Source organism: Orcinus orca, chromosome 6 (genome assembly GCF_937001465.1).
Source record: "Orcinus orca chromosome 6, mOrcOrc1.1, whole genome shotgun sequence".
NCBI lineage: Eukaryota > Metazoa > Chordata > Mammalia > Artiodactyla > Delphinidae > Orcinus > Orcinus orca.
Window position 1 is genome coordinate 24252757 of NC_064564.1, and position 144179 is coordinate 24396935.

At 39.3% G+C, this 144179-nt stretch overlaps 1 protein-coding gene across 3 annotated transcripts; it reads left to right on the forward strand.

Annotated features, from left to right (window-relative positions):
* Positions 1 to 44351: 44351 nt before the first annotated feature.
* Positions 44352 to 119277, forward strand: SPTLC1 (serine palmitoyltransferase long chain base subunit 1). 3 transcript variants are annotated; one of them, XM_004270612.4, is made up of 15 exons: positions 44352 to 44478; positions 47120 to 47227; positions 50202 to 50296; positions 70836 to 70929; positions 71501 to 71573; positions 87703 to 87835; positions 95465 to 95594; positions 99210 to 99299; positions 104766 to 104873; positions 107011 to 107106; positions 107465 to 107561; positions 108663 to 108717; positions 112835 to 112952; positions 116172 to 116245; positions 117875 to 119277. In XM_004270612.4, exons 1-15 carry the CDS (start codon positions 44422 to 44424, stop codon positions 117966 to 117968), a joined length of 1422 nt encoding a protein of 473 aa, XP_004270660.1. In that variant the 5' UTR covers positions 44352 to 44421; the 3' UTR covers positions 117969 to 119277. The 3 variants fall into 3 exon arrangements, with proteins under 3 accessions (XP_004270660.1, XP_033285538.1, XP_033285539.1); XM_033429647.2 differs by lacking the exon at positions 107011 to 107106; XM_033429648.2 differs by lacking the exons at positions 107011 to 107106; positions 107465 to 107561; positions 108663 to 108717; ... (1 more) ...; positions 116172 to 116245; positions 117875 to 119277 and adding an exon at positions 105624 to 107004.
* Positions 119278 to 144179: the final 24902 nt, after the last annotated feature.

Genomic DNA, 144179 nt, shown 5'->3' on the forward strand with positions numbered 1-144179 from the left:
AAAATACAAAAGTAAAAACAGACAATAGAGAAAACCTACAGGTAAACCATATCTTGTCATGTCTCCAGTCCCGCAGAGGCCAACTGTGAGTCAGAATTTATTCAGAAATGCACTCGTAAGCAATAATTATGGAAGGGAGGGTACAGTACAGAACTGGGAAGAAAGAGAAGTTGAGTCATCATGAAGACCCAATTACAGTCTAAACTGACTCCATGGAGAACTCTAGATCAAGAATGGGCTTTCTGAGTTGTGTCAACTTGTGCAAAGATAGGCAGGCATTTATGTTACTCATCAGTCAATGGATGTGGGCTTCCCTAGGGTGGTAAAACCTTGGCAAAGTGGTTCTGCATCTACAGCTCAGGCAATCCCTGGAGTTACTGAGAGCTGAAAGTAGTCTGCTGACAGAACTCCGAGAAGTGGAGCCAACAAACGTTTCAGTGAAGAGGGAATGTGGGTACACATCACATGTTCAAGAGGATATATAAAAGATGAAAGATAGATAAAACTAAACTGGGATTTTAAAAACATGTCATGTTATTGGGACATATGAAAAAACAGAAGCCAAGACAAGATTCGATGTGCAAGATATTTATTAGGAGAAACACTTGTAAGAGTGTATTAATCATGTTTATTATTTTCTATATTTTATGATGCTTTGATATCTTGAAGCCTTATGGACCCAGAGAGAGGTTGACCCTTGCAGGGTTAGCTAACTCCTAGAGATACCAAACAACTTGCCTGAAAGCATGCCTTTGATATGCAAACCAACTAACCCAGAGCCTATACCTCCAACCACTTCCTTTATCTAATTCTCACACACACCAAGCCAGTACTCCTCCTGCCCTACATCACCTCCGTAACAGGTACCAGACAACTAGGGATGACTTCTATAGCCCAGAGTCCACCAAAATCATTCAAACTATCCAATCTTAGACCTGCTCAGATGCTTAGCCTGTCTTACCTTTCCTCCCCATGAAACCACAATAAATTCTCTGGCCCATGCTCTCCCCTCTCCTTCTCCCTCCTGACTGACCCTGGTGCTTCCCCATGTGGCCCTGCAGGGTACAGTATGCTCCCTCCCCTTGGGAATTTTAAGCAATAAACTCCTCCTTCAAGGCAGTCATCAGTCCATATCTGTCATCTTACCATATCTAATTAAACCAAATCCAAGCTACCCACCAAAACAGAGAGGAAATGGAGAGGGACCCTGGGAGAACCCAGATATGACCCCAGGAGAAGGAAAGAGAGAAGAAAAAAACATGTGTGGAAGGACCTTATACTGAAGTGCAGTTCTAAGGTATGCCTGGCAAGGATGTCGGGGACACCTTAAGGCAAACTCTCCTGGCAACTTAGTCCTCCACCTCTCAGGACCATCCTGCCCTTGGTATTCCTACAAAGTTCACTGGCTGGGATCAGCCTGTGGGAATCACAGCCCCAGTACAAACACTGTGATGAATTTAGAATGCAGCAGCTGAGACCAATGGCCAATTAAATATGGTCCCTACTTTGGGAGGTGAGAGGTGCATTCTCATGGCCACCAAAGATGGTAATTCTAGAACACAAAACATGTAACTTGAAACAGAGATTCAACAGATGGGATATTAGTGAACAGGAAGATGGGTCAATAAAATTTTTTTTGATAGAAAAATTATGGGAAGGGAGAAGGAAAATATAGAAAGTTTGAAGACTGTACATGAAAAGCAGTGAAAAAGTATAACAGAAGTATTTATAGTGCAAGAATAATGAAGAGGGAGAATTGGACAAAAGTAGTATTAGAATAGGTACTGACCAAGAATTTTCCAAAATTAATATCAAGTGACAAATTCAGAAAGCTCTACAAACCTCAAATCTGACAAACAAAAATTAAGCCAAATCTAAGTTTATCTTACTAAAATTGCCGATAATCAGTGACAAAGAGGGGGAAAAGAATCATTTTGCTTTCAAACGGAAAACAATAACATTTTCCATAAAAATTATGGGAGTATCTCTCTCATTATTTGGTCAATAAAGGAAAAACAATTTTTAACTGCCAACTTACAATTCTATACCCAGTAAAGAATATACTTCAAAAAAGCATGTGGTTATACTGGAGATATAATATGGAACAAGATGAGTATCATTTACATGGCTGTATGGCATATTTGAAAGTTTTTAAGACAGTAAATCTTAAGAGCTCTCATCACATGGGGAAAAAAACATTTTTTAGCTATATGAGATGATGGATCCTATCTGTAACAATTACAAATTCACATACTCTTTTACTTGACTATTCCACATATAAGAATTTGTACTACAAATAAACCCTCAAATGTTTGCAAGAATGTACGGATAACATTATTATCTGTGGCTTTGTTTAAGGATGGCAAATGGTTAAATCAATTTTCATACTTTGACTCAATGGAATACTAAGTGGCCATATCAAGGAAATGATCATGTATTGATAGATTGATCACCACTATATTCTTAAGTGAAAACAGCAAAATATATAACAGAATACACAGTATGCTATCTTTTGTGACAAGGAGAGTATAAAAGTATATATGAGTATTTGTATCTTCCCTGAATGTACACATAAATTTTCTTTGAACAAATATGTTAGAAATTAATAATATTGCTTGCCAGCAGGGAGTGGAATTCATTAAGTGGGAAACAGTAGAATAAGGGAGATTTTTCACTGTATGCTCTTTTGTATCTTGTTAATTTATTATCTATTCTGTCTATTAAATTATTTTAAGTAAACACTGGAAGTTTCCAGTTCTGGTAAAGATGGAACAAGCACACTCCATCTTATTGAATGCAAATAAAATCCTAGGGCAGAATAAATGGAACAGCTATCTGAGGACTCTGAAATGTAAATCGTAAAAGGTAGATTGAAGAAACAAACCAGAATCCAAGTAAGAACAATCCAGCAATAAGGTTCTTAGATATTCCCCCCCCGACCTTTGGTATCTCCTGACCTGAATTCAAAGTCAACTTGAAACCTGAAATTGCACACAAGTTATAGAGAGAATGAATTCTAAGAGAAGCCTTTTCTTTCTGATCTACCTTTGACAATAAAGAAGGGTGACTCGTGGGGGAGAATCAGATCAAGAGGTGAAGTCAAGGGCCAAGTAGAGTTATTTCTAGACCTTGAAACCTAATTGAGGAACCCCCAATATTTGCCTGGCTAGATTTCAGAACGTGTATGATAAAGTGACTAGTTTTTTACCTTCCATTTTTCCTCATTTTGAATCACAATGTCTAAAGCTTCTATCCTATGCCTGCTATCATGCCCTTGTATAATTCCATTCTGCTGAAGGTGGGTGGGCCCTGTGACCTGTTTGTAGCCTATAGAATATGTCAAAAGTGATAGCATGTTACACCTGTGACTATATTGCCTTATATAAAATTCTATCTTGCTAGCATAGATTCTCCTTCAGAGCATGATGAAGTAAGTATCCATGCTGGAGAGGCTCACATGACAAAAGCAGATGGCCTATAAGATCTGAGGGAGCCTCCAGCTGATAGCCAGCGAAAGTCATATAGCTGCAAGAAAATACATTCTGCCAACAGCATGAATGAACCAGAAGTAAATGCTTCTCCAGTTAAGCCTCCAGATGAGAATACAGCCTGACCAACACTTTGACTGCAGCCATATGAGATACTAAGCAGAAGACTCATCTAAATTTTATCTGGACTCTCCTGACCCACATAACCTCTGAGATAATAAATGTATGTTCTATTTTAGCCACTAAGTTTAAGGCCATTTGTTATGCAGCAATAGAAAAATGAATATAGTGGAATGAAATGCACTGAACGACAGAGAGAAAAATAGATTGGAAAACAAAAAAGGAACAGAGCCTCAGACCTATTAGACAACATCAAAGGGTTTAATATTTGTGTCACTGCAGTCCTAGAAGAGAAGAGAAAGTGTGCAGAAAAAAATATTTTAAGAAATCATGACTAAAAACTTCCCAAGATTGGCAAAAGACATAAACTTCCACATTGAAGAAAGTCAGTGAATCCAAATAAATCCGTACACAGATACATCATGAGCAAACTGCTCAAAAAAAAAAAAAAAACAGAGAAAAATAATGCATAACACAGAGACAAATAGTGATTTGAATGACATGTTTCTCATCAAAAACCATAGTGACATAATTCAAAGAGTCATGTACCACAATGTTCATTGCAGCTCTTTACAATAGCCAGGACATGGAAGCAACCTAAGTGTCCATTGACAGATGAATAGATAAAGAAGATGTGGCACATATATACAATGGAATATTACTCAGCCATAAAAAGAAATGAAGTTGAGTTATTTGTAGTGAGGTGGATGGACCTAGAGTCTGTCATGCAGAGTGAAGTAAGTCAGAAAGAGAAAAACAAATACCACATGCTAATACATATATATGGAATCTAAAAATTAAAAAAAAAAAGGGTTCTGAGGAACCTAAGGGCAGGACAGGAATAAAGACGCAGACATAGATAATGGACTTGAGGACATGGGGAGGGGGAAGGGTAAGCTAGGATGAAATGAGAGAGTGGCATGGACTTATAAATACTACCAAATGTAAAATACATAGCTAGCGGGAAGCAGCTGCATAGCACACGGAGATCAGCTCAGTGCTATGTGACCAACTAGAGGGGTAGGATAGGGAGGGTGAGAGGGAGACACAAGTGGGAGGAGATATGAAGATATATGTGTATGTATAGCTGATTTACTTTGTTATAAAGCAGAAACTAACACACCATTGTAAAGCAATTTTACTCCAATAAAGACGTTGAGAAAACAAAAAAAAAACCCATAATGGTCAGAAGACAGTGGAACACATGTTATGCTAGGAGAAAAAAAATCTATGTGCATGTAAAATATTATTCAGGAATGAAGGCAATAAAAAAGATATTCTCTGATGAAGGAAAACTAAAAGAATTCGTCACCAGCAAACCCGCTGTAAAAGAAATGCTAAAAGAGTTCTTGTGAAATAACACCCAAAGAAAATATAGAATTTCAGGAATAAGAAAAGAGAAAAAGAAATAGTAAGTATCTATTTAAATATTTTAAAATTTTCTCTGCTTAAGTTCTTTTAAATATGTGTGACAACTAAAATCAAAAATTATAACATTGTCTTATAGGATTATGAATATATTTCTACAACATAAATGGGGGAAGTTAATGGACTTATGTGGTGGTAAAGTTTCTATATTCAACTTGAAGTGGTAAAATGTAAAATTCTTAGTATAATGAGAAATGTTAAATATGTATATTTTAATACTTAGAGCAATCAATAGAAAATTACAGAAATATTATTTTTAAAATTCAATAGATAATTTTAAATGGAAACCTAAAAACAAGTCAAATACTTCAAAAGAAGTCAAGAAAGAGTAATCAGGAATAGAAAACAGAATAAACAGAATAAACAGAAAACAAGTAATAGGAGAGTAGACCTAAATGCACACATATCAATATTATGTTATATGTTAATGGTATAAACACACAAATTAAAAGACAGAGATGGTCGGAATGGATTTAGAGTTGACTGTATGCTGTTTAGAAGAAATGCAGTTTAAATAAATGATACACACAGGTTAAATGGGAAAGGATGAAAAAAGGATAAACCGTGCAAACACTGGTGAAAGCAGGAGAGGTTACACTAATATCAGACAAAGTAGATTTCTGAGCAAGGAAAAACAACGTGAATAAAGAAAAACATTAAACAATGACAAAAGTGTCAAATAACAAAGAATACATAATAGTCCTAATGTGTATGCATCAAACAACAGAGATTCAAACCACATGAAACAAAAACTGAAAGAATGGGCAGATCTACAGTTACCGTTGAAGACTTCAATATTCCATTCTCAATTATCAACACAACAATCAGAGAGAAAATCAGCATGAATATAGAAGAACTGAACAACATCATCTAACAACTTGATCTAATATTTATAGAACACTTCATCCAACAGGAGCAGAATTTTCATCAAGAGAGATCATATCCTAGGTCATAAAACAAACCTCAACAATCAGACAGAATGTGTTCTCTGACCATAATTAAACTATCTAGAAATCAATGATAAAATAACTGAAAATTCTCCAAATATTTAGAAACAAAAAACACACTTTTAAATAGCCTATGTGCAAAGAGGAAGTTTCAAGGGAAATTAGAAAATATTTTGTTTGAACTGAATGAAAATGAAAATATAGCTCATCAAAATTTGTGGAATGTAGCTAAAGCACTAGAGAGAAATTTATAGATTTAACTGTTTATTTAGAAAAGAAGAAAAAATTCAACTCAGTAATCTTAAATTTCCAACTTAAAAACTAGAAAAAGGAGAAGGAAAAAATGCAAAACTAGTGGAAAAAAAAGAATTAGTACAGATAAGAACAAAGGTCAGTGAAATTGAAGACAGCAAAACAGTAATGAAAACGAATGAAACCCAAAACTGATTTTTTTAAAAAAATTAATAACTTTGATAAACCTCTAGCCAAAATAACAATGAAAAAGAAAGAGACGACACAAATTATCAATATCAGGAGTGGAAAAAAAAGGATATCACCCCAGACCTCACAGATATTAAAAGGATAATAAGAGAGCAATATAACAATTCTAGGCACATAAATTAGACTTAGATAAAATAGATGAGTTCCTTGAAAGCCATAAACTATACTAAAGTTCACCCAAGAAAGACTAGACAAGCCAAAGAGTACTATATCTAACAAGGAAATTAAACTTATAATTTAAAAATACCCCTTTGCAAAAGACTACAGGCCCCAATAGTTTCACTGGAAAATACTATCAAATCTTTAATGAAGAAATAAATCTTCATAAATAAATGGTGCCAGAACAATTAGTTACTTGCATGCAAAAGAAAAAATACCTCAAACTAAACTTCACACCTTATACAAATAGTAACTCAAAAATGTATCACAGATCTACGTGTAAAATGTAAAACTATAAAACTTTTAGAAGAAAACATAGGAGACAATCTTAATTACCTTGGTTGAGCAACGTGTTCTTGGCATGTTTTAAAAGAAAAATAATAATAAATTGGACTTCATCAAAATTTAAAACTCTTGCTCTGTAAAATATATTATTAAAAGAATGAAGAAACAAGGTATAGACTGGGAGAAAACATTTACAAAACACTTATCTGACAAAGAACTTATATCCAGAATATATATTTTTTTTAAAAAATTCCCAAATCTCAACAGTAATAAAACAAACCAACTTTTTTAAGTGGCAAAACATTTGAACAGACATTTTACCAAGGAAGATGTATTGTTGGCTCATCAGAAGATGCTCAGTATAATTAGCCATTATCTATTTGGGAAATGCAAATTAAAATCATAATGAGTTATAGTTTCACACATATTAGAACAGCTTAAATTTTTAAAAATGTCAATGCCATGTCTGGCAAGAACACAGGGTAACTTGAATTCTCATACATTGTTGGTAAGAATGCAAAATGATACAACCACTGTGGAAAAGAGCTTGGTAAGTTCAAGAAGTTAAATATACAAACACTATATGACCCGACAATCCTAATCCTATGTATTCATTCTTAATAAATAAAAACATGTTGACGAAAATCTATACACAAATGTCTATAACAGCACTCTTTATAAATCATCAAAAGCTGCCAACTAGAGAAATGTCTTTTAATAGGTTATTCAGTAAATTCTGATACATCCATACAATGGAATATTAGTGAACAATAAAAAAAACTGAACTATTACAATACACAACTTTGACAAAACTTAAGGACATTACACTGACTGAAAAAATCCAACCTCAAAAAATTATATACTGTATGATTCCATTTATACAGTACTCTATACGTGTGTTCAAACTCATACAACTGTACACAAAAGAAAGTTGACTTACTATATGTAAAATTTTTAAATAATATAAGTTAAAATAAACAATGCAGGGCTTCCCTGGTGGCACAATGGTTGAGGGTCCGCCTGCCAATGCAGGGGACACGGGTTCATGTCCCAGTCCGGGAAGATCCCACATGCCGCGGAGCTGCTGGGCCCGTGAGCCATGGCTGCTGAGCCTGCACGTCCAGAGCCTGTGCTCCACAATGGGAGAGGCCACAATGGTGAGAGGCCCGCGTACCGCAAAAAAAAAAAAAGTCATGTACTCCAATGTTCATTGCAGCACTATTTACAATAGCCAGGACATGGAAACAACCTAAATGTCCATCAACAGATGAATGGATAAAGAAGATATGGTACATATATACAATGGAATATTACTCACCTATAAAAAGAAAAGAAATTGGGTCATTTGTAGAGAGGTGGATGCACCTAGAGTCTGTCATACAGAGTGAAGTAAGTCAGAAAGAGAAAAACAAATATCGTATATTAACACATATATGTGGAATCTAGAAAAATGCTACAGATGAACCAGTTTGCAAGGCAGAAATAGAGACACAGATGTGGAGAACAAACGTATGGACACCAAGGTGGGAAAGCAGGGGAGGGGAGGTGGTGGTGGTGGGATGAATTGAGAGATTGGGATTGACATGTATACACTAATATGTATAAAATAGATAACTAATAAGAAGCTGCTGTATAAAAAATAAAATAAAATGCAAAACAAAATTTCCCTACAGTTGTGGGTGAGCTAGGAATCATTCCCCATTTAGCTCATTTGTGGCTCAATGAACCAATCTCATAACTGGCCACTTGAGAATGGAAAATTCTCATTTGGGCTTTCCCTTTAGTCTTGTCCAAGTATCCTACATTTTGACTGCACTAAAAGATTACTAAATACAAGAAAGGAAAAGGAAAAAGGAGAAACATACTAACCTGTGCACTTAGCATATTTTACATAACTATCATCAATCTACAGGTGGGCCAGTTCCACAACTAAGGTACTAAGGTCTCCTAGAGCCTTCTGCTATGGCCCAACTGCACCAGAAGGTTTGAGGTGAACTGACTATATGTAATATGTAATCTCTATTACATATTAATTAATTGTTAATTCTCGTGGTAAAGTAGCGAGTGAAAGATGAAGTACAGCAAGGGACAGGTACGGCCATAAGAATTTTTCAGCAAACTTTCTTTAATTTTCTACTCAACATTAGTAATAATCATCTATTCTGTGGGTGATATTTCCTTCCTTGAATGGTTTATGGAAAAAGCCGTCACCCACCCATCCTGAGACAGGCAGAAAAAGAGACAGACTTGTGTACACACAACTCCATAAACATGACATGGAGTTCAGACCCCTGCCTCACTCACTCATGTCTGAGATGACTGACAGTAATGATATCTGATTCTAACTCCTTCTTTCTCATTTGGGACTCAGGGAAGTGGGCCACCTTTAAGGGAAATATCACCAAGTAGGAAGCATATAAAAGTTCCCTTGGCAAAGAACAGACACACAGACTTCACAGGGTCTCTCATGCTTTTATTCCCTCTCTTGTAACTTATGTAAATGGTCTTCTGGGAAGACAATGGTCCCGCCTCATGGTATTCTCAAGTGACAGCTTGGCATATCTATCTTTCCTGAAATGAAAAAGAATTGTTACAGCACAAATGGCCAAAAATCTTGTCCTGCAAAGTGGTATTTTCCAAGGGTCCACTGAACACCAGGCAGGCTTGAGTTTCCTTAATAACGTCCCAAACCATTGTCAGTGCAGCTACAGCCAAACCCAGCTACAGCCTTGGCCTCTGTCCTCATAGTCCCCCATTATCCAGCAGGTACCCCAGACACTCACATCTGTCTAATTGTTACCACTTTTGTGGTCTTTTCCCAGCCCACACGTTTGCTTCTGTCTTTCCCCTGACTTCATATTTGCCCCTGTTCATACCCTTGTTTCCTCCAGCCTTTTCCTACCCAGTCCCTACCACTTCTCCCCATCCCCTCTGCTCACTTATTTCAGGATTTTCACTCAATACCTTTTCTTCTCAACAGTTCTTTTCTGTTTCTCTTGTCCCTCCCGGTCACTTGGTCATTGATCAAAAGACAGTTTTTGAGAGAGATAATAAAAAGTTTTGGCAAGGATGTGAAGAAATTGCAACCCTTATACAATGCTGGTGGGAATATGCAATGGTGCAATTGTTAGAGAATAAAGTCTGTCAGGAGGGAATTCACAGAACATGTGAAGTAGGATGTGCCAGGAGTCTGTCTCTCCATCTAGACAAAAATTGCACTGACAGAATCTGTCTGATGTAACTATATTGGAAATCTGGAGCCTATTGAAGGCTTGCAACTTCCAGGGAAGTCTTGGATGGTAAATTGTAGTCAATTTGGGGCAATTTCAGCTCTTACCACAGTAGCAGCTACCCATCCCCCAACTACAGCCATGTGGCAGGCAGCTGTGCACGTGTTCTATGAGCAACTTGAACAGAGCTTGTAGGAGATGGGATGAGGAAAAAGGACTCTATCCTCCAAATATGGGGGGATCTGTGCTCTAATTGTTTTGGGGGTTTTTTGTAATGTATTTTTTTAACATCTTTATTGAAGTATAATTGCTTTACAATGGTGTGTTAGCTTCTGCTGTATAACAAAGTGAATCAGCCATACATATACATATATCTCCATATCTCCTCCCTCTTGCATCTCCCTCCCACCCTCCCTACCCCACCCTTCTAGGTGGACACAAAACACCAAGCTGATCTCCCTGTTCTATGAAGCTGCTTCCCACTAGCTATCTATTTTACGGTTGGTAGTGTATATATGTCCATGTCACTCTCTCACTTTGTCCCAGCTTACCCTTTCCCCTCCTCTTGTCCTCAGACCCATTCTCTATGTCTGCATCTTTATTCCTGTCCTGCCCCTAGGTTCTTCAGAACCAGTTTTTTTTTTTTTAGATTCCATATATGTGTGTTAGCATATGGTATTTGTTTTTCTCTTTCTGACTTACTTCATTCTGTATGACAGTCTCTAGGTCCATCCACCTCACTACAAATAACTCAATTTTGTTTCTTTTTATGGCTGAGTAATATTCCACTGTATATACGTGCCACATCTTCCTTATCCACTCATCAGTTGATTGGACACTTAGGTTGCTTCCATGTCCTGGCTATTGTAAATAGTGTGCTCTGATTGTGGATTGCTGCTTCTGGTCACAGAGGCACAGATGAAGAGTCAGGAAATCATTGTTGCCGCACCTCCACCCATTGTTTCAAGCCCCTCCTCTTTTGGCTAATGTGATTTCCAGGAAATTTCAAGGGCTGGTGCCATTTTATTCCACTACGTGTTTTGCTTTTCCTCATTCAGACGCCAGACATTAAAGACTAGGACATCCAAAAACAAGTGCACATACAGGAAAAATTTAGAAAGTTTCTGTGCATGCCTAAAGTATCAGGAAAGACAGAAGAAGACATTAGGTTTATATCACATGCTGATGCTCAGCACAGAGAGGCTACAATAGTCAACAAAAACAAAACCAATAGACAAAAACAATGACAAAAAATAACATGCCCTGGGGAAGGCTGGAAACCCTGATTTCCAGAGTTACCAAATTATTAAATTCAAGTGTCCAGTGTTCCATAAAACCACAAGGCATACAAAGAAACAAGAAAGTATGGCCCAGGGACTTCCCTGGTGGTCCATTGGGTAAGATTCCATACTCCCAATGCAAAGGGGCTGGGTTCAACTCCTGGTCAGGAGACTAGATCCCGCATGCATGCCACAAGTAAGAGAAGTCCACATGCTGCAACCAGAAGTCCGCATGATGCCACCAGAAGATCATGCATGCCGGACTTCCCTGGTGGCACAGTGTTAAGAATCCACCTGAAAATGCAGGGGACACGGGTTTGAGCCTTCGTCCGGTAAGATCCCACATGCTGTGGAGCAACTAAGCCTGTGTGCCACAACTACTGAAGCCCGCGCACCTAGAGCCCGTGCTCCGCAACAAGAGAAGCCACCACAGTGAGAAGCCCACACACCACAACAAAGAGTAGCCCCCACTCACCACACCTAGAGAAAGCCTGCGCACAGCAATGAAGACCCAATGCAGCCAAAAATAAATTAGTTAGTTAATTTATTTTTTAAAATAAATGGATATTAAAAAAAAAGATCCCACATGCCACAACTAAAGATCCCACATGCCGCAACTAAGACCCAACACAGCCGAAATAAATAAAAATAAATAAATAAATAAAATATTACACACAAAAAAGAAAGTATGCCTCATCCAAAGGAAAATAATAATTCAACAAAATTTGTCCCTGAAAAAGACTTAACATAAGACACATTAGACAAAGTCCTCAGAATAACAGTCTTAAAGATGCTTGAAGAATTAAAGGAAGATGTGGAAAAATCAAGAAAACGATGTATGAACAAAATGGAAATATCGATAAAGAGATAGAAAACCTTAAAAGAAATCAAAATGAAATTCTGGAGCTGAAAATTACAAAAACTTAAATTTAAAAGTTTACTAGAAGGATTCAAAGACAATTTTGAGCAGGCAGAAGAAAGAATCCGTAAACTTAAATACAGGACAATGGAAATTATCAAGACTGAGGAACAAAAAGAAAAAAAAGAATGAAGAAAAGTGAACACAGCCTAAGAGAAACAGGGACACCATCAAAAGAACTAGCATATGCATCATGGGAGTCCTAGAAGAAGTAGAAGATAAATGGACAGAGAGGATACTCGAAGAAATGATGACTGGAAACTTCTCAAATTAGAAGAAAGACATGAAAATAAACATACAAGAAACTCGATAAACTCCAACTTAGATGATCACAAAACACCCACACCAAGACACATTAGAATCAAACTTTTGAGAGTTAAAGATAAAGAGCAATCTTGGAAGCAGCAAAAGAGAAATTAATCATCACCTACAAGTGATCCTCAGTAAGATTATAAGCAGATTTCTCATCAGAAACTTTGGAGGCCAGAAGACAGTGGGTTGATTTATTCAAAGTGCTAAAAGGAAAAAAACTCTCAAGCAAGAATACTATATCTGGCAAACTGTTATTCATAAGTGAGAGGAAAATCAAGACATTCCCAGAGAAACAAATGTTAAGGGAGTTTCTGACCACCAGACCTTCCCTGCAAGAAATGATCATTAAAGTCCTATGAAGTGAAATGAAAGGACAAAGATGGTAACTCAAAGATGTGTGGAGAAATAAAATCTTAATAAAGATAGATACGTGGACAAATATATAAGCTAGCATTGTTGTGACAATGGTTTGTAACTTTACTTTTTGTTTTCTGTATGTTTTAAGAGACCAATACAGTGAGATAGATTTAGAAATCAATAACATAAAGAAAACTGGAAAATTCACAAAACGGTGGAAATTAAACAACACACTTTTAAACAACCAATGGGTGAAAGAAGAAATCACAAGGGAAATTCAAAATTAGAGATGAATGAAAACAAAAACATACCAAAACTTATGGCTCTCAGTGAAAGTGGTGTTAAGGAGGAAATTTATAGCTATAACAGCTTACATTTAAAAAACTAGAAAGATCTCAAATCAACAACCTAACTTTACAACTTTAGGGACTTAAAAAGAAGAACGAACTGAAACCAAATCTAGCAGAAGGAAGGAAATAAAGATTAAGCCAGAGATAAATGAAATACAGTATACATAAACAATAAAGAAAATCAATAAAACCAAAAAGTGTTTCTTTCAAAAGAGGAACAAAATTGGCAATACTTTAGCTAGATGGACCAAGGGAAAAAAAAGAGAGAAAACTCAAATTACTAACACCAGAAGTGAAAGTGGGGGCATTACTATCAATTCCACAGAAATAAAAAAGAAAGTACTGTGAAAAACAAAAAAAGAAAGTACTGTGAATCTTTGTACTCAAAAAAAATTGAATAACCTAAATTAAGTGGACAAATTCCTAGAAACACAAAACCTACCAAGACTAAATCACAAAGAAATAGAAAGAGAATAGACCTGTAACTGGTAAGGAAATTGAATCAGTAATCAAAAATCTCCCAAAAAATAAAAGCCCTGGATCTGTTGGCTTTACTGTGAATTCTACCAAACACTTTAAAAAGCACTAATACCAATCCTTCTCAAATTTCTCAAAATATTAAAGAGGAAGGAACAGTTCCTAACTCATTCTATGAAGCCAGCATAACCCTGACACCAAAGCCAGACAAAGATACTACAAGAAAACTACAGACCAATATCTCTTATGAACCTTGATGCAAAAATCCTCAACAAAATACTACCAAACAAAATTCAGCAGCATATTAAAAGGATTACGCACCTTGACCGAGCAAGATTTATTCCCTGAATGCAAGGATGGTTAAAAATATGAAAATCAATCAACGTAATATACTACATCAAGATAATGAAGGAAAACAAACACATGATCATCTAAATTGATGCAGAAAAATTATTTGAAAAAAAGTGAACATCCTTTTACGATAAAAACCTTCAACAAAGTAAGAATAGAAGGAAACTACTTCCACATAATAAAAGCCATGTATGAAAAACCCATAGTAAACATGTGATGAAAGATGGAAAGCTTTTTCTCTAAGATCAGAAACAAGACAAGCATGCCCACTTTCACTACTTCTATTCAACATAGTACTGGAAGTTCTAGCCAGAACAATTAGGCAAGAAAAAGAAAAAAAAGACATCTAAATTAGAAGGGAAAAATTAACATTATCTCTGTTTGCAGATGATACAATATTACATGTAGAAAATCCTGACAACTCCAAAAACAGCTGTTAGAACTAATAAATGAATTCAACCAAGTGATACAAAATCAACACACAAAATTAGTTGCATTTCAGTACACAAATAATGAACAACCTGCAAAGGAAATTACAAAGACAATTCAATTTACAATAACATCAAAAAGAATTAAATATTGATACTTAGGAATTATCTTAACCTTAAACAAGGAAATGAAAGACTTCTACAATGAAAATGACAAAATATTGGTGATAAAAATGAAAGATGACAAAATAAGTGGAAACACATTCCACGTTAAAGGATTGGAAGAGTTAATATTGTTAAAATGTCAGTATTATGCAAAGCGATCTGCAGATTCAATGCAATCCCTATCAAAATTCTAAAGATTTTTTTGCAGAAATAAAAAAATCCATCCTAAAATTCATATAGAATTTCAAGGGACCCCAAATAACTGAAACAATATTGAAAGAAAAAGAACTAAACTGGAGGACTCACACTTCTTAATTTCAAAACCTACTACAAAGCTATCATAATCAAAAGAGTGCAACAAGTGCAACATTGGCATGAAGACAGACATATAAATCAAAGGAATAGAATAACGAGTCAGAAATAAGCTCTTTAATATATGATGAAATGATTTTTGACAAGGTACCAAGATCATTCAATAAAGGACAGTCTTTTCAACAAAAGGTGCTGGGAAAACTGAATACCCACATGCAAAAGAATAAAGTTGGAAAGTTGGACCCTTACTTAACACCATATATAAAAATTAGCTCCAAATGGATCAAAGATTTAATGTAAGACCTAAAACAGTAAAACTCTAGGAAAAAAAAAAAAGAAAAAAAGCATGGAACAAAAGCTTCACAACATTAGATTTGCCAGTGATTTCTTGGATATGACATCAAAGGCACAGGCAACAAAAGTTAAAGTAGACAAATTGAAATTCATGAAAATTAAAAATTTTTTGTCGAGACATTATTCACAGAGTAAAAAGGCAACCCACAGATTGGAATAAAATATTTGCAAATCATATGTCTGATAAGGGATATTTATCCAGAATGCACAGAGAACTCCTAAAACTCAACAACAAAAACAAAAAACCTGATTCAAAAATGGGTAAAGGACTTTAATAGATATTTCTCTAAAGAAGCTATACAAAAGGCCAATAAGCACATGAAAAGATGATCGACTTCACTAATCCTTCAGGAAATGCAAATGAAAACTGCAATGAGATACGACCCTACACCCATTTAGATAGCTACAATCTAAAACAACAACAACGAAACAATGTATTGGTGGTGAAGTGGAGAGATTGGAACCCAGTGCAGTGTTGGTGGGAATGCAATATGGTATAGTCACTGTGGAAAACACTATGAGGTTCCTTGAAAAATTAATAATAGAATTAGCATATGATCCAGCAATTCCATGTTTGGGTATATATCCAAATGAAATGAAAGCAGGGTCTCAAGGAATATCTTCATACCCATGTACATAGAAGCATTATTCATTATAGCTAAAATATGGAAGCAACCCAAATGTCCATCACCAATGAATAGATAAGCAAAATGTGGTACATACATACAGTGGAAGATTTTTCAGCCTTACAAAAGAAGGAAATTCTACAATATCCTACAACATGGCTGAGCCCTAAAGACATTATCCTAAGTGAAATAAGCCAGTCACAGAAAAACAAATATTATATGATTCCACCTATATGAGGTACTTAGAGTAGTCAAAATCATAAAGAGAGAAAGTAGGATAGTGGTTGCCAGGGGCTAGAGGGAAGGGAGAAAGGGGAGTTATTATTTAATAGGTAATAGAGTTTCAGATTTGCAAGATTTTTTGGAGGGGATGATGGTGATGGTTATCTATCAATGTGAAAGTATTTCATACCATTACACTTAAACATAATTAAGAAGGTAAACTTTACATTATGTGTATTTTAACACAATTTTTAAGAAGGAGGAAAAAGTCTGGCAGTTCCTCAAAAGGTTAAACTTAGAAATACCATATGATCCACCAGATGGTGGATCTACTAGACAAAGACAACCCTCTTTGAAATAACTGTCTTAAGGATGTTCAAAGAACTCAAGGAAGATGTGGCTAAAGTCAAGAAAACAATGTACAAACAAAATGGAAAATGTCAATAAAGAGATAGAAAACATTAAAAAAGACCAAAAAGAAATCATAGAGCTGAAAATTACAACTGGCAAAAAAAAAAAAAAATCACTAAAGGAATTCAAAGGCAGATTTAAGCAGGCAGAATAAAGAATTTGTGAACTTGAAGAAAAGAAATTATTGAAGCTGATGAACAGAAAAAGACTGAAGAAAAGTGAAAAATGCCTATGGGACTTATGGGGTACTATCAAACAGATCAACATACCCATAGTTGGGAGTCCTAGGAGGAAAGTAAAGAGACAGAGAAATTATCTTAAATAATGGCTGAAAACTTACCAAGTTTGATGAAAGATATGAATAAAAACATCCCAAAAGCTCAACAAATTCAAACTAGGATGAGCTCAAAGAAATCCACACCAAAACACATTATAATTAAACTTTCAAAAGACAAAGACAAAGAGAGAATCTTGAAAGCAGCAAGAATGAAGCAACTTATCACATACAAAGGATCCTAAAATTATCAGTAGATTTTTTTCATCAGAAACTTTGGAGGCCAGAAAACAGTGGGCTGATACATTCCTAAGTGCTAAAAGAAAAAAAAAAATTAACAACTAACAATCCTATAACCAACAAAACTGTCTTTCAAAAGTGAGAAAGTAATTAAGACATTTCAGGTAAACAAAAAAATAATGTAGTTTGTGACACTAGACTTGCCTTGCAAGAAATTCTAAAGGGAGTCCTACAGGTTGAAATGGAAGGACATAAGACAGTAGTTTAAAACTGCATGAAGAAATAAATCCTCAAGAAATGTAAATATATGGGCTATTATAAAAGCTAGCATTATTCTAACAACAGTTTGTGACTCCACTTTCTGTTTCCTCCACGATTTAAGAAACTAATACATAAAAAGTTATTAGTCTAAATGCTAATATTATTCTAACTTTAGTTTGTAACTCCACATTCTGTTTTCTACATAATTTAAGAGATAAATGCATTTTTAAAAATTATTAGTTCATGTTTTTGGACACACAATGTATAGATGTAATTTCATGACATCACTAACTGAAAGGAGTGGGGACAGAGCTGAAAAGGAGCAGAGTTGCTTTATGTTATTGAATTTAAGCTGTTATAAATTCAAATTAGAGTGATTTAACATGAGGATGTTAAATGTAATCCCCAAGGTAACCACAAATAAAATAGTTAAAACATGAAAGCAACACAAGTGTCCATCGACAGATGAATGGATAAACATTGGAACATCTTTCAGCCTTAAAAAGGAAGGAAATGCTAACACAGGCTACAACATAGAGGAACATTGAGGACATTATGCTAAGTGAAATAAGCCAGTCACAAAAAGACAAATTCTGTGTGACTCCACTCATATGAAGTGCCTGGGGTAGTCAAATTCATAGAAACAGACGGTAGAATGCTGGGGGCCTGGGGGAAAGGAGGAGTGAGGAGTTATTGTTTAATGGGTAGAGAGTTTCAGTTTTGCAAGATGAAAAGAATTCTGGAGATGGATGGTAGGGATGGTTGCACAACAATACTAATCTATTTAATGTCACTGAACAGTACACCTGAAAATGGTTAAGATGGCAAAAATTATGTTACGTGTATTTTACCATAATAAAAAAGAGCAACGGAGTTCCTGAAAACAGGTGTGTGGGTGAGGGGACTGCTCAAGCCTTCAGAGCTTGGAAGTATGAGCTCTGGAGTGTAGTCTTCCATGTGCTTTCATGTTGATGATTTTGCTTGGACCTCACAGTCATCTGTGCAGAAGGCAGACTCTTACTTCCCCATTTTAAAGATCATAAACCTGAAAAAAAAAAATGACCTCCACAGTGATCTTTCAAACTGAAGCCAAAATGGACCAAAGAATGTTCTGTGCCCATTGGCATAAAGAGTTTATGGCACATTTAGCAGCATTTTCAGCCTTTCCTTAGAGAATGCACATAACAGAAACTGAGGCAAACCTTTGTTAGGACAAGAACAGCTCAAGACCCAGGCCAAGCATTGGCTGGAGCAGTGGAATATCACTGAAGCCCTGGGCTAAGAGCCAAGGGTTATTGAGCACATATGATGTTCCAGGAAACGCTTTACAAGGTTAGTTTTGTTCTATACCCACAGCAACCCTGGGTAGTAGGACATACAGACTCCCCAGTTCTTCTAAGAGGCAGAGAGTTAATTAGCTCACCACATTCACTCAACTAGAAAGAGGTGGAATCAGGATCTGAGCCTACACAGGCCACTCGGGAACCTGCATTCATAGTCTCCTCCCCCAAATGCCCTGAGCTGGCCACATGGGGGAGGCCAGGACCCTGATTTTGGCATACATAACATGGCAGGATGAGCCAGAGGACCAGCTCTCTGGAACCCAAAAATGTGAGTGTGAGCTGTGATTTTTATATATATATATATATATATATATATATATATATATATATAAATAAAACTATAAACTTCAGTTCACAGCCTAGTTTCACACTTCATCTGTGACAGCTGACTCCTGTTTCTTTCTACAATGTGTTTAGTATAAGTCTTTGGTTATATATGTAGCCTCGAAAAGTACATCCTGCTATTTTATTTTATCTGTAAGAATTTTTTATTTATACAAATGGCATGGGCTTTAAAATCTCATTTTGTTTCCTACTTTTCTCACCTGGTACTCAGTTTTAAAGCTGTATCTATGTTGATAAGCGTGTGTGTGCATGCACTTATATGTCAGCAGCTATGTCAGATTCCATTGTATGCATCTGTCTTATTCAGGACCCCTGCGAGGGAGACCCTGAGATGTGAGTGCATCTCAGAATGTGGATACAAGTGGCTCATTTGGGTCATGACCCCTAGAAACTCCTGAGCGCAGTGGGAAAGTGGAGCAGGGAGAGAAGGAAATCAGTTTCTTCTCTGGCACTTCTGGTCTGCCTTGAACGCAGGCAAAGGTGACTCCAGCCGCCAGATGAATCCCCTGGCAAAGAGGTGCAGATACTGGCAGAGAAACTGTAACTGCTGGGGGCATTGTGGGGTGGGAAGGAGGTACAAACAGCCTCTGCTACAGCATCATTCATGATCATTCCGCTTTAGACAGACCTTAGCTTTCTGCTACCACATATAGTGCTGTATTGAATATCCTTGGCTCCTGGCCCCTTATGATCCTGTGTGGGAGGGTTCCTGAATATACGGCCCAAGAGTAGAATTACTGGGTCTAAGGGACGTGTGTGCTGAGTTTCCCCAGCTCAACCAGACTGCTCTTCCCAGGCGCAGCCCTGACTGACAGCCTCGCCAGCAGTGCATCGAGTTCCAGCCACACCATCACAGGATTAAAAACCATTTCTAGTCCTGTCCACCCATGGAGTCTCACCCACACTACCACCAGCACGTGACAGAATCTCTTTCTAGTCCTGTACATCAGAGAGCTGGAAAGTGGTCTCCCACTCTGATAACGAGTTAATTTCTTATGTTTATTAACTGTTCAGGTTTTTGCAAGACGAGGGAAAAAGCTGGGTACTTCCTCCACACTGCACACCAAAATAAAGTGCAGTTATATCATTAAAAACAAATTAAAATTGTAAAAATATTTGAAGAGAACAATTTTTTAAAATGTGAGTTGAAAGTTGAAGTGTATATTTGAAAATTGCTAAGAGAGTAGATCTTAAAAGTTCTCATCACAAGGAAAAAAATGTGTATGTGACAGATGTTAACTTTTTGTGGTGATCATTTTGCAATATACACATATACCAAATCACCTTAAACTAATACAATGTTATATGTATATCTCAATAAGACTGGGATGAAAACAGAAAAGAATGGCAAATTTGACCACAAAAAAATGTTTAATTCTGTACAATAAAAGATACCTAAACAAAGTTTTTTTTAAAAAACACTGAGAGATGCAATGTAGGGAAATAGGTACAACATACATAAAAGGAGATAAATATAAAAAAAATACATCAAATCATATAGAAAAAGAAAAAGAACCTTATGGGAAAATGGGTAAAATTATGAACAAACGATGCCCTGAAGAAGTTTTACAAATGGGCAGTGAGCAGCACAAAACACCTCATTGGAAATGAGGAACCAGCAGTCAAATCCACTAAGACTCATTCATTTCTCCATCGTCAGACTCACAAGTACTCCGTGTGGGCATGAAGCAGGGTTACAGGCTCTTGCCAGTTCTGTGGGTGGCAGTATAGATCCAGCCAGTCTTGGCCAAGGCACCTGGCTCTTGGGTCACACACAGGAGCTGCATGCAGAGGAGAGACAGCCACACAGGAAGTCCCAGATGTACTCATTTCTCTCCTGAGAGCTTAGCAGAGTTTAAGCTCAAAGTCCCTTTACTGGTGCCATGCTCTAGCCTTCTGGAGGCTTCTAAGAGCTCCCCCCACCCTGAATTGGAGGATGGGCAGAAGAGCAATGAGGAGGGGGTCACTAACTTGAGTGTCAGACCCCTGGCAGCTCTTACAGCACAGATTGCTGAGTGCACTCCTGGAGTTTCTGATTCAGTGTGAGATGGGCTCAGAAATCAGGGGGTGTGGACACTAAATTAAAGTATGAGCAAAACATGGTTATAATGACCATATTAGTCTGCTTGGGCTGCCATGACAAAGTACCACAGACTGGGTAGTTTAAACAACAGAACTGGGCTTCCCTGGTGGCTCAGTGGTGAAGAATCCGTCTGCCAGTGCAGGGGACATAGGTTCGAGCCCTGGTCTGGGAAGATTCCACATGCCACAGAGCAGCTAAGCTTGTGCGCCACAACTACTGAGCCTGCGCGCCTAGCATGCTCCACAACAAGGGAAGCCACAGCAGTGAGAAGGCTGTGCACCGAAACGAAGACCCAACGCAGCCAAAAATAAATAAATTTTTTAAAAAAACAACGAAAAAAAACAGAACTGTGTTGTCTCACAGTTCCAGAGGCCAGAAGTCCAAGATCACGGTGTTGGCAGGATTGATTTCTCCTGAAGCCTCTCTCCTGACTTGTAGATGTCTGTCTCTTCATCCCTCTGTGAATGTCTGTGTCCTAATCTCCTCTTTTCATATCCTTATAAGAAGTCAGGTTTGTATATACCAGTCAGATAACACTAGGACTCACCTAGTGACCTCATTTTAACTTAATTACCTCTTTAAAGGCTCTTTCTCCAAATACAATCAGATTCTGACGTGTTGGGGTTTAGGACTTCAACATATGAATTTTGGGGGAACACAATTCAGCCCATAACAATGACCTCATCCAGAATTTCTTAGTCAGGTCTTGGACTTCTTTTGCTCCCCTTGGCCAGCATATCCACTTACCTCTTTTCCTCAGGCCATATTTGAGTTATCAAAAGAAAAAGTTTCAGAAACCTAGTGGGAATAGAGTCACCTCCAACACTACTTATTTTTATTTTTTATTATTTTTTTTGTGGTACGCGGGCCTCTCACTGTTGTGGCCTCTCCCGCTGCGGAGCACAGGCTCCGGACGCGCAGGCTCAGTGGCCGTGGCTCACGGGCCCAGCCGCTCCGCGGCATGTGGGATCTTCCCGGACTGGGTCACGAACCCGTGTCCCCTGCATCGGCAGGCGGACTCTCAACCACTGCGCCACCAGGGAAGCCCTACTTATTTTTCTTGATTGTATTATGTTTTCATTCATCTTGCCTCCTTTATTGATGTCTCCAAACTGTAAATTCCATGAGGGCAGGGACCTTGACTGCTTTCTTTACAGTTGTATCCCAAGGTCTTAAACAGTACCCAGCATATAGTAGATGCTGAATAAATGTGTATCAAATATATGACTGAATGATCCACCCCTCTCCTTCCTTCCAGCATTATCCTACAGAGCATGCTCATCTCACACACACAAACACACACACGCACACACACACACATCTCTAATGTATGTAATATCTATTCAATGATCCACTCTGACCCATTTCTAGCAAAATCTCTTTATGCAGCTTTTGTCTGTGAAAAAGAAGCAATGCAATGAATGCAATGAATGCTCTGATGAGGAAATGTCCCTAAGATATGTTTAAATTTTAAAAAGGAAGTCGCAGAACATATCCTTCCACACCTTGCCCCATGCCCTCTGCTCCACTCGCACTTCTCCTCCCACACCTCACCACCACATTACTAAAGGCCTATTTCCAGTAGGTCCTTTTACCCAGTACATGATGTCTAGCCACCAAAAGAAAATTACAAGGCATACCAAACAGCAAAATATACACTTTGAAAATACAGAGCAAGCATCAGAACCAGACCTACACATGGCAGATATGTTGGACTTATCAGACCATGGAATTTAAAATAACTATGATTAATATGCTAAGGGTTTTAATGGAAAAAGTACACAATATGAAAGCACACAATTACATATGGGCAACAGAGAGAAGAAATTCTAACAAGGAATCAAAAAGAAGCACCAGAGATCAAAAACATTCCAACAGAAATGAAGAATGCCTTTGTTGGGTTCAATAGTAGACTGGACATGGCAGATGAATAATCTCTGAGCTTGACGATATGTCAACAGAAACTTCCAGAACTGAAAAGTAAAGAGATAAAAGTCTGAAAAAATAAAAAATAATATCCGAGAACTGTGGATAACTCGGAACTGTGGGACAACTGCAAAGGGTGTAACATACAACTAATGGGAATAACAGAAGGAGAAGAAAGGGAAAGAAACAGAAGCAATATTTGAAGCAGTAATGACTAAGAATATCTCTGAATTAACGTCAGACACTAAAGCACATTTCAGCAGGATAAATGTAAAAAAAACAAAAAACTTGCACTTAAGCATATCATATTCAAACTTCCGAAAATCAGAGATTAAAAAATAAAATCTTGAAGGAAGCCAGAGGGAAAAACACCCTACCTGTAGAGGAGCAAAGACAAGGGTTACATCTGACTTCTCAGAAACCATGCAAGGGAAAAGAGAATGTAGTGAAATATTTAAGTGTTGAGAGGGAAAACCCCCCACTAATCTAGATTTTTGAACACTGCAAAATTATCCTTCAAAACTGAAGGAGAGGGCTTCCCTGGTGGCGCAGTGGTTAAGAATCCGCCTGCCAGTGCAGGAGACATGGGTTTAATCCATGGCCTGGGAAGATCCCACATGCCATGGAGCAACTAAGCCCATGCGCCACAACTACTAAGCCTGCACGCCTAGAGCTCGTGCTCTGCAACAAGAGAAGCCACCGCAATGAGAAGCCCACACACCGCAATGAAGAGTAGCCCCCCCTCGCTGTAACTAGAGAAAGCCTGCATGCAGCAATGAAGACCCAACACAGACAAAAAAAATTTTTAAAAACAAAGTCAAAAGTGTTTTATTAAAAAAAAACAAAACTGAAGGAGAAGTATATTCTCAGACAAATAAAAATTAAGGGAATTTGTTGCTAGTAGACCTGCCTTGCGAGAAACATTAAAAGAAGTTCTTCAGGGAGAAGGAAAATAATACAGGTCAGAAACTCAAATCTACATAAATAAAGAGCATCAGAGAATGAATAAGTTGAAGGTGAAATAAAAACATATTTTTCTTATTCTTTTGTTCAAAATAATATTAGCAGCAAGGCATTCAGTTATGTATGCTTATGTGTGTATGTATGTGTATATAGCAAACATACTCTTACCAAAAAATCCAACAATAGCACTTTTTGGTATTTACTCAAATGAACTGAAAATGTATGACTGTGCAGAAACCTGCACATAAATGTGTATAGCAGCTTTATTCATTCATAATTACCAAAACTTGGAAGCAACCAAGACATCCTTAAGCAGGAGAATGGACAAATAAACTGTGATACATCCACAATGGAATACTATTCAACACTAAAAACAAATGAGCTATGAAGCCATGAAAAGACATGGAGGAATCCTAAATGCATATCTCTAAGTGAAAGGAGCCAATCTAAAAAGGCTACAAACCATATGATTCCAACTACTGTATATGACATTCTGGAAATGCTAAAAACTATGGAGACAGTGAAAAGACCAGCGGTTGGCAAAGGTTAGAAGAGAGCAAGGGATGAATAGCTGGAGCACAAAAGATTTTTAGGCAGTAAAACTTTTGTATCATACTATAATTGTGGATACCTGTCATTATAAATTTGTCAAAGCCAGTAGAATGTATAACATCAACAGTGAACCCTAGGGCTTCCCTAGTGGCGCAGTGGTTGAGAGTCTGCCTGCCGATGCAGGGGACACGGCTTCGTGCCCCGGTCCGGGAAGATCCCACATGCCGCGGAGTGGCTGGACCCGCGAGCCATGGCCACTGAGCCTGCGCATCTGGAGCCTGTGCGTCCGGAGCCTGTGCTCCGCAGCGGGAGAGGCCACAACAGTGAGAGGCCCGCGTGCCGCAAAAAACAAAACAAACAAACAAAACAAAACAAAAAAAAGTGAACCCTAATATAGCCTATGGACTTTGGGTGATAATGATGTATCAGTGTAGGTTCATCAATTGCAACAAACATACCTCTCTGGTCGGGGACGTTAATAGTGGATATTGATAGTGGAATGGACTGTGCCTTGTAGGGACAGGGAGTAAATGGGAAATTTCTATACTTTCTGCTCAGTTTTGCTGTGAACCTAAAACTGCTCTAAAAAAAGAACTTATTCATTAAAAAAGAAAACATAACCGCAGGTAGCAAAGACATGAACAATATTGTTCTGTTGTTATTTTTATGGTGATTACATTGCTTATTTTCTTTACAGGGAGTGAGGAAGTGTTTTAGATATATTAGTAACTTTCTAACCACCTGCTCATTCCCTTGGGAATTCTAAAAGGTTTTAGAACTCATTGGGAAAACCACTTACTCTCCATAGAAATGCAGTTTTAGGATTTAAATCCACATTTAATCACAGAAATAAAAAGGAACACAGTGTTAAGTGGGTAGCCTTAAAAATGTCTTAAACACTATTGTGCAAACCTGCCATTGAGAAATCCAGCTCAAAGAAATCCAGCAAAGGGATTCGGCATGTTGTCAAACTTGTCCTACTCCCTGTGGATCCTGAATGTTTGACTCCAGAAACCTGGCACTTAATTTTAATCAAGATTTTCTAAAAGACATAGGACACCTACTTTCCTTGGCTCCTTCACCATTTCCAACAGAAATAAGATGTGCTCTGGGCTCAGGACTAGCATTGCCACACACACAAACACTCATATGTTTGGAATGAAGAAGGAGTGGTTATTTATTTCCTCCAGTCTGTGACATAAAAAACAAACAAACCAGCAAACTCAGTTTGAAAACTCGAGGATGCAGACAAAACCACAACAGGATTTCACTTTAAAAATCTGATTGAACACAACTCGGTCCAGGATTTGGGAGAAGGAAGGATTTCGGGGCTCCACCTAGGAGGGTCTGGACCCTGCATTTGGAGGACACTTTGTTCAAGATGGAGAACAAGCTGACTTTCAAATCAGGTAATTATGAGAAATGAGGAGAATAGGGACTGTAAGGACTTTAGAGCCCCCCTTGGCCTCCGCTTGGCGCTGCCCTGATTCCACAACCTCATTTTGAGCGCCTCTCTGAGTCCCTACCACTTGGACCAACATGGCAGCTCATGATGGGCTTTTACGTTGCCCTATGCATACTTTGGCTTGAACTTTGTGTTAACTAGAACAACCCGTCTTGTGGTCTATCAAACATACATTGTACATCTGCTTTAACCATTAAAGAAAAGGGTGCATTGTCCAGGGCTAAAGAGTGTCCATCTGGAAAACAGAGATAAATGCCTCCCTTCCTGGGACTCCTTTGATGATAAGCCTTCCTTCCTACGAGCTAAGGCCATACTGACTCGCTGTGTATGTGCCAATCTGTCTTTTTTGAAACCTTGAAGAAATGCATCCCCATCAGGTTTGATGTTTTGTTCCGACAAAATATAAAACTGTCCTGAAAACCATGCTTTTCTGGAGCATTTCCTCAGAGCTATCTGAGAAGCTGTCTTCTGGGCTACAGTCCCCAGTCTGGCTTGAATAAAACTCTCCTCTATTCTTATTATAGATTGGTTTATTCATTGTTTCCAGTGACATCAGCAATCTTAGTGAGCACCCTGTCAAACCCCTTCATGTACAGATCAGGAAACTGGGTTAAGAAAGGTGGAATGACTCACCTGAGGACGCCAAGCAAATAAGCAGCAAGCACAGAAGGGAGGTCAGTCACCAATAGGTTACCCTTGTTCACTGTGCCAAGCTGAATTGTGCCAACCCTCTGACTCCTTCCTTTAAACCTTGCTGATTGAGGTGGGAGGAAGAAAGGAGGTGAAATATAAACATGACACGGAGAGTCCTTTGGCCTTATTCTCTGCTCGTATTTTTGTTCAGGGTACATATGAATGCTTTCTTCAACCTAGATGACCCAGATGAAGCCACAGGTGTGCATGTCTGGTCCATCTCTGCTGGGGATCCTGGCAAGTCACCTAGTAACTCCCTAAATTGGCTCTGAACGCATCCTCCAACTTCCAGGTAATGGGTCCCTGACCTTCTGTCACCCCTGAAACTGGAACTTCTCCAATGATTATAATAACTGCCTGTTATTACCGTCTATTACTGTGCTAGGTGCTTCATATTTATTAAACCATTTTATCTTCATGATAATCCAAGGGGGAATTACCATTTCCATGGTACAGATGAGAAAACTAAGAAAGCAGAGGGATTCTTTCAAATGTGCTGAGAGTGTTAAATCTAGGACAGGAGGCCAGATCCCTTCAGCTGGGCCTGGACTACACTCATTGCCCCGCTCTGGGTACTGTGGCCTGCTGTCCCCACTCCAGCTCCCAGACATGGGCCTGCGGCCTTCCCAAAAGAATCAAACTTAAATCTTTCTTTTATTCCATGAACATATCACACCTGGAACCCAAGCTAGACCCAGAGCCTGGGGCTCCTTGACTATCTAATAAAGAAGACTGATGTGATTACTTTGTTTCAGGGTCTTCATCTAATAAAGACATGTAATAGATGGAAAAATAGAGAGAAGAAAGGAGAAGTGAGGAAGGGAGAGAGAAAGACACTAAAGCAAACCTCCCTATACCGGCTTATCTCACTACCCTGGGAGTATTCATAGTAGTGCAAAACAGTGCGTCAATACATACATGCACACACATACATACACACATGCATACACAAGAAACACATGAATGCATGTATATATGCAGGAGTGTGTAGACATGAATATATATGCAATGTATATATTTGACTCTAATGTATAAAACTAGTAAGGATTGGTTGTACTTGATTGTGAGTCATTGAAGTGGAAATGCTAAATGCATGTGAAAAGATGCTTCCTGAATGACAAATGTAAGTCATCCGTCTCAACCAGTGGAACAGGAAGAGGGGTCACTTGGGCATCCCACGATCACCTGGTGGGATCTGAGTAGCTCCGACTTCTCTTTTTCCCTGTCACTGGGGAAGGTCGTTAACTGCGCTGGGTGGAAAGTGCCCCGCCCCTGCCTCTGTGCCTTTGTGCATGCTGTTCCTGTCTCTTCAAAACCTCATCCCCAACTCCCTACTCAACCCCTCAGTTCATCCTCCTCCTCCTTAAATGGCCCAGCTTAAGTCTTCCTATTCCAGGACATTTTTTCCTGATCAACACAAGCTCACAATTCTTTTCTTGTCTGAAACCCTATACAATGAGTTCTTCTTTACTGTTATTTATTGTTGAGATTGTCATGAGGAGTTAGGGAGATAAGTTACATAAAAGCGCCCAGCACTAAGTCTAAAACATGACAGGTACTCAACAATGAAGACTGCTATGACTATGCTGGAAATAACATAGAACAGGAAGCAAAATAAAAGCAATAATGTAAGTTTCTTGTAGAAATGTTTCATTTTAAAACATCTGGATTTTTTTTCCCACACAATAGCAGTAAGGGTCTAGGTGAATGTAGGTTATGTGCTAGGCACAGTTCTGAGCACTTAGCATGTGCTGTCTTGTTCTGTCTTGTTTATTCCCCCACAGTCATCCTTGGAAATGAGTTCCACCATCATCCCTGCTTGACAGATGAGGGAACGAGGCGCACAACTAGGAAGAGGGTGTATGGGGCTTAACCAATCCTCCAGACCACCCTGCACCCCCTTGCTCTCCCCAACACTAAGCACAGACCTTTTAAGGTCAGAAGGTTCACCTTCAAAATGGGATTTCCTTTTTAAAAAAATTTTTTTTAAATTTTATTGAAGTATAGTTGATTTACAATATTGTGTTAGTTTCTGCTGCACAGAAAAGTGACTCAGTTATATATATATATATATATATATATATCCTTTTTCATATTCTTTTCCATTATGGTTTATTGCAGGATATTAATTATAGTTCCCTGTGCTATACAGTAGGACCTTATTGCTTATCCTATATATAATAGTTTGCATCTAAAATAGCATTTCCTTTTGTCCAAGCCCAAAGCCCAAAGCCCAAATCCCCTGGTGATTTTAAGTTCATGGTTCTGTTTGTATGACCAGCACAGTTGAGAATTGCAGTGTGCCTGGGATTTCCCTTTAAACAGCATGCTTCCCACTGCCTAGCACAAAAGCACAACACCGGAGAACAACAAACATTATCAACAGCATTTTTCTCTTGAGTGTATTCATTTTAGCAGTTCAAATTCATTTTTCAAGTTTCCTATAAGCAGTTTTAACACTTTTAAGCAGGTAAAATTCTATTCTTCTCAGGAAGTGGAGAAAAGTTCACCTGCAGAACCCAGGGAAGATCTGGGCTGATTCCAGGCTGGCGTTGGGTTAGCTGTAGTGCCTGATTCAGGGGCAACCACACTGGGCAACCGTCCACCTGAGAGATGACAATCCCTCAACTGCTGCTGGGGTGAGTCTCCTTGGTGGCCCAGATGCATTTCAGGGCCCAGCGCTCACTCCTGGCAGAAGCACTGACCTGCAGTGGGCCCTGGAGCTGCCTCCAGTTCAGACACAGCCAGCTCACTCAGGGATCACACAGGGGCCATTCTGGGCTCCCCCATTTGGCTCGATGAACCTTCAAGAGAAGGTAGGCTACTAGGATCATTTTCTACATTCCAGATATTTATCTGATATGACCTTTGAGCCCTTTATAAAGATATTCTCTATAGGTGCATAGTAGTAGTATTAAAGATCACCAATTAAGAGAAGACATTTTAATTAAAAACTAATATAGTCATTAGAAAGAATGTTTATATTTTGCTCATTATAGGGAACAGAGATAGAGTTTGCTAAGGACCAAGGACTCCTGGCCCTCGGTCCTCTCAGTGACTTCAGAACCAAGACAGCCTCTGCCACAGTGTTCCCCAGAGCTGCTCCAATCCATCGACTCCTATTCAGAGGAGTGGAGAAAACCTGTCTATAACAGGTCTCCTAAAACACAGTGAGGGGTTAAGGGGTCCCAGCTCATGCAACTAACTTATTCCTGCTTCTCTGTACCTTGATGGGTAATGGCCGGACCACAGGAAGTATTTGCAACTCCTAGAAAAGAAGGGGATTACAAATTAACACAATGTAAATATAATAAAATAAAATGTTATCCTAAAACAGAGAGGTGCACAACTGTTTTTCTTTTACAATGTGTCTCTGTCTCTAACTAGCTAGGTGACTTTGAACAAGTCACTTTATCCCCTCTCCTTCCGCCCCTGAGTTGTTCCCTCTGAACAATGACTGAATTTGAACTTGATGGCTCCTGCATGCCCTTCAGGCCCCGCAGTCCAGGGCACTCTGGGCTGCCATGCGGGGATGATGGCTTCTTGGTGTCTGAGGCATCAAGTGAGAGCAGCATGGTGTACCAGGTACTTGCAGCCACAACTTGATTTAATTTAAACTGTATTTCATGAGGTAGATATTAATATCCCCATTACAGATGAGAATACAGAGGTTTAGAGAGAATAAATGATTTCCCAAAGTTCCTAGAGCTGGTTAAGTGGTAGAGCCTGGATTCAAACTTTGAAAACCCATGCTTTTGGCGGCTCTGCGTTGAGATCCTGCCACTATGCTAGACATTGGAGTAACAACCCCAGGTACACAGCACTTACCAGGAGCCAGACACAGTTCTAAGCACTTGGCATATACTAACTCGCCTAATCCTCACAATGGTCTCATGCCATTTCACAATTGAGGAAACTGGGGCACAGAGAGATTAAACAACTTGCCCAAGGTCACAGAGCTGGTATGTATAGGAGGGATATTCATAAGCACAAATGATAACTTAGAACTGGGTTTCTCCTTTAAAATAAAGTATGGAAATACTATTTTTTTACAACTATCTGTAGAATATTGGCACAGAAATTTTTCCAATACCAAATCATCTACCTTTCAAAACTTCCTCCAATACTAAGATTCTGTTCCCCAAGAAACCTAGTCACAGCATCACCCCAGGACCCTCAGGTTGGTTATACTATAAAATACATTCGTTTCTAGAGCAATTAATTTATCCTTCTTTAAGAGGGCTCTCCTAATTATGTTAATCTGCACTTTTTAAAAAAACGTGTAACGTAGTTATCCAAAACTTGAAAGATGAATAGGATTCTATGACATTATAAATTGTTTATTTGTAGTATCCTGAACTGAAACTTAATAATTTCACCAAGCATAAAATAAGCTCTTGGGGCTTCCCTGGTGGCGCAGTGGTTGAGGGTCCGCCTGCCGATGCAGGGGACGCGGGCTCGTACCCTGGTCCAGGAAGATCCCACAAGCCGCGGAGCGGCTGGGCCTGTGAGCCACGGCTGCTGAGCCTGCGCGTCCAGAGCCTGTGCTCCGCAACGGTGAGAGGCCCGCGTACCGCTAAAAAAAAAAAAAAAAAAAAAGCTCTTGTTTAAGTAAAATGCTGGACAATCATTGCTTGGACAATCTAAGATCACCCTTTTGAAGTTTTTCAGGATTTAGGATTCAGAATAACATTTTAAAATGACTCAGTGTTTATACAACACCAGCATCGGGAGGTGTGGGTGAAGGTGAGAGAGCAAAACACAGTGTTCATATATTTTATAATTATTTATTGAGTATGCACTAGATACTTGTGAATACAGTGATGAAAATATTGTCACAGCTCCTACCTTTGGTCAATGGAGAAGGCAGACATTAATTCATACATACACAACTACATACTTAGGTTTTATTACGTGAAACCAAGAGGTGCAGAGTCCTGGAAAAAAAAAAAAGTGCCGAGTCCTAAGAGAGCTTATAACTCAGGGAGGGGAGAGCTCCCTGAGAAAGTAGTGTTTGAGCTGAGATCTGAAGGATATATATCTCAGATCTTGGCTGGGAGATGAGAGCATTCTAGGTACAGAGTGTGCATTCCAGGTACATGTGCCAAGATTCACAGAAGAGGAAAGGAAGGGCTAGTGGGGATGGGACACAGAAGGAAGGATAGTTAAGGATGGGGCTTTAGGTAATGGTGTGGCTGGCACAGTGGCACATCCAATTCTACTCCCTCTTTCTTGAAAACAGAACCCCACTTTATTCAGGCAGTAGGCAGAGACCCCTTGATCTCAGTGAAGGTAAGCCCAGCTCCCAGACTCAAAAGATAAGTCATAACTTGTTGGCTAATTCTTTGCCTCCTTTCCCAGTGACCAGAGAGGGGTTGGCAAGTGGCCAGTTCTGACCAATAAAGGAAAAATGAAAGAATGCTGGAGGGTTCTTGGGAAAAATTAGATTTTCAAATAAAACCTCAGAGATCAAGAGAAGACATCCTTTTTGCCTTGCCCCTCTTGTCCTGACTGTATGTGACAGTGTGGCACTGTGGTCATCTGGAATGCATGACAATCTTAAAAACACAAAGCCACCGGGTGGAGGATGACAGAATGGAAAAGTAGCACCTGGGTCCTTGACATTTCCAAGCCTCTGGGCAAACCCTGGAACTGCCTCCCCCAGGCCCCTTGATATGTAGGATCATTGAAGGCCTTTGTTTAAGTCATTATTGCTCAGGTCCTCTTATTCACAGCCAGATGCAACCAAAACTGATATGTGCGGGAAGACATTTGTTTCAGTGGTCTATTGTTAAGTCATGAACCACATCAGAGCTTAATGGCATAAAGCACCCATTTATTATTATCTCTCACAGTTCTGTCGGTTGACTGTGCCCAGCTGGGCAGTTCTCACTTGAAGTCTTACAGGTGGTTGCCATCATACAAAAGCTGCAGTCATGTGAAAACTCGACCAGGTTGGATGCCCAAGGTGGCTCACTGATGTGGCTGTTGGCTGGTTGCTCAGCTGGGGCTGTCAACATTGCGCCTATTCATTGCTTTGTCATGCAGCTTGAGCAGCTCACAGTATGGTGGCTGGTTTCCTAGAGGGAGTATTCTAAAAAACAGTGTTCTAGCAGAAACAGTAAAGTTTTTTATGACCCACTTTCAGAAGTCACATGGCATCATTGGTCAAAAGCAAATTGCAGAGCCAACCCAGATTCAAGATGTGAATACCAGGAGGTGTAATTCAGTGGGAGGGTCATCTTTGAAGACTAGCTTCCATACTGTTGAAGGATTTTAAGTGATGAGTGGTGTAGTCAGATGGTTGCTGTATCGAATGGATCGGTGGAAAGGAAGATAAAATAGGGAGACCAGTGAAGTGGCTTCCTAGGGTTGTGATTGACTCCAATATCCATTCTGTGCCTCCCATTGTGTATCAGCAAATCATCCCTTCTCTCCTTTACACTTACTGATTCAGGTGTGGACAGATCCAACTCAATGTCGATCAAGGAGACTTGAGCAGAACTCTCAGGATCTCTTAGAAAATTTGTTCCTTGTTCTTAAGAAAAAACCTCTTGAAACCAGTCTTTCTCTTTGGCTGGACATGAACATGGAATCATGCAGGACTGATTACCATCAGCTGCTGTCTTATAGCCAGTGAGGAATACTGGTCTTAAAATTATCTTGATATTGGTCTTACAAAGAAGTTAATACTGTGGGTAGTGGAACAAAGATCTCAGAAGAACCAGAGGCTTCAATAGCTTTGTTGAGCCACAGGACAGGAGCTATCCAGGGATGACCTGAACCTCACTTTTTAAATTTTTCACAAATTATTTGATTGATTGATTATCACTGCATATTTTGCAAGGCTACAGGTATAATTAAAGATATTAGAGCAGGTGTCCAGAAGGACAAGGGATGAGAATGGGAATGGGGACTGGAGACAAAGTGGGGGGAAACAAATGGATGGATGAATAAAGAGACTACAAGTGATTTATAAACTTAGCAGTCTGAATAACTCAACTTTATACCCCTACAATAATAAAAATAATAATAATGAATTGAGAGCCCTTAAGAAATATTATCTAAGGAAAGGTTACAGGAATGGATTCAAGGGTGTGTATACAAAACTACCTGTTTGATATACTGCAGGGTAATGGGAGATTTAAGGGATTTTCAGTTAATTTTAATATTATGCCAACAAATCTATTTGATTTTAGATCCAAACAGAAATTTTTCTACATCCCACAATAAGATATTATTCCACTGTTCAATACACATAAATCACTGATGACAGTGACTGACACATAATGCTAAATACGTTAGGTAAAATATTATAAAGAACAATTAAAGATACAACTTTGCTTAATTTTGATTTTTTTCCCATTTAGTACATATACTATATAGGCATATACATATATACTTACGTATATTATAGCTTAAGAATTCAGATAAAAGCATGAGGTTTATAAAAATAAAAATCTGTCCTGGCCCACCCTTCCCCACCCCAGATTCCCATTTCCAAAAGGCAACTACTTCTTTTAGTTACTTCTAAAAATTTCTTTATATTTTTAAGTAGCTTGCTCTTCTGGTATTTATGATGTTTTCATTTTGCTGCTGTTCATTAACAACATGCTATAGAAGATGAAGATTCAGGTGTCTTAATATCCCTCACACACATTTCAACATTTCACCAACTCCCATCTTCTCAATATAGTTGAACCCATTTTTCAGTTAAGTTCATTCACAGTGTTTCTATTATTAAATGACTTTAAACATTGTTCACTGTCAAGCCAAATAGTGATTCCTCTCTGTAACATTTTTCTTCTGGGTTTAATTGCCTCTTTTTGTTAATTTTCTTAATGTTGGACCCACTTAGATCCATTCCTTCTGTCCTCCATCCCGTTAATCCAATTTTGCCTAGTCACACTTAGGCCTGCCCACAGCTGTCATCCTGGAATCTCCTTCCCTTCTTTTCTATGTGAGGTGTCCCATGCCATCTTCTTTCTTGTTTTGCTACTCATTTGGGAGCGGCATATCACCCAGGAGTTTCTTGAGAAAGAGTACCAAGGTGGATTGGTTATTAAGAACTTGTGTGCGGGCATCAGTGCTTTTCTGTTTTCCAGACATGGAGTAACATCACACCTCCTTGCCACATGAGTAGAAGTGGCATGTTACCTTCATGCCATAGCACTAATTGCTAGTGTGAAACTGGCACTAACACAATGATAGGTGATGTCCAGGATGGTGGCTGTTGTGTTGACCTGGATCATGAAAAAGGGCAGTGTTGCAGGATCTCCCCTACTCTCAGATTTACAAAGGGGTGTAGCATAAGCAAGAAATAAACTTGTTATAATAAGCCACAAAGATTTGGGGGATGGTTGTTACTGTAACATCACCTAACTGATCCTAATTGATACACATTGTATGTCTTCATTCTACTTTTATTATTGCATAATAGTTAATGATAGACTCCTTTGTTGGAAATCATTTCCTTCAGAAGTTTGAAGGCATTGGGGACTTCCCTGGTGGTGCAGTGGTTAAGAATCCTCCTGCCAATGCAGGGGACAGGCGTTCAATCCCTGGTCCAGGAGGATCCTGCATGCTGCGGAGCAACTAAGCTCATGTGCCCAACTATTGAGCCTGCGCTCTAGAGCCCACGAGCCACAGCTACTGAGACCATGTGCCAACACTACTGAAGCCCGCACACCTGGAGCTGGTGCTCCACAACAAGAGAAGCCACTGAAATGAGAAGCCTGCGCACTGCAAGGAAGAGTAGCCCCCGCTCACAGCAGTGAAGACTCAACACAGCCAAAAATAAATAAAATTAATTAATTAAAAACAAAAAGTTTGAAGGCATTGGTCTATGCTGTCTGGCTTCTAATATTGCTAATGAGAAGTCTGACCCTACATTTACACATGATCCTTTTTATATGACCTGTCCTCCGATCCCCCTTTTAGAATATTTAGGAGCTTTCTTTATTTTCATTTATGTTTAACTTTACAATGGTATAAGTAGTTGTGGGACTTTTTTTTTTTTTTTTTGTGGTACGTGGGCCTCTCACTGTTGTGGCCTCTCCCATTGCGGAGCACAGGCTACAGACGCGCAGGCTCAGCGGCCATGGCTCACAGGCCCAGCCACTCCGCGGCATGTGGGATCCTCCCAGACCAGGGCACGAACCCGTGTCCCCTGCATCGGCAGGTGGACTCTCAGCCACTGCACCACCAGGGAAGCCCTGTGGGACTTCTTATAATCAGTATGTTGGGCACTTGAGGGAGCCTTTCAATCTGGAAACTCATGTCCTTTGGGGAATTTTCTTCTATTATGTCTTAGATTGTTTCCTCTCCATCTTTTCCTATGTGCTGTCTTTCTGGAACTCAAGTATATGAATCTTGCAATTCCTGAACTGTTTCTCTCATCTGTGTGTCTTTTCTCCCTAATTTCTATCTCTTTGTATTTTTTGTTATATTTTCTGGGACATTTCTTTAACTTTATCTTTCAAGACTTTTAACACATTCTTTCATTTCTGCTTCCATGTTTTTAATTCCCAAGAACTCTTCCTTATTACCTAGATGTTCCTTTTTATGACATATGGCTCTTGCCTCATGGTTGCATTATATTCTTCTTCTTTCCATTATATTCTTCTTCATTTCACATTAACCCTGTTTCCCCAAGTTCCTTTTTTTTTAATAAGCTTTTTATTTTACAATAGTTTTAGATTTACAGAAAAAATTGTGAAGATAGTAGAGTTCCTATATAACTCACAAGTAGTTTCCTTATTATTAAACAGCTTATACAAGTATGATGCATTTGTCACAATTGCAAAGCCAATTGTGCCAAGCTCTTTTTATTCTTTGTTTTGGTGTTTTTCTTCATGTTAAATTATTTTTTCAACTCTGCGGTGACTCTTGGATGACCATTAATATCTAAGAGTTGGGAAAATCCTGATATATAAAGTAAATGGGATTTTACTGGGCTTTAATTAAAAAGTCTTTTCAGTGACTATAGTAAAGTCTGTCTCTATATTAACATTCACTTTATTCAGTCTCTGAGTGGGCAGCAATCCAAGGTAGGAAAAAATTAAAATTTTAGAAAAATTTTTTAATTTTTAGAAATGTTTTTCAAATGTACTGGAAACTAATACCTAATATGACCAAATAGAAATAATATCTGAGGAAATATGGTTAATAGGGAAAACAGGAGGCCATTATAAAGTAAATGTAGTTAATATACCCAGAAAGTGGTGCTTTAAGGCAGAACTTTTATACCTCTTTTCTCCTGTATCTACACTCATTTCCATTTCTATTCCTTACCTCTTTTCTGAACTTCAGATCCAAACATCCACCTGCCTATGGGACATCGCCATGTAGATGTCTAACACCTGCTTTCAAACTTGCTCACCTTCAGTCTTCCCCATCTCAGAAAATGGTAATGCCATTCACTCAGTGATTCAGGCTAAAGACCTTGGAGAATCCTTGATCTACCTTTCTCTCCCATCCCACAGTGGCAAATCCTATCAGTTCTATCTTCAAACTGTCTCTGGTATGATGACTTCTCACCTCATCCAACTCTACCACCAGCGTCTAACTATGTCAGGACCTTTGCAGTAGCTCCCCTCACCCTACACCAGCCACACTCTCATCTTTGGTATTTCTTGAACTCCCAAAACATTTTATCATCACTTAGTCTTTCCCCTACCTATAACACTCTTTCACCAAACATTCATAAATTTCATTCCTTTATTAAAAGTTCTGTCCACACAACAACTCTTTAGAGAGGCTTCCCTGTCTACTTTCTGTAATTCTTTATCTCTATACATACTTTCCCTTTCTTCATAGCATTTCATGACATTAGGCCATAATTTTATTGTTTATCTGTTTATTACCTGTCTACCCACTAGAGTGTAAGCACCAGGAGGGCAGGGATGTGACATTTTTTGTGCATTTCTATGCTCCAGTGCCTTAGGAAGTAAGTGCTCAATAAATAAATGTTGATGAATTCCACATCTAGAATTTTAAATAACATCTCTAGAAATTAAAAATGATCACTGAAATTAGATTTTAAATCAATGAACTGATGGGCTGAATAGGCACAACTAAAGACAAAATGGTGAACTAGAATATTGACACCAGGAATTTTACCAAAATGAAGCTTAAAAGGACAAAAATTGGAAATTTTGGAAAAAAGTTAATCTATATAAAATTTAAATACATACATATAAAGAAATCCTTTATTGTGGTAAAACATACATACATAACAAAATTTACCATTTTAAGTGTATAATTCAGCACCATTAAGCATCCGTTTATGTGCTTAGTGACTATTTGTATACCTTCTTTGGTGAAATATCTGTTCAAATCCTTTGCCCATTTTTTAACTTGGTTTTTTTGTTGTTGTTTTTGTTCAGTTGCAGGAGTTCTTTATACATTCTGGATATTAATCTCTTATCAGTTGTGTAGTTTGCAAATATTTTCTCCCATAAATAAAAAACTGTCTTAAAGGTAACATAAATAATGAGGTAGAAATAGTCAAAAAAATTGTTCTAGAACTGAAGAAAGACATAATGCTTCAGCTTGAAAGAAACCACCTAGTAACCAGCAAAATAAATGAAAAATGTTCAACATTACTACATATAATACTTGTGTGTGTGTGTTGTGTTAGTCTCAGATTCTTGATAGTGATGCTCATGGTTAGGAATGCCTAAGACACTTGCCCAGGGCCTATATTACAAGCAGTCAGTCCCCACAGACATTTCCCTGACCTGATCCAAAGTTGTGGCTGGTCTGGTCATTGTAGTTCTTATTATGATTGCAGGATGCACTTCAGCAAAAACCATCAGGGAACTTTAAGGAAAAAGGTTTATTACTCACAGGTCTTGGAGGGTACACCGCAAGCTCCAGGACCACACTGTGAGGTCATGGAGAGGGAGGGAGGAAGGGAGGGAGGGATCTGGGGGGAGAGAGAGAGAGAGAGAGAGAGAACCTAGCAAGAATCAGGGTCTCTGCCTTTGTTAGGGTCCAAGGTTCATGTGTGTAGGGTTTTGCAGGTTCACTCTGTCAGGAGGAAGAAATTTTTCTCTACCCTTCTAGGTTCTTCTGGCTGGTCTAAGAATTAAATTGACATGAAACAGATTAACAGGAGAAAATCACACAAAATTTTAATAACATGTATACATTGGAGAGACCCAGGAAAACAGGATAACTCACCAAAATGGCAGAAACCTCACCTTACATATCATCTTCAGCTAAAGACAAAATAGGATGTTGGGGATAGCAGTTTGGGACTTCAAAGAAGGGGAAGGCAATTTACATGGAGATGGAAAAGCAACTGTTTGGTAAACAAATGTTTGCTGGCCATGCAGAGACAGTGAGACAGAGAGGAATTTTAAAAAACACACTGCTAGGTTCCCCCCTGTGTACACACCCAGTTCATACCATAGTTATCTATGGTGATAGCTCCCTTCCTGAAACAGGTCCTCTATCTACATTCTTTAGGCAGTTAGGAGGAAGGTCAAAGGTTCTTCCTGAGTCTTTTGGGCTTTGAATTTTTTCAACTCAAAATAATCTGCATGCCAAAGAAACATTTTGGGGTGAGAAATTTTGCTCCTCTGTAGTCCCACTTTTGAAACTTCTCTTAAGTTTCACAGTCCAGAAGTTAAGTTGATAGATTGCTTTATAACTCATTGAACCAGTATCTTAGTCCTGTTAATAGGTCAGTTCAGTTACTCATTTCAGGAAGCAGAAATGCAGGTGGGCTCCCAAAGCTAGGCCTCTAGGGTGTAAGAAGTTGGGTATTTAATAAGAGGCATTTCTATGGAGACAAAAGAAAAGCAATGGTTAATGATTGGAGCAAGTTATAAACTCACTGTCTGAGTGAGTTCTGATTGCTGCCAGTCCAGAAGATTTCTTGATGTCAGGGTTGAAGCATCTTTTGCAATTTGAAATGTCTCTGAGGATGTCATCATGCGTTCAGGTAAACTTTCTGAGTGCCTTACACAGCAATAAGCACAAAGATTGTCTAAACATGGGCTATTGAGGTAACCTCTCTTAAGTTTATATCAAGTTGTTCAGTTCACAGGGCTTCAGGAAAAAGGCAGTTTTAGTTCTCAATGATTCCACGTCCAAAGTGGGAGAAAAATTAGAAACATTAGTTTGAAAAGTTGTAGTAAAAAATTTGAGTAAGCTAGAAGAATTCAGGATCCAGACCAGCTAACAAGTGGAAAAGCAAAACCTTGAAGACAATTAACAGAACTAGCATCTAATATCCATGACTGTGTATTAAAGTTCTACTGAAAAACAACTTTTTTCTCTAAAGTCACCCTTATTTCTAACAAAGATAGCTGAATTAATGTTTAATTTGTTTGCTAAATAAATTTAGTTTCATTAAACCTAGCCTGATTACTTAAATCCAGAAAGAATAGTGATTGACCATAAAGACTATTTTAAATTTGCTTTGCTGGAACTTTTCACAAGGAATTCCAGATTAAATTTTTTTTAGCCTATGGAGGGCAGGAAGCCATGAAGCCACACCAAGGACTTGCCATCTGACTTGCCTGTAATACCTATATATTTGGGTGAATTCCTCTCTTCTTGAGGTCCCCAAAATATTCTGAGATTCTTGTGCCTGCCAGGAAGTGATCTTCCTTACTCACCTGGTAAGGCCACTGACAACCTGTTAGCAGGGCACCAGGCTAACTTTCCAAGGGATTTTATGGCTCCCTAAAGTCAACCTCAGTTCCTTAAAGCTGTCTGGATGTATCTGATTCTATGCACATTCTCAAAAATGACTTTCCAGCCAAAGCCATAGCCAAAGTTTCCAATTGGGTCCTGTTATAAAGGGAACATATTCTTAGTGAACTTATACAAATAACTATATTGCCATGAAAATAAGAATACTCACTAAGAGTCTCCAAATTCTGGAGCAATCAGGTAGGGATAAAAAAAGATAAATGTTTCAATTCTACTTACAAATGTATAATTTACCAAGTAGCTATAATATTGTTAGCTTAAGAGGAAAGATTTCCTTATATCTGGAAAGCAGAGATTAAAAAGCCTGTAATAGTTCAGATGAAAAATCATAAAAATTATGATCATGTTCATCAGTTCATTCAGTTTGGTATAATTAATTCTTATTGATCTTGATCTTTGTTAGCAGTTTTATGAAGCCATCAGGGTTTTCATTAGAGTTCTGTAATTTCTGACTCAGTTAAGTATATGATTTGAAAGTTATCAGAAAGGTATATATGTCAAAAAATTCTTTCTATAAATCTTCTTGAACATGAAGCATTTTTGTAAAAGCATCAGAGTAAAACAGTAACTGTCTATAAATGACAAAATACTTAAAATGGTATGGTTAAAGATCTTATAATGCAATTGACAAGGAAATTTGGTTATTTCTGTGACATACAACATTATAAAATAATAACTCGAATTGTGATTGATATTATACCAGGACATATCTGAGTTTTAAGAATTTTATATAATTTCTATAACATTTATATTAGTAACATTCATTCATACAATATAACCTAAGGTTTATCTCAAATTATCACTCATTTGACAATGCTTTCCATGTAATTTAACATACCAAATAAGCCTAGTAAGTTTAATATCTCTCTTTGAGATTTTTCAGGGGCTCTCTGAAAACCTCAAAGTTAGCTAGAGGTCAAAAAGACTTCATCTAGAATTTGATTTGGGGAAATTTGTCAAAGATATCAAAAGGTTTAAAACACTTGGTCAAATAGGATCATAGGTCACTGTGAAAGAATACTTATTCACTTAACCAAAGTGACAATAAAATATTTCAAAGGCAGGGCTTCCCTGGTGGCGCAGTGGTTGAGAGTCCGCCTGCCGGTGCAGGGGACACGGGTTTGTGCCCCGGTCCGGGAGGATCCCACATGCCACGGAACGGCTGGGCCTGTGAGCCATGGCCGCTGAGCCTGCGCGTCCGGAGCCTGTGCTCCGCAACGGGAGAGACCACAACAGTGAGAGGCCCGCGTACAGCAAAAAAAAAAAAAAAAAAAAAAAGAATGCCAGGAGCCACCAGAAGCTGGAAGAGACAAGGAAGGATTATTCCCCAGAGTCTTTGGAGGGAGTGCAGCCCTGTCGACAACTTGATTTTGGATTTCTGTCCTCCAGAACTGTGAGAGAATAAATTTTTGTTGTTTCAAGCCACCCAGTTTCTGATAATTTGTTATGGCAACCTGAGGAAAATAATAAAGGGACCATGCAAGAGTGAAAAAGCCTGCAAGGTTCCACAGGGTACCCATTCCAGTGATCTATTGTAGCAGATAACTTCTACATAGCAACCAATCCCAAAGCAGTGGCTTAGGACAATAACAATCATTTGTTTTGCTTACAAATTTTGGGGTTGTCTGAGCTTAGCTAGACATTTTTCACTCAAAGTCTCTCAGATGGTTGAACCAGAGGGTGATTAGAGCCAGGGTCATCTTGAAGGCAACTTCCCTTACATGTCTGGCACCTGGACTGGTAAGACTCAAACAACAGGGAGCTGGAGCAGGTGGGGTCACTTCGCCATCTCTTTTCGTGTGTATGCGGTCCCCACGTGATCTCTCCACGTGGCAGGAGCCATCTACTGTAGCAGTTGTCACAAGGTACATCCAGATTCAAGCAAAGAGAACATAGACTCTACCTCTTGATGGGTGTGTCAAAGAATTTTCACACAGTACCCCTGACTCAATCTAGAGGAGATGGTGAGGTTTACCCCTCAGAATTGTCTTGCTCTGTGCAGCCAGGAAGCTCCAATATTTTATTCCTCAGCAACCATCAGTCACCCACCCAGTAAAGGGCTGCCTGAGAAAACATGTTCTCAGATCCTTCCAGTTCTCCATGAGAGTAGGAAACATGGGTTCTGGCAGCCTGAAGGTACGCCTCTGAAAATTGCAGGAGCTGGCTGCTGGGAGTGAATGCACCTGGGCGAGGCAGTGTGCACAAACATGGTACTGGATCCTAGGGCACCAACATCATTGGGTACATAGTGGCAACTTCATGTGCAGTGCATTAGTGCTGGTGCCATTTCACATAATTTGGGGAAATCAGGATTACTAAAATAAATGGCACTGAGAAAAATTGTTATTCCTTTAGGAAAAAATAAAGGCCCATAACTCTCATCATACAAAAATATAATTTCCAGAATAATTAAAGAGCTAACTATAAACAACAAACTGAAGCATGGGAGGAAAACCTAAGTGTGGTAAAGATGGTCTTTCTAAGCAAGATACAAACCCACAGGCAATAAAAGAACAGACTGACACATTACATAAGAATTAAAATATAGGTATGACAAAAGACAATGTAAAAAACTAGACAGAAATTGGGCAAAAATAATTGTCACATATGAAATAGGAAAATATAAGATATTCAGAATGCATAAAGAGCTTCCATATATCCATTAGAAAGTGAAAAATAACTAATAGAAAACTGGGCAAAGAATATGAATTGATGATTCACGAACGGACTACAAATGCCAATAAACATATAAGAATAACCATGAATAACCAGCAGCATGGAAAGTAAAATTCAGTGAAGAGACATTTTATCTCCATTAAATTAAATTGGCCAAAAATAGATTGATAATATCCATCATGAGATAGAGTATGGATACACTTTCGAACATTTAAAATTGGTTGAGCCATTCTGGAGAGCAGTATGGCAGTATTTATCAGCATTAACATGCATATTGAGTAAAATTCAACTTTGAGGAAACTTGCCAGACATACCCCAACACACACAGAAAGACAATAGGGCACATCGATGTTTACTGTAGCATTGTTTGTAATAGGTGAAAAAGTAGAAAAAACCTAAGTGTTCATCAATAGGAAAATGTTTAAATAAAATGGAAAGAGAAATATACATAACAAATTATTCCAATAAATAGGCTTCTTTGTTGATTAAAAACACAAGATTTATAGTCAAAAAAAGAATGGAAGAAAAGCAAATTGTAGAACAATATTGTCCCTATGCTCCCGGTTAAATTTAAGAAATCCAACCGAAGTGTGTGTGCACACCACGTTGGGATACATAGGCTCTTGAAGGTTCCACACCAAACTCCTATTATGGCTTAATACCTGCAAAGCCTTAGGCTAGGCTTTATACACGGTAAGTGCTATATAAGAGCTGTCTATTTTTTTTTACGATAATGCATTCCTGCATTACTTATGTAATTTAAAAGTAAAGAATATGTTTGTGATTGCATTAATAACTCCCTGCACCCAACTGCCTGCCAAGCGCGAGGGCCATCTATTAAAATCTCTCCATCCGGAGAGCCCAACACGTGGTCTGGCACATAATGGCCGCGCTGTGAACACCTGTTGCGGGGACCTGCCTGCAGCTTCCCACCCCTCCCCGCACCCAAGCGAGACCCCAAGTTGACCTTTCACCCCTAAACCTTCCTCAGCCAGCGCAGCCAACCGCCGCCCAGTACACAGGCGCGAGAAGGCGGTGCCCAACTGACGGCAGCCCCGCCTTCCGGGCGTATAAACGTCACTGGACCGCGCCGCGTAATATCTGACGTGCTTGTGGCCCGCCTTCCGGAAGGAAACCCTGGCGGCCAACTATGGCGACGGTCGCGGAGCAGTGGGTGCTGGTGGAGATGGTACAGGCGCTCTACGAGGTGAGCTTGGCGGCCCCGGGGGTCCACGACCACACCCAGCCCTGGGGAAGTGGGACGTTTTGTGTGGAGTTTTGGTCTGAGGCCTGGGCGGGGCTGGCCCGGTTATGCCCGGACCCCCGGCGTCCCTCGCTGGAAAGGCTCATAGGCGCACACATTTCCCAGTGGCGGAATGTAGGGAGGCACGGGCGGGAGCCGGAGCCGGGGGGTCTTGTATTGCGCTGCTGAGAGCACGGAGCCCTCTCCAGGTCCTGCCCGGATACAGGAGAGAGGCTAGTCAAAAACAAGAGTTGGGACTGATGGTAAAACGGAGTGATGAAAGTAGAGTGGAAAATCTCAGTCTGGTGAGGTCCTAGGGAAGACAGGTTCTCGGAACTGTGGAGCAGGGAATAGGGAAAAGAATTGTAATAAGTTGGACTTTGTTTTTGTTGGGACGTGGGGTTAGAAAGGAAGCCGAATGATTTAGGTATGTGAAATAGTTTGTCATTCTTCCGCCTACGTCCCATTTTCTGTCTTGTAAAGATACAACTATTTTAGTAAACTTTTAAAGAAAGACCAGTTAGGAGCTTTTTTGAAAGGTAATATAAAATTTAAATGTCAGTCTTGGAGAATGTTCATTCATTTGACATTTAGTGAGTTTCCATGCATTGTGCAATGGAACTTTCTGCGTGTTCTCTGAGCTGTTCAGTACAGTAGACCACTAACCACATGTGGCAGTTAAGCACTTGAAACGAGGCTAGTGCAACTGAGGGGCTGAATTTTTCATTTAATTTAATTTAGATGTGTATTTAAATAGTTGAATGGTGCTAGTGACTACAGTATTGGACAGCAGAGATCTAGATGCTAGGAATAGTGCAATGAGGGAACAGGTAAAAGTCCCTGTGCTTACAGAGCTTACATTCACTTAAAGTGAATCTGTTTTCTTTTGATAATTTTCTTAAAACTTAATATAGCGCTTACTGGTAAGGGGGATGATGCAAGATGTATTATTGCAAAACCCATCAGGACTTTTTGGAAAAAAAAACAGAGCAAATAGAGCCTAGGTGATGTCCAACCTTAGGTAGATTATAGTGACTAAGAAGAACCACTAAAATTTAAGATTTCCTTTTTTCTTTTTTAGAAATGAATAATTTCTACTATATATTGTTGCTGCCTTTTTGAAGACTGCCCTTTGACTATGTAACTTCTCATACCCTGGTATTGACCATGAGTGAGACTTGAGAGAAGGTCTCCTTGATGTAACATTTCCTAGGGAAGAAAAGAAGCCACATTTGTGATTTTTATTAATTCAGTAGACATTTCAATTTTTCTTAGGATTTCTTTGTGGAGTGGAATGTTTAGTGACTTGGACTTACGTTTGTCAACTATAATCCAATTATTGATAAAACTAAAAGGATTTTTTTAGTAGAGTCCTCATTCTTAAATGAATTATAGTCAGGAGGGATCAGCAAATTTTAAAAATAGTCTTAGATTTCTTGTTTTGCTTCTAATTTCTGTGCACAGTGTATGCAGAATTTGAGGAGTCTTGCTGTGTACCCATACATATGTAGCATGTATGTAGTTTTAAAGTTATTTGTCCAATGACCTGAAAGTTTATTTATGAAATTGCCAGCAGTTTCCCTGATCCCCCCTTCTGAACTTTTTTAACTGTTGTGAATCATCATTGCTTTCTTTTTGTCTAATGTTTGAAAATAATTTGTATTTACGTTTCTAAATACCTCTTTTTTTTAACATCTTTATTGGAGTATAATTGCTTTACAGTGGTGTTAGTTTCTGCTTTATAACAAAGTGAATCAGCTGTACATGTACATATATCCCCATATCTCTTCCCTCTTGCATAAATACCTCTTTTAAATGACTTTCCGATGACAACCTATTGGAATGTAGCACCCCATAACTGACTTATGGAGGTTTAGTTGGTATCTGGAATCTTTTATATGCACTTACTGTATCTAGTTGTGTAAGACATAAAAGTCAGCGTGGCTTTTATCCTGGAAATGTACAGTTGAAAAGAAGACCTGATGCGGATAATTTCATTAAGGTACCTTTATGGATGTTGACATGGAAAACACTACATACTTTGGGGGAACTGGTAGAAAAGAGACCTGCTATTTCTTTAAACACTTATAAAGTCTTCTTTTCTCTGCCACATTCCAAGGAGAACTTAAAGAGGCCTATTGGGGATACAGGAAATATAGTAAATTGTGCAAAAGTCTTTGAGAATTATGGTGTCCAAATAATTCTCAATTTATCCATGGTATGTGGGGGTTGTAGAAGGCTTGTGAAGCTGCGATATGTTTGTTACAGTTATTTCTCACCAGTAAAAATATAAATTACCTGAAGGATCTGATAGTTGATATTGTTAGACTATTGGAATTCTGTGTCAGATTTAATTTTTAAAATTAATTTTTATTCCTAACACTGCAGTTTTAGAGATTTTTCATGTAGGAGAAATTGCCTTCTGTTAGAAATGGGAAAACGAATGAGTAGACGTGAAGTGAGCTTTGAAAGTAAATTTTAAGAAGTAATAAATAGGTATAAAGGTCATGGGAGCAGTATATGCAGATGAATTAAATTTTATGTGCAGGTTTTGGAAATGTTTATTTCACTTCTTGTTATGCTTTTGCTTTTGACTCACTCCTAGGCTCCTGCTTATCATCTTATTTTGGAAGGAATTTTAATACTCTGGATAATCAGACTTCTTTTCTCTAAAACTTACAAGTTACAAGAACGATCTGATCTTACAGTCAAGGTAAGAAGTTAAATCTCTATTTTATTATTCGGTGTATGATTATAGTTGCTACATCTTTCGAAACAGGACTTGTGGTGGCTCAACTATAAATGTTAAAATATTTTCTGGAATGTAAGGAAATCAGGGTAAGCAAAATACGGGGAAGCCAGGGATAAAGTGAATACACAAAGGAGTACCATGTTACAGGCCTTTTTACTTTGCTAGGAGTAAACAGCAGTCTGGGAACGTACTAGATGCTGGACGGGAAGCATGGATGCATGCTGGATTTCAAATGTCCGTATACAAGAAGGATTACATGAGTTGCTCAGGAAAAGCACCACTATTTCTGAAGCCTGAATGAAAGTTTCCCCTGTGGTCTTTATAAAGGAAATTCAGAGTTAGAAAGAATCCTCCCCATCCCACTGCTCTCCACCTTCCCACCTCAAATCAAATTTTGATGTGTTCTATATGGTAAGGGACCCAGCTCAAGCCCAAGCTAGGCAAACCTTAGGAAGCAGAAGTGTCGAGAGGACTTGCAGTCCTGACCACTTCGAGTCTGTTAGTACGAGGGACCAAGGGGTTTGTGGAATCCCCTACCTTCTCACGCAGGTAGGAAGACTTAGTAACTGTGCCCTGGGTGTGAGAGGAAGAGCAGTTTTGACTGCAGTGTGGTTTCTGTAACTTGGATTGTTTCCTTATCCAGCCTCTGTAGCAATGTGCCAGAATACTACTTAGGGATACAGAGATGGTGAGAGATGTTTTCCCACAAAAATGCCTGAAACTTTGGTTCACAAGGCAGCATTGAGTGTGGCACAATGATGGAGTACTGCTCTTTTCTGGAGCATTCACAGAAGGAAGTGCAAGTGGAATGGAATTACAGCAATGTGGTGATTGTTCCCCTGGTTTCACTGGCTGCCCCTGCTGTCCTGATCATTAATATTTGTCATGAGATGGTCAGGCAGTATCCCCCCTAGAGGATAGGGGATATGCAACAAATGGTTCTTAGGGCACATAAGTTTTCGAAACCTGGGTAAAGAAGACTAAAGAGGTGTCTCATTGCATGATTTCTTGTAACCTTTAATATGCCAGTGGATATTTGAACCGCTGTTTGGAGAACTGCCATAAACTTGACCATAGATCCCCACCCCCGCCCTTTTTTTTATGAATACCTGTGGGATTAGTGTGCCTTAGAACACTCTTTTGATAGTATTGCAGTAAGATTGGGCTATCTGGGCCAGAAATCCTGTCTCTACTTTTTTCCCTTGGTATTTAGGAGCTCCACGTGAATGATTATGAGGCCATGGAATAGATTTATAGCCCAACTTTTTAAGGGGTTGATCATTCCTAATATTCTTAGTTTAAGTTTAGACAAGTCAATCCACACAAATATGCATTTTAAAAGAAGGATACTAAAACATAATTTTAGGATAACCCTCTAAAAGCAGAACTTACCTAGAGCAAGATTCAGTAATCACTGACATCTTACCCTAAAAGCTGTGGAAGAAAAAAAAAACTTTATGAGTGTTTCTAAACCTTAACTTATGGCAGCAAAGAAGAAATACCTTCTCGGTTTTATAGGTCTGCAGAGTCTCTTTTTTTATTATTTATTTATTTATTTATTTTATTTTGGCTATGTTGGGTCTTCGTTGCTGAGCGTGGGCTTGCTCTAGTTGCAGCGAGTGGGGGCTACTCTTCGTTGAGGTGCTTAGGCTTCTCATTATGGTGGCTTCTGTTGTTGCGGAGCACGGGCTCTAGGTGTGCGGGCTTCAGTAGTTGTGGCAGGCAGGCTCAGTTGCTGTGGCTCACGCGCTGTAGAGTACAGCCTCAATAGTTATGGTGCACAGGCTTAGTTGCTCTGCAGCATGTGGAATCTTCCCGGACCAGCGCTTGAACCCATATCCCCTGCATTGGCAAGCGGATTCTAAACCACTGCACCACCAAGGAAGTCCCCTGCAGAGACTCTTGAATACCAGGCAATCCTGAGTTGATTCTCAAATCTGTCTCTGTGGTAGCAAGTGGACAGTGTGCATGGTACATACTTCAGGCTTGTTCAGGCTGCTATTCTGTGCAGTCATTGGCAGAAGTAGATGAGGAATTTATTGACTGATTTATTCAGCCAGCATTTTTGAGTGCCTGAGCATCAGGTGAATATGCTCCTAGCCATGCCCTAGAATTGCCTGTTAGGAGAAAAATGCACAGAAGCATTTAACAGGAGTGTGAAGATAGGAGTATTGAGAGTGGGCCTATGTAAGGCAAGATTTGCTGTGGCTGTCATGTTCATCAGGTGCCTCATCTCATCCTGTACATCCAGACTACATTTTCAAAATTACATTGTTTTCTAGTTCAAGAAAGGGTAAGAAACTCAAAATAGTCAAAATACTTGGAATGCATGAAATAACAGGTAAAAGGAATAAAGTAGTTTTTTATGAGAAATTTCCAAACAACTAAATCCTGTTACAATAATTATTATGAGAGTCTTTTGGTATATTTCAGTTACTTCTGAATCCTTGCCAATGGCTTGTAGAAACAGTGCTTTGTAGTCTAGTTGATCCCTTCCTGTGACAGCCATGCCTGTAAGAACTTAAGGCATGGCTGTCTGTCATATCTTGCAGTAGAGGCTGAGCTCCCTTACCTGCAGTCATGCCTCTCACCTTTGTGTTACAGACTTTTAGTTTTATCATCAGTAGCAGTTATACTTCCTACTTCCCACAGTGAAAAATCCTGAACATAGAAATAAAATTTTTAAGAAATTTCCAGTCAGCCACAAAGCTTCATGGAAAAAGAACCTTTAGCCTGAGATAAGGAAAGAGGTGAGGGGTTAAGTGCACAAAACTCAATAGTGATTCTGTGTCATTTCCAGGCACAGCAGCTGGACATCTGTGTCTAGCAGTGTGTTCATTATGATGGTTCCATTACAACAAACAGTTTAGATACCGCTAGAGTTGCTGTCCAGTAAGTAGCACTGCACTGTATTTTAACTGCTTTTCTCCTGTAGGAAAAGGAAGAATTGATTGAAGAGTGGCAACCAGAACCTCTTGTTCCTCCTGTCTCAAAAGACCATCCTGCTCTCAACTACAACATCGTTTCAGGGTAAATTGGTTTTGCTAGTCAAGGGCTTATATTTGCTTTCCTGTAGGTAAACTCAACAAAGTATACAGTGGTTTATATAGTATTCCTTTTTTTTTTAACTGATATAAGACTTTTAGAAATTTCTGGAGATCAGAAACTTTTTTAATAGTCTCCAATTTGGGTTTCCAAGTTTGTCCCTTTTTAAAAATATATATATATATTTTTAAAAGCAGGGGCTTCCCTGGTGGCACAGTGGTTGAGAGTGCGCCTGCCGATGCAGGGGACACGGGTTCATGCCCCGGTCCAGGAAGATCCCACATGCCGCAGAGCGGCTGGGCCCATGAGCCATGGCCGCTGAGCCTGCGTGTCCGGAGCCTGTGCTCCACAACGGGAGAGGCCACAGCAGTGAGAGGCCCGCGTACTGCAAAAAAAAAAAAAAAAAAAAAAGTAATACACACACATAATATTTCAAATGGGAAGACAGTTAAAATGAAAAACAGCATTCCTACTTTTTCCCACCTGGATTGTTTCTGATTTTAGATCTGTTGAAGTTTACCTTCATAACTAGATATTAGCAGTATGCTTACGTTACTGTTTCTTGATTGATTAATGATAGGCAGTGCCTGTTGACTTTCACAATATGAATTATGAAACCAGCTCACTTATGCTACCTACCTCCTGGCTTCCAATGTTTTATTTTTATTTTTATTTCTTAAATTTTAAGTATACAGAAAATATCAGTCACATACGTATCTACCACCCAGAAGTAATAGGTATTAACATTTTGCTATCTTTACTTTAAATCTATTTTTTAAAAGAAATAAAGCATTAGAAATGCAGTTGACCCTTGAACAGTATGGGGGTTAGGGGCCCTGACCCTCTGGGCAGTCAAAAACCTGCATATAAATTAGAGTCAGCCCTCCAGATACCCAGTTCCTCTAAATATGTGGTTCTACATCCATGGATTCAACCAACCGTGGATCATGTAGTACAGTAGTATCTACTGTTGAAAAAAATCTGTGTATAAGTGGACCTGCACAGTTCAAACCCATGTTGTTCAGTGGTCAGTTGTATCACTAAAGAAATCCCTTCCCATCTATCACTTACTCTTGCCTCCCAGGCAAGATAACCACCATCTTGAAGTTGGTAGATGTTTTTCCTTTGCTTATATTTATACTTTTGCCACAGCATGCCTGTTGCCATGAAAGTGTTTAGTATTCTATTTTAAAATATGATGTAGGATATTCTCCTGAGTATGTCCTTCTACTTCTGGTCTGATCTGAGAGAGGCTTGTATTCTTCACTTTCGCGAATTTCTTTGGTCTCATGAAAGTTTTACTTCTCCTGAAATCAGACTGACCAATCATTAATGTTATGGTTATAAAATCCTTCCTACCACAAAGGTCTAATTTGCCTGTTTTCCATATGACAGTCAGTTGTCCCAACATTATTAGTTGAATAGTCCATTTTTTACCTACTGATTGGAAATTTCCCTTCTTTCATATGTCAAGTTCCCTTATAAAGGATCTGTTTCTGGCTTTATTTCTATTCTTTTGGTATATTTATCTCTCCCTGTGCCAGAACCTCACTTATACCACAGCTTAATAATAGGCCTTGACTAGAGTGAGTCCTTCACCTCCTTGTTCTTCACAATTGTCTAGGCTATCCTTGACTCTTCACTATGAGTTTAGGTTTAGCTGATCAGATTTGACCAGAAAATGGGTTTGGGTTTGTGACTAGTAATGCATTGAATTTATGGATTAATTTGGAGAGAATTGGTATATTGCTAATACTGAATCTCTTCACCACGTACCTTGTGTGTCACTTGTATACTTAGGTCTTTTATGTCTCTGAGAGAAGTTGCATAACATTCTTCATAGAGATTTTGCTTAACTTTTTTTTTGCTACTTTTTATTTGGAAATAATAGTAGATTCACATGCAGTTGTAAGAAATAATACAGAGAGATTTCATATACCCTTCGTCAGTTTCCCCCAATGGTAACATCTTGCTTAACTATAGTACAGTATCACAACCAGGAAATTAACATTGCATATCTTTTAATAGCTTCGTCTCTGGGTTCCAGAGAGTTTTCACTTCTGTCATGAAGCGTCATTTTCTTCTTGTTTCTGTGTTATTGCACTTGCTAGGATACCTACCATGCAGTGTTGAATAGGAGTGGTAACAAGGGCCTCTGTATCCTGTTCCTGATGGCTTTTAAGGGATAACCTGTATGGTGTTACAAGCCTTCCTTTCTCTTCCTAGTTTGCTAAGGGAACTTTTTGTTAGTTTTAAAGTCAGTGTTAAATTTTATTAAATTTTTTCTTTATCTATTGAGATGGTTGTGACTTTTCTTCTCTAATCCATTACTATATTAAATTGTACTGATTGATTTTTTTACATTAATTATGCATATACATAAATTTTTATGAGAAAAATTGCAAGCAACCATGCCACTCATCCTCACCCCAGATTCCAGCTCTGTAGACTTGCAGAAAGATGGGAGATTTACTCTCTGGAAAGGCTAAATATAAATTGAAAGTCCTAAGAATGTGTGAGGAGGTGAGTGCCATTCTAAAAACAGAAAGCAAGTATATAATGAATAATGGGATGCTAATCCCATTTCCTCCAACTCAGCTTTCAGAAAGTTGGAAACCAGATTTATATCCTCATATACACCTCACTGGAGGATTCCTCTCTGGTGAAACTCAGAGTCAAGAGAGTAAAAACAGAAAATTTTGAGTTTGCGGTCTCCACAGATGAATAAACAAGTCTATGTCTCATTATCATAGAGTGAAGCCCACCATCAGTCAAGAAGCCAAGCCCATTTACACAGTGCTTGCAATTAGCATTTCAGTGTCTTATTCTTAAAAATGGGTGGACAACCTTAAATTATGGTCCATTGATTTTCAACAGAATGCCAAGACAATTCAGTGGGAAAAGAATACTCTTTTTAACAGATTGTGATGGGACAACGGGATATACACATGTAAAAGAATGATGATGGACCCTGACCTCACACCATGTGTAAAAATTAGCTCAAAATTAATCATGGGCTTAAGTTTAAGAGCAAAAACTATAAGTTCTTAGTTTAGAAGAAAGAAAACAAAAGAGTAAATCTTCATAATCTTGGATTGGCCAGAGATTTTTAGATATGACACAAAAGCACAAGCAGCAAAAGAAAAAATAGACAAACTGGACTTCATTAAAATTGAAAACATTTGTGCTTCAAAGCCCATTACTAGAGAAATGATACAAAACCCCACAAAATGGAAGAAAATATTTTCAAGTCACATATTTGTTAAGGGGCTAGTATCCAAAATATTAAATATATAAAAAGAACTCTTACAACTCAGTGATAAACCCTATTTAAGCATGACTATTTGGTTAATTTTTATTAATTGTTGGATTTTTTTTTTTTGCTAATATTTGTTATTTTTAGCATCAGTATTGAAAAATGAGTTTAGTCTTTTTCTTTTCCCTTACTGTGCTGGCCCAGCTTTGGTATCAGAGGTATATTAGTCTTACAGTTTTCCTGGCAGCACTATTTGTTGTTTGTTCTGTTGAGCATATATTTTTAATCATGAATTTAATGTCTTCAGTGAGTTTTTAAAGCTGTTCATATTTCCTTTTTGAGTAAGTTTTGGTTACTGCCATTTAGTAATTGTTCATTTCTTCTTTTGTTTTCAAATGCATTGGCATGAAGTAATTCATAGGATTCTCTTGGGAAGTTATATGTAAAATATATACGTATAACTTTGTATATAGATATATATAACAACACATCTATGGATTTGTGTCTCCATTGCAGGCATTTGTGTCTCCTTTCTCACTCAAATTTGCCAAAGGTTTATCCTCTGGTTTAGTTGAGTCTCTGTTTTATTTTCTTCATTTTGGGCCTTTCCTGCAAAGGCATTGACTCTCCCTTCAGCACCGCTCTCATCAGCACCCATGTAAGGCAGCATTCTCATTTGCTTTATTATTTCCTTCATCCCCAGCGCCTGCATCTGTTCTCCTCCCCAGTAAGGTATCCCACTGTAATACGTGTATTTTGCTTTCTTTTATTATTTTATGTTATTAAAGTCATATATGTTGTTTTTATTACGTATGTATGCTTGAAACCATGTAATCTTAATGTTTTATGAAAGTTTTTAATTTTGTGCTCTAGACTTCATTCTGGTTTTTTTCTTACAAGTTGTTTACTCAGCACTTATTTTTCAACAAATATTTGAGTGCCTACCATGTTTAAGGAATGTGCTGATGAGCATGTGCGATAAATCAAAATCTTAGTTCTCTTGGGGCAGGCTGACCAAGAATGAAATAAATACAATGTTAGCTGGTGTTGAGCAGTATGAAGAAATATCAAGCAGGGCAGAGAGGTGGAATTGCTAGATGGACTTCCTGTTCATTTCTTTCAACTGCTACATATTATTCTGTTGTGTATGGCCACCATGTTTTACTTAGTGATGGGTAAATTTAGTGATTTTCCTCATGATGGATACCTAAGCTACCCCCACTCCCCACTGCCACAAAAAAACCTGGTGATTAAACCTGATTAATGTCCTCTTGTGGACCTGTCTGAGTCTCTCTAGGGGTGTGGGACCAGAAATTGGGTACTACTCTATATGCCTGTCTCATTTCCCTTTGGGACTTTCCTACATTGTGATTCTCCTGAGTTAGTATATGGGCGTTCAGTTTCCCACAGCTGTGTTTGGTAACATTGTTTTATTTTGCATTTCTCTGATTATTTGAGCCTTTAAGTATCATTTGATCTACTTATTATTAGCTGCTGGGGTTTTTCCCCCTGTGAATGCCTCTTCATATCTTTTAGTTCTTCTTCTCCTTGATTCCCAGTCTATCTTTCGATTATCAAGAGTCCCCAGTATTGTGTAGCTTTTAATCCTTGGTCAGTTTTTGAGTAGTAGTCTATTACAATGAGTCTAAGAAACTTTTTTTTTCCGATTTTAAGATCTCTGAAACATGTATGAATCTTACAGCTGCTGAGAGTCATTGTCAGCTGGGAGCAGGTGAGGGTATCATTTCTTGCACACTGATGAACTTGGTCATGGCTATGCTTACTGCCAGCACCTCAGTTGAGTTTTGTGCACTGCTGGTAAGTAAATCAGCTGATGGAAGGAGAAATGGCCAGATTCCTCCAGACAGTTGAACAGAGGCTACTGGGACTAAGGCTTTGAACATTCCTTTGTCAAACTCCTACTGCCTTTGGGTAATAACAGTTTACTTTCTAGAAACGTGATTCAACTGCATAAAGATGAAACTAAGAGTTTAGTCCAGTAGGAAAGTTCCAGCATCAAACTTAGAGAATGGGTGATACTGACTTGTCAAGTAATCCCAGAGATGATAGCAGAGCATCCTCCTAAGCAATGCCAGGATCCTTCTGTCAGCAGGGAGCAGAAAATGTTAGCAGGGAGTATGAATACCCATGGTATCCATTACGTAGCAGAGAGCAGACAGAACTGCTGACTAGAAGTTACGAATGTCTTACCTGATTGATCTTGCTTATATTTTTCTTTTCATAGATACAAAAGTAGAATGACAAAAATCTGTGTCAAGATAGCCCTTTCATTAAATATGAACTAAAATATAAATGATAAGAAAACATCATTGCATTTTATTTTATTTTTTTCATTTTTGGCTGTGTTGCGTCTTCATTGCTGCATGCATGCTTTTCTCTAGTTGCGGCGAGTGGGGGCTACTCTTCGTAGCAGTGCATGGGCTTCTCATTGCAGTGGCTTCTCATCGTGGAGCATAGGCTCTAGGCACGCAGGCTTCAGTAGTTATCCCACACGGGCTCAGTAGTTGTGGCTTATGGTCTCTAGAGCGCAGGCTCAGTGATTGTGGCATATGGGCTTAGCTGCTCTGTGGCATGTGGGATCTTCCTGGACCAGGGCTTGAACCCATGTACCCTGCATTGGTGGGCAGATTCTTAACCACTGCACCACCAGGGAAGTCCCTGCATCATTGCATTTTACTTGGCTGTGTCTTTCCTCCTTAGTGATAGATAAAATACAGTCGATGCCATCTTAGATTCATGAAATCTAGTAAATCTCTTTATCACCCGTCTGTTAATTTTGTCTTTGGTATCTTCATTGAACCAGAATTCTAAATTTGGACTTGGTCATATTCATCCATTTTCGCCTCATGGTTTGTGTGTTTGCATACTTGTTTTAGAAATCATTTCCTATTCCAAGGTCACGAAGACCTTCTAAATTTTCCTCTGTTCCAAAATACTTTTTAGTTTTTTTTTAATATGTGTGGAATTCATCTTTGAATATGGTAATTCAATTTTATTTTTCTCCATAGAGAAAGAAATATGTGTAACTTAGTAGTTAGTGGGGGCAACTGATGTCATTTGCCATATATTTATATATAGGCACACCTCATTTTATTGCACTTCACTTTATTGCACTCCCATAGATACTGCACTTTTTACAAATTAAAGGTTTCTGGCAACCCTGTGTTGTCAGAAGATGGTTATCATTTGTTAGCAATAAAGTATCTTTTAAAAATTAGAAAAAAGGAAGACCTTCAAGATGGTGGAGGAGGAAGATGTGGAGATCACCTTCCTCCCCACAAATACATCAGAATACATGTACATGTGGAACATCCCCTACAGAACACCTACTGAATGCTGGCAGAAGACCTCAGACCTCCCAAAAGGCAAGAAACTCCCCACGTACCTGGGTAGGGCAAAAGAAAAAACAGAGACAAAAGAATAGGGACGGGACATGCATCTCTGGGAGGGAGCTGTGAAGGCGGGAAAGTTTCCACACACTAGGAAGACCCTTCACTGATGGAGACAGTGGGTGGCGGGGAGGAAGCTTTGGAGCCACGGAGGAGAGTGCAGCAACAGGGGTGCAGAGAGCAAAGTGGAGAGATTCCCACACAGAGGATCGGTGCCAACCAGCACTCAGAGGTTGAGAGCAGCACTGAGAGGCTTGTCCGCTCACGCGCCTGGGCGGGTGGGGGCTGGGAGCTGAGGATCTGGCTTAGGAGGTCAGATCCCAGGGAGAGGACTAGGGTTGGCAGCCTGAACACAGCCTGAAGGGGGCTAGTGCGCCACAGTTGGGGGGGAGTCCAGGAAAAAGTCTGGAACTGCCTAAGAGGCAAGAGACCATTGTTTCGGGGAGCGTGAGGAGAGGGGATTCACAGCACCACCTAAACAAGCTGCAGAGACGGGCACGAGCCGCGGCTGTCAGCGTGGACATCAGAGACGGGCATGAGATGCTAAGGCTGCTGCTGCAGCCACCAAGAAGCCTGTGTGCAAGCACACGTTACTATCAACACCTTCCCTCCCAGGAGCCTGTGCAGCCCGCCAGTGCCAGGGCCCTGTGATCCAGGGACAACTACCCCGGGAGAACACACAGTGCGCCTCAGCCTGTTGCAACAGCATGCTGGCCTCTGTCACCTCAGGCTCGCCCCGCATTCCATACCCCTCCGTCCCCCCAGCATGAGTGAGCCAGAGCCCCCTAATCAGTTGCTACTTTACCCCGTCCTGTCTAAGCAAAGAACAGACACCCTCAGGTGACCTACATGCAGAGGCGGGGCCAAATCCAAAGCTAAACCCTGGGAGCTGTGCGAACAAAGAAGAGAAAAGGAAATCTCTCCCAGCAGCCTCAGGAGCAGCAGATTAAATCTCCACAATCAACTTAATGTACCCTGCATCTCTGGAATACCAAATAATAGATCATCACAGAATTCAGGTGGTGGACTTTGTGTAATTTTTTCTGTATATCTTTGCTTTTATCATTTGTCCTAGGGTTCCAGCTGTCCATTTTTTATTTTTTTGTTTGTTTTCCTTTTATTATAGTTTTTAGTGCTTGTTATCATTGGTGGTTTTCTTTTTTGGTTTGGTTGCTCTCTTTCATTTTTTTTATTATTATTTTTAATTTTTTAATTTTTAATATTTTTTTAATAACGTTTTTTTTCCCTTTTTTTCTCCCTTTTCTTCTGAGCCGTATGGCTGACAGGGTCTTGGTGCTCCGGCCATGTGTCGGGCCTGTGCCTCTGAGGTGGGAGAGCCGAGTTCAGGACATTGGTCCACCAAAGACCTCCTGGCTCCACATAATATCAAACAGCGAAAGCTCTCCCAGAGATCTCCATCTCAGTGCTAAGACCCAGCTCCACTCAGTGACTAGCAAGCTACAGTGCTGGACACCCTATGCCAAACAACTAGCAAGACAGGAACACAACTCCACCCATTAGAGAGGCTGCCTAAAATCATAATAAGGTCACAGACACCCCAAAACATACCACCGGATGTGGTCCTGCCCACCAGAAAGACAGGATCCAGCCTCATCCACCGGAACACAGGCACCAGTCCCCTCCACCAGGAAGCCTACACAACCCATGGAACCAGCCTTACCCACTGGGGGCAGACACCAGAAACAACAGGAACTATGAACCTGCAGGCTGTGAAAAGGAGACCCCAAACACAGTAAGTTAAGCAAAATGAAAAGACAGAGAAACACACAGCAGATGAAGGAGCAAAGTAAAAACCCACCAGACCAAACAAATGAAGAGGAACTAGGCAGTCTACCTAAAAAATTCAGAGTAATGATAGTAAATATGATCCAACATCTTGGAAATAGAATGGAGAAAATACAAGAAATGTTTACCAAGGACCTAGAAGAAGTAAAGAGCAAACAATGATGAACAACACAATAAATGACATTAAAAATTCTCTAGAAGGAATCAATAGCAGAAAAACTGAGGCAGAAGAACGGATAAGTGACCTGGAAGATAAAATAGTGGAAATAACTACCGCGGAGCAGAATAAAGAAAAAATAATGAAAAGAATTGAGGACAGGCTCAGAGACCTCTCGGACAACATTAAAGGCACCAACATTCAAATTATAGGGGTCCCAGAAGAAGAAGTTAAAAAGAAGGGGACCGAGAAAATATTTGAAGGGATTATACTTGAAAATTTCCCTAATATGGGAAAGGAAATTGTCAGTTAAGTCCAGGAAGTACAGAGAGTCCCATACAGGATAAATCCAAGGAGAAACACACCAAGACACATATTAATCAAACTATCAAAAATTAAATACAAAGAAAAAATATTAAAAGCAGCAAGGGAAAAACAACAAATAACATACAAGGGAATCCCCATAAGGTTAACAGCTGATCTTTCAGCAGAAACTCTGCAAGCCAGAAGGGAGTGACAGAACATATTTAAAATGATGAAAGGGAAAAATCCACAATGAAGATTACTCTACCCAGCAAGGATCTCATTCAGATTCAGCGGAGAAATTAAAACCTTTACAGACAAGCAAAAGCTAAGAGAATTCAGCACCACCAAACCAGCTAAAGGAACTTCTCTAGGCAGGAAATACAAGAGAAGGAAAAGACCTACCATAACAAACCCAAAACAATTAAGAAAATGGTAATAGGAACATACGTATCAATAACTACCTTAAATGTGAATGGATTAAATGCTCCATCCAAAAGTCATAGACTGGCTGAATGGATACACAAACAATACCTGTATATATACTGTCTACAAGAGACCCACTTCAGACCTAGGGACACATACAGGCTGAAAGTGAGGGGATGTAAAAAGATATTCCATGCAAATGGAAATCGAAAGAAAGCTGGAGTAGCAATTCTCATGTCACACAAAGTAGACTTTAAAATAAAGACTATTACAAGAGACAAAGAAGGACACTACATAAAGATCAAGGGGTCAATCCAAGAAGAAGATATAACAATTGTAAATATTTATGCACCCACCTCAATACATAGGCAAATGCTAACAGACGTGAAACGGGAAATCGACAGTAACACGATCATAGTAGGGGACTTTAACACCCCACTTTCACCAATAGACAGATCATACAAAATGAAAATAAACACAAGCTTTAAATGATACATTAAACAAGATGGACTTAATTGATATAGGACTTGCCATCAAAACACAACAGAATACACTTTCTTCTCAAGTGCTCATGGAACATTTTACAGGATAGATCGTATCTTGTGTCTAGCCTTCGTAAATTTAAGAAAACTGAAATCATATCAAGTATCTTTTCCGACCACAATGCTATGAGACTAGATATCAATTACAGGAAAAAATCTATAAAAACTACAAACACATGGAGGCTAAACAATACACTACTAAATAACCAACAGATCACTGAATAAATCAAAGAGGAAATAAAAAGATACCTAGAAACAAATGATAATGGAGACACAATGATGCAAAATCTGTGGGATGCAGCAAAAGCAGTTCTAAGAGGGAAGTTTATAGCAATATAGTAATGTTTCTTGTTTCTTCGTACCTCAAGAAACAAGAAACATCTAAAATAAACAACCTAACCTTACACCTAAAGCAGTTAGAGAAAGAAGAACAAAAAAACCCCAAAGTTAACAGAAGGAAAGAAATCATAAAGATCAGATAAGAAATAAATGAAAAAGAAATGAAGGACACAATAGCAAAGATCAATAAAACTAAAAGCTGGTTCTTTGAGAAGATAAACAAAATAGATAAACCATTAGCCAGACTCATCAAGAAAAAAAGGGAGAAGACAAATCAATACAATTAGAAATGAAAAGGAGAAATAACAGCTGACACTGCAGAAATACAAAGGATCATGAGAGATTACTACAAGCAGCTATATGCCAATAAAATGGACAACCTGGAAGAAATGGACAAATTCTTAGAAAAGCACAACCTTCTGAGACTGAACCAGGAAGAAATAGAAAATATAAACAGACTAATCACAAGCACTGAAATTGAAACTGTGATTAAAAATCTTCCAACAAACAAAAGCCCAGGACCAGATGGCTTCACAGGCAAGCTCCATCAGACATTTAGAGAAGAGCTAACAGCTATCCTCAAACGCTTGCAAAATATAGCAGAGGGAGGAGCACTCCCAAACTATTCTACAAGACCACCATCACCCTGGTACCAAAACCAGACAAAGATTTCAGAAAGAAAACTACAGGCCAATATCACTGATGAACATAGATGCAAAAATCCTCAACAGAATACTAGGAAACAGAATCCAACAGCACATTAAAACGATCATACACCATGATCAAGTGGGGTTTATCCTAGGATTGCAGGGATTCTTCAGTATACCCAAATCAATGTGATAAACCATATTAACACATTGAAGGAGGAAAACCATATGATCATCTCAATAGATGTAGAAAAATCTTGACAAAATTCAACACCCATTTATGATAAAAACCCTGCAGAAAGTAGGCATAGAGGGAACTTTCCTCAACATAATAAAGGCCATATATGACAAACCCACAGCCAACATCGTTCTCAGTGGTGAAAAACTGAAACCATTTCCTGTAAGGTCGGGAACAAGACAAGGTTGTCCACTCTCACCACTATTTTTTTTTTTTTTTTTGCAGTTCGCGGGCCTCTCACTGTTGTGGCCTCTTCCGTTGCGGAGCACAGGCTCCGGACACGCAGGCTCAGCGGCCAAGGCTCACGGGCCTAGCCACTCCACAGCATGTAGGATCTTCCCGGACCGGGGCATGAACCCGTGTCCCCTGCATCGGCGGGTGGACTCTCAACCACTGCACCACCAGGGAAGCCCCACTCTCACCACTATTATTCAGCATAGTTTTGGAAGTTTTAGCCACAGCAGTCAGAGAAGAAAAACAAATAAAAGGAATCCAAATAGGAAAAGAAGAAGTAAAGGTGTCACTGTTTGCCGATGACATGATAGTATACATAGAGAATCCTAAAGATGCTACCAGAAAACTACTAGACCTAATCAATGAATTTGGTAAAGTAGCAGGACACAAAATTAATGCACAGAAATCTCTTCCATTCCTATACACTAATGATGAAAATCTGAAAGAGAAATTAAGAAAACACTCCCATTTGCCATTGCAAAAAAAGAATAAAATACCTAGGAATAAACCTACCTAAGGAGACAAAAGACCTGTATGCAGAAAACTGTAAGACACTGATGAAAGAAGTTAAAGATAATACAAACAGATGAAGAAATATACCATATTCTTGGATTGGAAGAATCAACTTTGTGAAAATGACTGTACTACCCAAAGCAATCTACAGATTCATTGCAATCCGTATCAAACTCAATGGCATTTTTCACAGAACTAGGACAAAAAATGTTACAATTTGTATGGAAACGCAAAAGACCCCGAATAGCCAAAGCAATCTTGAGTAAGAAAATCGGAGCTGGAGGAATCAGGCTCCTGGACTATAGAGTATACTACAAAGCTACAGTAATCAAGACAGTATGGTAATGGCACAAAAACAGAAATATAGATCAGTGGAACAGGATAGAAAGCCCAGAGATAAACCCACCACATATGGTCACCTTATTTTTGATAAAGGAGGCAAGAATATACAATGGAGAAAAGAAGGCCTCTTCAATAAGTGATGCTGGGTAAACCGGGCAGCTACATGTAAGAGAATGAAATCAGAACAGTCCCTAACACAATTCACAAAAATAATATCAAAATGGATTAAAGACCTAAATGTAAGGCCAGACACTATAAGACTCTTATAGGAAAACATAGGCAGAACACTCTGACATAAATCACAGCAAGATCCTTTTGACCCACCTCCTAGAGAGAGGGAAATAAAAACAAAAATAAACAAATGGGACCTAATGAAACTTCAAAGCTTTTGCACAGCAAAGGAAACCATAAACAAGACCAAAAGACAACCCTCAGAAGGGGAGAAAATATTTGCAAATGAAGCAACTGACAGAGGATTAATCTCCAAAATTTACAAGCAGCTCATGCAGCTTAATATCAAAAAAGCAAACCACCCAATCAAAAATGGGCAGAAGCCCTAAATAGACATTTCTCCAAAGAAGATATACAGATTGCCAATAGTTACATGAAAGGATGCTCAACATCACTAGTCATTAGAGAAATACAAATGAAAACTACAATGAGGTATCACCTCACACCAGTCAGAATAGCCATCGTCAAAAATTCTACAAACAATAAATGCTGGAGGGGGTGTGGAGAAAAGGGAACCCTCTTGCACTGTTGGTGGGAATGTAAATTGATACAGCCACTATGGAGAACAGCATGGAGGTTCCTTAAAAAACTACAAATAGAACTACCATACGACCCAACAGTCCCACTACTGGGCATATACCCTAAGAAAATCATAATTCAAAGAGTCATGTTTCAGTGTTCTTTGCAGCTCTATTTACAATAGCCAGGACATGGAAGCAACCAAAGTGTCCATTAATAGATGAATGGATGAAGATGTGGCAAATATATACAATGGAATATTACTCAGCCATAAAAAGAAACGAAATTGAGTTATTTGTAGTGAGGTGGATGGACCTAGAGGCTGTCATACACAGTGAAGTAAGTCAGAAAGAGAAAAACAAATACCATATCCTAACATATATATGGAATCTTAAAAAAAAAAAAAGGTTCTGAAGAACCTAGGGGCAGGACAGGAATAAAGATGCAGATGTAGAGAATGGACTTGAGGACATGGGGAGGGGGAAGGGTAAGCTGGGACGAAGTGAGAGAGTGGCATGGACATATATACACTAGCAAATGTAAAACAGATAGGTAGGGGGAAGCAGCTGCATAGCACAGGGAGATCAGCTCGCTGCTTTGTGACCACCTAGAGGGGTGGGGTTGGGAGGGAGACACAAGAAGGAGGAGATATGGGGATATATGTATATGTATAGCTGATTCACTGTGTTATAAAGCAGAAACTAACACCATTGTAAAGCAATTATACTCCAATAAAAATGTTAGAAAATAAATAAAATTTTTAAAATTAGAAAAATTTTTGTTTTATTGAGATATAATTGACATATAGCATTGTATAAATTTAAGGTGTGCAGCATAATTATTTGACTTAAACACATCATGAAATGATTACCACATTAAGTTTAGTGAATATCCATCATCTCATTTAGATACAAAATTAAATAGAAAAAATTTTTTTCCTTGTGATAAAAACTCTTAGGATTTACTCTCAACAATCTTCATACATAATTTAACAGCAGCATTAATTATATTTGTCATGATGTACATTGTATCACCGGTACTTATTTATCTTATAACTGAGAGTTTGTGCCTTTTGACCTTCATCCTGTTCCCCCTCCCCTCACCCTGCCTCTGGTAACCATAGATGTGATCTCTTTTCCTATGAGTTTATTCGTTTCTTTTTGAAGTATAATTGACTTAAAACACTGTTAGTTCTTTTCCTTTTGAAGTATAATTGACTGAAAATGCTGTTTATTCGTTTCTTTTTGAAGTATAGTTGACTTAAAACACTGTTAGTTCCTGGCACACAACATGGTGATTTTATATTTTTGTACATTTCAGAATGATTACCCTGATGAGTCTAGTTACCATACAAAGATATTACAGTTATTATTAACTATATTCCCCACACTGTACATTTCATATCCATGACTCACTTAATAACACACAACACACCATGCATATATAGCAAATCTTTTTCCGTACATATATCGATGGGCACTCAGATATTGCTACCCCATCTTGGCTATTGTAAATAATACTGAAATGAACATAGGGGTGCAAGAATATTTTCTAACGAGTGTTTTTGTTTTCTTTGGGTAAATACCCAGGGGTAGAATTGCTGGATTGTATGATAGTTCTATTTTTAATTTTTTGCAGAGTTTCCATACTGTCCTCCATAGTGGCTGCACCAATTTACATTCCCATGAATAGTGCATGAGGGTTCCCTTTTCTTCGCTTCCTTGCCAACATTTGCTATTTGTGGTCTTTTTGATGATAGCTATTTTGACAGGTGTGAGGTGGTATTTCATTGTGGTCTTGATTTTCATTTCCCTGATGATTAGTGATCTTGAGCATCTTTTCATGTGCCTATTGGCCATCTGTATGTTTTCTTTGGAAAAATATCTATTCAGATACCCTGCCCATCCTTGTCTTGTTCTAAATCTTAGAGGTAATGCTTTCAGCTTTTCACCATTTAGTATGTTAGCTATGGGCTTGTCATATGTGGCCTTTATTATGTTGAGATATGTTCCCTCTATACCCACTTTGTTGAGAGGTTTTGTCATAAGTGATTGTTGAATTTTGTCAAAGACTTTGTCTTTATCCTTACTGAGGTGTTCATGATTTGTATTCTTCAGTTTGTTATTGTGATGTATCACGTTGATAGATTTTCAGATATTGAACCATCCCTGCATCCTTGGGATAATCCCATTTTATCATGGTGTATGATCCTTTTAATGTATTGTTAAATTCAGTTTGCTGATATTTTGTTGAGGAGTTTTGCATCTATGTTCATCAGTGATATTGGCCTGTAATGTTCTTTTTTTGTGATATCACTGGTTTGGGTATCAGGGTGATGCTGGCCTTGTAGAATGATTTCAGAAACATTCCTTCCTCCTCTGTTTTTTTGGAATAGTTTAAGAAGGATAGGTCTTAACCCTTCTTTAAAGGTTTGGAAAAATTCACCTGTGAAGCCCTCTGGTCCTGGGCTTTTGTTTGTTGGGAGTTTTTATTACTGATTCAGTTTTATTACTGGTAATTGGTCTGTTCATATTTTCTACTTCTTCCTGATTCAGTCTTGGGAGGTTGTACATTTCTAGGAATTTGTCCATTTCTCCTAGGTTGTCTATTTTTTGGCGTTTAGTTGTTCATAGTAATTTCTTATGGTCCATTATATTTCTGCAGTGTCTGTAACTTCTTTTTTCATTTCTGATTTATTGATTTGGACCCTGTTTTTTCTTGATGAGTCTTGCTAAAGGTTTATTAATTTTGTTTGTCTTTTCATAGAACCAACTCTTAACTTCATTGATCTTTTCTATTGTTTTTTAGTCTCTTATTTCATTTATTTCTGCTCCAATATTTATTATTTCATTCCTTCTACCAACTTTGAGATTTACTTGTTCTTTTTGTAGCTCCTTTAAGTGTAAGGTTAGGTTGTTTATTTGAACTTTTTCTTGTTTCCTGAGGTAGTCTTACATTGCTTTAAACTTGTAACAGCACACTTCCCTCTGGTCACCAGAGCTACGTGCTCCGAGTGTGCCCTGTGTGTGTGCTGAGCGAGTCTTTCTGTTTTGGTGTGCTGACTAACTACTATGGGTGCTTGGTAGCCACGGTTGGCCCTTGGTCCAGTTGGTTGCCAGACCCTGCCTTGTGCAGAAGTTGCTGGCCCCTGGTAGGCATGCCCAGATCCTGGCATGGCTGGCTGCATGGCCAGGGGAGTCCCAGTCCTGGTGCCAAGCAGCTGGTGGGTGGGCCCAGGTCACAAAGTAGCTGGCTGTAGGGCCAGGGGTCCCAGAGCTAGTGTTGGCCTAGTGTTTGTGGGCAGGGCTAGTCCTGGATTGCCTGGGGCTCAGGGGGTCCTATGATAGCCTGCCTGTTGGTGAGTGGGACTGTGTCCCGGCCCAGCTGGCTCCTTGGCCTGGTGTTTCCCAGTACTGGTGCTGACTAGCTGGTAGGCAAGGATCAGTTTCAGTGCTAATAAGCTAGAGTGAGGATTCAAAAATGGCACTCGCCAATACCAGTGTTGCCATGGTATGATAATCTCCCAAAAGTGGCTGCTGCCAGTGTCTGTGTCCCCAGGATGAGTCCCATTTGCCTCCTGCCTCTCTGGGAGGCTCTCTAAGATCAGCGAGCAGGTCTGACCCAGGCTCCTTTCATATTACTTCTGCCCTTGGATACTGGAGTGTTTGAGATTTTGTGTGCAACCTTTAAGAGTAGAGTCTCTATTTCCCACAGCTCTCTGGCTGTCCCAAGAGGAAGCTCCACTGACCTTCAAAACCAAATGTTTGGGACTTCCCAGGTGGTCCAGTAAGAATCCACCTTACAATGCAGGGGACCCATGTTCAATCTCTGGTCAGGGAACTAAGATCCCACATGCAGTGTTGCAACTAAGCCCACACACCACAACTACACCAAGCCCACGTGCTTCAACTAGAGAGCCCATGTGCTGCCAACTACAGAGCCCATGCACTCTGGAACCCCTGTGCCACAACTACAGAGCCCACACACCCCAGAGCCTGCATGCCTCAACTAGAGAAGAGAAAACCTGCACACCACTAGAGAGAAGCCCACGTGCCACAACGAAAAATCCCGTGTGCCTCAATGAAGATCCCGCATGCCTCAACTAAGACCCGGTGCAGCCAAAAATAAATAAAATAAGTAAATAAATAATAAATTTTAAAAAAAACGCAAATGTTCTGGGGGTTCATCTTCCGGGTGCAGGACACACAGGCTGGGGAACCTCTTGTGGGGCTCAGACCCCTCACTCCTTGGGAATGACCTCTGTAATTGTAATTATTCTCCCATTTGTGGATCACCTACCTGTGGGTATGGGTCTTGACTATACCATGTCTCCACCTCACCTACCCATCTCATTGTGATTCCTTCTATCTTTAGTTGTGGAAGATCTTGTCTGCTAGTCTTCAGGTCATTCTCATCAATAGCTGCTCTGTAAATAGTCGTAATTTTGGTGTGCCCATGGGAGGAGGTGAGCTCAGGGTCTTCCTAGTCTGCCATCTTGGCCACTCCCAATGCAATAAATTATTATTTATTTATTTATTTTTGGCTGTGTTGGGCCTTCGTTGGTGCACACGGGCTTTCTCTAGTTGTGGCAAGCAGGGACTACTCTTCGTTGTGGTGCACAGGCTTCTTGCTGTGGTGGCTTCTGTTGTTGCAGAGCACGGGCTCTAGGCACACAGGCTTCAGTAGTTGCAGCACGTGGGCTCAGTAGTTGCAGCACACGGGCCCTAGAGCATGCAGCTTCAGTAATTGCAGTGCATGGGCTCAGTAGTTGTGGCTTGAAGGCTCTAGAGCGCAGGCTCAGTAGTTGTGGAGCACGGGCTTAGTTGCTCCGTGGCATGTGGGATCTTCCCAGACCAGGGATCAAACCTGTGTCCTCTGCATTGGCAGGCGCATTCTTAACCGCTGCACCACCAGGGAAGTCCCAATAAATTATTTTTTAATTAAGGTGTGTACATTGTTTTTTAGACATAATGCTGCTGTACACTTAATAGACTACAGTGTGGTGTAAACATAACTTTTATATGCACTGGGAAACCAAAAACTTCATGTGGTTCTCTCGATTGCTATACTTGCTTCATTGTGGTGGTCTGGAACCGACCCCGGAGTATCTCTGAGGTGTTCCTGTATACACAGTTTTCTTGAGTTCTGGATTCTTTCATTCGTCCGTTTGTCTGTTCTCCCTCAAGTGCCAAACCTATTGTTAATGGGGGTCTGTAGTATTTGTTTCTTTCTGGTAAAGCACCATTGTCCTATTTCTAAGTTCACTTATGTAATTACTGACTCTCAGTAATAGTGTGGTTGTGGGTTTTGACTGGAAGGGTTTTATTTTCCCTCCCTTGACTCTTCTGAAGCCTTGTTGTGAAGATGTCTTTCTGTATCGGTTTTATTTGCTTCTGTGAGGAACTTTGAAGTGTCTTCAGCTCCAGAATTCCTGTGTTAAGTGCCCTGTCTGGCTTACTGCTGCAAGCCTGCATGGGGCACAGGTGTGAGCCTTCCAGTTCTCATGGAAACTGTTTTCCTTTCCTGCCCCATGTGCTAGGCAGAAACAAGATGTCTACATCCCTACATCATACTGGCAGCTTATCGACTGGTCAGGGCCTTTGGGTGTACTTATTCCTGGTAGTTTGATTTCTCTATGTGTCACAGTTTTTGTAGAATGGCCTCAACTTTCACAGCAGCAACCGTTAGTACAGACTTGTCTACATGGATATTTTGTTTTTTCATCTTTTTGTGGGTGCCAACACCTCCACATCAGGGAGGACTTATGAAACTAAAGAAGTCCTGGGAAGTGGGAAGCTAAATAACACAGTGGATTATTTGAAAGAGAAGAAGCTCTTGAAGCAATAGGGAAAAAAGAAGAAAATATGATGAACACCTCTTATAATGAACAAGTTGAGAAATGAAACTGAGGCTTATGCAGGCCAGGTAACATCTCTGAGTTTCTGAAGTGGTCAGTAGCCATAATACTGATGGGATCTGCCTGACTCCACAACCATGTCCTTTTCACCGAGTCTTGTATGAGTTCATCTGCTTTTGTGAATTTACTTCAAGTAGTCATTCTTTTCCTTCCCTGGTTTCCCAGCATCTTTCGTTATTTTTCTCATAGAAAACCAGTTCTGTTAAAACATACTAGTGAAAGTGGTGTTTCCCAATCTTTTCTGACCACAGTGCATTTTACAGAGCAGCCCAGTGCACAGAGCAATGCATGTGTAGAACAGTTATGTGCCACCGTCCTTTCCCTGGCCCTGTTGGTGCATTTCCATTCCATTCTATTCTTATGGTTTACTTTAGGTGAAATAGGCTGGCTGTGACTAAGTAAATTGATCTCACAACCCTTTAATAGCTCATGTCCCATAGTTTGGCCAGTGTTTTGTGTTTTTTTTTGGTTTACTTATTTATTTATTTATTTTTGGCTGTGTTGGGTCTTCGTTTCTGTGCGAGGGCTTTCTCTAGTTGTGGCAAGCTGGGGCCACTCTTCATCGTGGTGTGCGGGCCTCTCACTATCGCTGCCTCTCTTGCTGTGGAGCACAGGCTCCAGACGCACAGGCTCAGTAGTTGTGGCTCACGGGCCTAGTTGCTCCGCGGCATGTGGGATCTTCCCAGACCAGGGCTCGAACCCCTGTCCTCTGCATTAGCAGGCAGATTCTCAACCACTGCACTACCAGGGAAGCTCTGGCCAGTGTTTTTGAAGCATGACTTAAAGCTAGAGTATTTGTCAGCAGAGGACATAATAGGTTGTCTCCTCAAGAGCCCATCTCTTGTCTCAGCTGAACTCAATCCATGCTTCTCCTGTGCAACTGGCCACTCTGTTTTCCCCCCTTTTGGGATGAGGGGGATTCCTTTTAAATGGTATTCCAGCATTAACTTTAGAAATTGGGAACAGAGCTCACTTATTCTTTTGGTGGCTTCCTGTAGATAACATGTAATTTTTTTTTAATATTTATTTATAGTTATTTATTTATTTATTTTGGCTGCGCCAGGTCTTAGTTGCTGCATGCGGACTTCTTAGTTGCAGCATGCATGTGTGATCTAGTTCCCCACCAAGGATCAAACCCAGGCCCCCTGCATTGCGAACGCAGAGTCTTACCCACTGGACCATGGGGGAAGTCCTAGTAACATGTATTTTTAAACCACTTAACTGTAAGATTGTTACTTGCTCTGCCTCTTCATACCTTTGATCTTGATCTTTTTATATTTTCTCCCTGTTTGTCTCATTCCAGGTACTTTATTTAGCAACTTCTTTCTTAAGTGAGTTTTAAAACTAAAGCAACGGTTTGCCATTCATCTATTCATCTTGGCATTCTAGCTCAATTTTTTTTATTTAAGTACTACTAGGTGGCCTATTAAGAGTAGAATTGATGACCGAGTATCTGATTTTTAATATACTATTGTCTAATTTTACTTTTTAAGAATAAAAAGAGAGCTAGGAGGCCAGAAGGCAAATAGAGTAGAATGACAACACTTGTGTGTCCTGTCACCTTCCCTCTTCTGGACAGCTGATAATGTGTGTCCTGTAACAAGAATGACTGCTGAAGTATACCACTCCTGTCTCTTTCCCCAGCCCTCCAAGCCATAACATTGTGGTGAATGGAAAAGAATGTATAAACTTTGCCTCATTCAATTTTCTTGGATTGTTGGATAACCCTAGGCTCAAGGTAAGTAGCACATATGCTGAAGTGGACAGATAACATGACTGACATAAGCATCTGGACATAAAATAAGAGACAAATGCAGAATATCAGAAGGGGCTGTGTAAGTACTTACTCTTTACTCTTTAGTGACAGAGCTGTAACCTAGTTTTCAACAAAGGGAGGCAAGAGTGTCCTAATGTGGCTTAGTGCTGGGTGACAACCAGAGAACTATATGAACCAGACCCAGGTAATAGTTGGAGATGTGTCTAGGAAATTGCTTCATCTCCTGTTGGGATTGTGGGCCAGTAAACATTTTTTGAGGAAAGACCTGTGCCCACAAATGCCAGAAAGTACGAATGCATTGAGTTAACCAGGTTTTAATGATCAAGCTAATATAACTTTTCCATGTTTTAAGTCGTATACCTAAGTCTTCCCATCCCTCTTTTCTTTATATCCTGTTAGAATTGTCTTAGTACTAAGAAAGGAAAAGCCAGGGTACTGGGGAGCTATGTGGGTTAAAGAATAGGAAATGTCATTTTTAAACTGTTAAAGATATATTATTACAGTCTAATTTTTTTTTTTAACTTTCACAAAGGCAGCAGCTTTGGCATCTCTAAAGAAGTATGGTGTGGGAACTTGTGGACCTAGAGGATTTTATGGCACATTTGGTATGTTTTCTGTCATATTTTTCAGACTACTGCTTTCAAGAATTAAGATTCAGTTTGATTTCAAAACTCCTTGGAAAAGGTATCCTTAATTAGTTGTGGAAATAAGCTGGTGAACTTTCTAGATTTTGTGTTTGAAATCATTGGTAGGAGATGCATTGGTCTGGGGCTGACTGTCCGTTGTGGAGAAGAGTCATAGGTATCTAAGGCACACTGTCTCAGTAGGGCGAAGCCTGAGCTCTTGTTGCATTTGCCCCAGGAGACATGGTGTGAGGAGACTGTTTCTGCTGTGCATGACAGTTGTAAGGGGAAGCATCCGGTTGTGAGTGGCTCTGCTCTTTGTAGTCATGCAGGAACCCAGATTTTCCCTGTCTCGTTGCTCTAGGCCTCAGGGCACCATCTTTGTGTGACCGAAGCCAAGTGATGAGTATGGAGGAGCAGGAGTGCAGGGCATTGGTACCTGTTTAGGTGGGCAGGTGGTGTTGCTTATCATTCCGGCCACATTCTGTTGGTGAGAACATTACCCAGGTCATGTCTCCCAGCAGAGGGACTGGAAAATTGCTCTAGCTGGGCAGCCACCACGTGCCGGAAGGAAAGTGAGAACAGATTTGGGGGATGGGGGAGGTCATAGACTGTGTAGCCCTTTTCTTTCTGGAATGAAGACAAAGGATCATTGATTTCCTTGTGTGTGGATGACCTGGAGATGGGCTAACTACATATTAGGATGAGAGTGTGATTTCAAACACGATGAACTCCCTAAATCAGAGTCATCAAAGAAGACCCTGGAATTTTATGGTGGTTTTTTATTAAATGTATATTGTTCTTTGCTTCTGAAAATTTCAAAAATGTTGTTAAATAATTTTCCAAATAAGTATATTACTGGAAATAACATTCTGGTTTACAAAATGTCAGAGGGTGGGGACAGTGGGGCCAGGCAAGTCTCTTTTGTCTTCTCTACTCATTTTCATTTCTGGGTCTTTGTTTTTTTCACTTTAACAGTTAAGATGTTTTTATTTAAGGGAGCACCTTTCTTTATCCCTTAGCTAATTTAGTGGTTAAATTATTTTTATTGGAAACAGATGATGGGAGTTGGTGTCCAAGAATCCTGCAGTTGGAAAGGATCTTTAAAATCTTGTATTCCAGCATCCCAGCTATTCAGAAGAAGAACAGAAAGCTCAGAGAGGTTAAGTGACTTCCCCATGGTCACATAGCTAATTAATTTCAGCCCTAAAACTAGAAAATAAGTATTCTGATTTGCAATATTAATGGCAAGATCAAAGACTTAAAAGAGCTCAGATCAGAGGCTCCCTCTTTCCTCTAGCCTAGTGCAAACATGATTTGTTTGCCTGCTTTTTACTGGTAGGGTATTATTTCCTTCATAAGAATTAGAAAACTAAAAAAGGCATTTTTTTTTTACAAAGTTGTTTGTTGTAATCTGATCAACAAGGCTTTCTTTCCATGATCTGCTTGTGGGGTAAAGAACTTGCTTTCTTAAAAGCCTCTCTTTCTAGTAGATCTTATTTGCATGTGTGGCCTTGGCTCTTGCTCAGGAGTTAATCTGAGAAGACTGATAAGAGATTTATTGCTAAATTTAGAGGAAAAAAAGTTTCAAATCTTCAAGACCAGTTTTCCCAGAACTATGGAAATATGTTGTTTTAATTGCCCAGTCAGTTTTTCATTTGGATCACCTGAAATATGTGTAATAGGATGCTGTGTGCCTCCAAACTTGGGGGGGGGAATCTTTAATGATTTTTAAATTAATTTTTTTAATTTAAATATAGTTGATGTACAATATTACGTTAGTTTCAGGTGTAGTATATAGTGATCTGACATGCATACATTATGAAATGATCACCATGGAGTCTAGTAACCGTCTGTCCCCAAAGTTATTACAATATTTTTGGCCATATTCCTTATGCTGTGTGTTACATCACCATTGCTTATTTATTTTATAACTGGAGCTTTGTACCTCTTAATCCCCTACACCTAATTTTCCCCACCCCTGATCCCCTTTCCCTCTGGCAACCACCCCTTTGTTCTGTGTACCTATGAGTCTGTTTTCATTTTGTTTGTTTTGTTTTTTAGAGTCCACATATTAGTGAGATCATATGCTATTTGTCTTTCTCTGTCCAACTTATTTCACTTTTCATAAAACCCTCTTGATCCATCCTAAATTAATTTTCTTGATTGAATAATTCAATCCAAGATATAAACCTCAAAGATTTAAAGAGATAGTGAAGTCTTCTCCCCACTGCCATTCCACCCCCAAAAAAGACAGCTACTCTCAGTAGTTTCTTGTTCATTCTTCCAGGCTTTTTTCAGTGTGTGCAAACCACTTCCATACATTTCCCCCCCAGTTTTACAAAAATGGTAGCATACCACATACATGTGGTGTGCTGTTCAAGTGCGTTTTAAATTTAAATTGGATTTGATCTTTCAAGTGTCTGAATGGGCCACCAGAGTCAATATAATGAACACATAGTTGTGTATTAGCTACTCTGTGAACTACATTATTGGTCACTGTGTCATCCTTATCCTAATGTAGTCAAAGGTTCAAACAGACTGTGGTATCTGGACAAAGGTTGAAGGTTAATTTGCAGTGTGATGGTTTTGTAATAAGACACCAAACCTACAGCTTGGAGTAATGTGTATTGTTTTCTGAGTACATTGTCCTTCCTGTAAACTTGTTTTGTTCCTTTTCAACAGTTGCCCATGCTTGCTTATCATCTTTTTTCCTTTCTTTATGTGTATATAGTATGTATTTTTACTTGGTTTTCCAACAGGGTATTTTCTATGTTTTTCCTTATTCTGGAACTAATCACTTATATTACTGTAGTTGTATTAAATTACCTTGAAATTTCAGTGTTAGATAAGTTCAAGAAGATACTTGAGGTCAGCTAAGGCTATATTTTAAATCTCTAAAATACCCTTGGGACTTCCCTGGTGGTGCAGTGGTTAAGAATCCGCCTGCCAATCCAGGGGACACAGGTTCAAGCCCTGGTCCAGGAAGATCCCACATGCCACGGAGCAACTAAGCTTGTGCGCCATGACTACTGAAGCCCGCGTGCCTAGAGCCCGTACTCTGCAACAAAGAGTAGCTCCCACTAGCCACAACTAGAGAAAGCCTGCACACAGCAATGAAGACCCAACGCAGCCAAAAATAAATAAATAAATTTATTTTAAAAATAAAATAAAATACCCTCTATAATTAAATTATTCTAAATATTTAGATATTTGCCCTTTGTACTGAGCATTAAAGCAGAAGTGAACTTCCCTTTCCTCTCATTTTAGTAGCTTGTGTGTGAGGCTAGGGTCTCTTTCCCAGGCCCACCAATAGGTTGCTTTTGATTTTGGCTTTTTCTTTTCCTGGAAGTACTAATATCACTCAGGCATCTGTTTTCAGTGATGAAAATGCTCTGTCTTCTAGCTCTTTTCTCAACTTTTCAGATAGTGAATGAAAATCACTTACTGGAAAAGTAAATTTCCTTATTAAAACATTTTCTGTTTATTATTTCATAGTAACATATTAGATGGTACTGGATGATTAACACAAAAAAAGAAAATTGACAGTTGAATTAAAATTCTTCTAGTTTCTTAGGCTAAATGTTCTCCTGCCTCCTAAAGGCCCAGCAGGTTCTTAAAATAGTCTTGTGAGGACTGTGTGGATCAGAAGTGTTTCCACCTTCTTATCTTATCGTTTTAATGTGTAGTTTAGAATCAGTCAAGTGATTTTATCAGGTTGTGGAGCCTTCCTTTCCTCTAAGGCTAATGGGGTCCCTGTGCACTTTGATAGTTTCTCTTGTTGAACCTCTCTGATTGTTTTGTTTGTAATGCATTCAGATCTCATTTACATGTGGTTTATCCCTGTGCCTGGGATCTGCTTTGCATACATGATGCCTACTTGATTCTTTGGTCTTAAACTAAATCAAAAGACAATTAGTGGCAGTTTCATGGTGAGAGATAGTGGCATATAATTGTGTTCTAGAGCCAATAGTGAACAATTGTTCATTTGTTTATTTTAAAAAATATTTTCTCTCTGTTGTAGGATCATGAATGCATGTTTTAGTAGGAAGGGCATTTGGTCATAAAATTCTTAGATCTGCCACTTCTTCCTACCAGTCATGGAATTGTAGTTTTCACAGTGTAGGCAGGGAATCATCTTTGTTGCACAACTTAGAACATTTTGGTAAGAATAAGATACTGTATGTGAAAACATTCTGGAAAACATTCAGCACTGTTTTTAACGTTTTAATGAGTACATAGGTGACATTTGTACTTTTAAGAAAATTGTCCAAGTCTCAAGGGATTTAAAAAAAGTCTGCAGGGCTTCCCTGGTGGCGCAGTGGTTGAGAGTCCGCCTGCCGGTGCAGGGGACATGGGTTCGTGCCCCGGTCTGGGAAGATCGCACATGCCATGGAGCGGCTGGGGGAGTGAGCCATGGCCGCTGAGCCTGCGCGTCCGGAGCCTATGCTCTGCAATGAGAGAGGCCACAACAGTGAGAGGCCCGTGTACCGCAAAAAAAAAAAAAAAAAAAGGTATGTAACACAAAAATATGGAGATTTTAAGAGAAAATATAGTTGGTTGTTTTTAAACTGTTCTAAAGTTGGGTATTTTATAGTCTTTCCTCTGAAAAACAATCAAGAAGGCCATAATACCTCTTTTTATTCTGATAAATATGAACTTGAATAAGTGGCTTTAATATAAGATAGTTCTTTAATATCCAGGATTTGGATAACGTAATTAGCAGATAGCGTACCTTTTTTCCTTATAAAAGATTACTCTTTTTTGGAGGGGGAAAGCTTCGGAGCCCTGGAGGAGAGCACAGCAACAGGGGTGCAGAGGGCAAAGTGGAGAGATTCCCGCACAGAGGATTGGTGCCGAACGGCACTAACCAGCCCGAGAGGCTTATCTGCTCACCTGCCGGGGCAGGTGGGGATGGGAGCTGAGGCTCGGGCTTCAGTCAGAGCGGAAGGAGAGGACTGGAGTTAGCGGCATGAACACAGCCTCCAGGGGGTTAGTGCACCACGGCTAGCTGGGAGGGAGTCCGGGGAAAAGTCTGGACCTGCCAAAGAGGCAAGAGACTTTTTCTTCCCTCTTTGTTTCCTGGTGCGTGAGGAGAGGGGATTAAGAGCGCTGCTTAAAAGAGCTCCAGAAACGGGCGTGAGCCGTGGCTAAAAGCGCAGACCCCAGAGACGGGCATGAGACGCTAAGGCTGCTGCTGCCGCCACCAAGAAGCCTGTGTGCGAGCACAGGTCACTATCCATACCCCCCTTCTGGGGAGCCTGTGCAGCTCGCCACTGCCAAGGTCCCAAGATCCAGGGACAACTTCCCCGGGAGAACACACAGCACGCCTCAGTCTGGCGCAATGTCACGCCAGCCTCTGCCGCCGCAGGCTCGCCCCGCACTCCGTACCCCTCCCTCCTCCAGGCCTGAGTGAGCCAGAGTCCCCGAAGCAGCTGCTCCTTTAACCTCGTCCTGTCTGAGCGAAGAACAGACGACCCCCGGCGACCTACACGCACAGGCGGGGACAAATCCAAAGCTGAGTCCCGGGAGCTTTGAGAACAAAGAAGAGAAAGGGAAATCTCTCCCAGCAGCCTCAGAAGCAGTGGATTAAAGCTCCACAATCAACTTGATGTACCCTGCATCTGTGGAATACATGAATAGACAACGAATCATCCCAAACTGAGGAGGTGGACTTTGAGAGCAAGATTTATTATTTTTTCCTCTTTTCCTCTTTTTGTGACTGGGTATGTGTATGCTTCCTTGTGAGATTTTGTCTGTGTAGCTTTGCTTCCACCATTTGTCCTAGGGTTCTATCCGTCCGGGTTTTTTTTTTTTTTTTTCCTTTAAAAAAAATTTTTTTTTTGTTCTTAATAATTATTTTTTATTTAAATTATTTTATCTTACTTTATTTTATTTTATTTATTTCTTTCCTTCCTTCCCTCCTTCCTTCCTTCCTTCCTTCCTTCCTTCCTTTCTTTCTACTTCTACTAATTCTTTCTTTCTTCTTTCTTTCTACTTTTTCTCCCTTTTATTCTGAGCCGTGTGGATGAAAGGCTCTTGGTGCTGCCGCCATGGGAGAGCCAACTTCAGGACACTGGTCAACAAGACACCTCTCAGCTCCACATAATATCAAACAGCAAAAATCGCCCAGAGATCTCCATCTCAACACCAGCACCCCGCTTCACTCAACGGCCAGCAAGCTACAGTGTGGGACACGCTATGCCAAACAGCTAGCAAGACAGGAACACAACCCCACCCATTAGCAGAGAGGCTGCCTAAAATCATAATAAGTCCACAGACACCCCAAATCACACCACCAGACGTGGACCTGCCCACCAGAAAGACAAGATCCAGCCTCATCCACCAGAACACAGGCACTAGTCCCCTCCACCAGGAAGCCTACACAACCCACTGAACCAACTTAGCCACTGGGGACAGACAACCAAAAACAACAGGAGTTACAAACCTGCAGCATACAAAAAGGAGACCCCAAACACAGTAAGATAAGCAAAATGAGAAGACAGAAGAACACACAACAGATGAAGGAGCAAGATAAAAACGCACCAGACCTAACAAATGAAGAGGAAATAGGCAGTTTAACTGAAAAAGAATTCAGAATAATGATAGTAAAGATGATCCAAAATCTTGGAAATAGAATAGAAAAAATGCAAGAAACATTTAACAAGGACCTAGAAGAACTAAAGATGAAACAAGCAACGATGAAAAACACAATAAATGAAATTAAAAGTACTCTAGGGCTTCCCTGATGGCGCAGTGGTTAAGAATCCGCCTGCCAATGCCGGGGACACAGGTTCGAGACCTGGTCTGGGAAGATCCCACATGCCGTGGAGTAACTAAACCAGTGTGCCATGAGCCTGTGCTCTAGAGCCTGCAAGCCACAGCTACTGAAGCCTGCACACCTAGAGCCCGTGCTCCGCAACAAAGCCACAGCAATGAGAAACCCTCGCACCACAATGAAGAGTAGCCCCTGCTCGCTGCAACTAGAGAAAGCCCACGCGCAGCAACAAAGACCCAATTCAGCCAAAAATAAATAAATAAATTTATTTTTTTAAAAAAATACTCTAGGGCTTCACTGGTGGCACAGTGGTTGAGAGTCCGCCTGCCAATGCAGGGGACGCGGGTTCGTGCCCCGGTCCGGGAGGATCCCGCATGCCACGGAGCGGCTGGACCTGTGAGCCATGGCCGCTGAGCCTGTGCGTCCGGAGCCTGTTGCTCCGCAGCGGGAGAGGCCACAACGGTGAGAGGCCCGCGTACCACAAAAAAAAAAAAAAAATACTCTAGATGGGATCAATAGCAGGACAACTGAGGCAGAAGAACGGATAAGTGACCTGGAAGATAAAATACTGGAAATAACTACTGCAGAGCAGAATAAAGAAAGAAGAATGAAAAGAACTGAGGACAGTCTCAGAGACCTCTGGGCCAACATTAAACGCACCAACATTTGAATTATAGGGGTTCCAGAAGAAGAAGAGAAAAGAAAGGGACTGAGAAAATATTTGAAGAGATTATAGTTGAAAACTTCCCTAATATGGAAAAGGAAATAGTTAATCAAGTCCAGGAAGCACAGAGAGTCCCATACAGGATAAATGCAAGGAAAAATACGCCAAGACACATATTAATCAAACTGTCAGAAATTAAATATAAAGAAAACATATTAAAAGCAGCAAGGGAAAACAACAAATAACACACAAGGGAATCCCCATAAGGTTAACAGCTGATCTTTCAGCAGAAACTCTGCAAAGCAGAAGGAACTGGCAGGACATATTTAAAGTGATGAAGAAAAACCTGCAACCAAGATTACTCTACCCAGCAAGGATCTCATTCAGATTTGATGGAGAAATTAAAGCCTTTACAGACAAGCAAAAGCTGAGAGAGTTCAGCACCACCAAACCAGCTTTTCAGCAAATGCTAAAGGAACTTCTCTAGGCAAGATACACAAGAGAAGGAAAAGACTTAACAATAACGAACCCAAAGCAATTAAGAAAATGGGAATAGGAACATACATACCGATAATTACCTTAAATGTAAATGGACTAAATGCTCCCACCAAAAGACACAGATTGGCTGAATGGATACAAAAACAAGACCCATGTATATGCTGTCTACAAGAGACCCACTTCAGACCTAGAGACACATACAGACTGAAAGTAAGGGGATGGAAAAAGATATTCCATGCAAATGGAAACCAAAAGAAAGCTGGAGTAGCAATTCTCATATCAGACAAAATAGACTTTAAAATAAAGACTATTAGAAGAGACAAAGAAGGACACTACATAATGATCAAGGGATTGATCCAAGAAGAAGATATAACAATTGTAAATATTTATGCACCTAACATAGGAGCACCTCAATACATAAGGCAAATACTAACAGCCATGAAAGGGGAAATCGACAGTAACACATTCATAGTAAGGGACTTTAACACCCCACTTTCACCAATGGACAGATGCAAGATGAAAATAAATAAGGAAACACAAGCTTTAAATGATACATTAAACAAGATGGACTTAATTGATACTTATAGGACATTCCATCCAAAAACAACAGAATACACATTTTTCTCAAGTGCTCATGGAACATTCTCCAGGATAGATCATATCTTGGGTCACAAATCAAGCCTTGCTAAATTTAAGAAAATTGAAATTTTATCAAGTATCTTTTCCAACCACAACACTATGAGACTAGATATCAATTACAGGAAAAGTTCTGTAAAAAATACAAACACATGGAGGCTAAACAATACACTACTTAATAAAGAAGTGATCACTGAAGAAATCAAAGAGGAAATTAAAAAATACCTAGAAACAAATGATAATGGAGACACGACGACCCAAAACCTATGGGATGCAGCAAAAGCAGTTCTAAGAGGGACGTTTATAGCAATACAATCCTACCTTAAGAAACAGGAAACATCTTGAATAAACAACCTAACCTTGCACCTAAAGCAATTAGAGAAAGAAGAACAAAAAACCCCCAAAGTTAGCAGAAGGAAAGAAATCATAAAGATCATATCAGAAATAAATGAAAAAGAAATGAAGGAAACGATAGCAAAGATCAATAAAACTAAAAGCTGGTTCTTTGAGAAGATAAACAAAATTGATAAACCATTAGCCAGACTCATCAAGAAAAAGAGGGAGAAGACTCAAATCAATAGAATTAGAAATGAAAAAGGAGAAGTAACAACTGACACTGCAGAAATACAAAAGATCATGAGAGAGTACTACAAGTAACTCTATGCCAGTAAAATGGACAACCTGGAAGAAATGGACAAATTCTTAGAAAGGCACAACCTGCCAAGACTGAATCTGGAAGAAATAGAAAATTTGAAGAGACCAGTCACAAGGACTGAAATTGAAACTGTGATTAAAAATCTTCCAACAAACAAAAGCCCAGGACCAGATGGCTTCACAGGCAAGTTATATCAAACAGTTAGAGAAGATCTAACACCTATCCTTCTCAAACTCTTCCAAAATATAACAGAGGGAGTAACACTCCCAAACTCATTCTACGAGGCCACCATCACCCTGATACCAAAACCGGACAAAGACGTCACAAAGAAAGAAAACTACAGGCCAATATCACTGATGAACATAGATGCAAAAGTCCTCAACAAAACACTAGCAAACAGAATCCAACAGCATTAAAAGGATCATACACCATGATCAAGTGGGGTTTATTCCAGGAATGCAAGGATTCATCAGTATATGCAAAGCAATCAATGTGATACACCATATTAACAAATTGAAGGAGAAAAAACATACGATCATCTCAACAGATGCAGAGAAAGCTTTTGACAAAATTCAACACCCATTTATGATAAAAACCCTGCAGAAAGTAGGCATAGAGGGAACTTTCCTCAACATAATAAAGGCCATATATGACAAACCCACAGCCAACATTGTCCTCAGTGGTGAAAAAATGAAACCATTTTCACTAAGACCAGGAACAAGACAAGGTTGCCCACTCTCACCACTATTATTCAACATAGTTTTGGAAGTTTTTGCCACAGCAATCAGAGAAGAAAAAGAAATAAAAGGAATCCAAATCGCAAAAGAAGAAGTAAAGTTGTCACTGTTTGCAGATGACATGATACTATACGTAGAGAATCCTAAAGATGCTACCAGAAAACTACTAGACCTAATCAATGAATTTGGTAAAATAGCAGGATACAAAATTAATGCACAGAAATCTCTGGCATTCCTATGCACTAATGGTGAAAAATCTGAAAGTGAAATTAAGAAAACACTCCCATTTACAATTGCAACAAAAAGAATAAAATATCTAGGAATAAACCTACCTAAGGAGAACTGTATGCAGAAAATTATAAGACACTGTTGAAAGAAATTAAAGATGATACAAATACGTGGAGAGATATACCATGTTCTTGGATTGGAAGAATCAACATTGTGAAAATGACTCTACTACCCAAAGCAATCTACAGATTCAATGCAATCCCTGTCAAACTACCACTGGCATTTTTCACAGATCTAGAACAAAAAATTTCACAATTTTGTATGGAAACACAAAAGACCCCGAATAGCCAAAGCAATCTTGAGAACCAAAAATGGAGCTGGGGGAATCAGACTCCCTGACTTCATACTATACTACAAAGTGGCAGTAATCAAGACAGTATGGTACTGGCACAGAAACAGAAAGATAGATCAATGGAACAGGATAGAAAGCGCAGTGATAAACCCACGCATATATGGTCACCTTATCTTTGATAAAGGAGGCAGGAATGTACTTTGGAGAAAGGACAGCCTCTTCAATAAGTGGTGCTGGGAAAACTGGACAGGTACATGTAAAAGTATGAGATTAGATCACTCTCTAACACCATACACAAAAATAAGCTCAAAATGCATTAAAAACCTAAATGTAAGGCCAGAAACTATCAAACTCTTAGAGGAAAACATGGGCAGGACACTCTATGACATAAATCACAGCAAGATCCTTTTTGACCCACCTCCTAGAGCAGTGGAAATAAAAACAAAAATAAACAAATGGGACTAATGAAACTTCAAAGCTTTTGCACAGCAAAGGAAACCATAAACAAGACCAAAAGACAACACTCAGAATGGGAGAAAATATTTGCAAATGAAGCGACTGACAAAGGATTAATCTCCAAAATTTATAGGCAGCTCATGCAGCTCAATGACAGAAAACCAAACAACCCAATCCAAAAATGGGCAGAAGCCCTAAATAGACATTTCTCCAAAGAAGATATACAGACTGCCAACAAACACATGAAAGAGTGCTCAACATCATTAATCATTAGAGAAATGCAAATCAGAACTACAATGAGATATCATCTCACACCAGTCAGAATGGCCATCATCAAAAAATCTACAAGCAATAAATGCTGGAGAGGGTGTGGAGAAAAGGGAACCCTCTTGCACTGCTGGTGGGAATGTGAATTGGTACAGCCACTATGGAGAACAGTATGGAGGTTCCTTAAAAAACTACAAATAGAACTACCATATGACCCAGCAATCCCACTACTGGGCATATACCCTGAGAAAACCATAATTCAAAAAGAGTCATGTACCAAAATGTTCATTGCAGCTCTATTTACAATAGCCCGGAGATGGAAACAACCTAAGTGTCCATCATCGGATGAATGGATAAAGAAGATGTGGCACATATATACAATGGAATATTACTCCGCCATAAAAAGAAACGAAATTGAGCTATTTGTAATGAGGTGGATGGACCTTGAGTCTGTCATACAGAGTGAAGTAAGTCAGAAAGAGAAAGACAAATACCGTATGCTAACACATATGTATGGAATTTAAGGAAAAAAATGTCATGAAGAACCTAGGGGTAAGACAGGAATAAAGACACAGACCTAGTTAAGAATGGACTTGAGGATATGGGGAGGGGGAAGGGTAAGCTGTGACAAAGCGAGAGAGTGGCATGGACATATATACACTACCAAACGTAAGGTAGATAGCTAGTGGGAAGCAACCGCATAGCACAGGGAGATCAGCTTGGTGTTTTGTGACCACCTAGAGGGGTGGGATAGGGAGAGTGGGAGGGAGGGAGATGCAAGAGGGAAGAGATATGGGAACATATGTATATGTATAACTGATTCACTTTGTTGTAAAGCAGAAACTAACACCATTGTAAAGCAGTTATACTCCAGTAAAGATGTAAAGAAAAAAAAATCAGATAAAGTAGGATGACAAGGAAAGTAAAAATCCTATTATAGATTTATAATCTACACTGAAAGACAATCTCCCTAAATCTCATTAAAAAAAAAGCTTATTTTTATTCTACAAATATTGAGTTAGTTGAACAAACACCAGCATGTTGCTTTTTCCATGCCAGACATTGTTCTGAGTGTTTTATAAGCATTCTCTTGCAGTTCTCCTAACAGTCCTTTGAGGCAGGTAGAACTGTTAACCATTTGACAGAGGAAGGACTGAGAGGCACAGAGCAGTTTTGGGCCTGTCCATGGTTCAGACCTGGCAATGAGGGAGCCCAGATCTGAACCCCCTGTGATGACTGCCATGGCCAGGCCTTGTGTTTGGTGTGGGGCATCCTGCCCTGGCCTTGCCTCCCGTCTCTTACATTCTGGTGAGGGAGCAGGTGCCAGAAAGGGCAACAAGTGCTGAGAAGACACAGAGGCTTTCTGGTCACCTTCCTCCGTGGCCTCTTGCCTACCCTATTGGTTCCTAGCAGTGAATTAGAGAATGACGCGTGCAAAGCTGTGGCTCTAATTGTTTAAATGGATCATACACACAGAAGATAGGCATCCAAAGTCAAAGAACATGCCCTGGCAGTTTTTCTGTTTGCTGCCTCCCCCGCCTTTGGGTTAAGAGTTTCTTCATTGCAGAGTAGCTATCAGACATCAAAAGATGTTATGCAACTGTCCGTGTTTACCTGTCACAAAACCTGCTTTGCACGGCTGACATCCCCTAAAACCCAGTGTCTTTAGATAGGAGGAGGAAAGGCCCATCTTTTTTAAACTTTTGGGACTAGGCAAGAACCAGTAAGTCATTGATTTATTGTAGAGAGATTCTTCTTACCACTTTATGGCAATGACATAAAAATGGCTATGAGTATGTATAATGAGAATACTAACATAATTTTTATCAACTGGGTAGCTAACTCTAAAGCCCTAAAACAAAGCCAAGATTGTTTTACTGTTTTATTGCTAATCAATGAAGAGAGTCATTTAGAGCTACAGAATGATTTAAAATCCTTTTTTGTAGTTGCCAAAAACAGTTTGTCTGTATAGCATAGCTATGTGTCTGTAAACATAGCATGTTTTTTTCTTTTTAAAATGTAGATATTGAATGAGAGCAATTCACTGTGGCTTGGGTTGTCCATCTGCTAGCTAAATTGTTGAGATTTGGGGTAGATGATTCCCAGTTTAGAGGCAGCATTGTAATTTGAAGGAGGCCTCCTATGGGGGACCTGCCCTCCTGTCTCATCAGAAGTGAGAGGCAACAGAATGGTGGGGACGTATCTGTAGGCAGGGTGCTCAGAGAGCACTAACAAAGAGGAAAGGAAGACATGCCTGAGACACGCCCATGCTCAGCTGCATGGAGGTAGCTGGTTCTCTGGTGCTTTGCTGCTTTCCTCGTTCTTGCCAGACTTTGCCTGCCACATTTCCCTGGCAGCGTATCTCGTGGAAGGGCGGGCAGTCAGGAGCAAGATCAAGTCTTCAGACTTGGTGGTGTTGGTGTCACAGATTTGATGCTTGAAGAGCTAAGCACTCTTTTGGTACCATTTTGATCAACCGGGATGCATTCTTCTAAACGTTATTGTGAAATCTCGTATTTATTTAATGTTGATCTAATGAAAGTGTCACTTCTATAAAAATGACTACCTGATTGGTAATGGAAATAAAGTGGTATTTCATGTGTTTTTTATGTAATAAACTATGTTGGTGTACATTTTAACTTATAAATGGGAAGAAGCATGCCTAGTTGTTTATCATTACTTGATGGGATAAATTGGAATGGGATAAATAGTTCATTTTCACAATTCTGTATCATCCTTTAAGAAGTCTACAAATGAAGTGTCTTCAATTTATTTTATTATTTGGATATTGCTGCTAAATTTTCTAATTCCTCACTACACCTCTCTTGCCATCAAATTGAGATTTAGTTCGGACCCTCTGTGTCTTCTCATCTCTCACTCAATAGCTGGCGCCCACCCCAGCAGCCTTTGGTTCACAATCGAGGGACCTGTGTGCCTTTAGTCAGAAGTCACTGTGAACGTGTTGTAGTTCTGAGTGTAGAAGGGGCCCAAGTGCTTCAGACCAGGGGACTGAAGGCACAGCTTAGCCTTGTATCTGCCCTTCTGGGCTCCGAGTTCTCCATTGACAGCTGCCAGGTGCCTCTCTTAGCTGTCTCACCTTGTCAAGTGGCAGAAACCCTATATTTCTCTTTGATCCAGTGCTTATCAGAGTATTTTTATGTGATACTTACTAAATGTTTGATTAACAATTGAATGAGATTGTTGGACAGCCCTCATTTAACTACTTTTTAAAATATAGTCCTTTGTGAAGTTGTATCTTTTATAATTCTTAAATTTGTCTTTTACTAGTTAAAAGCATCACAATAAGATTAACTTGCCTCTGATAAATCAGTGAGTGGGTTTACAGATTTTAGACACTTTATTCACATGTTCTAAAAAGTTGTTTGTTCCTGTTGCTAAACTGACCTTACTCACTTGTTCCTTCCTGGAAGTTGGTGGAAATCTCACACTTAACAACTAACCAGGTCTCTGTTGGAAATATTTAGTCCATTCACTGTCCAGCCTTGTATCCAGCTGGGTTAAGTTGTTTCTTTTGTATATCTCAGTCCCTCAGGTCTTTTCCCTCTCTCCCTTCTCAGCGGGAATGTCTCTGATAGGGAGGGGCATACTTGGAGGGAAGGCTGATGCTGAAGGGGTCTTCTGGAGCGAGGCTCCCAGCCACAGGTCCTCGACATCTGGGCCGGAGGGCTCTGCCAGGCCATCGGCCCTCTCCACCACCCCTCACTGGGGAACGTCTGGGTCCCCTGCCACTGCCTCCACTTCTGAGTTCCCCTCGGTGGACATGGCACGGCTCTGAAAGTCTGCCTTTACTCCTCAGAGTTTCTCGTTTCTCCCATGAAGCTCCAAGGCTGGAGGGGCCTGGCTGCATCCTTCCTGTATCAACTTCTGAGTTCTTTTTGCGCAGAGCATGTGGTAAAACTCTGATCTTGTTCTCCAGACTTGGGTCCTGCTGTAGTTAAAAGAACTAAAGAAGGTTTAAAAAATTTTTCTCTCTCTTGGGTAATGCCTCATTTTCAGACACTTCGAAGTTTTCCAGTTCACAGCCAGCTGGTACACTATTTTAGACATCGCTGGTCCCTCCATCCCAGGGTGTGAAGCCTCATGGCTTAGCCTGGGAAGGTGAAAGGCTATATGGAACCATGATGTAAGAGAGAGAAAAAATACCAGTTTAATAATTACAATTTATCCCTATAATTACATCAACATTCTTCTTCAGCTGCTTCCATAAAAGGACCATATTTCTCTTTGTACTATACGTTTGAATTCACCAGTACACTTAAAAAGAAATTCAGACAGAAACTCAGTCCTGCAGAGTGATGGCAGGTGCCACAACTAAGTGCTGACACAAACTGTTAGAGGAGTGACCACCACAACTGAAAAAGTTCCTCTCTCTTGATGCAGAGTATGTGGGGTTCTTTTTAACTTAACTACTTTTCTTTTTTCTTTCTTTTCCTTTTAAAAGCTGGTTGACAGTTGTCTTAGTGCCTGGTTTGGTCACTTCTACTAAAATGCAAAAAGGTGTTAATAAATTAACGTCGTACATTGGTAAAGTCTTGGCATTTTTGGTTGAGGGAAGTTAAAGCAGACAAGGTCACTGGACCTTGAATTCTTATTGCTAGAGTGATATAAAAGCAAAACCTAGAGTCAGAGCTGTCCCAGTCACATATTTATAGACAAATGAGTAGCTGATTCAGTTCACAGAGTACAGAAACAGTTTTGGCCCAGAATTATCTTAGACAGTATTAACAACTAAACTGCTTATGTTATTTTATTTATTCTTTAGTCAAAGAAAAAGAATTATAAGACAGTTTAACCATTTGACTTTTTACTCTTGAACTAGATGTGCACTTGGATTTGGAAGACCGCCTGGCAAAATTTATGAAGACAGAAGAAGCCATTATATACTCATATGGGTTTGCCACCATAGCCAGTGCTATTCCTGCTTACTCTAAGAGAGGGGACATTGTGTTTGTGTAAGTAATCTTTACTGACATTTCTTACCGGAATTCCTTTGGAAATAATATTGGCCCTCCTAGAGAATTCCTTTGTTAGAGGTCATCTGCCTAAAATAATATTGACTTTTTTTTTTTTTTCATTTTTAAAGAAATATATAGTCACCCAGCCAAGTAGTTCTGCAGAATTAGTGAGACCTCCACTGGAGGGATGCCTTAAAGTGTCGGTGCTTCGTTATCTGCCATTATGATTTTATTTATTGATGTTGAGAAGGCCAAACTTATGTAGGAGGGGGCCAGCCGTCTGCTTTCCCTGTGCAGCTCTGTGACAGTGTGGTGTCCTTGTGAGTCCATGGTCGTAACCCACCTAGTCACTCACACTACCTGATAAAGTCACTCCACTTCTCAGCACCCTCGCTGCGACTCTTGGTCTCTGCTGATCTTGCTTCATGGCTTGTTAAGAATATAGAAGTCATGAGTTGCAGACTTCCTTAACTTTCCAGGAACAAATCTACACACTTGCATACATGTGCACTAGATGTATGGTGTTGCTTTTTACTGTGGAGGGGAAGAGCAGAGAGGAGTAGAGTGAGGGCTGGCATAGCCCAGGCAGCTGGTTATACCCATCAGAAGCACCTGCCACTAGCCCGAGCCTCTGTTATCTTTTGAGTGGACTATTAAATGACTCTCTTAATTTAGGTCTCAGAGTGACTTTTGTTTCCTCTTTTCCTTTTTGACACCATATCCAGACACTCCATTTAAGAGCTTCCATTGTTCCTAAAATAAATATCCAAGTTCTTATTATGATCTTGTACATTCTAGACTGCTGTTTTAGACCCATTTTCTACCATTTTCCCTTAGGTGGTCATGCTGTGTAGCCTTACCAGCCTTATATGCTAGTTTCCTCTCAAGGCCTTTGCACGTGCTAAGACCCTGAGTCCCTATGCCTAGAACATTGTTCCTCCTCTCATCTCCTGCTTAATTCCTGCTCATCCTGCACATATACCACCTCTGCAGGAAAGCCTTTCCCAAGCTCTCAGACCAGGTCAAGACCCCTTGCTGCATGTGGAGAAAATTTTACAGCCAGAGGAGTTTGGTATCCTTGTGAATCCATGACCATGTAGGCACTTACATGCCTGTCAAAATCAGTTTCTCAAGCCTCCCTTAACTTATATATGTAGGTGTGGGCATGTGTGCTCATGTGCACCCGTACCCTCTGCTCTTGGCTCATCTTGCCTCACACTCACTGTACTCTTTTATAGCACATTCAACAGTTTATACCAGCCCATTGCCTAGGATAGCATGTGCCATTTAGTGGTGCTCAATAAATACCTTCAGTAAGAGAATGAATGGAGGCTGGAGCTCAGAAGAGGGGTCCAAGTGACTGGACTTCAGAGCCAGGCTTACCTCGGTCCCTGTACCATCCTGCTGCTTCTCACTTACTGTCGGAGCACCTGTAGTGCAACAAGCTCAAGCACACGCTGCAGGGCTGGCTCTTCCTACGGGTTTTCAGCGTGCTTGTGTCCCATTCTTCCCCACAGCCCTGTGACAGTTACCTGGGAGCACTCCAGCACATGGCCTGGAGTAGAATTGTTTCCCAATGTGACCATGAAAATGAATGTTTCTATTAATTTCTTGCACATAGTTTAAAAAATCAATAATAATAAAGACTCATCACAAATTTGAGAGCCAGTGATTTAAACAGTGATTCTAGTTTTTTAATAAAGCATAGTTGCAGACAACTACAATACAGTGTCAGCCAATGTCGCTTTATACAAGCCCCCACCATAAATTCCTTTTTGAGTTTAAAGTCCAGAAAAAGTTTACAGTTACAGTTGAACTTGTATGCTTCCTTTGTCAGATAATAAATACTATGTTGTCCTTTTGGTTTTCACTGCTAGGAAACCTAGTCTAAACTCACTTTCAAACCTTATGCCTGGTGTCTTAGAACTTCAGTTTCTAGTGAGCCATTAGACAACTTAATTATTCCCTTATACATAATTTTAAATATTCCACCTGAAATTCATTTGAAAGTAGGAACGCTAGAGTTAAAAATGGTGTTTAGTAAATTATTTGATAAATTGTTTTTGATAAATTCATTAGGCATAGACTCTATGTTCGATGTTTTATTTTCTTTCTTTTGTAGTAAACAGTGATAGTGCTTTGCCGGTAGGTCTCAGAACAATGGTTGTTTATATACGTAAGTTTTTCCTTGTCACTCTGTCTTTTTTATGTTACTTTGTGTACCCTTTTCTAATGAAATGTTTTATATTGAGATAATCGTGGATTCACATACACTTGTAAGAAATAATACAGAAATTTTATGTGCCCTTTACCCAGTCTTCCCCAATGGTCACCTCTTGCAAAAGTGTAATACAGTTTCAAAAGTGGGCTGTTGACATTGATGAAGTCAAGATAATCCCTCTTGTTGCCACACCCATATCCCTTCTACTCTACCCACTCTTTAACCCCTGGCAGCCACTAATCTATTCTCCATTTCTATAATTTCATCATTTCAAGATTGTTGTACAAATGTAATCATACAGTAGGTAAAACATTTGAGGATTGGCTTTTCTCATTCAGCATTAATTATTTGGAGATTCTCCAGAGTTGTTATATGAATCAAGAGTTTGTGCCTTTTGATTGCTGAGTCATATTCCATGGTATGGATACACCACAGTTTGTTGAACCATTCACCTATTAAGGATATCAGAGTTGTTTCTAGTTTGGGGCTGTTACAAATAAAGGTGCTGTAAATATTCCTGTATAGGTTTTTCTGTGTACATAAGTTTTCATTTCTTTGGGATATATGCCAAGGAATGCAGTTGCTGGTCATAAAGTATTGTGCGTTAAGCTTTTTAAGAAATTGCTAAACTTTACCAGAGTGGCTGTATTATTTTACATTTCCATCAACAGTGTATAAGTGATCTAGTTTCTCCAACATCCTCAGGAGCATTTGGTGTTGTCACTTTTTTTTTTTTTTTTAGCCATTCTGATAGGTGTGTACAGATATCTCATTGTAGTTTTAGTCTATATTTCCCTGATGCTACCATACTTACTGTTTTTAGACTTTGGTCTTGGCATCAGGGTAATACTTCATAAAGTCAATTTGAAAGTGTTCCCTCTTATTTTCTGGAGAAACTGTATAAAACTGTTGTTAGTTCTTTAAATGTTTGGTAGAATTCTCCAATAAAAACAGCTGGACCTGGAGTTTTTGGGGGGGTTTTTTGGACGTATTTTAACTATGAATTTAATTTCCTTAATACTTGTAAGGCTATTCAAATATTGAGTGAGTTGAGGTAGTTCGTGTTTTTCAAGGAGTTGGTCCATTTCTTCTAAATCGTCAAATTTGTATGTGTAGCATTGTTTGTGATAGTCCCTTATTATCCTTCTAATGTCTGCAGATCCCTGTTTCCTTCCTAACTGGTAATTTCTGTCTACTCTCTTTTTTTGTCATTTTTGCTAGAGATTTGTCAATTTTATTGATCTTTTCAAAGAATCAGCTCCTTGTTTCATAGATTTTTCTACATTGTATTTTTGTTTTCATTTCTACTGATTTCTGGTATTATTTCCTGCCTTCTGCTCATTTGAAGTTTAGTTTCCTCTGTCTAGGTTCTTGAGGTGAGAACTTCAATTACTGATTTGAGACTTTTCCTCATTTCTAATGTAGTAGTGCTGTGAATTTCCCTGTCATCGCTGCTATAGTTGTGTTCCACAAATTTTGATGTGTTTATTTTCATTTTTGTTTAGTTCATTTCTGTATTTTGTTTCTCTTTAGACTCTCTCTTTGACCCATGAGTTATGTAGAAGTGTGTTGTTTAGTTTCCAGGCGTTTGGAAATTTTTAATTTGTTACAGTTTGTTTTATGGCTCATGATGTGGTCTATCTTGGAATATGTTCCATAGTCACTTAAAAAAGAATATTCTGGTAAATACAGAAAAAGGCCACGTGAGGACACCAGTGAGAAGGTATCACTCCATGATAGGACACATGTGATTAATTTCCTTCTTTATACATTTCTGTTTTTCATATTATAGTATTTGATGATCAAATGTTACACTGACCATTATTTTTTAAAAGCCACTGATATGCAAATTAAAAACCAAAAAAACATACAGAACATTCATTTGCCACTTCTATCCTTTAATCCACTAAGAGAAGCGCTAGTTTTACATGTCGACTTCCTAAGGTATACTTATATAAAAGTTTTAGTGAGACAAAAAGCAATTTACATATGAAACTTTATTTACCTTTTGAGAAAAAAAATTTTTTTGTCATTATCATTAAATAGAAAAAAAATATTCTGCTGAATGGAGTGTTCTATAAATGACAATTAGATCTTTCTAGTTGATGGTGTTATTGAGTTCTTTTATATCCTTGCTGATTTTCTGTCTGGTAGTTCTGTCAGTTGTTGTAATTTGTCAATTTCTTGTTTCACTTTTATTAGTTTTTGTGTCTTTTGTAGCTCTGTTATTTGGTGCATATTTAGGATAGGTTTTCCTGGTTAGTTGATTCTTTTTATCATTATATAACATCCTTCTGTGTCTGGTAATTTTCTTTGTTCCAAAGTCTACTTTATCAGATTTTAACATAGGCACTCTGCTTTCCCTTTTGAATGTTTGCATGGTGTGTTTATTGTATGTAATATATATGTATACTCTTACTACCTATATTACTGTATATAACATACATACATATATATAGCATATAACTATATATATATAACTACATGTATACACACACACACACACATTCCCTTACTACCCATCTCATTACATTTGAAGTGAATTTCTTATAGACAGCATGTTTAATCCAATCTGCCACTCCCTGTCTTTAAATTGTATATTTTAGCCATTTACATTTAATGTAATTATTGATATATGGTATCTTAAATCTCCCAATTTTTATTTTTTGTTTCTTATTTGTTCTCTCTGTTTTTTGTTTTCTTTTCTCTTTTTCCTGCCTTTCTCAGGGTTAATTGAATGAGTTTTGGAGTTCCATTTTTATTTATCTCATTTATTTTATTTATTTGTTTTCGAGTGTTTCTCTTTGTATAGTTTTTTAGTCATTGCTCTAAGTATGATGTTATATGTATGCATAAGTTATCACATTCTACGGGTGTTATTTTACCAGTTCAGTTATAGAATCTTTTATCTTCCTTTACATCCCCTTACTCTCCTTATTTATAATACAGTTGTTTTAAGTATTTCCTGTAAACAGTTTGAGAACCACATCAGAGAGTGTTATAATTTTTACTTCAACCATCCAAAATAACTTAGAAAACTCAAGAGGGGAAGAAAAGCCTAGTGTGTTTGTTCATACTCTTTACAGTGTTTTTTCTTCCTTCCTGATAATCTAAGATTCTTTTATTTATTTATTTTTTCTATGTGGAGAGCTTTCTCTAGCCATTCCTTTAGGGGAAGTCAGCTTGGGACAGAGTCTCTTAGTTTTTTTTCAACTGAGAGTGTCTTCTCCCCCTCATTCCTAAAGGATATTTTTGCTAGTTTTGGATTCTTGGTTGCTAGGTCTTTTTTTCAGCATTTGAAATACATTGGGACACTTTTTTCTGGTGTTAATGGTTCCTTGTTTTTTGTTGTTGTTGTTAATGGTTTCTTATGAGAAATCTACTGTCACTCAAATTGCTTTTCTCTTACAAGTAAGGTGTCATTTTTCTTGTGCTGATTTCAAGATTTTTTTCGTCATTAGTTTTCAGAAGTTTGACTATAATTGTATTGGCATTTATTTGTTTGGGTTTACCTGCAAGAATTTTGCTCAGCTTCTTTAATCTATAGTTTTAAGCCTATTTAATCTATAGGTTTTCAGCCATTATTTCTTTAAGTACCTTTTTAGTCCCACCCTCATTCTCTTTAGAACTCCACAGACTTGAATGCTGCATATTTTATTGTAGTCTCACAGGTCCATGAGACTGTTCTTTTCTTTCTAGTCTACTTTCTCTCTGCGATTTACATTGACTTGATTTCTACTGTTACATCTTTCAGCTCACTGATTCTTTCCTCTCTCCATTCTGCTGCTGAATTCATCCACTATGCTTTTTCTTTTGACTGTTTTGCTTTTTAGTTCTAATATCCCCACAGGATTCTTCTTTGTATCTTCCTTTTCTCTGCTGCAGCTTCCTGTTTTTTCATTTGTTTCAAGCATGTTCATAATTACTCATGAAACATTTTTATCATGACTGTTTTAAAGTCATTATCAGATCATCCTGACAGCTCTGTCATCTCAGTCCTGGCATTTGTTGATTGTTTTTTGTTTGTTTGTTTGTTTTTTCATTGTGTGATATTTTCTGGTTCTTGGTATGACAAGTGAAACATGAACAGTTTCATATTATGCTGTTATAGTTTATGCTTTATTTAAACTTTCTGTTTTAATTGGCTTTCTCTGACAGTCTTCCAACAAGGGCAGGGGGGCACTGCTGCCTCATTACTGTCAGGTGGAAGTACAAGTCCAGGGTCCCCACGGGGCCTCCATTGACACTGAGGTGGGGTTATTTTCATTTCTTCTGGTTGTTGGTGAGAGTCCTACTCTTCTCTGAGCCTCCCCTGACACAGCCTAAGCATAGGCAGGGGAGAGTGTCTCTCCCTGCAGGGGATTGGAAGTTAGGTCTCTCCACACAGTCTTCACTAACACCACAGTGGGAGCCACTTGTTACTACCCAGCAGAGATACAAGTTCTGGCTCCCTTCTCTGACAGCGCCCACAGGGGTATTGGGGAGCCTTGTTATGGCCTTGTGGCGGTTAGAGTCTGGGCCTCCCTCTCAGCCTTTGCTAGTGTGGAGGGGACAGGCCCAGGTTTTTCTGTGGTTTGGCTGCAGTAGAGACATTTGCCGGGCTGCCCCCTTTCCTATCCCTTTGGCTACAGAGAGCAGACTTTCGTCAGAGCTTTTCTGTCTCTGCCTGTTGGCATTTCCAGTTTGCCAGCTGCATCAGCTCCAAGTTAGAAAAATCCAGGAACTTGTTTCATGTCATTTCTCAGGTCCCTCGCTGGTCTGCCTTTTCTCTCCATTTTTCAGCATCATCTTATGTTTGTCTTATACATGATGTCCAGGATTTTTGGTTGTACCCAGTGAGAAAAATAGGGAAAATACGTCTATTTTCTCAGAAGTAGAAGTGTTGCATGTACTTTTAAATAATACACTTAATTTAAGAAATATATCCTGCCCCCCATTAACTCAATTTAGGAGATCTTACTGAAGATTAATCTGCATGACTCAGAGTTCTCCCCTGGGTTATGTAGAGTCAGTAACCCAGTATTCCTTTTGATGGCAAGTGGTGGCCAGTCAAATCAGAGATGCCACTGATGGTGAGGTACACCAGTATTTCATTTATTTTTCAGAAAGAGAAGAGTACTTTGAATAATATGCCATCCATATAGTAAGATGCATGCTGATTTCTCAGATGTCAAAATATGGCAAGAGTTTGCTTCCTGGAACAGAATCAGTATGGTAGTTATGTGGAAAGGCTTGCAGAGTGAAGTGCAAACAATAATGTATTAAAGTTCAAACATGTTTTATTTATTTGCCATGTTCAGTTTAACAGGTGGATGTTGGTCAACTTACAAAAGCAAGCATTCCTTTTCTGAGAATGTTGACAAGACCCTTTAAACCCCAGTTTGGTGGGTCTCTCTTCCTTGCAGAGATAAAGCTGCCTGCTTTGCTATTCAGAAGGGATTACAGGCATCACGTAGTGACATTAAGCTGTTTAACCATAATGATATGGATGACCTGGATCGACTATTGAAAGAACAAGAAATTGAAGATCAAAAGGTATGATTCTTAAAAAAATAAAACAATAAATAAATTAAAATAAAATAAAATAAAATTTTAAAAAGGTATTCTTTTGAAGAAAATTACGCAGTTCTTTTGTACTTTCTAACCAGCTGAATTATAAGTGAAATGGTAATTTGTCATGAAAACTTGCTTGTGGATCACATTTGGACATTAAATAAGGGTGTTTCTACTTATTAAATGTACCTCATATTAGAGAGTCAAGCCTGATAGTAATTGCCTCATCATTGCCATAATTATATATGGCAAATTTGAGGGAAGGTTATCTAGACAGCTTTCTAAAAGAGAGAAAGAAAAACAGCATGCATTTTGGGGGTGGAGGGATGTACACTCAACTCTACAGAAGTAACAACAGAACTCATTAGGGCATTAACAAGATGTATCTAGTGAATTCAAAATAGGCTTATTCATATTAGAATAAATCATGTATCAATTCACCGGAAGACACTATGGCGGCAGATCTTAATTTATGAATTTATGAACAAAGTGAAGACTCTTTCTCCCTACCCCAACCTCATCCCAGATCTCTGAGCAGCTGCTCCCTGTGGGAAGCAGCTGCCTCAAGCATGGTTTCCTTCTACCTTGCAACCTATTTACACTTCTTCTCAAGCACCTGTGTAGTCCCTTGGAACAGGGAGGGAATTAGGCAGGTGGAACTTGCTCCTTGTTGTTCTGATAGAGAGTGGAACAGAGGAATCGTGTTCAAAGCATCACTGTTAGAATTAGCATTTATTTGCCCCTGACAACATGATCAGAGAACGTAGTTCTGTGGTCTGTGGTTCTCCATCAGGAACCACTGTGTGTGGATTGTACTGGGAACCCATTCACCACATCCTTTGTCTCAAACACCACTTTCAAGTGGACTTCCCAGTGTAACTCGTCCGTTACTAGAGTAACTGATAAAAATGGTCATCACATCCTTAATTTTGTGTTAATTTCCATTTTTCCAGATATTTGCATTATTCCTTTTGGATTCTATCATCTTTGTTGAGGTGATAGCCTAAGAGCAGCACTTCATGATTATACACATTCTTGTGATGAATATGTATAGACTTATGCTATTTTATGCTGAGTGTGCTATAGACAGTGTTTTATAATTATACAATTTAGAAAAATCTATAGGGAAAATCTTAAAATTGAGACCATTCCACCGATGAATTTTTTCTACAGATTGTAAAAAGATGTCCCTTTTCTGATTCAGTAATGGAATGCTACCGTATTGAAAAACACTGCCTTAGAAAGTGTGACCAATGAACCAGTCTGCTGTAGAGTTACTTTGCCAAGTTAGCATTGTACAAATTTGGAAGACAACATATTCAAGTTCTGTGTGTGTGTTGTGTAAGATTTATAATCTGTGGGACTTTTTTTTTAATGAATAACAAAGTTATCTTAAAATTTATTTCCATTTTATAGTTTTTACCTTTTTACTAATTAATTTATACTACGTATTCCTGCCAAGAGTAGGCTTTCTGAATTACTTTACATTTTGGTTTTTAGAAATAATTCTTTTTTAATTTTGTTTTCACAAAAATAATAAATGTTAAATTTTTAAATATTTTGTACTTAGATGCTTATATTTCCTTTGAAAGTAAGTTAAATAATCTGAGTTTGGATCAAACTCTTTTTGTCAGTTTCCCAACTAATGGGGTTCATATGTTTTTTCATTCCTTTTCTTATAGAGTTCTCTTATCCCCTATTAATCCTTCTTAAAAAAAAAAAGACAGTTGATAAAAACAGCAGTTCATAGAAGAAATGCAGATAACTGAGCAAATAGAAAATAGTCTGACTTCACTAACAATTACAAAAATTAGGGTAAGAGGTTTTGCCTGTCCAATTAGGGAAAACTTTTTATGGTAATAATCACTGCCACACTGATGTATGTGAGGATACAAAGGGCCTTCCAAAAACTCTGAGGAGAGCTTCAGTTGGCACAGCCTTTCTAGAGGGTAAATGGGCAGGTATATTCTGGGATTCTTAAATATCCATACCCTCTGGAGTGCTGTCTTTAGAAGAGAATCAGAAGTGGTGTCAAAGATCGAAGGGTATTCACGTGATGTAAAAAAACAAAATGAGGGAAACAACCTAAATCCAACACTGTGGGAGTAGTTAAATAATTTACGGTATATCTACAAGGTGGAATATTAAATCTCCATTAAAATCATGGTTTAAATAATATTAAATAATGTGAAAATGTTCACAACATAATATTTTAAAACCTCACGTCCTAGAATGATTAAAACCCTGATTTGAACAAGGTAATTCACAAAGATATGTAGTTACAAGAAAAAGTTACCAGTGTGTGGTGTAACGAGCTCATTTGTTAAATTCTTTTTTGTACTTTTCCATTTCCCAAGAATATTCCAAAAATAAAATATTCCTTTATTGAGTATTTTAAGATCATAAGAAAGATACTTTGTTTTTTAAAGGCAGGGAGAGGCGGGATGCCCCCATGTCCTCAGCTGTGACCTCCCAGCAGACCCACAGCCTTCAGGTTTGAGTTAGTGACAGAGTGAAGATGACCAAGAATGATGTAAACTTTTGCATGCTTCAGCCGACACTTTTCTGAGCATTAACATACAGCTGTGGGTTCTAAAATACCCCTTAAAGAATAGCTCTGATATTTGAGTTTCTAATTGTTCATTAGAAGCTTAGAGGCAAGAAACCTTTGAGTAGAAAGGTGGCGGCAAACTCTGTGGAATTTTTTCAGTGCAGTGTACCTGAAACATCTACAAATTCAGCAATGGGAGTGGTTTATTAGTGATATGACATCAGTGGGTTGTGGGAAGGTGTGTGTTACTTGAAAGAGTCCCTCCACTGCACCACCTTCGAACGTCACTGGGTGAGGTCATGGTCCAGTTTTACTTGAACCAGTAGTGAGGAGTAAGGAAGGAAAAGGGTTTCATCTGTTTTTTGGTAAATAAGGGAGATCAGGGTTTGTCTGTTTTTTAACTTTTTATTAGGAAAATTTCTGGCACATTCAAAGGAGACAGTAGTATAGTGAAGCCCCCTGTACCCTTCTCCTGGCTTTGTTTTCAATATTCTGCCATTCTTGTATCATCTGAACCTTCGCCTAACTCCCCACTCAATCTCTGTGATGATGATGATTGTCATCATCATTAGAGTTCTTTTTATTTTAGGTAAAATTTACAGACATTGAAATACATTAGTCCTAGTTATACAGTTTTGACCAGTGGTTATACCCGTGTAGCCCAGGTATCATGGCCCCCATCATGACATAAAACGTCCCCATCTCCCCCAGAAAGTTCCCTTGGGTCCCTTCCCAGTCATTCTGGGTTTGGAGGGTTTTGTTTGTGTTTTAGTATTCTCAGTGTCTAAACAGTTTGTGTTTGTGTGTGAGGCCTCCTAGTTGACTGTGTGACCTGAAAACATGTCTGAGAGAAGAAGGCACTGTTTTTCATCTCAAAATAACAGGATCTCAAACCTTGAGCTTGAAATTAATTTAGTTTGGCTATCTATTTGTTGATTTATCTTGGTGAATAAATCTTGTAGGGTGAAAGTGCTAGAGAGCACATAACAGATTATGTATTTGGAGTTACTGAAATTTAAAACATCTACTTTTTTTTTCTTTTAAAGAATCCTCGCAAGGCTCGTGTAACTCGACGTTTCATCGTAGTCGAAGGGTTGTATATGAATACTGGAACTATTTGCCCTCTTCCAGAATTGGTGAGCAACCATGTTTATTTATTATTTTAGTATTCAGACTATTTGGCACTTAGGCCTTTTGTTTATGACCATTTTTAATGTATAATGTCTGCATTGCTTTGCTTAATAGGTATCATAAGCAAATTCTGATCATACTAGGGAAGTAGATTAATGTTAAATGCCAACCCTGACCTTTAAAGAGTAATCAAGACAGGTTTTTTGTTTTTGTTTTTTTTTGCGGTATGCGGGCCTCTCACCGCTGTGGCCTCTGCCGCCACAGAGCACAGGCTCCGGATGCGCAGGCCCAGCGGCCACGGCCCACGGGCCCAGCCGCTCCGTGGCATGCGGGATCCTCCCGGACCGGGGCACGAACCCGCGTCCCCTACATCGGCAGGCGGACTCCCAACCACTGCGCCACCAGGGAAGCCCAAGACTGAGTTTTATAAAACCAACTTTATTGAAGTATAATTGACACATAATAAAATATACTCACTTTAAGTGTACAGTTCGATAAGTTTTGACAGATGTATACTCCCCTATCACCACCACCACCACAGTCAAGATATAGAACATTTCTGTCACTCCAGAAGTCCCTCATGCCCCTTTGTAATCAGTACCCCATTCCTGGCTGCAAGCCACTGTTGACTTGCTTTCTGTTCCTGTAGTTTTGCTTTTTGTAGAACTTCGTATAAATGAAATCATATAATATGTACTTTTTAAAACTCAGCTTTTTAAAAGGGGATACAGTACATTGTCTTTAGAAACCATGACTGTTGAGATTTTTTTTTAGGTGAAATTCACATAACATAAAACTAGCCATTTTAGAGTGTAGAGTTCAGTGGCATTTAGTACGTGCGCAGTGTTGTGCACTCATCAACTAGATAGTTGTAAAACTTTTTTGTCACTCCCAGAGAAGACCCAGTACCCATTAAGCAATCACTCCGCATTTTTCCTTGCCCCCAGCCCCCACCAGTCTGCTTTCTGTCTGTATGGATTTACCTATTCTGGGTATTTCTGATAAATGGAATCATATAATATATGACTATGGCTTCACTCACTTATAATGTTTTCATCGTTCATCCAATTTGTGGCATCATTTATCAGTACTTCATTCCTCTTTTTTTCTTTTAATTTATTTAATTTTGGCTGCGTTGGGTCTTCGTTGCTGTGTGTGGGCTTTCTCTAGTTTTGGCAAGCAGGGGCTACTCTTCGCTTCATTCCTTTTTAAAGCTAAGTAATATTCCATTGTGTGGGTATATCACATTTTGGTTTTTTTGTTAACAGATATTTGGATTGCTTCACCTTTTGGCATTTGTGAATAGTGCTGCTGTGAACATTCATGTACAAGTATTTGTTTGAATCCTTGTTTTCAACTCTTTTGTGTATGTGCCTAGCAGTGTAATTGCTGGATCATGTGGTAATGCTATTTTTAACTTATTGAGGAACTGCCATACTGTTTTCCACAGTGGCTTATACCATTTTACATTCCCACCAGCAATGGAGGAGGGTTTCAGTTTCTCCACATCCTTACCGATGTATACTTTTTTTTTTTTTAATTTTTGCCATTCTAGTGGGTGTGAAGTATATTTGCATTTCTGATTTACATTTCATGAATGACTAATAGTGTTGGGCCACTTTTCTTGTGTTGGCCATTTGTATATCTTTGGAGAAATGTTTGTAGAAGTCCTTTGCCCATTTTTAAACTGGGTTGTCTTTTTGTAAAGTTCTTTATGTATTCTGGGTACTAGACCCTTTCCAGGTACGTGATTTGCAAATATTTTCTCTCATTCTATAGGTTTTCTTTTCATTTCTTTGATAGTGTCCTTTGATGCACAAAAGTTTTTAATTTTGGCAAAGTCCAATTTATGTAGTTTTTTGTTGTTGCTTGTGCTTTTAGTGTCATATCTAAGAAATATATTGCAGGGTATGAAGATACACCCCTGTGTTTTCTTCTGAAATTTTTATAGTTTTAACTCTTATTTTAGGTCTTTGATCCACTTTGACTTAATTTTTGTATATTCTGTGAGAGAGGGATTCAGCTTCATTCTTTTGCATGTGGTTATCCATTTGTCCCTGTACCATTTGTTGAAGAAACTATTGTTTTCCCATTGAATGGTCTTGGCACCCTTGCCGAAGTCAATTGACTGTAGGTATATGGGTTTATTTCTGGACTCTCAGTTCTATTCCATTTGTCTATATGTCTAGCCTTATGCCAGTACCATGCTTAATTACTTAATTCATGTAGCTTTGTGGTAAACTTTGAAATCAAGACGTGAGTTCTCCATTTTTGTTCTTTTTCAAGATTGTTTTGGTTATTTGGCGTCCCTTGAAATTCCATTTGAATGTTAGGATCAGCTTTTCCATTTCTGTAAAAAATTACATTGAGATTTTTTTATAGGGATTGTAGTGAATATTTAGATTACTCTGGGAAGTATTGCCGTCGTAATGATACTAAGTCTTGTCATTGATGAACATGGAATGTATTTCCATTTATTTCAATTTTCTTCAATTTCTTTCAGTATTGTTTGTGGTTTTTACTGTAAAGTCTTGTACCTCTTGGGTTACTTTTTTTTTTTTTTTAAGAAGATGTTGGGGGTAGGAGTTTATTAATTTATTTATTTTTGCTGTGTTGCATATTCGTTTCTGTGTGAGGGCTTTCTCTAGTTGTGGCAAGCGGGGGCCACTCTTCATCGCGGTGCGTGGGCCTCTCATTAGCGCAGCCTTTCTTTTTGCGGAGCACAGGCTCCAGACGCGCAGGCTTAGTAGTTGTGGCTCATGGGCCTAGTTGCTCCGCGGCATGTGGGGTCCTCCCAGACCAGGGCTCGAACCCGTGTCCCCTGCATTAGCAGGCAGATTCTCAACCACTGCACCACCAGGGAAGCCCCTCTTCGGTTAAATTTATTCCGAAGTATTTTATTCTTTTTTATGCTATTATAGATGGAATGGTTTTCTTAATTTCCTTTTTGGATTGTTCACTACTAATTATAGAAATACAGATGACTTTTGTGTATTGATCTTGTATCGTTCAACTTTTGCTGAACTTGTTTATTAGCTGAAACAGTATTTTTGTGGATCGTATTCTGTATATAAGATCATGTCATCTGTGAATAGAGCTAGTTTTGCTTCTTCCTTTCCAAGGATGGATGCTTTTCTTTTTTTTTTCTTGCCTGATTGCTCTGGCTAGAACTTCCAGTACAGTGCTGACTAGAAGTGACAAGAGTGAGTGTCCTTGTGTCATTCCTGCTCTTTAAGGGGAAAGCTTTCAGGCCATCACCATTGAGTATGATTTTAGCTGTGGGTTTTCCATAAATGCCCTTTATCAAGTTGAGGAAGTTCCCTCCTATTTCCTATTTGTTGAATGCTTGTCTCATGAGAGATTTGGGGTTTGTCAGATGCTTTTTCTGCCTCAGCTGAGTTAATCATGTGGTTATCCTTCATTCTATTAATATGATGTATTACACTGATTTTCCTGTAATAAACCACCATTGCATTTGACCATTAAAATCTGAATCTATGAGTCCATCAATTGAGTAGGGATTCAAAATAAAGGTTTCATATCTTATTTTTTTAGTTTTTCACTATTTCTTGAGGAAATCTAGATACATCCTAAATGTCAGTAAAAGAGATGATTTGTTTTCCTCTCCTTCCTTTTGTGAGTGTCAAAGACTGATAGAATAATGTAGGAGAGATAGTCGGCCACAAGATACTAGAACTGTATGTTACAGGGGTACAATAATAAAGCAGTACTGATGGGCAAATATATAGCCAATGAAACAAAATGTAAAGTGTAGGAACAGATCAAGTACCTAAAGTACTTAGTATGTAAAATTACAGGATACAAATTAGGGTTTGACAAAAGGATTCCTGTTTTGTTTTACTTGTCTATTTGTGTTCCAGTACTGTGATGATATTATTAAATATTTTCTAAAACATAGTTTTTAGAAACTATCTCACTCATATAATACCTCATATTAATGGATGGGAAAGAATCAGTATTGAAAAGTTGTAATTCTCCCCAAATCAATTTGTTCATTGTTAATGAAAACTCAGCTAAAAGCCCAGTGAGGACCCCTCTCCCAGTTTCATGTTGATTCACAAGATTAGCCTGTAAAATCTTGATGGTTAAAAAATAAATTATCAGACTCAGGATATGAGACATCAACCCATCTTATATATTTCTGTGCATTATTTCTATAGTTTCAGTGGAAAAAATCATAGTAATTCAACATTTAATAACTAAAATTATGATTCTGGCACGAGAGAAGATTACATGAGTCATGGAAAGATTTAAGAGCCCAACTTCTCATGTTATATATATAAAAATTTAGTGGTTGATAATCACTGTATTTTAATTCAGCTGTGAAACTTATCACATACATATCATAAAGGGGTAAATCAGTTAAACACTAGGGGGAAAAAGTCTGTACATATGTTCAGCCTCCCAATGTATAAACCAAAAAATTTATGAAATAATTAGAAGAACATATAGATAAATATGCATCTAAACCGTAGATGGGAAAGGACTTTCTTATAAGCCGGAAAGCAAAGGGGGAAAAATAAGATTAAAAAACATATTAATGAAAACTTTTTCTGGATTAAAAAAATGAATCTAAATTGGAACAGTGCCTCTGAGGGAAGAATATTTACAACATTTCTCTAGGAGTTTTTATGTATAATCAGACCAGTATTTAACAGATAGATTACATGTCTGTACTCATAATGTCTTAACAGTTCCTTCTTTAAAAATTGGCATTGTGCTGTCTGTATTACTGAGTTAAATTGAACCATTTTAGAGCATCTAAAATACAGTTATTTTTCATTATTCATGGTAGTTATGTTCTATAAAGTGTGTGTGTATGTGTGTGTGTGTGTGTGTGTGTGTGTGTGTATTTATGTTCTGTAAAACTGCTGCAAATACTGAACTTTTGCTCCTAGGGCAAATACAGAGTTAGTTTTCTGCAAACCTCTAGTCACAACATTTTCATCAGTCACTCAATACATAACGTTGTTTTATATGTGTTTCTGTTTAAAGACACCTTATTTAATATGTATCGTTGATTTATTCATATTGAACTCACAGCCAGCAGTATTATAACTCAGGCCTGAATGAAGCTTATGTAACACACACATCTTTTCCATAAGGCACATCACAGCCTTCTTGCACTTAGGGACTCTAGGCCAAACTTCAGCACTGTGCTTGGGGGCCATTTTAAACAACAAAATCACAAAGAAAAGCACAAAATGCGAAAAATGTGGCAGTAAACAGAATGTGAAAAGGACACTTGTTTGCAATATAAGCTGAAGCAGTAGCCTGTTAACTCAGCTGGGAAGGTGCATTTCAGGTGACTCAAAGTTTTTCACCACCCTGCAAATATGCCCTAAGTATCGATTTGGAGGTTACAAATAAATTTTAGCATGTAGGCAGATTCACAAATATGAATTTTATGAATTTTCAGTATTTTAAAGTTGTGTTTATTTACCACTTAGGTTAAGTTAAAATACAAATATAAAGCAAGGATCTTTCTGGAGGAAAGCCTTTCATTTGGAGTCCTGGGGGAGCATGGCCGAGGAGTCACTGAACATTTTGGAATCGATGTAAGCTCTCCTTTTTTGGAACATTCCCTCTTACAGTAACCATGCAGTTCCATCCTGCTGGGCAGGTTTCATGGGCACAAGACAGTGTTCCTCATCAATGTGCAGGGTGCAGCTTTGGTGTCTGTCACTTCACTGAGCCCACAGAGGATTGGGTCAGCCAGACCAGGGTCCCTATCTTCCCTTGGAACTCAGTGGCTAATCATAGAATTTGTGTTCTGTTTACATGGTAACATTTGATCCCAGCTTTCAGTGTTTCTTCTCTAGAAACAGTTAAATTTGCCTTCCATTTTTTCTTTAAAATCAGGAAGAATTCTCTAAGTTGTCCTTTAGAAAGTATCAAAGCAGTGAAAAGATGTTCTTTCTAATATTTAAAATTCTGTATTTTTATTTGTGTGTATGGGGGTGATATATATATATATATATATATATAAAAAAATAGAAATACCACCAGCATGGATTCACAAAGCCGTTCAAGGTCCCAGACAACTGGAGTGAGTTTTTCATTGTTTCTTTTGCTGAAAGGAAATGAGCCTCAACTAGCCCCACTCTTAGTGGGTTTTGCTCCTAGAGCCTCGGAGAGGAACAGTGTGGGCCCATCTGCAGAACCTGTCCTTACCCACCTCTGTGTGGTTGATGTGAAGGAAGCTTTTCTCCAAATCTTGTGCATAAAAGTTTTGCAACTTGTGTTAAAATGTTGAACTATAAAACATAAACTCACCTTAGATTATTTGCATCCCTCTACCCATACAGACCTAGAGAAAAATGTAGAGCAGAATGAATATCACACCAAGTTGACTAAAGCATACTCTTCAAAGACAAACTGACATTTGGCAATGAAATGCACTGAAGAATTTAAGATAAATGGAAATGTAATTCAAGTAAAATTTACACCAGAGCAATTTTTAAGGCATGAACATTTTAAAGAAGGAAAAAGCACTATCTAATTTCACTGTTCTAGTTTTCTCACTGCTTCCAGCAATTGTCTCAGAGGTAGTATTTATAATGGCTTGAGTAAGAGTGCAGAATGTATGAACCTTATTTGGACCCTAATTCAAACAAATACTGTGAAAAACAAGCTTTGTGAGACAGACGCTTGAACACTCAGTATTTGATATTAAGAAATTTTTCATTTTTTAAGTGTGGTAATGTTTTTGAAAGAGTGCATATCTTTTAGAAATGCACACTGAAATATTTATAGATGAAAACATAAAAAGTCTGAGATTTGCTCCAAAGAAATGAAGAGGGCAGTAGGGGGCTTATACGTGGAACAGGATTGTCCATAAGTTGATAATTATTGAATCTGGTGATGGGGATTCTTTATACTTTTGTATATGTTTGAAATTTTTCATAATGAAAGGTTAAAAAAAAGAATAGTGCACAGGTTTCCTTGTTGCATCTGTGGAACACTTGGGAAAACACCAGATGTGATCTGACCAGTCATTATTATGGCCATCAGTGAGTAATTACAGAATGGCTGCTGTATGCAGGATGGAACTTGGTGCTGGGGGCTGGAGCAGAAGGTGAGGACCAAAGGAGTGCTGAGCTGTTGAGAATGTAGTGGGTACTCAGGAGCCCAGTGGGCACATTAGGTTCATCCACTGCCCAGTTGGTCCATTTTGGTCAGAGCCCATGATGGCCCATTGCCATCATGTTTGGATAAATTGATTTCATTTTTGAAAAGGTAGAAAAGGTAAATGGAATGTAGTACTTGCTCCAAAGTGTTCAAAACCCTGATAGATTTCTTTTTATTTCTCTCAAGTACCTTCTATGGAGAAGGACAGCTGAGACCACTGTTTTAGCAAGGAAATGATCTTATCTTGTACCTCTGAATATGTTTAGTATCAAACAACTTTAGATTTCATCTTTTATCTAGCTCTTCCACGGTGAATAAATTGTCAATGAATGATGGAATGGCAAAAAAGTATAAAGTGAGACATCTTCAGAGGTGGGCTATGAAACATCGGTCCTTTTAACGATTGATTTTGTATGACTTACCCTTTATTTTCAAGGAGGTAGTTTGAATCCAGATGTTGACATGATTAGTGCTGAAATTTTGTCTCTAGGATTGACATTGGCCTTTCCCCCCAACTTTTCTTTAAATTGAGAAATAACTCCCGCTGTCCCTCTTTTCTGACAGATTGATGATATTGATCTTATCAGTGCCAACATGGAGAATTCACTTGCTTCTATTGGGGGTTTCTGCTGTGGCAGGTCTTTTGTAATTGACCATCAGGTGGGTTCTTTTTAAAAACAGAAGTAAAAACTGAAACCTGTTGCTCCATTGGTCAACTAAAAATGTAACTGCTATTACAAAATTTCATTCTAACTTAGTTTGTCACACAATTTTTATTTAGAAGTAGATTTGTTAAAGAATCATTCAAAATATTTACATTTAGAAATTATCTCCCTTTCTAAAAAAGTTTTGGTTTTGTTACATAACTTCTGTACATGCCTGGGTCTTACCACCTCACCATTTGTACGTGCTATTTGATAGGGAGTGCAGAGATTTGGTGCCTTTAGTTTTTTTAGCCAAAGGAAAACAAAGACAAAAAAAAGTGTTTATGTTTTATAACTTGTGTGTTTCTTCTCAGCGACTTTCCGGCCAGGGATACTGCTTTTCAGCTTCATTACCTCCCCTCTTAGCTGCTGCTGCAATTGAGGCCCTCAACATCATGGAAGAAAATCCAGGTATAACCTTTAAACACAGGAAGTCAAAGATATTTCAAGTCATGTTAGCCATGCTGCTGGTTTGCCTTTTTGGAGAAATTAGCTGGAGGAAATGATTTCCCAGACAAAGCTCTGGCTCTGAATTACGTTATCTGGCAATTTATGGGAAAAATGATGGTGAAGAAGTTTTGTCCCTGCCTCAGGGTTTCGGGTTAGAGCTTCTCTCGTGTTTCTGGAGGTGAAGGCAGAGCCAAAGCAAAGCTCGCTCCCTTGGTGGGCAGAGATGCCAGGAAAAGGAGGGACTAGCTCTGGGCCAGTCATCCTTTAGTTTATCGGGGTTTTTTGAGAAATTAGCTGAAGTATGCTAATTCTTGGTACTTATAATTTTATAACTGTTGTCTAGTTTTCCTCATCAGCCTTTGATTCATGAGTTGGTGCTGAGGCCATACAGGTTTACCAACTATTAAAGCTTGCTTAATGGGCAGTCGACTCAATTTAAAATGTGGTTTGGGGCTGTGATAGCGCCTCCTCACCAAAGGCTAAAAGGAAAATGGAAAAGCAGGCCTGGTATTTGTAATTTTAAATTTTATAAATTTCTAAAGATTCAGCATTGGTTTTAATTCAGAGAATCAGTAAAAGTGAGTGTTTCTGTGTGCACATTCACATGCTTGCTTGTCAGATACCTGCCACTCCTGTCTCCTCAGATATTTCAGTTTGTGGATTTTCCTTAAAAGAAAGTGAAAATATCAAGAAGAGATCATAAACATTACTGCAATGTCTATTTTTTCCCAAATTGTTTAGGGTCCAGAAATATTTAATATATTTGTACCCTTTTGTTCTTGGCCAGATAATTTATAGTATCTTAATAAGAACAAGAGCCATTGTTTTGTTGTGGAAAACCTCATCCCAGATTTTGCTGAAAGTTGGGTGAGCAGGTGCCAGCTAGTATATGCCACAGATGAAAGTTGGGGACCTTCAGAGGAGTTACTGGCAGTCTATTTGTGTGTTATTAGTGGGCAGAAGGATTTGCTGCATTTTAAATTGATGAACTGGATCTTTAAAAACATTTTTAGATTAGTATATGTAGTCTTCCAAATGTACTAATGTATTTGTTTCCTTCAGATATTTTTGCAGTGTTGAAGGAAAAGTGCAAACGAATTCATAAAGCTTTACAAGGGTGAGTTTTACATATTTTCAACCAACTCAAAAGTTTATCTGCACAACATTTAAACAACTTGTGAAAAATTCTGAATGTCACCTCTTTGGTTTTCAGTGCATTTAATAGGCTTGAGTCAGTTTGTCTAAATTGCAGCTAAGAAACCAAAAACACAGTTCATTCAAATTTGTCTCTGTGTGTGAAACCAGAGCATTCATTTTGTCATTGTTTTAAAATATCATAACTTTGTTTTTCTAAAAATGATACAAGCTCGTTGGTAAAATACTACAGCAGTACAGAAGGTAACAAAGATGAAAAAAAATAACACAACATGCTGCCACCAGAAATAACCAGCATGAACACTGGCGAATCTCCACACATCTTGTAAGGATAAAAGGATGACAGTGGGTTCATACTGTCCATGCTGCTTTTTAGAAAATTACTGATTTATTTTAAGTTACTTCAAGAAAAAGAAACAAGTGAAATAGAAGTGAACCTTATGAGTGTTCTGTTTACTTTTGTTTTAACAACACAAGAGTAGTTCTTTAAGATTCCTCTAGAATTGAGAAAAAAATTGAGGCTAGTGACATCTTCAGGCAGATTTCTTATCTTACAGAAAATGATCTCACCTTGCCTGTGGTTTCTTTTTGCCTTTCCAAGTTGAAACCTGCCTTCTCAGTCATGGAAGTCCTATCCCTATTGCCAGATATGGAAACTAGAAACTTTTCTAAAAAGGACAGTTAATAAATAAGCGGGTCACAGATGTTCCCGATAAAGTAGGGGGAGAAATAATTGAAGTTGGGTCTGACTTTCTGATCCTAACAAAAGTCCTTGTATGATTTATGGTAGAGAGATATTATTGTTTCCAGTTACATTGGCTTATGAAATATTAATAAACCAGTTCAGCCTAGCACATTGGAGTCACTGTCAATTCATGAACACCTACCTCAGATGCCCTTTATTCTATGAGTGTTAATTTGTTTATTTTTTAAATCCAATCCTCTACTTTTCCCAGTTCTTTCACACTTTTTCTTCTCTCCAAAATCCCTAACCCTCTGTCTCACTCCACCCAGTTTTAGCTGACAGCCTTGCCTCATGCTGTCGCTTGGGAACTCCCTCATTTTCCCTCACAGACCTGCACACCTACGGGTATCCGAACCAGTCTTCCCTCGTGTTATAGCCAAAGAAACGTTCCTCCATCTATCACAGCTCTTCTTTCTTAAGGACCAAGTGCCTTTGGTTGTCTCCTCTCCTTTCTCTTCAGTCTCTCCCCTTTCCTGAGTCATTTGATTAGCATTCAAGTACACCCTGCCCTATCTTGTCTTAAATTCTTCTTTCCTGTGGCCCCATACTCCCCTCTAGCAACTAGCCCATTGCTCTGCTTCTCTTTATAGCCAGTCTTTTTCCAGAGTTGTTTATGCCCTCTCCACATCCTCACCTCTCATGTACACTTGAAACTACTGAAACCCACCTCTACGGCACTTTACCCAGAATGTTCCTGTGACTACTGAGGGATGACTGTATTTTCTGATGTTAAAACATCCTTGCATTCCTGAGTAAATCCCTCCTTGATTACAGTATATTTTTCTGCCCTGTTAGAATTTTGAATTTTTATATCCATATTTATAATTTAAATGGGCCTATAATCTTTTGTTACAACAACCTTACATAACCTAGGAATCAATGTGTGGTAGCCTCAATAAAGTATTGAGCAGTTTTTCCACTTCCCTGCGTTATGGAGCCATTGTATAAGACCAGGCTTGATTATTTGTTTCTTCAAAGTTGAGCAGGACTCCTCTGTAAGACTCTCTAGACTTGGGGCCTTTGGGCTGGGCATAGTCTGTGATTATCTCTCTTGTGTCTGTTATTTCCCCTTTTTATTTTCTGTTTCTGTCGTTTTCATTCTTATGATAATCTGTCCAGGATTTTGCCCAGCACGTTTTTTAAGTTTGATTTTGTTTTTTACTCATATTTTGTTTTCTCTGATTGATTTTTTTTTCCTTATTTCTCTACTTTCTTGTTTCATTGAATTGTGTTTTTTTACTCTTTTTTAGCTTTTTACATTTAGGTTATTGGTGTTATTATTTTCCAATAAATATCTTAAGGATAAACATTTCAAAGGCAGTAAGTATTTTCAGTGTTCAGTTCTAAGTAATTTTTTTTAGTCTCCTCTAATCAGTGATTTGCTTCTCTCATCTCTGAGGTTGCATTTGGGAGAGGAAGTCAGCGGTCTATGCTGCTTTGGGTCCTTGCTGGAATCTTGAAGAGCTCCTAAATTCTAACAGATAATTATTCATGTCCAGCGCTTTCCCCACACTAAGCACATGATGGAGACCACGTCTGAACTGTTGATTGTTCTATCCCTAGGACCTAGACCAGTGTTTAGTATTTCCATTTGGTAAAATGGGTAAAGTAATATGGTAAATAATGTGCTCTCCAGAAATGCTTTTTTTAAGTATAACAGGCTCTGAAACACAACTTCTAACTTTCTGAACTCAAGTTATAATTCTCTGTCCATTTGGTTTTAGTTAAACTTTAATGCAGCATCCAGGCAGCCAGAAAGAGGGCATTTTGTTTCATTCCTTCTCACACCAACTTGCTCCACCTAACATGTGAGATGAGCCCATTTGATCAAATAATAAGCTCGATTGGGCTTATAGGTGCCTTGTTTGTATCAAGGAAAATCCAGGCCATTTAATTCATATGAAATGCAATTTGAAAAGTAATTTTTTAAGTTCTCCCTGAGAGTACATGACCTAAAACAATTAATACTTCTTTGTGTACAAGTTTAACACATTCAAAATTCACCTAAGAAATGGGTTTTGAAAGCATATTTCTTAGTTTCTACAGTAGTAAAACAACTGATCTATAAGGTTTCCCCATATTCCAGAAGCCCTAGAGTCTAAGATTCCATGATTCAAATCTGCAGCCTGATTTACTGAGAGATCCTAGTGTGATGCATTACATTTAAAGAAAGTAGACACAAATTAATGATGTTCAAGGGTGGTTTGAAAGGCAGGTGAGCTTAGCTTCCTCACTTCATGTGATACTCGGCACAGGTAGTCATTCAGTAAAAGCTTGTTGAGTCCTAAACATGTTTGAAGAATCGAATATGCCAGCAAGTGCTTTTTGTGCTCATTTCATTCTAAGGGAAAAGCAAATCTTTCCAGGTAAAGCAGACTAAATGAAAGCCATTTAAAATGTTTAGCCCAATTTCAAATAGACATGTATCACTCTTTTTGTCCTAGGAGATAGGTCAGAAATCAAACCATACATGGCTAAATTATATGGCCTACTGTTCTCATAACACTGCAATAATCATTTGAAAATACAGGCTTTCACCCCTAAAGAAATCTCCCTTCCTTCCTGAGAAACAGCAGATTTCTGTGCTGTTAATCCTAAGAGAGAAGAAAATAATTGTAATTCAAGAAAAATTTAAAATTAAACATGTACACAAGAAGACAGCTTTACAACCTAAATATACTGTTGGTGATCAAAGTATAAAATTTTAGTGTCAGAAATTATCCCTGTTGTTTATAAAAGACAAGATACAAACTAAAGATTTAGAAAATAAGGAAGCAACATTATCAATTATAATATGTTATCCATGGAGGAAACAGAGGTAATAGAAAATGATGGTGCAGACACTTCCCTAAAGTGGGTGATGAGGGAGGCCCCCCCTGGACCTGGGACCGGGCGTGTCTGGCGCTAACCGTGCAAGAACAGGAGAGAGCAGGTGAGAGGAAGCGACAGGGCAGAGGCCCAGGGCTGAGTGGGCCTGCAAGGGGCCCCTCGAGGAGGGGTTGGCCCCAGCCAAGGTGGGTGAGGCGCGTAGACCGTCTGGTGGGAGGCTGGGGATGACGCACGTGTTCTCTGTGAAATGTGAGCCGGAGGGTCCCGCGGGACCGGGAATCCTCTTCCCAGCCATGCTGCAGGGTGTCCTAGACTAGGAAGCACTGCCCAGAGCGTGCATTTTTACCTCCCTTTGTCAGATCTGGAATCCCACCACATGATGTTTCCCATGGAAGTCCCAAGTTTCTGTCACCTTCATTAATGCAGACTTTGTAAAATTATTTATATGTGAGAAATCTGAGCTCGAAAGAGGATTTATGCTTGTGTGTGTGTTACCCTTCCTCAGCATTTCTGGATTAAAAGTGGTGGGTGAGTCCATTTCTCCAGCATTTCACCTCCAGCTGGAAGAGAGCACTGGGTGTCGAGAAAGAGATGTTAAACTACTTCAGGAAATAGTAACTCAAGTGAGTATCCAGTTATTCGGGTGAATCTCTTCGTACTCTTCTACCCTGAACCCAAGCAATTTTTAAGGTCATTTTTAAGAATGCTCTCTTTGCCCTAAGAGATTGGGTACAACAGAAATTGTGGTTACCCCTCTGGTGACATGGAATTGTTCCGATGCCCAGCCTTCCCGACATCTGTCCCTGCCCAGTGGAGTCTGTAGCAGTCTCTGCTGACAGGCTGCAGGTTATTCCATTGGGTCAATTTTCAGTTCACATTGAAGTTGTGTTCTTTGCCACATTGTATTAAAATACACTTTGCTTCCACTCTGAATAATTAGTCTTCCAGAAAACCCAGTTGCTTACTATTTACAAAGCCAGGCTTTTGCACATGTAGGTGGGGATGGCATTGTGTATGGTGATGGCGCACAACACCGGACAGCTGACTGGGGCTGAACACCCAGCATAGCTCAGAAACAGGTCGAAATAATCTTGTAACCAAAAAGGAAGGAAGAAGAGCCACTCCTTTACCATGCCTAACTTGGGAGCTTGATTTAAATGTCTGACTTCTGAAAGTCTTACTACTAAGTGTACCTTAGTTATTAACTAAGAAACGCATCACTAGGGAAGATCCCTTGGCCTTTTACTGTTCAGTAGAGCTGCTTTCACCCAAGTCCTCTCTCCTCACTTTCCTCCTTCTAAAGAATGGTCAAGTGGCCCTGCAGCACTGAGCACCGAGGGGGGTGCTGCCTTGTACTTGAATCTGAAATACTTGGAGTATGTATTTGAGAATTTCCTTGTCCTGCTTGTCCTGACGGTTCCTTTCAGAGGCTCCTTCCCTGAGTCCGTGCTGCCAGGCATCAGGGTAGTAGTGACGGTCAAGTCTGCCATGTGCCCCTGCCCGGCTGTGGCACAGCAGGCAGTCACGTGGCTGCTCAGTATGGAGACTGGTGCTAAGCCAGCCTCTGGCTTCAGCTGACCTGTACCCTACGATGTGTGAACCACAGTACCTGCAGGCATTGATTCGTGGAGAGCTTCTTGCAATTTGTGGAGCATTGATTCGTGGAGAGCTTCTTGCAACTTGTGGCCTTCCAGAGTCAGTTGTCCTAAAAAAACAAAATAAAACCAAACCCAGAATATGAGATTCCTAATTAAGGAAACGTGTCAGATTATGAATGAACAGGCTGGAGTGGCTCTCGCCTCGCTGGGTGAGGAAATGTCACGGATGTCTCCTCAGGTGCAGCTCTGCAAACATGAAAAAAAACTCTTTAAAGGGGAAAAGCATCCCACAGACCTTTTTTACTGCCTCGGTGTTTTTATTGTCATATTACTTAAATGTATAAGCTATAAAAGGAAGAACAACATCCTTTTAATTAGAGCTCCTATACAAATGTAATACCAAAACAAATTTATAACAAATATAAGCAGAACAGACAAGCCTAGTAAGAGTCAAATTATGACATTACCTTCATGTGACAGCTGAGTTTGTTTTCTAACTGAGTTGCCGGGTGGTGTGACTGACGCTGACTGCCGCCAGAGCAGCCTTGTGAAGCTGCATGTCCTATGTTGGAGTCTGTGGTGACGCCGTTATTATCCCAGAGCCTCCCCTCCAACCCCCCTCAGGGTGACTTTGTGTCACAGGACGTGGGCCTTCTCTAGGTGCCAGGGTGTCAGTTCCAGTCAGATCCACCTCGGTTCTTTTCTCACTAGGTAGCGACAGCTAAGGTCTTACTGCGACTCTGTTCCAGAGGGAGACTCAGAAAGGGCATGTGAATGAAGTGACTCGATACTTCTCTTACATAGGTTATCCTCATAACAAAAAGAAAAAGTGAGTCTGGACAATTCACAGATCCCAAAATTACATCTGTGGGCTCCCGCTGGAGATTGGCTGTCTTCAGGAAATCACCTTGAGAATTGAATAAGGAGAGAACAGGCTCTGGGGAAGGGAACAGAATACTATCTGGAAACTGCATTTGTAGGAAGGAAGAGGAAAACTCTTAGAGTTTCTTTGCATCATTGCAGCTTCCATCTTAATAAGTCTTTTGTCCTGTTCCTCTTTGCTTTTTCTTTTCAATATTTGAAAGAGAAAAAAGGATCATGACACCGTAGTTCTTGTTTAAGCTTTGCAGAACTGAGCAGTTGTGCCAAATTTTTGTTGACTTCCTGATAAAACAGTTTTTACAAACTGAGCTATGGTTTATACTGTTTCTTAACTAGACAGGACTAGAAACAGAGCCAGTCCAGATGTTTGCAGAAGGAGTTAACTTTTCCAAGTAGACTTCCAGAATGTAGAATCAGCAAAAGACATTGCCTGCCATTGTTTTCCATCTTTTCCTAGCAGAGGAAAACCTTGCCTCACAGCTTACAGAATGGCCCCTCTTTAGGCAAATACCTGCACTGCCACACGCTGGCAGTGATTGTTCTTTCCTTTACAACACCCCTTGCTCTAGCTGTTAGTTTGTTTGTTCATTTGTTTAAAAATACAATTCACGTTCCATAAAATTCACTCTTTAAAGTATACAGTTGAGTGGTTTTTAGTATCCTCACAGGGTTGTGCAGCCATCACTGATTTCAAAACGTTTCATCACGCCAAGGAGAAACCCTTATAAACCATTACCCTCGTCTGACTTTATGCTTTATTTTGATAGCGATTATTTAATTTTTTAAAAAATGTTGGCAGGTAGCTGATGTATTGGAAAGCTGTGCAAAATGTGACACCAGACTCTTCTGTGCTTGGTAGCACTGTGTCCGAGTGTAGCACATGGGAATCAGAGGTGTTGTTGATATTTGACGTGTGAGCAGTTCCTCTCTGAAATGATTCTGCTGGCGTTACTAAGTGCAGCTCTTGGTTAGCCTCCGGGGCTTTGTTGGTCCTGTTTCCCCCTGTCCTAACTCTGCTTTGCCTAAAGTGGTAAACACTAGTTACCTATGGCTGTTTAAATTAAGTCAGATTCAAAGTTCAGTGTTACAGTTGCACTAGCCATATCTCAAAGTGCCCGAGAGCCACGTGGGCCCCTGACTGCCGTCCTGGACAGCACAGGGCGAACACCTCCATTATTGCAGGAAGTTCTATAGAACAGTGCTCTCAAGATGATTCTGTGGTATTTTGTTTTGTCTTCTAGCAGTTATAATTGGAAAAATGAATTAAAACTACTATTGAGAGTAGCATTTCACTGCACCTTCCTGTTTTAATGATCAGTGTCTGCAGTCCAGGTTGCAAATGTATTCCTTTTCCTCATACAGTGCATGGACAGAGGCATCGCGTTAACTCAGGCGCGCTACCTGGAGAAAGAAGAGAAGTATCTCCCTCCTCCAAGGTTGGTAGACTTAAAATTATGACCTGAGTCATTGTTTTCTACTTTAAACTCTGTATGAAATGTATTATGTTTTGAAATTTTTTGAAAGACTGTCACAAGATAAGGAAGAATGTGTATTGTTAAAAGATAGAACATCACCTGTTTCTGTTCTTAAGCTAGATGTTTTCCCATTTTAATTGAAAATGCCCTCAGGACTCTGTAATTAACTTAATGACACATCTGCAATCCCAAGAACGAACTGGGACAGCCCAGGTTCGCATTGGCGATGACCTACCACTGTGCTGCGGTAACATGTGCTGGGCCAGCTGTTTCCGCCACCAGGATAGTCCTTACGGTGTGTGGGGGGGGGCACAGTCTGGGGGTTGCTGCTCATCCCACCTCTGGCCCAAGCACTATGTGGTACTTCATCTGACAAATATGTATTAAACACCCAAGGAAAAGCAAAGTGACAGTGGGGAAAACCTCTACAGAGGTTCAAGCAGCCCTCAGTGGGAAGGCACCTTGACTCATGATTTAAAATTGGCGTTCATTCAACACCTGATTCTGTCCCCTAAGCACTTAAACAGTGTAGTCCAAGAAGGTAGACACCCAGAGCTTGAGGGTTTCAGGGTCATGACACAGGTCAGGGAGGTCACAGAGGAGGAGGGCATGGTTAGTTCTGGCCTGGGACGGGCTGAGGCTTCCTAGAACAGGAGACACTTAAGCCAAGCCTGCAAAATCAAGCATATCAAACAAGCTGGGGTGGGCATCAGGCCTTCCAGCAGGGTCTGCAGTGGCGTAGAGACCTACAGGTGCACCTGGGGAGCCCAGAGCACAGGTTTGAGAGGCACCATGGAGAGGGAGCCTGGAAGAGTCTGGGAGAGACCCACGAGAGCACACAAAGTCAGCGCTGTGCAGGCGTGGAGCACTGGGCTGGGTTCTGGAAGACTCTTCTGGCAGCAGCTCGAAAGCACCCTAAAGATCCTGCTCTCTCCGTTCTAGTTACACCATCCAAAGTTGTGATCCTGTGTTTCATGAGGACAGGGGCCACCGTCATTTTGTGCCCTCAGGACTCTGGGCCCAGCCCAACTCAGTGTGTATGTGTCCAGTGGCTGATGCAGATGTTTGCAGAGGGGAGTGAGAGGGACAGGGGTAGAAGTGCCCTGTCAGGCTGATATTTCTTGTCTTCAGTTTCCTGAAAACTTGAAAATTTCTGCCTCGCATCAAAGTATTGTAGAACCTCTATATGACTTAATTGAATTACACTTATGAACAACCACACACTCATTAATATGAGAAACGTTGACTTCTTGCTTTGGGCCTGATACTGCTTGCAGCGGTAGATTTAAAGGACAGAGTTTCCTGCCGGCCCTGGGCAGAGCCCTACTGCAAGGTTACCTTGACTAGATCGCTACTAGTCCAGGCAGGGAACGGCAAACTCCTGTAAATAGCAGATAGTAAAATACTTTCAGCTTGCAGGACACAAGGTCCCTGCCACAACTACGCAACCCTGCCGGGGCAGTGAGAAAGTGGCTATGGACAGTAGGCCATGTTCCAGTAGAAGAGCTTTATTCACAAAAACAGGTGGCAGGCTGACCCTTGGTATAGACTCTCATTTGACTGTCTTTTGTGTCCCTTATTATTTCTCAGCATTAGGGTTGTGGTCACAGTGGAACAAACAGAAGAGGAACTAGAGAAAGCTGCGACCACAATCAGCAAGGTGGCCCAGACCGTGCTGCTTTAGTCTGGGGCCTGGTGGCCTCTCACCACGCAACATGCAGACAGACCTGAGTCACTGCAGAGTGAGCCAGAGGGGGCCTGCGGGAACCACATAGGGTGTCACTAGATGGTGTGGATATCGACTCAGTGTATGACCATGAAAAGGATGCTGGGTACTTAAAAGAAAACAAATCCAAAAGCCCAAGAACTGATTTTCTTAAGAGAAAAACTAATGACAGCATATAATTGATATTTAAATTGTGCTGTTTAGTACTATTTAAACGTTTTATTAATACTAGTATTTTATATTCTTTTTTTTGTTGTCATTGTTTAAAAATGGAGCTTCAGTGTATCTTCTTTCCCTTCTAATGATAAAGATTGTGAGCACTCCTTAATATCTCATAGAAAATTTTCTGCAACATTAAAGCTTAGAGGCACTTCAGCATATATGATACAAAATGTATTGAAGATCTAATTCAACCACATCTTTTTCAGTCTTCGTCATGTGAAGCTCAATGGTGGCTAATATATAAAGAATACTTTATGTGTGATCATTATAAATTTTTCATTATAATGTATTTGAATCCTAGAATTTTTATATACACTAAATACTGATGTTGCACCATTTCTAACAGTGAATCTTAGCATCCCTAACCAGAGAATAGTCATTATACTTCCTAAGCGAGCAATAATTTAAATCAAATGCTATTTTATTTTAGTATAATTGACCTGTACATTCGTTATGTGTTGACTTCTAATCTGTTTTCAGAAGAGGATTATTGTGATGATCCCAAAATAGAAATCATGTCCTTGATATTTTAGAATATCTAGAATGTGTTGTTTTTTGTATAGGGACGTATAACTACAAGCTTTTTTTCTAAGGTAAAGAAAATGAGACCTTTATTTCTTTTCAGTTTATGAATTCCAGATATCTAAAAAAGATGTGAAAGCACTAAAAATAAAATTTTTAAGCTGTGTTTCAGCTATTTGTTTTTTCTTTAGCAAACCAAGTTGGGTGGTATAAATGTTTGTGATATGTGCCATAAGGTACTACATAAATATTACGCTATTACTCCATCTCTTATTAAAGAGAAAGGAATAAAATTATATTAAAAATGTCATTTTATAATATATGTTCATATTAACAAATGGTCTTCAACATCTTTTTAAATAACATATTTTTTTAATTTTTAGTTTCTATTTTGCCCGAGGTATTTTGTACATATGTGCCTTGTGATTGCTGCTGCTTTAAAGGATACAGTACTCTTTGGGGGATGAATCTGTTTTGTTTTGTTTTGTTTTTTAATGAAATAAACCTACATTCCTGATAATCAGTCTTTTGCATATGTAATCTATTCAACAGAATAGTCTCTTGATTTTAAATTCTGCAGGCCTAGGGTAGTATTCTCTGTGTGTGTGTGTGTGTGTGTGTGTGTGTGTGTGTTTGTGTCGTGGGGGTTTTTGGAAAATATTAATTTAATTTCTTAGTGCCTTTCTTCAATGTACAGTATCTGAAATTTCCTTGGTTCCTATTGATTTAACCCTTGGCCACTTATGACTACAAAAATACCAGACCTATTATTTTTATAAACAGATTAGGATTGTAACTTTTCAGCTACTTTTATAATACTCTATAAGTCAAAATTGCAATAATCTAGTTTATTGCTACATTTAAAAAATGATTGGACTCAAAAAAAAAATGATTGGACGTTCCTGGAAAAGATGGTGGACATTATTTAACTTTATTAACATTATTTAATGCTCACACATTATTTAACTTCAATCCTTGAAACACATCAACACGAACCAAAAATAGAGTCTTTATATTAAAGCTATAGAGTGACCACAATCTGGTAATACACACCACAGAAAATATCTACTAGAAGCAATAAATTTGTATGAAACAAGCAAAATGTTGAGAAACAACAGTCATCTCAAACCTCAAGCAGTTTACAAATTGCTGTTTTAGAAACAGTGAGAGAGAGAGGGTTCTGAAGTGCTCTATCAACGGACCTCTGTTTAGAAAGGCAGTGGCTGGGTGAGCAGCATGGAAACCTTTTGAGCCGGTTTCCACTCAGCAGTTGCCCCCAGGGGAGAAGGAAGCCACCCACAACGGCTCCCTTTCTATTGTCCACAGAAGGCTCTAGCTCAGGAAAAGTGGGGCTTTGAGTCAGGTTAGGACACGTGGACCACAGGCCTAAATATAAATCTTAAAACTACGAAACTTCTAAGAGAAAGCACAGGAGGAAATATTTTAAATCTTTGGTTAGGCAAACATAGATACAATACCAAAAGCGTAAGCCATAAAAGGAAAAATTAGTAAATTAAGCTTCATTAATTCATTGTTTAATTTGTTCTTCAAAAGACAGCTTGAAAGAAATGAAGACAGGTCACAGACTGTGAGAAAATATTTGCCAATCATATGTAATAAAACATGTGTATCCATAAATATAAAGAACACAGCCCCAAAATAAGAGATCCAAAAGCATAATTTTAAAATGGTGAAAGACTTGACATTGCATCAAGAGAGACATTCAAATATCTAAACTCATGAAAACGTATTCGACCTCATTAGTCATCAGAGAAATGCAAATTAAAACTACAAAGAGATACTATTACACACTCACTAGAATGACTAAAATCAAAAAGACAGATAACACCAAATATTGGCAAGATGCGGAGAAAATTGGAAACTACATTGTTGGTGGAAAGGTAAAATGGTACAACTACTTTGGAAAAGTTTGGCAGTTTCTTAATATAAATTTGTCATGTGGGCCAGCAAATCCACTTCCAAGAGAAAAACATGTTTGTGCAAAAAATTGTACACAAGTATTCATAAGATTTTTTTTTAATTTATTTTATTTATTTATTTTTGGCTGCATTGGGTCTTCGTTGCTGCGTGCGAGCTTTCTCCAGTTGCAGCAAGCGGGGGCTACTCTTTGTTGTGGTGCGTGGGCTTCTTGTTGCAGTGGCTTCCCTTGCGCGGGAAGCACAGGCTCTAGGCGCGCGGGCTTCAGTAGTTTTAACACGTGGGCTCAGTAGTTGGCTCGCAGGCTCTAGAGCACAGGCTCAGCAGTTGTGGCGCATGGTCTTAGTTGCTCCGTGGCATGTGGGATCTTCCCCGACCAGGGCTCGAACCTGTGTCCCCTGCATTGGCAGGCAGATTCTTAACCATTGCGTCACCAGGGAAGCCCTATTCATAGGAGGATTATTCATAATAGTCAAATGTCTGCCAGCTGATGAATGAGTAAACAGAAAGCAGTATATTCATACAATGGAATACAATAAATAAAAGCAATAAAAAGAAATGGATAAATCTCAAAAAAGAAAACATTTTGGTAAGTGAAGAAACCAGATGAAAACAACCACGAAATTATGTGATTCCATGTATATTCAATGTCCAGAGCAATGTAAAAAGAAGATAAGTTAGTGGTTGCCTGCGGCTGGGGGTGAGAATGGGATTGACTGATGAAGACTGTCAGCCCCGGGGACCTTTCCAGGAGGTGTTCTAAAACCGGATTGTGGTGATGGGCGCACAACTCTCTGAATATACTAGAAACCGTTGAATCAAGTACAAATCTCTGATAATGAACGTAACTACTAATGAACTGACTTTCTTCCAGTCATTACAGCAAATACTCTCTTATCTGTGTTGTCCATGATGAACATTTGGAAGTCTGTGACGTGCATGGGCTGGCAGGCCTCAGCACAGAGGTGGTTCCTGCTGGGTTCCTCATCCCCTTTGTGATGTGCACGGTTTGTGAGTGCACGTGGCCCACGTGCCAGAACAGAACAGGAGGCAGCCCAAGGCAAATTCGAAAACAGAACAGGGTCTGGTCCTAGCTCATTTACTCAATAGCCATGAGTCCTTGGACCAGACCCTACTCCTCACTGAACAAGTTCTTTCTATGAAATAGAGAGTTGGGCTGAAGGACTATATTTGAATTATCTTAAATCCTCCTGCTGTCATAGTGTTTCCCAGGCCAAGTTGGAAAATTCTCCTTGGCTCCAGACCTCTGTCACTGAGAAAGAACTACCCATACACACCTTTCCCACAGGGGATGTGGAGGCCCCTTTGTTCGGCCTCACACCAACCAATATCCTATTTTGATAAAAATGCACAAGCCAGAAAACTTCAAATATAGGGTTCCATTCCCCCGATTGTTGGTACTTATCCTCAGAGCGACTGTCCCCCTGAGCCCCACGCCATCTCTCCCCTGCTTAATGGCTTCCAAGAACTTCCTTGGAGGCGCCCTCCATGCTGCTCGTCACCATGGGCCCCTTTGTCCTCTCACACTCATTTAGTCCACAGACCCCGTGACATCTGAGGAGGCTGCTGAGGGTTCCATGCACAGTGCAGAGGAAGCCCTGGAGTCAGGTCATCTAGACAAGAACCAGCATCACCACCTGCCATCCATGTGAACCTGGAGAGTGGCTTCAACTGACTGTGCCTCAGTTTCTACATCTGTGAAATGAGAGTAATCGTGCCCCAGCCCACAGAGCCATTGTGAGAATTAGGTGAGACGATACATGCAAATACTTTAAATCACACCTGATGTGTAGTAAGTACAAAATATGTGTTATTATTATTATTAATAATGTAAATGAGACAAATTGGCAAAAAGAACTCGATACAGGAGTGCAGATCTCTTACCTCTTATATGATTCAGTAAGAAATCACTCCAGGAGGGCTTAGGACTTACATGACATCCAGGTCCATGATTTTTCCTGCAACTGCTTTATGGAAGCTACCCCAAATACTGAAGACTGAAGGAGTATTTCTGTCCCTTTAATTCACATGCACGGCTTAGAACCAGCTTCCTGCATGTTCTGTTGACAATCCAGATCTCCTGGCAGTTAATTCCAAGCCCACCCCTCCATCTCCTACACGGGGGCTGATAGAAAGCTGAGAAACTGAGTGCCCCACCCACCCTGGGGGCTGGAGCTAAAGAGGGAGACCTCTGTTCAAATTCCCAGCGTGTTTCTTTAGGATCTGATGCCACTGAAAGTGAAAGAGGCAGGGAAAGTGTGGTGTGTTGTCAGGTTTCCCAGCTCCTTGCAGGTAAGCAAGACTTGTATTTTCAGCTTAGCCCTTTCTCAGCTCACAAGCTCAGAACTAGTAGAGGTCTGGAGGCCAGGCCTCGCAACAGGCTGCCTGCATGCAGGCAGGCCTGAATCCCCTACCGGGATAGCAGAGATGTCTCTCTATCTGAGCATCCTAACACTGCTGCCGCTGAGCTGAGTTGAGTTAGAACAGGCCCGAGTTGCCATTTCCACGGCCTCAGATCTGTGGGTGATACATCATTTTATGGCTGTCACATCTGCCTCTTCCACATTCTTGATTTCTTTTGTTCAAGTGAAGAGAAAACCCTCATTTGCCCTGTGCAATCGACCCACAGTCTCTGCTTGGAGCTGAGCACCAGGGGATTGGTGAGTGCACGTGGCCCACGGTTCCTCCACATCTGTTTTCTGTCCCTTAGTGGCTGGGTGGCCTCCTGGCTCGTCTGACTCCCCAGCTTAGATGGATGTGCAAAGTCCTTATTCTCCGTCCCTGGGGATGAGGAGCCTTGCTTCCTTGTTGTTTACATTTTTAAAATTACACAGTGATTACATGTTCAAATTAAACATCCGAACAAAGAGGAGGCATGAAGAATAAAACTTGAAAATCCTATTTCCACCCATTCCACTCCCCTTCCCAGGGGTAACTCTTATTCACGGTTCATTGGAGATCCTTCAGGACCGGTTTCTATTTACATATATACCTATATTCAAATAGATTTTTTAAAATGCAGAGCAACAGCCTTGTTCTTGTTCCTTGTTCTGACTTAACCTAGGAATTTTTCTATACCAGACCCTCATTCCTTTTACTTTATGAAGAGTATTCTGTAGTTTGGATGTGTTACAATTTATTTGACTAATGTTCTTTTTGTAGACATGTAAGGTTCTTATTTTTTTCCTATGACAAACAATGCTGAAATGAACATCCTGGAACATGTAACTATATGTGCCTCTGTGGGTACTTCTACGATGTGGATTTTAGAATTGGAATCTTGAGTCCAAGAGTTTGCAAAGTCTTTCTTTGGATAGAGACCAACAAATAGTTTTATCAGGTATCTATATGAGAAGTTTTTTTTTAATTTCTTTTCTTGAGTTTGTTATCTTTCTCTCTACAACTATTTCAAATTTTTATGCTATCAAGTCCTCCAGTCTCTTCCATTATGGCCTGGAAATTTTGCCTTGCTAAAAAGATGTCCCCACTCCAGAATTATAAAAAGGCCATCCTTTCTCCTTCAAATACTTCTTCGTATGGATCCATAGCCGCTTGGAGAGCCGTTTGTCTTGCCTTGGCTAACATCAGAACTTTCCAACTATTGTTGATTTCTAATATGTTTTTGTATCTGGTAGGACAAGTCTCCTATCTTTCTCTTGTTCAAAATGTTCTTCGACATTCTCACACTTTTTCTCTTCCGGAAGAATGTTAGAATCAACTTATCATATTTTAAAATCGGCACAGTTGTATCTGCACCATACTGCCTTCAAACCTGTTGATGGAGACCTTAATTCTCTCAGGCAGAAACTACCTAATGAGGTCAAATGCTCCAACCAGCTGTGTTGATGGAAACCTCTTCTGAACATGCTAGAAGATCCACAGGGAGGGACTTCCCTGGTGGTCCAGTGGTTAAGACTCCACGCTCCCAATGCAGGGGGCACAGATTCAATCCCTGGTCAGGGAACAAAGATCCCACATGCTCCACAGTGCAGCCAAAGAAAAATTTTTTTTAAAAAAAGATCTATATTTATTAATCTTTGTCCCCTCTGCCCCCTGCATCAGTGCAACCTGACCCTCATTGACCCAGTAAACACTGAGTGAATAGATTCTAGGACAAGAGCAATGAGCTCTTGTTATAGACCCACGGCATTGGCTCTTCCTTACAGCCTTGTACAACCCTGAGCAAATAGCTTTACTTTATGACAGTTGGCTTTCTCATCAGTAACATGGTCACAGTCTTACAAGTCCTGCCTACCTCTCGGTGATTCTAGAACCAAATGTGTGCCATGCGGTGTCAGAACACTAGGAGAATGAGCTAAGGTGAAACTCCCTAATGAAATGGAAATGGGAGGAGGTGGAAAGACAGGTAAAAGCTAGACAAGAAAGAAAATGTTCTCCTTGGACTGTTTGCTACCCATCCCCCAACCACCCACAGAAGGCTCTAGAAGAGACAAAAGACATCCTGTTCTCAGGATCCCTGGAAGTCTTAGGGAGCTGCCTGGGACCTGGGGGAGTAAAACACCTCCAAAAATGATGGATGAACCTCTGCTTAAAACATCTGACAAAATTGCAAAAGAGTGTACAGAGCCCAGACCCAGCAATGACTCCTTCTCTCCTTATCCTTACCTGTCTCTGCTCCTCCTTGGCATTCTGTCTGTTGGAAATCAGACTGAGGAAAACGATGGTCTTTAATTGAAACTTACAATGTACCAGATGCTGTTTGAAGCACTTTTTCATCCTCAAGGAAACCCTGTGAAGTGGGGATTATTGACATCCACATTTTATGGTTGAGGAAATAGAGGCACAGAGAGGTGGAGTGACTTGCCCATCATCACACAACCAATAAGAAGTAGAATCTACATAGAACCCAGATAGTTGGGCTCCAGCGACTATGTGCCCATCCACCAAATCACACTGCTTCTTATGCAAAATCACAATTTTCTTTTTTTTTTTTTTTTTTTGTGGTACACGGACCTCTCACTGTTGTGGCCTCTCCTGTTGCGGAGCACAGGCTCCGGACACGCAGGCTCAGTGGCTATGGCTCATGGGCCCAGCCTCTCCGTGGCATGTGGGATCTTCCCGGACCGGGGCACGAACCCGTGTCCCCTGCACCGGCAGGCGGACTCTCAACCACTGCGACACCAGGGAAGCCCCAAAATCACATTTTCAATGTGCTCTTTCTCTCTGTTGGTTACATGTATCTGAAGATCCTAAGAATCTTAGATATCCATCTAAGAGATATATATTGATACTTATCTCCAAAGTAAGGTGTCTGGAGTGATGTTCAGCTAATGTTAATGTTAATTCATATTCAAAATGAAAATGCTTTGGAAACTATAACGTACTTTAACATAAAAGATTTATTTGGTGTACATATCACTGTGCTGTATACCTGAAACTAATACAGTATTGTAAATCAACTAAATTTCGATTTTAAAAATGCATTAATTAAAAAAAGAAAAAAAGACTTCTGCATCCTAATTCCAGGAATCTGTGAATGCTACCTTATTTAGAAAAAGGGTCTTTGCAGATGTAACTAATTTTAGGTTCTTGAGATGAAGAGATCATTCTGGAGTATTGAGAAGTGATGGGGGCGTACCTAAGTCCAATGATAAGTATCTTCAGAAGAGAGACACAGGGGAGATGAGAAGATGTGAAGACAGAGATAGAGATCAGAGTGATGTAGCCACAAGCCAAGGAATGCCAAGGATTACCAACAGCTGTCACAAGCTGGTCATCTTACCCCAGAGCCTCTGGAGGGAGTGCAGACCTGCCAACATCTTGATTTTGGACTCTGGCCTCCAGAACTGTGAGAGAATAAATTACTGTTGTTTTATTACCTATCCGCCCCCCCAAAAAAAAGATTTCTTGGTTTATATTTTTATGTACTCTCGCGTTTGTATTTCATATCTATTTCATTTTCAATATAATTTTTTCTGTTCAATGTATTTTTGTGTTTTTGTAATCTGCTAAAAAGTCATAAAATATGATATATTTAATTCCTATATAAGATTTATTAGAACTGTTTTTTATTTGTCACTTATCTGTACCTATTTGAATCCTTCTATTTTGTGAATAGTATGTTGCTGTCATTTTTGAAATTATATCTTAACATTTTTATTCTTATGCAGCATTTTCAGTGTAATTACTACTGACTAGATGACTCTAAGTGAGATATTTCCTTTAATTTTTTGAAAGATACGGATGAGGCTATTTGACATTAGTTCTTTTTCTTTTAAAATTTAAAAATCAAATTATATTGAAGGATTTCTACCCCAAATGTTCCCACCTTCAGCCACACTCTCACGAGGCAACCACTTAAACCTTTTTCTCTTTATTTCTTCTGGAGAACCAAACATTTATCTAAGTAATGTTATGTCTCTATTTCCTCATTTATCAGCCTTAGTTAGGATCTCCTATTTCAAAAATATTTTGTACATATCTTTTCCCCATTTCTCTGTCTGAATTACTACCTTTCACTTGTTCATTCTTCTAGGAATTCTTGGTTTATGCCAGGTAATAACCCCTTATAGTTTCATGCAATTGCATTACTAGCTGACCTCTATATCTTAGCTGTCTCATTGAGCAGAAGCGTGCATTTTGATGTAATGAAAGCTATCAACTTTTTTTCCTTACAGTTTTTGCTTTTGAAGTTTAGTTTAAGGACTTTTCAACACTCTTAGCTCTCCACTGATTTCAGATCTTTATTTTCACATTTAGGTCTTTAATCCAGCTAAAGTCTATCCCTGTATCAGGATTAGGTAAGGGTCAAATTTCATTTTTATTCTTCTTCACATGGTGAGATTGTTTTCCCAAATCATTCACTAAGCAAACTGTTGTTTCTCCATTAATTTATTCTTATAGTTTATCTTATATTAAGTCTCATACAAACAAGGATCAGTCTTTAAGTTATTATGTTCCCTTGATCTGTTCATCTGTTCTCGTGCCAATTTCACTGTCTTTATTAAATTATCATCTTTCAACATGTCTTAATATTTGGCAGGGCACACTCACCCTTTGTTTTCTCTAAAACTGACTTCACTATTCATAGATTTTTATTCCTTCATATACGTTTTAAAATAAATTTAGTTGAGTTCCTCAAAAAAGATCCAAGTGGAATTGTCTGATATTGCATTTCATTCATAGATTAATTTAGGAAGAATCAACATCTTATAATATTAAATTGTCCAATCTAAGAGAATGGGACATCTTTGTAAATATTTATTCAGATCTTCAATCTCCTTTATTAGAGTTAAGTTTTCCCATACAGGGATTTTTGTATTGGATAATTTCTAGATATTTTATACTTTTAGTTATTGTAATTTGTATTTACTTTTATAGTATTTACTGGTCAATTTTGCTGGTGTAGGAAAGCATTGACTTTTTTTTCAAATTTATTAGTAATTTATTATATTATAGAGTAAATGCTCCAAGTAAAAGAAAAGAATTTTAAGATTGGATAGCAAAAACTTAGGTATATTAAAACTCCACATAATGTCCACTGTGTGTAAAGTGACATTAAAAAAGTAAATAAGATTGAGCAATTAAGGAAAAGCAAACTGATATAACTACTGATATACTTACTGATGAGCATCATTAAGAAGTAGGACAGCAGGGATCCTTGTTCCCTCTTCTTGCCCAAAACACGGGCAGTTGTCTAGGGGAAGAGCTTTCATAACTGGATTCCAGATGCTTTTCTGTCTTTCCACCCAGACTGGCCACTAGAGTTCTGCCTCTTCCAGGAAGCCACGTCTCCATCACCAAAACTGTTGGACTTGTGACTTGATTATTCCCTTCTTCCAAGGAAAGTTAGCCTGTTTGTCTTGGTTCCCTTTGTTCCTGAGTCTCTCAGGGGTGACACAGAGGGCCCACGTGAAGTCTGCACATACGCTTGGTTGTCTCACAGGAGAGGAATGCTGAGGTTGTGGGATTTATTTCAGTTTCTTTGAAGTAGGAACCAAGCCTGCTTGTGTCTCAATGGGAGAGATGAGCTCGTCTATCCGAGTTCCTCACTGCATTTTTCAATTCGATGTTACTGCTTCAATTCCAACAGATGTTTTTCCCCCAGGATTATCCTGCTGAATTGCTGAGTCTTGGAGGACTCCTCTTCTCTCCACTGTCCTCAAATCTTCTTCTTGTTCTAACCAAGAGATCAGAGTGGGTTTCAATGATTGATACCCTGCTGTGGTCAGGTTCTTGCAGTTCTCCAGCATCACATCTCTGAAAAGAGTCCAGTAAAGTCCACTCTTCCTGGGTGAAGTCCACAGCCACATCAGCGAAGGTCACTGAGTCCCAAGAACAATTTCTCAAACACTCAGTCATCATCCTTTCTGCCTCTATCTTTTCCTCAAGAAGGCAGAAAGGGTCCTTAGAAAGGACACTTTTTTCCATTTTCATTTCTTGTGGGTACTGAAAACAATTCATTATATATATGATATACACATCATATTTATATTAGACACCACTGGTCAAGACTGCAGCTGGATATTTGAAAGGAAGAAAGATGAAGTTTTTTATTCAGTTGACATGCTTGAGCTTCCTTGATGGATGTTGGAGAAGCTTGAGGCCTGGGCTTCCCTTTAATTTATCTCTGGCTTATTCCTTTATGTGTTCAGTAGATAATTAAGAAGTTATGAGCAGTTGAGAGCAGAAACATATTCAGAAAATGTCTTGGCATTATAAGTCAAAGTTCCAAGCACACTCTGAACCACACGATGACCAGCATGACTCCAGCACTGATTTTTTTTTTTTTTTTTTTTTTTTTTTGCAGTACGCAGGCCTCTCACTGTTGTGGCCTCTCCCGTTGCGGAGCACAGGCTCCGGATGCGCAGGCTCAGTGGCCATGGCTCACGGGCCCAGCCGCTCCGCGGTATGTGGGATCTTCCCGGATCGGGGCACGAACCCGTGTCCCCTGCATCGGCAGGCGGACTCTCAACCACTGCGCCACCAGGGAAGCCCCAGCACTGATTTTTATAAGTTGATTTTGAAAACTTACTGAATCATTTGTTGATTCTTTTGTTTTTTACTAGTTAGTTGTTCATTATACTTCTTATTTCTTTTTCTTTCGTTGTAGCATTGTCCAGGATCTCCAGAACAAGATTAAATGGTGGCAGTGGTAGTGGGCACGTTTATCTTGTAATTAACCATAAAATAAGTTGGGAAGTGTTCTCTCCTCTTTACTGGAAGAGGAGCAATTTGTAAAAATTGGTATTCTTTAAATGTTTGGCGAAATTGTCTATTTGAAAACATCTGATACCTGGGGATTTCTTTTTCAGGAGCTTTTATTACAAATTCTATTTCTTTAATGATTATAGAACTATTCATGTATCTATTTTATATTGCTGAATTTTGGTAGTTTGTGGTTTTTAAGGAATTGGTCCATTTCTTCTACGTTATCAAATTTATGAGCATTGAGTTTCTTGTAGTATTTGTTACTTATTATTTTAATGGCTGCAGGATCCTTTGTGACATTGGTGATTTGTGTCACCTCTTTTTGTCAAGGGGTTTGCCAATTTTATTGATTTTTTTTGACAAATGAGTTTTTTGTTTCATTAATTTTCTCTCTTGTTTTTATTTTCATTGACTTCTGCTTTTTTGTTGTTGCCGTTTGTTTTGTTCCTTCTGTTTGCTTTTTATTGTTGTTTTCTCCTTTCTTTTCTATTTCCAGTCTTTTGAGTTAGGAATTTAGACTACAGATATATTTTCTCTTTTCTAATGTAAGGATTTAGTGCTGTAAATCCCTCTCAGCCCAACTTTGATATGTTGTATTTTTTATTTCATTTATGCAATTTTTTTTATTTTTTAAGTTCTTTTGAGACTTCCTCTTTGACCCATGGATTATTTAGAAGTGTATTGTTTAATTTCCAAGAATTTGGAAAGTTTTCTGTTGTCTTTCATCTACTGATTTTTTTTTAATATCTTTAATGGAGTATAATTGCTTTACAATGTTGTGTTAGTTTCTGTTGTACAACAAAGTGAATCGGCTATATGTATACATATATCCCCATATCCCCTCCCTCTTGAGCCTCCCTCCCACCCTCCGTATCCCACCCCTCTAGGTCATCACAAAGCATTGAGCTGATCTCCCCTGTTCAGCTTCTGACTTCTTGATTTGATTTTATTATGGACAGAAAACATACTCTCTATGATTTCAATTCTTTTAAATTCATTAAGCTTTGTTATATGACCTAGGACATAGTCATCATGGTGAATGTTCCATGAACACTTAAGTAGAATGAGTATTCTGCTATTGTTGGGTGGAGTGTTCTATAAACGTCAGTTAGATCTATTAGGCTGATGATATTGTTCACTCATCTGTATTCTTGCTGATTTTATCTCTGGTAGTGCTACCAAATATTGCAAGTTGGGTACTGAAATACCCAACTACAACTGTGAATTTGTCTATTTCTCTTTTCATCTCTATCAGTTTTTGCTTCATGTATTTTGAAATGCTGCTAGGTGCTGCACACATACTCAGGATTGCTACATCCTAGTGGGTTGATTAATACTTTATCATTATGCAATGCCCACTTTTGTTCCTAATAATTTTCCTTGCCCTGAAGTTTACTTTATTTGATATTATTATGGTCACTCTTACTATTTTCTAATTCCTATTTACATGATACATCTTTTTACTTCCTACTTATCTATGCTATCTGTGAAGTCATTTTCTTAGTCTGTATATAATTGATAAATGTGTATTATTCACTCTATTTTTAATTTTTTTCCAACTTTACTGAAGAATAATTGATCTCTTTTAATTGGTTTATTTAAATTAATCATTGATGTGTTAGAGCTTAAGTTCTGCCATTTGGTATTTGTTTTCTATTTGTCCCTTTGTTTCTCATTCCTCTATTTTTTTCTTGTTTTCTTGTGAGTTACTTGAATGTTTTTTCTTTCTTTATTTGCAATATTCTTTTTTTTTAATTGTTTTTTTTTTATTTTTGGCTGTATTGGATCTTCATTGCGGTGCACGGGCTTCTCATTGCGGTGGCTTCTCTCATTGTGGAGCACGGGCCCTAGGTGCGAGGGCCTCAGTAGTTGTGGCGCACGGGCTCAGTTGCTCCGTGGCATGTGGGATCTTCCTGGCCCAGGGCTTGAACTCGTGTCCCCTGCATTGGCAGGCGGATTCTTAACCACTGTGCCACTAGGGAAGCCCTCCAAATACAGTCTCATTGAGGATTGGGGTTTCAACACATGAATTTTGGGAGACACAATTCAATCCATAACGTTGTTTTTTTTTTATGTTTGGAGAGCTTCCTTTAACCAACCTTTAGATGTAGATCAGATAGCAACAGATTCTCCTAATTTTCTTTCATCTGAGAAGTCTTATTTTCCATTCATTTCTGAAGGATAATTTTGCCAGATATAGAATTCAAGGTTGACAGTTCTTTTCTTTTATAACTTGAAAGGTGTTGTGCTGCTAAGTTCTGGCTTGATGGCTTCAGATGAGAAATCCAGTGTCATTAATTTGGTCTTCCTGTATAGTTAATGCATCATTCCTCTCTGATTATTTTTAAGACTTTTTTTTTTGTCTTTAGTTTATCAGAAGTTTAATCATGATGTGTCTTTGTTTGGATTCTTTGGGTTTATCCTATTTGGGTTTCACTTAGCTTCTTGACTCTGAAGTTTTATGTCTCTTGCCAAATTTATGAAGTAATTAAACATTATTTCTTTGATATAATGAAAGAACTATTTGAGTATTTTTTCAGCCCCACTCTCTTTCTCATTCCCTTCTGGGACCCTGATGATAGGATGTTATATATTTTAAATATTTAGTTACATATCTGTTTCACAGATCCCTGAGGCTCTGTTCATTTTTTTTCAGTCTATATTTTTGTTTTGTTCATATTGTGTAGACTCAGTTGATCTATCTTCAGATTCATGGATTCTATCCACTGTCATCTTTACTCTACTATTGAGTCTACCATGTGAGGTGTTTTTTTTTAATATTTGTTATATTTTTCAGTTCTATAATTTCCATATAGCTGTCTTTTGTATTGATAATTTCTATTTTTTGCTGAGATTTTCTATTTTTTCCTTTGTTTCAAGAGAATTTGTAATTGCTTGTTGAAGCATTCTTATTAAATACAAGGATTTTAAAATCCTTATTAAATAAATTCAGCATCATAGTCATTTCAGTACTGGCATTTTTTTAAATTTTAGTACTGGATTTTTTTTTCCTCATTAAAAGTGTGGTTTTCCTGGCTCTTGGTATGATGAGTGAAATTTTATTGTATCCTTCACATTTTGATTATTATATTTGGAGATGAGTGAACTTTTATTGTATCCTACACATTTTGGTTATTATATTAGGAGACTTTTAAATGCTATTTAAATCTATTTTATTAGACACTCACCCTTTTTAAGTTTAATGTCTAGATTCTGGCCTATTTTTGTGAGCTGTAGTTCCAGTGACAGTTTAGTTTTCAGAGCCCTTGACGTTTTATTCTGGTCTGCTTCATTCTTTGGCATTTCTGGGGCTCTTGCTCAGTCCCTGCAGGTGTTGCCTGAAGGGGTGGAAGTTGCTTTTCTGGGTCACCTAGAGTGCAAGGCCACCTTCAGCCAAGGGAGGTGGAGAGACTGAAGCCACAGGGCCTGGATCTTCTCATGCCATTGGATGGAGAGTGAAGCCATGCCAGGCTGTGCTGATGCTGCCCCACGGTGGATCAGTCTACCCACCAGTCCCCAGAAGAAGGGGTGGAGAAGGGGTTGGGTCAGCCCAGTGTGACTTTGAAGGCAAATGGAGCCCTCTGATGTGCCCCCTTGTGAAGTGGGAGTTAGCATTCCACCCCACCCCCCACCATTTTGGCTCTGTTGGGTTTCTCCTTTCTGGGTTCTTTGGCCAATGCCTTTCTTGTCTGTTTGTTTGTTTGTTTGCTTGTCTATGCACATTGGTGATTCCAGGTTTCAGGCCTCTCTGGCACCCATATGAGGCATATAGGAGATAAAAGAACTCACCACATCATCAGTCCTGAAGTCCTGAGGTCTCTAAGTAGTCCACCTCTTCTTTCCAGCTTTCAGAATCCTTTATTCTTGTCTGTTGGATTATTTCCGGGCTATTTAATTGTTTTTTGGGGGGGATGGGTGGAGGAGGGATAAATGAGCCTACACTTTCTTGTTCTGGAACTGGAAATGCTATTAAAGATTTTGCATGTGGAAAGAGGAATGAACCATTTAAATTGCATGGCTGCAAGAGCCACTTCTGGGTCTTGGTACAGAGTGGGCACTCTGTAATCATTATTGGTTGAATGAATGAAAAAAATGGAGTTTTCATACTTTAATTTCAGTGTCCTGGAGGCATGTGTAAGACAGAGCCCCGTTTTCCTGAATTCTTGGACAAGTACTTCTCAGGGCTTTTAGGCTTCATCTTTCTGAGAAAAGACCACAATGAACTGGTGGCCTAAAGGTAGGAGATTGCTATTGTTTGAAAGCGGATGACACTACTATGTCCTTATATCTGTCTATCCATCCATCCGTCTGTCCATCCATCCATCCATCTCTCTGTATATATATAATCACCTCGAGGATCATTATTCTTTTCTCTTTTCCAAAAAGAAGAAAACTTCCTCTTCAGTATTCAGACATACTTAGCATAATAAGTCAGGACTCGAAAACACCCCCTTAGCTAGAATCTTTCTTCAAGAAAAAGGCCAGTATTTAAGATACAGAAATGATAACATTTTTGAAATTTTACTCTTAGTAACACCAGATTAACATGACAGAATGTCAGCACTTTTTAAAGATGTTAATGTTGAGATTTCAATGAGATTTCCTTCAGCTCGTATTTCCTTTTCTCTGTGAATAGTATGATGCCTCTCAGATGTGGCTTTTTAAATAAAAACATCTTAATGAAGCAGTAAATAATTCTACGGTGAGGGGATCAACTGTGAGGGGTGTGTTTCACAAAGGATCACACTCGCAGGTTTTGTTTTTGTAAATCTGAATTTTACTCCCCAGTGGATACCCCACTTTTTGTATTCAAGAGATGAAATACATAAGGAATTCATTAAGAAATCAGGCTTTGGTGGGACAGCTTTGATTTGACACTTTTGAAATATGATCTAGGTCACAGTGGTGAATGGTGCAAACCTCTTTTTTGGCAACGGCATCTGGACTTGATTATTTTAAATTAGGTTGTGGGGTGCTGGCATCCACCCCTCTGCAAAACTGCTACTGCAGACAGCCCTTGTTCCCCGAGAAGATATGGCAGATTAGATGAGTTCTGAATACTTAGAAATAAACTTTTATATTCTCAACTTTGTTGTTTCAGTACCCCATTTTTATAAGCTTTGAGAATGTCACCTATTATCTTTCATTAGTAATGATGGCTTTCATGCCCAAGATAAATTAAACCTGGAGCATTTTATTAATATTTAACTTCTTCCTTCAGAAGCATAAGTGACACTAAATAGGTTCTTCAGCGAATATTTATTAAACGAATGGAAAATTACCCCCAAGGTAATCTACCATTAAGAACACGCAGTTGTGTTCCGGGAGGTCTGTGGGCGGCTCTGTGGCTACCTGCACACTTTGTCCCACGGGCTTCATTCCCTTTCCATCTCAAGTGTTCAGGAATTCAAAACCCAACTGTCTCCTTCACTCCACCCTGACTGCAGTCAAACAAGAGGGTGTAAAACTGGGTTTAAACCCAGTTTTCGGCAGCTAATGGGTACAGTTTTCTGATTTCAGGAATGTTTATATTTGAAAGTTGATTTTTCAGGATCAGAGTCTGGTTAAAAAAGAAAGAAAAAACACACTTTAACATCTAAAGAGTTTACCAACTGTATTTCCTCTTTTATGTTGTTTCAGAAATAGTCACACAGCCATTTCTTAAATAATTTCATAGAAACCAAATTCCAAGTGTGTCTATGTTTCAGAGGTGAATGGGTTATTTTGATGAGCTTTCAAATTTGTAAGGGCTTTATAACAAATATTTTGGGAAGAGATTTTGCACCAAGAGGAAATGGAATGTGGATCTTCATTTGTACCCACACGTCAGGGTGACGCAATTGGATCCCACTTATTCTTCTCCGCAAGACTTAGCTTAAAAGCACCCAAGGGTGTAGAGTATTAGCATCTGTCACATTATATCTCAAAGCTCTCCAAGAAACTGCAACTCATTTAACCCACCCCCCAAAACCCACTTACAGATGAGAAAAGAGACAGGGAAACTAACTTGCCTCTCGTCCTACAGCCAGGATGTCACCAAGACCTGTTCTTGACTCCTATTCACTCCATTTACTGTACTTTCCTCTCTATCACACAGCAATCCAAAATGGGCTAAAAAGAGCCCTGGAAGATAAAATCCTGGGAAAACAATAATTTCCAAAAGGGCCCTCGAATCTCCCTTAATTTCTAATCAACGTGACTTTCCTTTGTTCCACTGAACTGTAACATTCTTTGTGTCCCACTCACCACCTTCTACTTTTAAATTTGGGATTTTTTTCCCTTCAAATGATGGTGTTTGGGGTTTTTTTGTGGGTTTTTTTTTTTTTTTTTTTTTTTTGGTGTATCAAAAAATAACTTATAAATCACAAAGTGAGAGAAACGCATTTATTTGTTAGAGAATAGGTGTTTAGAGTCTTGGGAACATTATTGATATTCCTGGGCTATTGTTTCCAAATCACTTTTCATCTGTTTCTGGACAGGCAGAGCAGACTCTTCCACGTTAAGAACAGAGGACTCTGGAGTTTTTCAGGAAGATAGAATTTCAATAAGGGTCTCCCAGTTTCTTAGCTCTATGACCTCAGGCAACGTTTTGAGCCTCAGTTTCCCCTTCTATGAAATGAGGTGGGACAAGCTGCTTCCCAGAGGTGTGGGGCAATTCCACAAGGCCTAGGTAATCAGATACCTGACCCACTTAGGGCAGAGCCCTGATTCCAGCGATGACCAGTCAGAATGGATGCACACAACCGACGGCCAATCAGAATGGCGCCCACAGCCAGCCTCAAACTGAGCTCTGACTAAGCGGGTCATGCAGAGCATCCAGCTTGGTGCTGATTGAATGTCTACTGACTGACTGTGGCTGAGTTTGGGCTCCCTCAGGAGCAGACCCTGAAATGAAGATTAAAGGGACAGCAGTGTATCTGGGAGGTGGTCCCGGGAAGCACCTGCAGGGGAGTGGGAGGCACTGACATCTCTCCAGGGATGGATATCAGTGAGAGGATCACTCTGTGGACATCAGGGGCTCAGTCCTGCTGGAACCTCTCAGTTGACTGCTTGGAGAGTCAGAAGGCTGGTTAGTGGCCCTACTCCTGCCCCTCTGGCTGAGGGCTGCTCAGCACATTCTTGCCCACTCTGCACAAGCTCCTGCAGCCACAGGCGCTGGCTGTAGGTGTCACAGATGGGCAGACATGAGCCCTGAGGGAACGTGGCATCCACAGCGTCTGCTACGACTGCTATTACAGGTTTTGCAAAAGAGGACTCAGCATTTAGCGAGTCTCCAAGGGGACAGTGGTCACTTTCAGCAGAGAGTTAAACCTAGGACTTTGGAGGACCTGGAAGCACCCTGCCTGGCTGTGCCGCCTCTCCCTGTTCTCTGCACGGTGAGCAGGCCTGGCCTGATGCTCAAGTTCAACTCCAGGCACCGACAGCAGGCCTTCACCCCAGTCAGTCATTGGGCGAGTTGCGCTCCCAAGGTGAGGAGCTCACTACAACTGAGACAGACCCTGAAGGAGCTGACAGCTGGGGCAACAAGCCCTTCCTTCAAGGAGTAACTGGATGGTGTGTCTGTCCAGTACGTTCTAGAATTCTGGCAGGCGGCAGACTCTCAGCTGCCCAGGGCCACCCCCTCTGAGGGTCCTTCTTTGGAGGAAAAAACCTCCAAGCGCTGACATGTGGAGTGAAAGAACTGGCTCACTCCTAGGAGGCCGCTGGCCCCAAACTCCCTCAGCCAGCTTCTCAGCACCTGACTCTTCAATACGAGCAGATGGATGAAGATCACCATCATGGGAGGGACCAAAACAAATGAACGAATCAAACATAATCAGGTAAAGAATTATTTACACACACATTCCTGTGGTTGGATATCATCAGAAATAGAAGAGAAAATTCGGCATTTGTGAATTGAGAAGAATTATCAGAGACCAAAAAAAAGCAGCCTAAATTAATTTTTTTTTTTTTTTTTTTTTTTTTTTTTTTTTTGCGGTACGCGGGCCTCTCACTGTTGCGGCCTCTCCCGTTGCAGAGCACGGGCTCTGGACGCGCAGGCTCAGCGGCCATGGCTCACGGGCCCAGCCGCTCCGCAGCATGTGGGATCCTCCCGGACCGGGGCACGAACCCATGTCCCCTGCATCGGCAGGCGGACTCTCAACCACTGCGCCACCAGGGAAGCCCCCTAAATTAAATTTTTTTTACAAGTTCAGTAGGTGGCATGGAAGATAAAGTTAAGGAAATATCAGGGTAAGAAGGATGGAAAATATAAGAAAATTAGAGAATCATTCTAGGAGGAACAATATCGAATTACCAAAGGTATAGAAAGAAAGAACAGGAAAAAAAAATGTTAAATGTTAGCAGATTCACTTGGGTTTTTTTAATTAAATGCTTCCACTTCAGCCAAATGTTCTAGCCGAAGCTGAATTAAAGAATATGGGGCTTAGAGGTATCTACTTCTGCCCCAAGCAGGGGAAACTGATAATCCTAAACTTCCATAGAGAAAAAAAATACAGATCTTCTATTGTGACAGCCACTGTGGATGTCCCCAGCTCAGAAGCCTGCAGTATGGCCCCTCCTGGGGGAAGAATCATATCCAGGCCAGGCATGGTCAGCTAGGGCCCCTTGGCCAGTTACTGGACAGGGTGTGTTTTGGCACAGCCCTGACCAAGGAAATGCAGGGAGACATCTACTGGGACTGTTTAATCTTACTGCTACTCTCCTGTTACTCGGGCTGTGATGTGTGGAGCTGGTGCAGCCATCTTATCCCAATGAAGAGCACCATTGCTGACACACTGAGGAGGGAGGGGCAGAGCTGGAATAACCCTGGAGCCTTGAAGAGCATGGGAAGGTGCCAATCCAAGCTTGGGATTGCTTCCTTCTAGACCTCTCCTTAAGGGAGCAATCAGTGTACTCATGCTACTTTTAGACATGTGTTATGTTCTGGGAAGGATCAGAACCATGCACCCCAAAATATGACACTTTGGCATAAGGCTTATTTTGAGCTGAAGGCAGTTGAGAAGCAGCAGATATAGGAAAGGCTCTCTAGCCTCCCCCTATCTGCCTAAAAACAGGGCATAAGTTTCCCTTCATGAAGCTGTACCCCTCTCCCCTACCAGGAAGGGAAGAACCTCCTTTATCGCTGGAGATGGAGGTGATAAGTCTGCATTAAAAAACCTTACTGAATAATCCTTATCTTTCACTACTTACTCCCGTATATTTACCTCCCCAGAATTTACTGCCTCTAGAAACCTAAACCCCTCTCCTTTATCTAATTGCATCTCCACAGTTTATCACTTTGTTAAAATGACATAGAAGTCCCCAGGTCTAACCACCCCTTGGGGGTCTTTACTTTTTTTCTGTAGAGGCCTCCATGTACACATAAAAATTAACGTCAAATAAAATTTGTGTGCATTTTCTCCTGTTAATCTGTCTTTTACCAGTTTCATTTGCAAATGCAGCTACAGAAACTAAGAGGGTAGAGGAAATGTTTTGCCTCCCCTACAGTTCCTTGCTACCCAAGGCAGCTTAATTAATACACATACAAAGAATCAGAAATAATAGTAGCATGGAACTTTTCAGCAGCAATATGAGAAGTTAAAAGAGTAAGAGATTAGTAGAGAGTGCGCATTTCCCTCTGTCCTCACCAGCACTTCCAGTGGGTACCCCATGGTTTCTCATTGTCATTTTAATTTACATTTGCTGATAGCCAGTGAGACTGAGCATTTATCACAGATTTATTGGCCATGTAGATTTCTTCTTCTAGGAACTGTCCACTCGTTTATACACTTTGAATTCCTTGCTCTTTCCTTACTGATGTGTAAATTTCCTTTTGTCTTCTGGTACTAATCCCTTATTCTCTATGTTGAAAATAACTTCTCAGTCTGTAATTTGGGGAGATTAGGGCTTGCATCCTGGCTGTGTCATCTTTTTTTTTAAAGACTTTATTTTTTAGAGCAGTTTTAGGTTCATAATATAATTGAGAAGGTACAGAGATTTCCCTTATATCCTCTACCTCCTCACATGCATAGCCTTTCCCATTATCAACATCACTCACCATAATGGTACATTTGTTACCGAGGATGAACCGACATTGACACATTATAATCACCCCCAAATCCATAGTTTACCTTAATGTACATTCTTTTTTTCATTTATTTCATTTATTTTTTTATCGAAGCATAGTTGATTTACAACACTGTGTTAATTTCTGCTGTACAGGAAAGTGACTCAGTTATACCCATATATACATTCATTTTTATATTCTCTTCCTAGGCTATTAAATATAGTTCCCTGTGCTATACAGTAGGACCTTGTTGTTTGTCCATTCTATATATAATTGTTTGCATCTACTAACCCCAAACTCCCAATCCATCCCTCCCCCACGCCCCCTCCCTCTTAGCAACCACAAGTCTGTTCTCTATGTCTGTGAGTCTGTTTCTGTTTCATAGATAGGTTCATTTATGCCACATTTTAGATTCCACATATAAGTGATATCATATAGTATTTGTCTTTCTCTTTCTGACTTATTCACTTAATATGATAATCTCTAGTTGCATCCATGTTGCTGCAAATGGCATTATTTCGTCCTTTTTTATGGCTAAGTAGTTATTCCATTTTTTATATATATATATATATAGAGAGAGAGAGAGAGAGAGAGAGAGAGTACACTCTTGATAATTGTACATTTTATGGGTTTGGATAAATGTATTATGATATATGTTCATCATGATAGTATTATACAGAATAGTTTCACTGCCCTAAAAATCTTCTAAGCTCTGCCTCTTCATCCCTTGCTCTCTCCCCTTTCAATGACAACCACTAAAGTTTTTAATGTCTCCATTGTTTGGCCTTTTACGGAACATAGTATAGTCAGAATCATCCAGTATGTAGGCATTTCTAGACTGAGTTATTTCTTCCTTTTTTTTATTGAAGTATAGTTGATTTACAGTATTGTGTTAGTTTCAGGCATATAGCAGAATGATTCAGTTATATATATATATGTCATATATACATACACACATATATATGTGTGTGTATATATATATATATTCCTTTTCAGATTCTTTTCCCTTATAGATTGGTTGCGTCATCTTTGAGACTAAAGCAACTCCTTTGTGATCTTAGGCAAATTACTCAACTTCAGCCTCCTCTTTTCTAACCAGGTGATATAACCCAACTCACAGGATTGTTTGGGGCATTAAGTGAAATAAAGTATGTCAACAGGGTAGTAGATTAATATATGGAGACAGCTTTTGTGATTTTTAAAGCTGGAAAGAACCCTAGAAATCATTGAATCCATTGATCATCAAATTAATTCTATTTAGACAACACTTACCAGGTACCAGGGGCAATTTTGAGAGTTTTACACATATTAGCCTATCTAATCCTCACAACCACGCTATTTGATAGATACTATTATTACCCCAATTTTAGTCTAAGAAAACTGAGAAACAAAGAGACTAGGACGCTTGCCCAAGACATCTTGGAGTGGGTAAGCAAGATAAAGGTATTGATACAATTTCTGCTCTTTCATCAACTGGGAGGAGTGCTCGCAACAATTCAGTTTAAAAAATAAAGATGTTGTTTAAACAGGAGATCATTTGAAAAGGACTGATAACCACTCCTTAGCTATTGCAAAGACATCTCAAGTTTCTAGAGAACTACTGGTTGAGACCTACAGCAGGGTGCGAGGAGCCAAGGACCCAGACCTGAAGTATCAGCTACAGTCCTCCTTCCAAGTACGCAGCGCCCCAGGCAGTGTTCCCTGATCATTTCCCATAAGTTTGCAAGAAATGCCATTGGATGCTGTAAAGAGGGACCATCCACCCTCATTATACACAACTGTGCTCTTCTGGGAAGAGAGTCCGTAGCTTCCATCAGATTCTCAAAGGGGCTTATCATCCCAAACAAGGTTAATTTACTAAACAAGCTCCCAGTCTAAATCTTAAGCTCCCCCCAAAAAGCTAAGAGACAGAACTTTCTTCTTTGTATTTTTACAATGATAAGAGCTCCAGTTTCCCTGAGCTGCAGGGGCTCCTTGAGCAAGATTTACTCATGTGGATAAAGGAGAGTCAAGAGGTGGTGTAATGAGAGGGGAAAAAAATGCATTTTTTCACACTCTTATGTTCAGTTCCTGGGACCCTGCAAATTAAACTGACAAAAAAAAATATTAAGGTGAGAAAAAGTTTATGTCATATACAAATGAGGGAGGCTCACAGAAATGAAATGAGAACATGAGTGAAAGATTGTGGAAACAGGACAAAGGAAAGGGGGTTTATGTTTCTAGGGGCAGTAAATTGAGGGAAGATAAATATATGAGGGAAACTAACGGAAGATAAGGGTTGTTTTAGTAAGGTTTGTTTGTGGGGATCCATCTCGGTATTGACTCTGTGGTAAGAATGTTCTCTGCTTAGTATGGAGAGAGCATTTTATCACTGGAAATTGATGACCTGCTTTTAGGTGAGAAGGGGGAGGTCAGAGCCCTTCCTGCACCTGCTCTTTCTCAAGTGTTTGCAGCTCAAAATAATCAATATGCCAAAGTGGCATTTTGGGGGTGGCATATTCTGATTTTTCGGTGAGGGGTGTCTCCATCACTCCCCTCCCCACCTTCCTCGTCCCACCAGACTTCTCCCAGGACAGGGTCATTCACTTTCATTAAGCAGGTAAACAGCCTGGAGATTGTTAACTAGAATGGATACTCTATGCAAACAAATGCTCTGGGGACTTGGATGAGCTCTGTTCAATGACCAGAAGTTGTGAGGCCCTGGGATTTGGGCCCCTGGGGGGACCTTCCCAGTGTCAAGGCCTCCGCTGCCCCCCCTTTCCCTGAACCATCAGGGGCACTGTTTACAGCCACTTAGTTCATTCCATCTCAACTGGAATTCGGGCTGGGCAGCTATATTCCAAATGCTTTCTTCAATGCTTTCGAGGTTTATTGCTGTAGAAAGAGTTTTCTGAATTAAACCCATCTAGGTTAAAATCCATTCAAGGTTTTAGCAGAGCTTGGTGAACAAATGCTAATTCGCCTATATGGTTACACTTAGGTAAGGAAACTCGGGCTTGCTGAATTTAATCCAATACCTGGCCCACAGCACTCCAAGGTCTGGAGGGAGTTTGTTTAAGCAATCCTATTTCTCAAAGCCGAAACATAAGTAAATTAAAATTCTTTACTGTATTGGGGAAATTTGAACAGATCACATTTTCCTGGTGGTACTATTTTCAAAAGGAGAAAGATGAATCCAATTGTGTGTATTTTACAAGCTAACATAATAATCTCCCTAACACCGTTCTGATGTATAAACAAACAAGTGTGGGTGCCCAAGGGGGAAGCAACTGTGCATTTCAATATGAGAAGCAAAACGGGAAAGACATCCTGTCTCTTCAACAAAGGGAGATTTCTACTTCATTTTGAGCAGGGTTTAAGGGTTACATTATAAAATCTTTTAAATAACATTTTATTATGATAGAAAAAAATATATGTTCATTGTATAGAAACTTTAAATTGTTCAGGAAAGCATCAAGGACAAAAATCACCCTTGATCCTTCCCCACAAAGGTAAAAGACTAATTATTATTAATACTTGCAAAGAGTAACTTGATTAGTGATAGAGTTAGTTTAGGGGGAGGGGAGTAACATTTAAAGAAGAAATGCGGGCTTCCCTGGTGGCGCAGTGGTTGAGAATCTGCCTGCTAATTCAGGGGACATGGGTTCGAGCCCTGGTCTGGGAGGATCCCACATGCCGCAGAGCCACTAGGCCCGTGAGCCACAACTACTGAGCCTGCGCGTCTGGAGCCTGTGCTCCGCAACAGGAGAGGCCACAGCAGTGAGAGGCCCGCGCACCGTGATGAAGAGTGGCCCCCGCTTGCCACAACTAGAGAAAGCCCTCGCACAGAAACGAAGACCCAATACAACAAAAATAAATAAATTAATTAATAAACTCCTACCCTCAACAACAACAACAAAAAAGAAGAAATGCTTGAAGATGGTCCACATAACACTTAAAATCAAACTAATAATAATAACAGTTTTATATATATATATATATATATATATATATATATATAAAATATACATTAATTCCGTGGGGTAGGTATTCATCCCATTGTATAAATGAGAAATGTTTTTCTGAATGAATTTCTGCTGGCATCTTTATGAATTGTCCTATTTATCATGATACTGTTCCTGAGTGATTGGAGCAATAACCATAAATAATGATTAGTATTTAATGAGCCCTACATTTTGTCAAGCACTTATCTGATTCCCTCAAAAACCAGGCAAAACCTCTCACGAATAACAAACTTTTTATGACTA

Excerpts from the sequence above, each read along its gene's own strand:
- SPTLC1 (XM_004270612.4), top strand. The coding sequence starts at position 44,422 with ATGGCGACGGTCGCGGAGCAGTGGGTGCTGGTGGAGATGGTACAGGCG. Across the intron at positions 71,574-87,702 it reads AGGATTTTATGGCACATTTG|ATGTGCACTTGGATTTGGAA; the intron begins GTATGTTTTCTG and ends CTCTTGAACTAG. Across the intron at positions 108,718-112,834 it reads ATTCATAAAGCTTTACAAGG|CATTTCTGGATTAAAAGTGG; the intron begins GTGAGTTTTACA and ends ACCCTTCCTCAG.